The 144,179-nt window shown below is 33.4% G+C and overlaps 1 protein-coding gene across 3 annotated transcripts; it reads right to left on the minus strand.

The window, feature by feature from the left end:
• Positions 1–18,433: 18,433 nt before the first annotated feature.
• Positions 18,434–109,838, minus strand: Hgf (hepatocyte growth factor). Of its 3 annotated transcripts, none has more exons than XM_048786231.1 (19): positions 109,302–109,566; positions 102,404–102,569; positions 97,107–97,219; positions 95,307–95,421; positions 90,040–90,182; positions 83,602–83,722; positions 81,998–82,116; positions 65,479–65,653; positions 62,030–62,157; positions 54,319–54,421; positions 49,094–49,227; positions 44,347–44,385; positions 43,100–43,196; positions 40,440–40,514; positions 39,380–39,526; positions 38,932–39,038; positions 38,664–38,809; positions 35,740–35,934; positions 18,434–18,445 (listed from the first exon to the last, which is right to left on the minus strand). In XM_048786231.1, exons 1-18 carry the CDS (start codon positions 109,387–109,389, stop codon positions 35,758–35,760), a joined length of 2,193 nt encoding a protein of 730 aa, XP_048642188.1. In that variant the 5' UTR covers positions 109,390–109,566; the 3' UTR covers positions 18,434–18,445; positions 35,740–35,757. The 3 variants fall into 3 exon arrangements, with proteins under 3 accessions (XP_048642188.1, XP_015343900.1, XP_015343901.1); XM_015488414.2 differs by lacking the exon at positions 18,434–18,445 and adding an exon at positions 109,684–109,838 and having other exon boundaries at positions 32,182–35,934; positions 109,302–109,463; XM_015488415.2 differs by lacking the exon at positions 18,434–18,445 and having other exon boundaries at positions 32,182–35,934; positions 90,040–90,167; positions 109,302–109,567.
• Positions 109,839–144,179: the final 34,341 nt, after the last annotated feature.

The raw sequence follows: 144,179 nt of genomic DNA on the forward strand, positions 1-144,179 counted from the left end.
AAGCTGAATAAGCACTGGCAAAGATTTTCTCCCATTTTCTGGGCTCTCTGGGTTCTAGTTTCCTTTGCTATGCAGAAACTCTTGAATGTGATGTTTTTATTTCCTGAACTTTAGGAGTCTTATTGAGGAAGCCAATGCTTGTGCTTATATGTTAGTGTGATGACTGTTTTCCCTCTAGCAAGTAGCAGAACTTCTGGTCTAATTCTGAAGTCTTCAATCCACTTTGAGTTTACTTTCATGCAAGATGAGAGATGAAAATCTACTGTAATTCTTCTACATATGAATATCCAGTTTCCCCAGCACCATTTGTCAAAAAAAAAAAGCTGTCTTTTTTCCAATGTATATTTGTTGATGTTTGGTTGGTTTTTGTTTTATTTTAAAACTACTTATGTAACATATGTTTTTAGTACCTTTGTCAAGGGTCAGATGGCTATATCTGTATGGGATCATGTCTGTGTCTTCTATTTGTACTATCTATGTGTCTGTTTTTATGCCAATACCATGCTCTTTTTGTTACTATAGCTGTGTAGTATAATTTGAAGTCAAGTATTTTGATGCCTCCAGAATTGCTTTTTGGCTTAGAATTTATTTGGCTATTTGGGGTCTTCTAATTATTACAAATGTATTTTAGGGCACTTTTTTCTAGTTCTGTGAAGAATGTCATTAGCCTATTAACAGGGATTGCATTGGATCTGTCTGTAAATTAGTTTTGGTAATACAGCCATTTTAACAATTATATTCTGTTTGCCCATGAACAAGGGAGGACTTTTCATCTTCTAGTGACTTCTTCAATTTCTTTATTCAGTATGGTATAATTTTTATTGTAGAGGTCTTTCACCTCTACACTTTGCATAGATTTATTTCTAGATCCTTTTTGTAGCCTGTTGTGAATGGAATTTTTTAATTTCTTAGTGTATTCACTTTCCATGACATTTAATAACAGAATTGTCATTATCCTTAACTATAAAAAAGGTATCTTAGGATGAATTTTAATTATTCTAATCTGTTTAACTAAAATTTTTCAAAAGATATAATCTCTATTTATGTGGTTAATTCTTAAAGAATCTTTCTATCAAGTAGACAATATGATATTAAATCAATATAGAAGACTAAGAAAAAGTACAGACACTTTTTTATATTATTACTTAATATTTGAGTAGGACTTAGAAAAGTGGGTAGTAAAAAATGACCATTAGAGTATCCTAAACTGTCTATGTCTTAAAAAAGTGTCTGGCAGATGCTGAATGATTGAATCCTCTGATAACTACATTTCACTCAGTCACAGTGCCAAAAAGTAAAATTCATGTACTCTGTATATCACAAGTAGGGAAGAGCAAATCTTTATCATACTTTAAACTTTTAACTATTGGCTTTTCAGAGACAATTCAGATTTGATACAGGCATTAGACATTTGCAGTTAGATCTAGGTTTTTATTTAGAGAAGATTGTATCTTCTTAAAGTACTTTCGAAAAAATGTCAAGTATGAATTTTAAATAATAGGTATTATAACAGTGTTAAAAATAGGTAATTATAGCTCTGTATAACTAAGAATGTCTAAATTGAATAAAGTATGGTACCAGGCCATGATGAATTAATCAATGCTGGAAGAAAGATTTGACATTCTTATTTAAATCTACTGATTTAAATGTTGAAGAGCACATGTGGAATGCTGTCATTTTTATTAATCAGAACTGACACTGAGATGACTTTCAAGACACCAATCAGTCACCAAGACCATTCTCAACATAAACTTCACTACCCAAGTGCTCCAGGTATGAATGGCTATGCTTTGTTTTTACATCTTTATCCAATTCACCAGGATATTAAAAAGTGATTATAGAATAAATAGAAAAAAGATGTGAGGGAGTAGTCATTTGAAAATACTTAAGGTTGGAGTTACATTATGTAAAACTGAAACAGGAATGTACAGAATAAAGGATAGCTAGTAAGGATTAAAAATCAATGAAAATTTGTGCATAAAGAGAAAGAACAAGAAAATTAGAAACAATGTTGAAAGAATTGTCTTGATAAATTCTTCTCTGTTGGTTAAGTAGAAGTCTAGTTCAAGTGATTTCAGGGTATTATAAGAAAGCAGAAAATAAAAACTAGTTTGTGATACTTCCACATAAAATTTTGGTTAAAACCAAGGCTTTACATGTTAACTACCAAAGGCACCTTACTTGATTAAACCCCCTTATTACTGGTTAAAAGATGAAAAAAGCAGATCAATCCATTTAGTTGAATAAAACTTCCTCTGAAACTGTATTTTCTTACTTACAATTTTACAAAATCTCTATATTGTGATGAAGTAATCTTTTTATTCTTAATACCTGTGGAAAATATAATGATTCAAAGAATGGAGAAGGAATCTTAAGAAAGTTTAGTCCTTTTCTTTTTATTGGCACCATTTGAAAAGGAGAATTCCTTAAACAACTTCAGTTGTGGTGATAGTAAATCCTAAAGATTTTTGTTCGTGGAATGATTCTTGCTTTCTTTTTCTCACATAAATTTAATTCCCTTGCAGTCAACTTTCAGTTACTTCTACCCAATCCTATGAATCAGAAACACCCAACCCCCACACTGTTATCTGTTCTCATTAATTATTTTACTGAGAAAAATCACAAATATGAAATGTATGGAAATGCCAAGAAAAAATATTTTGAAATTTTTAAACTAATAGTATTACTTAAATTTGTGGATTATGTATTTTTATTCTATACAAACTAGGACTGCAAATAAAAAGCAATACAAAACACAAACTCTTCTTTAAATCTTATAGTAAGCCAAAGGAAAAGATTGGCAAAGAGATAGTATTAATCATGACATTAATGATTAAACTTAATAAATAAGAGACATTAAATTTACTCAAGAAAAATGTCACATTAAAATTAGTTATTTACATGCACAGTTCAGAATCTTCACATTTCAAATACTTAATACAGTGTAGCTTTAGTTCTAAAGTAAACTTTGAAGGTAATTAAAGATAAAATGTGTGTCCTCAAGCCAATGTTGAAAGAGTTATAAAATGCAACAGGAACTTGGAAGTCAAACTTGATGACTTCCTTTCTCTAAAGGGAATAAAAAATGATTCCTCAGTACTTAGATTCACAGAAGTGTATGTTCTAGTTTAAGGCAATTTAGGTTAAGTAAATATTTGATCTTATCATATGATTTGGTAAAAAATTTTAAATTAACTTCTATGTGAAGAAAAATAATTTTATTCAACTGGACAATCATGTTTCCTGCCTCACCAAACAAGAAAAGAAGGAAGAAATTTTGAAAATTTAATCAAACAATTTAAAAATAAAATACATTTTATTGTATGTCAGCCTAATATTTGTAGAAGGAAAAAATGTTATTAAAACTTCCAAATGAAAAGTATTTAAAAAATAAAATTAGAGTCAATTTGTGTGTGTAGTTCAACTAGGAAATTCAGGCAGTACACTAAGTGGAGCAAGGAGGGTTACTTTGAGGTGATAGTTCAAATTTGAGTAAACTTCTACCCCTTATAGTACAGAAAGATTCTTAGCTGACTTTCTCATTGCTTGTATTTATCTTTTCCCCTTCTTTCACTGATTTTTTTTCTTTTTCAGTCCCTTCTAAAAAAGAATGGTAACTCATATTGTGTTCCTCCAACAGGAGCCAAGAATCCCTAAGAATTTTATGGGGAACTCCCAGTTGCTGGAACATAAGTTAAAATCTAGTAAATGAACTTATCAATTGAAAAAAATATAACATTGATGTTTATAGTCTTAATAGCCTGTAGTACAACATTAGTGCCACTTCCTTGATCATGCTAATGGAATAGACTAGACATTATTTCAATAACCACCTTAGTTCTAGTGCCAAGAGAACTTAACTTAAAAGGGCCTCATATTTATAACAGATAAGTGTGCACAACAGTTACATTTGCACTTGATTGAAAGTTACATTGCATTGTATGTCATTCTTTTGAGAGAATTTTACTTTTAGATTTATATTTTATTAAAAAAAATCAAAACAGCTGCTTTTAGTTTAAATCGTTTATTCTTGCTAAAAACCATGGCAGTCCAGAGACATTTTTCTATCAAGGTTTATCTCCACTTGTTAAAGTTTAGATAAGAGACTGCCAGATTTTCTGCTTCAAAAGAGATAAGAACAAATGTAACCACAGACTGCTCATTTATCATTAACATGTACGATTTTACAGAACAAAGTAAAAATGCATCTATTTCTGCTTAGAAAGAGGACACATTTGAAATAGACAAAAGAGAAGACATCAGATATTTTATTTCAACAGGTAGTGATGCAGGTTTTCTAAAAAGAAGAGACTACTTCATAACTAATACACTAATGACACTTTAAAAGATAATGTTTATAAATCAATTTTGAACTTCATTAGATTCTGGTACATTAAGGGTTTTTGGAGAAGATTGAATATTTTTAATTGATCACGCATTGTTACTTTAATGCTTAGGATTGAAACTGTGATTTTTCTATTCAAGATTTGAAAACAATATTTTTGTAATTCTTTTAAAAAATGTTTTAACCCATGCATAAAAATTGTACATATTTATAAAGAACCTCATGATGATTCAACACATCTATACATGTAATGTCCAAATCAAGCTAAATCTATCTATTTATCTCCTCAAACACATATCATTTCTTTTTGGTGAAAACATTTATTCCATTTTCCAGCTTTATTAAAAATATATATATATAGTATGTTGGACATATCTAAACACCCTACTTTGCATTAGGACCCCAGAACTTCTTTCCTCTCTCCATCTATAGGTTAGCCTGTGACAATCAACCTTTCTCCATCCTCTTTTCACTCTACAGCAACTGGTACCCTCCATTCTGTTTATAAGACCACTGTTTTTAGGCTCAGCATATTAGTATAAAGTGGTACTTGTCCTCCTGTGCCTGGTTTATTACACCTAACCTAATGTCCTCCAGTTCTGCCCCTGTCACAGATGACAAGATTTTAATCTTTGTAATAAACACTTTTATCTGCTTATCAGATAATGGACACTTAGGTTTGTTTTCATTTCTTCTCTTGTGGATAGTGCTACAATGAATATGGCAGTGTGAATGTTATATGATTCAGTTGACATATTGATTTCATTTTCTTCAGCTGTGTCCCTCAGATACCAAATAGTGGTATGAATCATATTGTTAGCTCTATTTTTAATATGTCTTAAGAACTTCCATTCTGTTTCCCATAATGGCTGAACTGATTCACATTCCCACCAACAGTGTATAAATGTTGCCTTTTCTCTATGTTCTTACCAGTACTTGTTATAATCTGTCTCTCTGATAAGTAGTCATTCTAATTGGAATAAGGTGAGATCTCATTATAGTTGTGATTTGCAGTTACCTGATGATCAGGGATGCACATTTTTTCATATAACCTTTTGGCTATTTGTATGTTTTCCTTTGAGAAATGTCTATTTAGATCTATTGTCCTATTTATAATTGGATATTTGGGTTTTTTTTTTTGTTTGTTTGTTTGTTTGGTTTGTTTTGCTTTTCCTCTGTGGAATTGAGTGAGATATATGCAATATTCATCAGGAGTACAGCTTGTAGCCAGGTGTGGTAGCACATGCCTGTAATCCCAGCAACTCCAGAGGCTGAGGCAGGATGATCTCAAGTTCAAAGCCAGCCTCAGCAACCTAGCAAGGCCTGAAGCAACTTAGCAAGACCATGTCTCAAAAAAAAAAAAAATTAACATTGCTGGGAATGTGGGTCAGTGGTTAAGCAAGTGCCCCTGGGTTCCATCCCTGGTACCAAAATATATATATATATTTTTTTTTTTTGTAAGTATTTTCTCCTATTCTGAAGATTGACTTTCACTTTGATGACTGGTGTTTTGGGGTTTGTTATAATCCCATTTTTCTATTTTCTGTTCTTTTATCTGCCTTTGGGATCCTTATTTTTATTTGTTCTTATTAGTTAGACATGATAGTAAAATGTATTTTGACATATTATACATATATGGAGTATAACTTCCCATTCTTCTGATTGTATATGATGTGGAATTAAATTGGTTGTTTTCATATATGAATATAGGAAAGTAATATCTGATTCATTCTACTATCTTTCCTATTCCCATTCCCCACTTCCCTTTATTACCTTTTGTCTAATCCAAAGTACTTCTATTTCTTCCCTATACCTACCCCCCTTATTGTGAGTTAGCAACCACATATCAAAGAGAACATTTGACCTTTGGTTTTGGGGGCTTGTTTCACATAGCATGACATTCTCCAGTTCCATCCGTTTACTGGCAAATGCCATAATTTCATTCTTCTTTATGGATGAGTAATATTCCATTCTGTGTGTCTATATATATATAGACACACACAATGGAATATTATGTAAATATTATATATATATAATATTTTCTTTATGTATTAATCTGTTGAAGGCACCTAAGCTGTTTCCATAGTTTAGCTATTATGAATTAAGTTGCTATGAACATTGATGTGGCTGCATCACTATAATATGTTGATGTTGAGTCCCTTGGGTATAAACCGAGGAGTGGGATAACTGGGTCAAATGTTGGTTCCATTAAAAGTTTTCTGAGGAATATCCATACATATTTCCATAGTGGTTCCACTAATTTACAGTTTCACCAGCAAAGCCACATAAATACAGTTTTCTCAAATTAGACAAAGACACCAAAACCATATATTGGATAAAAGATAGCCTTTTCAATAAATGGTGCTGGAAAAACTGGAAATATTTGTATTGCAAAATGAGATTAAATCTCTGTCTCTCACTCTGCACAAAACTCAACTCAAAGTGGTTCAAGAACTTAGGCACTAGCACAGAGACCTTGCGCCGACTAGAAGAAAAAGTAGGCCCAAATCTACATCATGTTGTCTTAGGAATCGACTTTGTTAATAAGACTCCTAAAGTGAAAAAAGTAAAATCAAGAATCGACAAATGGGATGGAATCAAACTAAAAAGCTTCCACAGCAAAGGACATGAGAATGTGAAGAGAGAGCCTATAGAATGAGAGAAAATCTTTGTCACCTGCACCTTATATACAGCATTAATCTCTAGGACATATAAAGAACTCAAAAAAAATTAATAATACCACCAAAAAACCCCCCAATAAATGAGAAAAGGAACTGAATACATATTTCATAGAATAAGAAATCAGAATGGCTCCAAAATATATGAAAAGATGTTCAAAATCTCTAGCAATTAGAGAAATACAAATTTAACTGCACTGAGATTCCATTTCACTTCCAGTCAGAATAGCAATTATCAAGAATACAAGTAGCAATAAATGTTGATGAGGATTTTGGGCAAAAGCTACACTGATGCATTGCCTTTGAGATCTTATTTAAAAAATCCTTGCTTATGCCAATTCCCTGAAGCATTTTCCCTTTGTATTCTTCTAGTAATGTTCATAGTTTCAGATCTTTAATCTATTTTTAATTTGTTTTTGTAACTAGTGACAGATAGGGGTCTAGTTTCTTCTGCATGTGCATATCTAATTTTCTCAGCACCCTTTATTGAAAAAACTCTTCTTTCTGCAAAATGTTTTCATAATACCTCTGTCAAAAATTAGTTGGCTCCTTAGCCCATTTATTGTTTGTTTGGGGGCAGGAAATTTGGTGGAATGAGATGGATATCATTACCCTAGGCACATGGATTACTGCACATATGGTGTGACACTACATTATGTACAACCATAGAAATAAAAAGTTGTGTTGCAATTGTGTACAACAAATCTAAATGCATTCTGCTGTCATATACACCTAATTAAAATTAATTAATTAATTAATTTAAAAAATCAGTCAGATACAGATGTGTGGTTTACTTTTAGGCTGTCTATTCTGTTCCATTGGTCTATGCATCTGTTTTTATGCCTATATCGTGATGCTTTATTTAGTATAGTTTTGCAGTATATTTTGAAGTCAGGTAGTGTAATGCCTCCTGCTTTGTTATTTTTACTCAAGATGCCTTTGGCTATTGGAAGATTTTTGTGGTTCTATGCAAATTTGCTTAAGACTATTTTTTCTAGTTCTGCAAAGAATGTCATTTGTATTTTGATGGGGATTGCATTGAATTGGTACATCACTTTGGATTTTATGGACATTTTCACAGTATGGATTCTTCCAATACATGAGCACAGCAAATGTCTATACCCCAATATAGCATCCTTTTTTTATTTAGCCATTATTATTTTCATGCACTTACTGAAATATTGAGCAAAATAACTTTTGCAAAGTATTTTGTAGGTTATTTAGGTATGGCATGCGCAGTGGATTAAAAGACAAAAATCAACAAGAGTGAATTCCATGGTGGGGGGAATACAAAGATACTAGTAATTAAAATGCTGTATGATAGAGACTATGGGAGAAAAATGATGAAGTAACTTATGGACTAATAAGAGTCATCAAGAGAGAAATTAGAAGCTGGAACCTGAATAATCAGGATCATTCCAAATAGAAAATGATAATGGGAGAACACATTGTATATAAGGGGGCATAAGAAAATATCCTAATCACAAGAGGATATTAGTAAAAGGAGATAGTATGACTTGGTCACACATCATCAGTTGTTTGAATGGTCTGGTATGAAACACAGGAAATAGAGATTTGGGCCAGGTTCATAGAGGAAATTTACTTGAAGCATTCACAATATTGTATGGTATATTTATGTCATGGAAAATAGGTCAAAATGGCTAAAATACATATCTTTGGACAAGAAGAAAAAACAAAGCAAAGAAAAAGATTGGAGAGATGTATATTTACCAAATTGAGACTAAAAGTCTTGTATATTGTGCTAAAATATTTCTGGTTTTACCTTGGTCAGTGAGAGGCCACTAAAGACACTTGAGCTGGGAAATGGTGTTGTAAGTTGCATCATTTGAGATAACTAAAGTGATTCTGGATTGTACAAGAATATAAAAGAACTGAATTATATAAAGACCAAGGGTTGTTTAATTTGCTTCCTAATCACCCTTCTTCCATATTTTAATGAAAGCACGCTCTTTGCTTCCCTGTTCAGGGACCAAAGGGCATCATATCCTGGCTAGATTATTGCTATGATTTGGATGTGGTTTGTTCCCACAAAACTCATATTGAATTGGTGCTAACATAGCAATGTTGGGAGGTGTGGTCTTTGATAGGAATTAATGTGATTCTCAGGAGACTGGATTAGTTCTTGTGGCAATGGATTAGTTGTTTAAAGAGTTGGTTGTTATGAAATGTCTGGCCACCTTTATATCTTCGTCTCTTCAACATGTGCCCATTTGCTTTTCTGTTTTGACCACAATGTATGTTCATCCCTCTCCAGAAGCAAAACAGATACAGCTATACAATCTATATCTTTCAATCTCGATGTAAATCTCTTTTCTTTGTAAATTACCTAGTCTCACGTATTATTTTATAACAACAGAAAATGGACCAAGGCAGTTAATTATATGTGTTAATAGTAATATCATCTATTCCTATCTACAGGAAAATGACTAGAGTGGATATGTATAACTTACGGAGAAAATTAACATTTATCCCAATATTTTTTTTTCAGATACTGCTGCTAAAGAACCTTATTTTTACATAGAACTACTTGTAACTTTCAAGACAGTCTGGTAGGAATAACTGGCCTAAAAATTATAGATAAGAATTGAATAGAGGTAGAGAGATATTGATCTCTAATAGAATTTTATCTTCATATCCAATCTTCTCTAAGACCAGCTTCATCTCTTTTGCCATAAGAATAAAATCCAGCCAGCTCACTGGGAGTTAGGGACTATGTAGAGGAATATTAACTCATCCTAGGCACGTAGCAACTGATCTGCCATCCTACCTCAAATACTTACCTACCCCAGTCAAGATTATCCAAAATCAGCCCCCATCTGCAGAATTATTCACCTAAACATAGATTTACAAAGGTAAGTACATTTTTATAATGTTACATTCCATGAAGAATTTATGATATTTCTGATGCAGCATTATTATAATTGATATAATTAGACAACAAATTTCTCCCTTTTGAATAATTTAGCAGGAGTTGAGATTCTGACACACTAAATGAATTTTCCTATAGCCCGTTAAGAAGTTATTTCAATAGTCTAGGTAAGATGATATGGACATAGCCTGAAATACCATGCTAGGCACAAGACTTTACCATTAAAAATAAATTTGAAATTGGCACAGTGGCATATGCCCATAATCCCAGCTACTCCAGAGCCTGAGGCAGAAGGATCACAATTTCTAGATCAGCCTACCCAATTTAGTTAGACCCTGTCTCAAAATAAAGAATAAAAAGGGCTGAGGATGTACTTTAGTGGTAGAGTTTCTCTAGGTTTAATACCAGTATTGATTTTTTAAATTAGAAAACCTAAAACTATTTTTTAAAAATTCTACATGGATAATGCATATAATTTTTTATATAATTGGATGTACTTTGAGAATAAGGGAGCATAATTAAAAACGATGCTAAGATTTCAATCTGCAAAAGTTGGCTGGCAACTAAAATGCAGAATAAAGAAGCAGAACAAAGAACTTAGCATTTAATATTTCAAATGATTATAGAAAAGTCAAATAAAATGGAGTTTATAATGAAAACTTTGGGTTTGATAATGAGTATGGCATGGTTGAATTTTCCAAAGCAATTTCAGTGGAAACATAAGAGATATTGAAATCTAAAAGTATTAACAATAATTATTACATTCTAAAATTCTACTTAAAGGTACATATGTGCATATAATTTGAAATTCAGAATGCATATGCCTTTTCTCATTCCTGTGTTCAACATTTATCTTATTGCATGCATTTGCCTCATTTATTACTTTGAATGAGGATACAGTCTCTGATCATATTCCATTGAAGGGAATATAGTGTGAACATATACATGAAACACATCAAAAATTATGAAGGAAAACACTTAAGAAAAAATATAACACCACATTATCATAGAAAGAGAAAGATTCAGCTCTGCCTTTCACAAGGTATCCTAAGATATATATATTGGATATATATATATATATATATATATATATATATATATATATATATTGGATTTTGAAGCATTAATTTAAACTCTCCATTTGAATAAGCAAAATATATGACCATTTAGACAAAAGAAAAAAACTTGCTGGAATGAATGCATGGAGTTGCAAATTGTATAGAATGTGATCAAGGAAATCTCAACAGGTTGATGGAGCACAAAGTGTGCTGGGACAGTTGCCATCTTTGGAGCTGGGACAAGGTCAGGGGCCAGATCATGAAGAGCTTTGTGTTTTCCTCAGTTTGGGATCTGTCCTATTAAGAAGCCTAAGAGCAAAAGATACTTAAGGTCAGGGTAACACAGGATCAAATTTTTATTTAGAAAGATAACTCAGAGGATAGTTTGGACTGTGAAAAACAAAATAAGGATTGAGAAACTAGATGTCCAGATAACTTATTTTCCTAACATCAGTCATTCCCAGAAAAACAAGACTTTTTGCATATAGATGTATTACTTATACATGTCTTCAATTATTGCTTTACTATATATTGGATTGCTTTAAAACTCAAACTACTCATTCAGAACAAAGAGTCACAATCTTAGAATAAATAATTTTATTTTTATGGTTTATCCTCATGGGGCATTTAATATAATCTTCTGTATACTTACGCCAAAAGAATGACTTGAAAAACTGTGCCCTCTGTCATCAGTGGTAATGAAAAAGAGGGGACGGACTGAGAGACACTAAGAGATTCACCAATGCCTGATAACTGATTGGGCAGTGAAGTTAAAAATAGCTGACTTTATATTATGTGCTTTACATTATGTGCTTATCAGGTGCTGAACATTATTGTAAGCAATTTTTATGTGAGAATGGGGTGAATTCTTTCCATTTTATGGAATTATCCACATTTCATAGATGAGAAAGAGACATAGTCTGGTTTTTCATCCCAATACATTTATCTAGAACCTTAGCTGTATAGACTAAGGAAAGATTCAATATCCTTATAAATATAGAAACATTAATTGGATGCTGGGATTTTGATGGTGTTTTGTGATATTAAATCCAGAGTCAGATAAATAACCACATTCTCCTCTGCTAATCAAAACTAATTACTTTGTACCACTACCGCAAGAATTCCACTGTGGAATTATTCTTTAACATGGCAGAAAATTGAAGTTCTAGTAACAATTAAGAGCTGATTTCATATCCTTAAACAGAACTTTTGAAAAACTTGGGTTGGAATGTACTGTGTGGGAATTTCACCTTCTGCCCTTCTATCTGTATTTTTCAGTTATTGATAAGTACACATTGGGTGCCTACTCTGTGACAAGTACTAGGGTTACAGGATTGAAAAGCCAACTCTCCACCCTCATGGAGTTGATAGTCTAGTGGACAAAAGAGAAACAATTAGAAAATAAATTAGAAATTTAGAGTATTGGATGACTTGGAGTGTTTTAGTCAGCTCTTTTGCTGCTGTAACTAAAAGACCTGACAAGAACAATTTTATAGGAGGAAAAGTTTATTTGGAGGCTCACAGTTTCAGAGGCCTCAGTCCATAGAGAGTTGGCTTAATTCCTTGGGTCTTAGGGTGAGGAAGAACATCACAGCCAAAGAGTGTGGTGGAGAGCAACAGCTCACATGATGATTAGGAAGCAGAGAGAGAGAGAGAGAGAGAGAGAGAGAGAGATCTCCACTTGCTAGATATAAATACATATTTAAAGCCAAGCCCCCACTGCCCCACCTCCTTCAGTGACACCCTGCTGGCCTTCAGCTACCACTCAATTAATCCCCTGATAGAATTAACTAACTGATTGGGTTAAGGCTTTCATAACCCAATCATTTCTCCTCTGAACCTTCTTGAATTGTCTCATACATAAGTTTTTGTACATCTAAACCATAACATGGGGAAATAAATAAATCAGTGAAAAGTGATAGGGACAGTCTGAAGCTTTGGGGTATGGTTTGTGATGGGGTGTACAAGAGAAGGTCTCCTTTAGAGCTTTGCATTTTTGACAATGATCTGAATTAAATAAGTCATGAAATAGCTGGAGAAAAATATTATGCAGAGGGAATGGAGATAGAAAAGCCCCAAGGTGTGGATAAGCACGGGCAATGTGTGTTCAGAAGGGTGAAGTGGAGAAAGAGAGCTAAAAGACTTTGCCAGGATCCATAATGAGGAAGCAAAAGAGAAATAACTGGTCAATGGTGATTGCAGTTTGAGTCATAGTGACTTTATTTGCAGTTTATTGTATTTTTGTAATATCCTTGAGCTCTGATCAAGCAGATAAGCAGCTACATCCTCCTTAAGGAAAAGCTAGGATGGTTTTAACAGAATAATATATGGGATGAGAAAGTGTTTAAAACTGTTCTCCCCAACAGTTATTTTAATCATAGAGTAAATAGCTCATGCACACATCTGTAGTATTTCAAATCATTCTAAAAATAAAGCTCATATTATACTTATATACAAATCTATTTTTTACTGTTATGGAATATTTGAAAGCAGGAAGTTTATTTTTTAATTTAACTTTTTTATTTTTATTTTTTTATTGGTTGTTCAAAACATTACATAGCTCTTGACATATCATATTTCATACTTTAGATTCAAGTAGGTTATGAACTCCCATTTTTACCCCGTATACAGATTGCAGAATCACATCGGTTACACATCCACATTTTTACATAATGCCATATTAGTAACTGTTGTATTCTGCTACCTTTCCTATCCTCTACTATCCCCCCTCCCCTCCCCTCCCATCTTCTCTCTCTATCCCATCTGCTGTAATTTAATTCTCTCCCTTGTTTTTTTTTCCCCTTTCCCCTCACAACCTCTTATATGTAATTTTGTATAACAATGAGGGTCTCCTTCCATTTCCATGCAATTTCCCTTTTCTCTCCCTTTCCCTCCCACCTCATGTCTCTGTTCAATGTTAATCTATTCCTCCCGCTCTTCCTCCCTGCTCTGTTCTTAGTTGCTCTCATTATATCAAAGAAGACATTTGGCATTTGTTCTTTAGGGATTGGCTAGCTTCACTTAGCATAATCTGTAATTTAACCTAATTTTTAAAAAAATTTCTTAAAAGACAATGTTGCCCAGGCTGGCCTTGAATGCACAATCCTCCTTCTGCAACCTCCTGAGTAGCAGGAATTACAGGCATACCCCACCATACCCCTCTAAGACAGGAAGTTTAGATCCCATAATAATCAATTAATAATAATTTTTATCTTTGGTACAAATGATTAAATTCAGGGGCACTTAACCTGAGTCACATCCCTAGCCCTATTTTGTATTTTATTTAGAGACAGAGTCTCACTGAGTTGCTTAGTACCTCGCCATTGCTGAGGCTGGCTTTGAACTCAAGATCCTCCTGCTTGCTGAGCTGCTGGGATTACAGGTGTGTGCCACCACGCCACCACACCCAGCTTAATAATAATTTTGTTAGAGTTTTCTTACTTAAATGTAATCTTATTTCTAATGAAGTATTGAATTTCAGTTTATAGAAATCAATACCTAATTTGAAAAGAATTTCACAACAGTATAAATATGCATACAACCAGTACTGTTGCTCATAAGAGGCAAACAACTTCCAAATAGAGAATGTTATTCAAATGAGTTTCTTTTTTCTCCCACTAGAACGATTCTGTTCCTAAAATCATAAAACAGGGTGCTTATAAAAACTAGCCAAAAACAGTTCAAATGTCATCAAAAGCCAAAAAAGGGGGCGGGGGACTAAAATGACTTTCCAATGTTGGTTTTACCAGAAGTAGAATATAAATGGAAAAAGTGTAGAAGTCACTTAATAGTTTAATGGAAAAATAAAGGCTATGCATACAAATGTATTCAAGTACTATCACAATCATTTTCTCGCCTTTAGTGTTTTTGCTTTATCTTGTTTTGTTTGTGCTAGGGATAGAATAAAGGGCATCATGCATGGAGTGCTCAACTAATGATAGATCTTCCCAGCTCTATCACTTTGCTTTTTAACCTTTTGAAGCAAAACAACAACAACAACAACAACAACTTCTTTTTTAAAAAATCAAGTTATATCTAACTTATGTGATAGAGGAACAAAGTTCACACAACTTCAGACACATGGTAGGTGTTCAATAAATATTTTTACCACCAATGAGTTTTGTTCAGAGAGTTGTTATGAAGATACAAAATAATTTATACATTTAAAATTGCTAGTATAAATTTTGGCATATTATCAACACAATGTTTCGTTTCCTTTTACTTTTAACTGTAATAAGTGAGCGTTTGATGTTTTTAAAATGAGAAATGGCAAAAAAAGATACTCATTTTGAAGTGCATTAAGGAAATCTTGTGATTTAATACTGCCATTGATGAAAAAAGAGGAGATAATAAAATTATGTGATATCAATTTAGACAAAAAAATAGATAATAGTTTTCAAATGGAATGTTGACCTTGATGTATACAACGAACATAGAGAGCGACTTCAGATACAGGGGATGGAAATGATGTATATATGTAACCATGAAAGTTGTTCATGATTTACCATTGGGAGTGAAAAACAAACTGCAGAACAGTATCTGTAGGCTGATCACATTTTAGTGAAGAAAGCTTACGTTGTTAAATAAATACAGTACTAGTTAAATGATCTATGCCAAACATCTCTCTGATGATGTGTTGTTTTCAGTTTTACCTTAGATTGTTCTGTATATTTGGCATTTTCATAATTATAAGCATGCACTTCAGTTTTATTATATATACAGAATAGACTTTTCACACACACACACACACACACACACACACCTCACCAAGCTATTTATCTATTTTATACTAAGGCAATATACAAGAGATAGCATAAAAGAACAGCAGTAACTACTTTTACAAAGGACCCTTGCACACTAAAATGCAAAGAGGAAGTGGCAGCTTTGCCTTAATGAAGATGAAGCTGACATTGAGGAAGTCCAGGGAAGGGTCACCAAGGAGACGGGTCGAGCTATGCCTGCACTTTGCTCACCGACTACCAGCCGTCCTAGCTGCTGTGTAAGTACAGCAGGGGCAATCTGTGAGGCTTAAATTTGAGTAAACAAACATAAATCTCCCCGTTTGTTCCACACAGAATTAGAAGTGAAAAGGTTGGATCAAGGACGATGATGATAAATAACATCAAATTAAACTTAGCATATCACATCTAAAGCAACACGGGATATAATTTCAGACTCCAGCTAAAATTAAGAAAGTTTGTGTCATTTTGAAATGATAAAGGTATTATATTATGAAATGGATTAATATGGAGTCATAAAGAGTCTCATCCTGGGTTGCACAAAGTAATGCTGGGATAGCAGGATATTGCTATTAATGCCATTTTTCATGTACATGAGAGTTCAGATTTTTTTAAACACTTTATGTACATTTTTATATTTATGAGCATTATGTTTTCTGCTTAGATGAATCTCAAGACTGACAGGGAACATTTGGAAAAACACAAACTAAAATATCCTACTTATCCAATATATTATGTTTAATTATTTTTCTTCCCTCAATTACATCTTGTTTTTTTAAGAGCATCCATAGAACCCCTACCCCTAAATCCTACAGGCCTTATTTTATTTCTCTATTAAATGTGTGCATACATATATCAAAATGTGACAAAATTTAGTAAAAAGTATAGAGAATAATTTAAAATCACTCCTTTGCCTATAATCTTATGACTGTAGATGTTATCATTTGGTTTCATGCCATCAGTAGTTTTCTTGTTCACTTTTATTTCAACTTTCTTATAGTAGACAAAAACATTAGAATTCCAGTTGTACCTGGAAGTCAAAGCTAAAGAAAGTATCTTTTATGAAGACACTGTTCTTCATGAAGAAACCAAAACTCAATGAGCCAGAGAACAAGCCACTGATGATGCTTCAGTGACACTTAAATTCTCTTACTTTGTTAATGAAAAATTAAATTCATGAATCCTTCTTTTGAAGGCGTATTGGTTTTACATATAAAGAATTTCAGAAATCATCGTCTCTTTATTTTAATTCAATGATTCTTTTTTTTTTCTGGATCTGTTAATAAATAACAGGAGATTTCAGCTTCCTTAAAGCACCTCTTTTTGTTTCAATGAAGTAGATTTTGGGGACAAAATTGGGAAAATGCATTTTAAATTGTATGATTTAAACTTTGTTATAAAGAGTATATAAAATATGTCCAGGGAGTCTAAAGGCCCCTCAAATTTTAGAGAGTTACTCTTAGAAACTGTGCTATGCCCAAATATTTGTGGAAGATTATATTGACTCTCACTGATGCAGGCTTGGCCATGTCACTCTCAATAACGAGCTAGACAGGGAAGTGATGCTGATTGCCCCCAGGCAGCTGTTTTAGGTCCCCTCTGCAATGGAGACTTGTAGTGGTCCAACATGAGGCTTTTCCATCAAACTGAGTGAGCAGTTTCCTAACAAACTTCTCTGACCTACAAAGCTCTCTATACATAAGTAGCCCCTGTCCATTTCCAACCCAACCTCTGGATCTCTTCCACCACTCCCAAATTCATCCAGACACGCAGACCTGTTGCTTTCAAATTCTCCAAACATGTATCACTCAATCTCCTTTATCCTTACCCTCCTTCCCCAGGGAGAATGGCTTATTCCTCTTCCTGTTTTCTGTTTCTACTCAAATATGATCCTCATAAAGAAAAAGGAACTTCCCTAATCATAGATCTAATACCTCAGGCTCTTTCTCTGATTTATCTTCCTACTTTGGGGGGATCTAATTTGTAAAATAATTGTTTTCATTATTTTTAAAAATTTGTTTACATATCTTGCCTGAGTTATTCCCTGCTATATTCTTAATGCTTACGAACTTACCTGACACATAACATATGTTCAATAAGTACATGCAAGTTAAATTAATGAATATTATAACTTAGAACTGGGCTGAATTTCACATTTGTGAATAAATGGTTTCTTATTTTGCTGCAAGGAATTTCCATAAACATTAACAAGCAGAAAATGAACTAACTCCCTAAAATAAATACTTGAAACCAAGGAGGCAGAAAACTCAGAGTCAGCAACACCATTAGCATATGTGTCAAAATAAAGGTTTTAGCTAATGCATTCCAATGTTATAAAAGAATGAAAAATAAGTACAGGTCATAGTGTAGAAAGATATAAAATCTGTTGTAAAGAGAACAGATTGGATGTTTATCACTGAATACATATCACGATGTCTGCTCCTTTTTGTTATCTTGTTGGTAAAATGAAAATATAAAGATTAGTTTAAGGATTAAATTTGAAATCTGTATTCACTACTTTGGATAGCACTTATCACATGGAAACCACTCAATAAATATTGGCTATTTAATATTAACTAAATATGCTTTGAATTTTGGATATTTTGCATATCATTATTTGGAAACAACCTAATTATAAATATGTTCCAAATAGGAAGTCTATTGAACAACAAAAAAGTAGACATTACATTAGTTACACACTTCAAGAATTTGACAACCATAAACTAAACTCTTTCCTACTGAATATATGGATCCCATAAAAGAAATTCCTCTAGAACAATAGGTATGAGTAGTGATTTTTAAATATTGCCTCTTTAAATCACAGGTATATAAATATGTTTAATTTAATTTGAAGCAGTTGCTAGGAAATGCATAAAAAGTATCATTCCAACTTTCTTTCCTGTATAAACTCTAACTCTCATAATTATCCAATACATCATCAAATCACATGAGTGTTACTTGAAGTACTCAGGACCAGATGTTAAATATAGTTTTGTCTTCCTAATTTTAACAAAATATTGTTTAGTTTTTTTCTTGTTCTTTTTTGAAACACTGATTGATTGCACATTTTCTTCCCACAAAGTATACAAAGTTGGTTACAGAAAAGTACATACAATAAAAAATAGATTTGCATTAAAAAATGAAATTTCAGGACTACCATTAGATGAAAACAGTAGAAAAGGAAGACAGAGAAATTTAGGGATGTGAGGGTTTTTTGGCAAATATTCCCACACTCACTTTGGATCACTGGGAATATTTACTTGAGTGTTTTCCAGATACCTACTTGTCCCTTTATATAACTTGACCCTGTTATTTAAATAAAGTGCTATTGTCCTTAGGTGAGTTAAATAATTGTTTAATTCACTGCTGAAGTATTATAATAACACCACTCTTTTTACCTTCACCATCTATGCCTTGCTACAAAAGGAAGACTGTGTGCTAGGTTTTCTCCTCAAAAATACGAACAATTCTAAGTTGTTGAGAAGGAAAGAAAAGACAGTTTAAAGTTTTTCTGTGAGAAAGTAAATCTCTTTTATAACAAGAGTTTGCTGTGTTTCCCTAAAGTAGAGTCATTTGGGCACTTGGAGCCTGAATTGTGGTCAGTGGAGCATGAACAGAAGAGCCAGTCTTGGGCTCAGAGATGTGTGCACTTCCTGCCTTACTTCCTCTTCTGGCTGCCTGAGTCACAGACTTGAAGGCAGGAACTCTTGAAGACATTTTGGACATAAAATGGAGCTGAGTGTTGACAACAATGCAATCACAAAACAGACTCCAAGTCTCTGCTGACCCCTGAAGTTACCATGCCAACTCTGGAATCCTATCTCCAGACTGCTTTTATGTGAAAAAGAAATTATTGTTTTGAATTTTTACCAGTTGTAGCCCAACCTGATTCTAATTGATACATCCACATCCATGGTATTTTCTTTTATATTTATAAACAAAATAACATACAAATACATTGCAAACAACAACAAAAACTCACAAAGGTATCGATGGATTTCCTTAACATCTTGGAAGTGATGTTAGTATCTGGAGGGGAATTTAAAGTAAGTCAACTACTGCTAGAAACCTAAGATAAAACCAAGGGCAGTTATTTTTACAGGCATTTATATATACATTGTTTTAAACTCCATTTTATGGGAGGGAAGGCCAAGATATCAGAATCCATGGTCCAATGGTAAACACCTGTTTCCCTGCAGTTAGTGAGCGCACTGAGTTAGTTCTGATGTAGAAGCGGAGCTCCAAAGCCAAAGGACCAGCTGTGAGAGCAACATTTCCAGTTTTATATGCAACAGTTTTCAAGCACTAAGTAGACTAAGCCCAATAAACAACTACATAGCTGAAATCCTTTTGCCTGGGGGAAAATGGGTTCCTTAAGGATACCCATGTAAAAACAGATGAAAGAAATCTAGAGCAATGTTTTTCTCCCAGACAATGGGGGTGCTAAGAACTGAACAAGAAAGGCAGGACCCAGCCAGCCAGCTGGTCAGGATAAAGGTCAAGAAAATAGCTACATCTCAACTGAAAATGCAAGTTGGATTTAGCAACAAATGGAGGAGAGGGTAGGCGAAACTATTTCAATAAGACAGAACACCATGAAAGTTATTGAAGCAAAAAAAAAAAAGGGGGGGGGGAGAAAAAAAATCAAAATACAGCAATATTCTCTCAAGGAACTACCGAGACATCTCTTTGCCCCAAGCAGAACTGACAAGGAGAAAGAAGTGAGGTTGACCTCTAAGGTCACTCAGAAGTTTCATCTCGACCCTGGCAGATGGAGACTCATAGCATATAGAATGGGCTGTCTTTTTCAAATACGCCTTTTAAATGAATCCTGCTAATAGCAGAGACAAGGACAGATTAAGGGAGAATCAATTTGAATTTAAACTTTTAGGACACCGAGGCAGTGGAGATAAATAATGAGGGTTTCAAACAGAGTGAAGGAGGCACAAAGGAGGAAGAAGGCATAATTCAAAAGAATAATCAGAAGCACCAGGGGATCTGGGCCATGGAGGAGTGGGAGAAGAATAAGATAAGCCAGAGCTTTTAAGGATTCAGGGGTCCAGTTTTGGTGATTACTACTGCAATTGAAATAGAAAAGAGCACATATTAGAAACAACCCAGCATCAGGAGGGACACAAGTTGATCTGGGTTTGGGAGATATTATTTGAAGTACCTATTAGACGTAGAGGTGGAGAGATTATACAGGAGTTTGTCTTTCTGAGCACACCTCTTAAAAACATTTTGGACTCCAAATACACCGAACTCCAGGCATAACAGTATAAGAAGGGACCAAAACATTCAGCTAACTGAATGCAGGCCACTTTATTGTGATGTTAAAAAAAAAAAGATTTTTCCAGTTTGTCTTTATTGTCACAGAAAAGAACACACAAGTCAAGATAATGCAGCTGTACATTACTGATGACCAGCTGAAGTGATAAAACTTCCACTGTTCACTATACTTTATTTCTTGACAGAAAGAGACTGCCCCATTTCCAGAGGGATCATTAGACTAAGTAGAGCAATTTTCATGTTTGTAGACATGTGAACATCTTGAGAATACTCCTGATGTTCTTTGCTACCTGGAGACAGAGTTTGAAGATTTAAACTGAAGAATTAAGGTGGCCAAGGAATACATAAATCATGTTCATAACATTGGGAACTCAAAGTACTATTTAGGAAGCCTTAATCCTAACATATAACCATGTATTGGGGGAACTCCAAGCTAGAGTTTCAAACTCATCTATTCAGAACACATCTTCTCTGAGGTTACACGACCACACTGTACCCTGGCTGCATATGAGTAAGTGAAATAAATCTGCACACAAAGCCATTTTCTAAAGCTGTTTTGACAAACAAATTGCCTCTGCAGGTCAGGAGCTCTTGCAGATTCTGCATTGGTTGGCCCAGGCAGGGTTATTTTTCCCGGGAGCTATAAGGACAGCCCTGTACTCGTTACTCTATTTTATACTAATGCATGTTAGCTTGTGCTATTCATTGCTTATTCTTTGCTCTGCATTTCAACTCCATTTCTGCCAACAAATCATCTCTCCAGGTTCCCTCTATGAGGGCTCTTTCCCAGTCAGGAAGGAAATCAGATCACAAATGGAGTTAGGGAAGGAAGCCAAATGAAGATCTACCTTGGCTTGCTACTTGTGTAGGAGTTTGCTAGGACTGCACCTGGATTGGCTGTCTGTCCAGAACTGAGTCCAGATATTTTTAGGTTGGTTAGTCCATTTTGTGCTCCTATAATGGAATGCCTGAAACTGGGTGATTTATAACCAACAGGAATTTGTTGATTTATAATTCCAACGGTGTGGAAGTTTAAGATCGAGATACCACATCTGGTGAAGGCCTTTTTGTTGTGTCATAACATGGCAGAAAGTGAAAGAGGGAGAGAGAGAAGGAAATCACTCCATTAATCCATGAATCACAAAGGCAAAGCCCTTGTGACCTGATCATGTCTTAAAAGTCCCACTTCTTAACACAGTTGCATTAAGGATTAAGTTTCCAACACAAGAACTTTGGGGGATACATTCAAAATATATCAAACTGTAAGGTAAGGTAGATTGGATCTCTGCCTTTTCTCAGGCAGTATGACAAATTGTTTTAGTCATTATTTTCAAAATTTTTTTGAAGTACTGTAATTATTTCAATATTCTATTTAATATTTCAGTATTATATATTTTATTTATGTGATCTCTGTTTAAAAATAAGTGAATAAGAAAACCAAGGTTTTGAATTTAAAAAGTTATAGGTGATGTTTCCAAGAATGTCTCTAGCTGTGTGACCCTGGATGAGTCATTATAATTTTTGGATCTCTCTTTATTCTTTGTAAAACAAAGAGGTGATTTTTAACAACTATCAAAGTCTATGATTTCATGTAACAATTTGAAAAGTGACCCCAAATAATTGATTATAATTTCCTTTGAAGGTGTGTCTCTCTTGCAAAAAACACCCTTATTATATGAGATCCCCTCTGGGATCTTCAATAAAGGCAGGAAACATTACTGCTTTTCTTTGTTTCAGAATAAATTATGAGCTTTGTTATCCATTGGAGCCCCTAAGAATTTTGAGCATTACAAGTTTCTTCACAGTTCTTAGTATTTCTATCTCACAAGTTTTGTTGCTTTTCTTTGTCAAAAGCCATATGCCTCATCCCCCATCAAAGATAAAGGAAACTCCCCTGCTAAACTGGCCTTAACCTGCTTTTACCTCCAAAGGAAGGGAGCAGCTTGTGTTTCTATCCTTCATATTTGATGACCAGGAAGCCAGGCTCTTGCAACTGATGTATCACAGAGCTTTGAGCAAGGCCTGCTTGAAAAGCAGTATGACCTCTGAGTAGCTTCTTGCTCATATCCTGTCTAGATGATGGCAGCGTTTTCTTGTTTAAATGGGTTTTCCCAAATCTTCCTACTATTCTAGAAAAGAAACAAATCAAATTTTCAGAGGACAGGATAGAACAAAGGGGTCAAATAATTAAAATTGAAAATCCACCCCTAAATGTGCTCCTATTACCAGTTATTTGAACACTTCCTTTTCTTTCAAGTGGATATAGTCATAGAACCTGCCTGTGTGAGGTTGAAAGGATGATTAAAAGAGAAAAAACAGAACCTGGCAAATAGTAAATGCTGAATAAGTATTACATTATCAGATCATTTTCAAATATAATTAAAAACTTAAGACTACAACAAAATATTTGTCAGTCTCATACCAGGAAAAGAAAGTTTTATTTAATTTCATCTCTAAAATTGATTATGTTCTATCAGAGAAATTACCTTATTCCCTTGATAATAAATGCATAAATCTTCTGACTCTACTAAAGGAGTGAGAAGATTTAGGGAACTGTAAGAAAGGAGCAGTAAGATTTAAAAACTTAGAATCTGGAAAACTCTAAGAAAGGAGAAGATTAAAGAAAAGGAACTCTTAGCTAAATAACTGGTAACATGATGGAAATATTCATAAAATGAAAAAAGAGAATATTTGAATTTTCAGGATTTAAGATTATATTAATCTTCAAAGCTTAAGAGATAATGAGTCAAAAAACATGATAAAATGATGCTATGTGCTTCAGAAACTGTTTTCATTTTTCAGTTAACACTCTGATTCCTGTTTCATACCTTTCTTCTAGACTTGTCTGTATTTACCAAAAGGGTCAGAGTCAAGTTTTAATTCCTACTGTATTCCCAGTACCTAGCACTCTCATAGTAAGTGCTCAATAAATACATACGGATTTAAAGCAGAAATATATGAGAGAAGCTAGTAGAGTATTACCTCCCCAGTATTACCATCAAAGGAACTTGTGGATATTGAAGAGTTAACAGAAGGCAGGAATTATAATATAGTTGTATTTTAAAACTGAAAAAAAAATCCTGAAAGCATAGTTACTTATACACTCTATTTTTAAATGAGTGTAGACTGGGATCCTAATTAGAATAAGATATAATCCATGTTTGTATAAATATGTCTAAATAGACTCTACTGTCATGTACAACTAAAAAGAACAAATTAAAAATATTCATGTGTGATAGCATTCCTAACCAGTATTGAGAAATAAATATTTGCAAATGTAGCCATAGCCCTTTTCTCATGGAGCTTACAATTTTATTTAATTAGAAGAGATAATATTATATATAAATTATATATATAATTATACATGCACATACATATACATATATGTGCAGATGACAATTCAATGAACTGAGTAAGTATGCTGAAATAGAAGGGCATCATCTTTGGAATGTGTAACCGGGTCAGCAGGGTGGGATAGGGATAATTGGTATCTTTTAAACTGAAAGATGAACGAGGTATTAGTCAGGCAAAACCTGTAGGTGGGGGAATAATTCTAGGCAAAAAAAAAAAAAAATAGCAGATGTGAAGGTTTTAGGGAAAGAAATAACTTATCCTGTTCTCAGAAATGAAAGTTTCCAAAGAAGCTGGGACATAGTGGGCAAAAGGAAGCGGTGAACAGTCAGAGGCAATTCATATGGATGTTGGTCAATGGAAAAATACCGAAGGATTTTAAATGGGAAAATCACATAGAGTTACATTTTAAAAAAGCATAATCTAAAAAATGGATAAAAGATGGAGTATATGTAGAGAAACAAAATTTGAGATTATTGTAGTTAATGAGGGTGAATGAACATCATGGCTTGGGTGTAGGTGGAGCCTCTAGAGGGGGAGGCACATGATTCAAGATATATTCAGGAGGTACAATTGATGCCTTGGTGATGGTTTGGATGTTGAAAGGTAAACACAAATCAGTAGAAAGCAATTTTCTGAATTCTGGTTTGAGAAACCAGGGATGTTTTATTGTGAAGGTGAAGGCGGCAAGGAGTACTTGAGGTTGAGATTGGGGTATGGTAAGTTTAGAATCTGAGAGTACGTCCAGCATGGATGTCAAGTGGACAGTTAAACATTTACCTTTGTCTCTGCGAGGACTTCAATTCTTTCCTACTGAGATGCCTTGTTTCAGTTCAGCCAACTTCACCTCTAAGTGGCCATGGAAAGAGGATGTAGTCTTTCAAGTTAAGAAAGGTGGTACAATATCTTAGAAAGCAACTTTAATACAGAGAAAGCTTGGCTTTTACTATTATTGGTCAACGAGTACAAACCTTGTTATAAGATGAATAAGTACCGAAGAAAGCATGAAGACTGTAATTAATAACAATGTTTTGTAGACCTGAAATTTGTGTTGAGCAGAGGTCATGTGTTCTCACTGTGTTCCCATTTAAAAAAAAAATAGTAATGATGTGAGGCGATGGATATGTTAAATAGTAGGAATATGGTAATCATTTCACAATGTAAAATATAGCAAACATCATGTTTTATGCCCTAAATGTAGACAATTATCGTTATACAATTCTACCTCAAAAAAACTGGGAAAAGAAGGTATCACTGAGGAAGATAACAGGGACAGAAGGAGCAATGGAGCCGAAAGGGTAAAAATGGATCATTTGAACATGGAAGAACTTAGCTCATTCACTGTGCTTGTTAACTTTATTATGACTCATTTTGTTTATAGGTGGATTTAGGAAGTACAAATTATTGGGATTAAGAAGGGAAGTGGCTAATACAGGAGGATAGTGCTTTAGACCATTCATTAATTTTACTTCTAGGAATATGGACATGCCTCTAGAAAACTTTCCTCATTCATATCCCTTCCATTTTTTGAAAATTTTTCTTTCTTTTCCTCTACAGTTCTTACTTTTCTTTCTCCTAGTTCAGTACTTTCAAAGGTGGGCCTTTCAAAAGATAATGGAATATTGTGAAGACCATTATGTTAATAAGCTTTTTGTCGCATTGATCTCTATGAGAGATCAGTTTGTGTAAAGCTGACCAAACTCATTGAAGTAATACTTTCTACTTTAGGAAATGTCCATGGTTAGAGGGTCTATGAGTTTTTTTTTTTCATTTATGTATTTCACAGCCTTAAAAATTGAGAAGTACTACCGAGTACCTAAACTCTCTGAATGAAATGTCAATCTTATTTTCCTAAAGTCAAACACTCTCAACCAAAAGGACTTGAGCATTTGTTCTCAGAATGATTCTTTGGGCTACCAAAGAAAGATATATAATCATACTCTCTAACTTCCTCTTGTCCAGTCTTAGAGATCTGTAATCATTTATCATTTCATAAAGACAAATTTGTATTTTTTTAAATCACTCATTTTTCTCTTATAGGTTATAAATTCTTTATTTTGGAATAAATCATATATTCTAAACTATCACTGCATTTAGATTATGAATCATCTGAAAAGTCAGAGGTTAGAAAATGTTACCATATCTTTGTAAAACTTTAAGAATGCTTGGAGAAATTTATTTGGAAATCCTGCCATTTATTCACCTAATTTAATCGCTGCAGGTTACCTATGGTGATTTCTCTCAGTTAAGATGATTCATCAAATGAAAATCTTTTACTAATTAACATCGTTGATGTTGTGAAACTTTATAATGCAGAGCAGATGAAAACCTTGCATATAAGTAATGAGTAGACTATTGTTGATTCAGGAGTTTTTGAAATAATTGATGTGATCCTTTTTCCCCTCAATCCTATTACATCAACCCTTCATGGAAAAACCCAGATGAGAAAATGTTCACCAACATAATATAAACTGTATTAGTTTGACAAAGTAAACACCTTTATCCATTAGCAAGCTAAAATCTAATTTTCCATTTTTATTATTTAAAGCCACATTTACAAATGTAAATATGTAAACTTTCTAAAAGTAATAATTCTTCTCATGTTGGTGGGAATTCTTCCGAACAATGAACACAAACAGAAAGAACATAGGACAGCATCCCTGATGAACATAGATGCAAAAATCTTCAATAAAATAATAGTAAACCAAATCTAGCAGCACATTAAAAAGAGTATTCACCATAATCAAGAGGGATGAAAGACTAGTTTAACATACACAAATCATTAAATGTTAGACACCATGTCAAGAATGAAAAACTAAAATCATATGATCATTGTTAGAAGTAGAAAAAAATTAATAAACTTTTAACATCCCTTCATTATAAAAACTCTTAACAAATTAAATATAGAAAGCATGTACCTCAACATGATAGAAGCCATATATAACAAGCCACCTATGAGCATCAGACTGAATGGGAAAACACTGAAAGCTTTCTAACTACACCAAGACAAGGAAGCCTACATCACCACTTTGACTCAACATAGAGTTAAAAGTCATAGATAGAGGAGTCAGGCAGGAAAAGAAAGAAAGGACATCCAAATTTTAAAGGAGGAAGTCAAATTATCACTGTTTGAAGATGGTGTGATCTCATATATAAAATCAGAAAGACTTTAAAAGATTATTAGAACTGGAGCTTGGAATATAGCTTAGTTGGTAGGGTGCTTGTCTTTCGTGCACAAGGTCCTGGGTTCAATCCCCAGCACCACCAAAAAAAAAAAAAAAAAAAGATTATTAGATCTCAAAGGTATTTGCATTAGTAAAACCTTAGTCCTGTGTATTTTCCCTATTAACTTTTATATAGATGTAAAAGTGAGTTGATTTTATTAACTTCAGAAAACCCATTGTCATGCTTATTCATAAAACTATGGTGATACTTTGAAAATATTTTTTGTGGCCTCATTTTTTTTTATGACAGCAATAAAATGTTCCTCAGGAAAAAAAAGGAACTAATAAATTTAGTAAAATTTCAGGGTACAATATCAATATACAAAAATCAGTCATACAAACTATTTGAGAAAAGAAAATTCAAAAAGCAACACCATTTATATTAACTACAAATATAGAAAACACCCAGAAATAAATTTAGAAATATGGAAAAATTCCACAATGAAAATATTGATGAGAGAAATTGAAAGGAACACACACATACACACACAAATGGAAAGACATCATGTATTTAAATTAATGTTAAATTGTTAATTAATTGTAAATAAATGTTAAAGTGTCCTTACCACTCAAAGTGATCTATAGATCCCAAGCACTTCCTATCAAAATACCAATGTCATTCTTCACAAAACTAAAACAAATAATGTTAAAATTTATGTAGGAACCCCCCCCCACACACACACAACTTTAAATAGGCAAAACCCTCTTAAGCAAAAAGTACAAATCAGGAGGCATCACACTATCTGTCTTGAAGACATATCACAAAGCTATTGCAATTTAAACAGTATGATATTCACATAAAAAAGAAACAGATTTTTGGTATACAATAGAGATCCTAGAAGTAAACCCTCAAATCTAAGGCCAACTGATCTTCAACAAAGGGACTAAGAACGTGCACTGGTGAAAGAAAGATCTCTTCAATAAATGATGCCTGAAAAATTGGATATTCACATGCTAAAGAATAAAACTAGAACTATAGTTCTCTCATGTTACAAAAATAAACTCAAAGTGGATGTAAAACTTAAGCGTAAGACTAGAAACTATGAAATTGCTAGAAGAAAACTTAAAGGAAACACTTCAGGACATTGGAATGGGCATTTTTTTTTTATTTTGGCTTAGACCTAAATGCATAGTAAACAAGCAAATATAGAAAAATCGGATTGTAACAAACTGAAAAGCTGGTTCACAAAGAAAGCAAAAATTGAAGGGAAAAATAATTTACAGAATTGGACAAAATATGTACAAACTATATATCTGACAAAGGGTTAATACCTAAAATACGTAAGGAATTCAAACAACTCTATAGCTAAAAAAACAAATAACTCAATCTGAAAATGGGCAATAAAAGTAGACATTCCAGAGAAGACATGCAAATGGCCATCATATGTATTTGTGTGTGTGTGTATATGTATATAAACATATATATCTAAAGATCAGCATCACTAGTCATCAGGGAAATGTCAAAGTCTCAATGAGTATCATTTTATCCCAATCAGAATGGGTATTATCCCCAACCTCACAAAAATAACAAATGTTGCTGAGGATGTTATACGCAGGGAACCCTTATACACTGGTGATGGGAATGTGGAATTAGTTCAGTCATTATGGAAAACAGTATGGAAGTTTTTCAAATATTAAAAAAAAAAAGAACTATCATATGATTCAGCACTCTCACTACTGAGTACATATCCAAAGGAAATGATATCAGTTATGCCAAAGAGGTATCTGAACTCCCATTTTCATTGTAGCACTTTTCACAGTAACCAAGCAAAACGAAAACAGTGTAAGTCCATCAACTGATGAATGTATAAAGAAAATGTGGTAAATATACACCATAGAATACTATTTAATCAAAAAAAAAGAAAGGAAGGAAGGAAGAAAGAAAGAAAGAAATTATTTGAGACAACATGGAAGGCACTGGACATCACATCATTCTGTTAAGTGAAATTGTCCAGCCACAAAAAGACAAATGCCACATGATTTCATTTAAAAACATTGCCCTCGTAGACATTGAGAAAAGCATGGTGGTTAGCAGGGGGTAGAAGCTTAGATAGAGCGGGATGGAGAACAGTGGTCAGCAGGTACCAAACTGCAGTTAGATGGGAGTAAGAAGTCCTGGTGTGCTGCCTGCACAATAGGGAGACTACAAATAGCGAATATGTACTGTGTATTTCATAAAATTACAGTGTTTTGCCACGAAGAATGTTAAATGTTCAAGGAAGTAGATATGCTTACCCTTATTTTAACATTATAACATATTTGTGAATCAAAACATCATATGGTTTCCATACATGGATGAATTTTATTTATTAATTTAAAATATAGAAAAATAATCTTTTGCCATATATATCCTAATATAGGAGATAAATCATTGAGCCCCAGGTACTAATTCAAGTTAAAATAATGCAATTAATTATAATCCTCTAAAACTCTCAATCTTGAGAGTTGTACAATTTTTACTCAAAAATTTCTTTTAATATTAAGCCCTCCAAAATAATTATATAATATTAATTACAAAGTATAGTTGTTACCATTATACCATGAAATACTGTACAAAATAAAAGAATGTACAAATATTAATACCAAGACAATGCTGATATCTCCAAGAAGCACAAACGGAGTGGAATTCACTATACATTAAAAAGTAAAATAAGACAAAACAAACCCAAAGCAGTCACAGGCAGTCTAGTGTGACAAGTGTAAAGGAAGCCCAAGCAAGCACTGCAGAGGCTAATGAAGTGGCGACCTCTGTAGGGATAGAAGGGTGCAGCCTCAGAGGAAATGAAGGGACAGGTAAGGCTTCTAACATGTTGAGGCAATGCTCATGAATACTGGCATGAAGCTTAGATAGGAAGACACACTCAAAACAGTACAAACAAAGTGATGAGCATTGAGGAGTATTGCAGAGTGAAAGGTTCAAAGTTAGTCTGCGCTTAGACTATTTGTCAGATTCATAATTTATGTTGTCTAATTTTTAAAGCATAAACACACATATAGTCCAAAACTTCTTTTGAAATATAGAAAGTAAAAGTGTTTCTTTCTCTTGTCAGTATTTTCTGTCTTGTTAGATGTTCTTTAGGCAATAATATTCTTCATAATACCACAAACTCTGCTCCAATTACTACAATATTCCTTTTATCTTAAGTTAGCTTTAAGTCTCAGCTTTCATAAATAACACATGCAATTGAGACATTTATAAATGTAAAGGACAAAAGAAACTATAGGCAGTTTACAGGAAAACTTCTAATGTTTCTTATATATGACAGGCTTGTAACTTGGTAAAAGGGATGCAACAATGTCCTGAAGAATTGTGCCAATCAAGAATGGTTCCTACATAGGAGACTGATAAATAGCATGATAATACAACTCCTGGACTCAAACACAAAGGGAATGCAGACCAAGGAATGCACACCAAGGTGACTCAGGACAGTCACAAAGAGCGACTAATTAGAACATCATAATCTAAAACAATAAATAAATGAACTGTATTAGAAAACTAATAGCAATATTTTCCAAGTATTTTTAATCTGATCCCAGATATTTACAAAACTTGCTGTCACACTTCATTAAAAACCTGTCCAAATGTCATGTCTTAAAGAGGTTTTCCTGACTATTCTATTTTTTTTGAGTGGGTGGGAGTAACAGAGATTGAACTCAAGGGCACTTAACATTGACCCACACCCCTGACACCCTTTTTTCTATTTTCCTTAAAGAATCTTAGGGCCTCCTTAAGTTGCTGAGGCTGGCTTTGATCTTGGGATCCTCCTATCTCAGCCTCTTGAGGTGCTGGGATTACAGGTGTGCCACCATCACACCTGGCCTGACTATTCTACTTAAAAGAGCAGAATATGTGTTTAGAATGTGATGAAATTCTTCTATAAAAGAATAAAATACAAATTTAGCCAAATCAACAGATACATAGTTTAAATATTCTTACTGATATCACAAACAAGTAAGTATCTTCTGCTTTAGTTACAATCATTTATAAGGTCAGATATTTATTATGGGCTATAGAATTAGATACATTAATCATCACTTGAGATCAATATCTATGCCAGAATAATTAGTAGAGCTACCATTTTGGTGGAGAGAAAATATAATTTGGAATAATCAGTTATGGAGCTCTGGTTGGTTAGATCATTGATGATTAGTCAATCCAGTTTGTATTAAATGAATCTATTTGATTCATATTTATTCTAAATTTAATAAGCATTTTGAAAGATATCCTCAAATGATTAACTAAATAATTTTAAATCACTTTTTTAATATTGAGTTATATTGGGAATGAAATTAAGTAATCATTCATTATAATATTTTGTATATAGTACCAAAGCACCATTCTAGCAAATATAAAAAATAAAGAATTATATTTTACAATTGGAGAAACCAAAATGCCCCAAGACTGTTTACTGAAGACTATTGATATCACTATGGATAGAGTTGGAATAAAATAGATCTCTTGTCTTAGTTCTATAAACAAGTTATACATTTCTTCCAACAAAGTATATGTAACTATTGTCAAATAAATGTTATTGCTGTTTTCTGCATTAAAGTCTTAGGACAGACACAAATATATATATGCATATAATTATAAAAGAGAAGGGAAGCATTTTGATAAAATATTTTATTATTATTAAGAATAATAATATAATCATGGTTATAAAAATAACGACTTTATTAACTACAGAAACTTTATAATACAAGTCATAACCACAGTGTTCCCTTTTTTGGGTAAGCATCCAGCTATACCACTCAATAGGCAGCTTATCAGTTTCCTATTTACACACAAGACAATCATAATATCCACAGTATTCCATTTTCAGTTTCCTAAAGATAGAAACTTTCTGTGCAAATGGAAATGAACCTACTTAAAAGTTACAATGTCAAGAGTTACAGGGTCCAAAAAATTGTAACTTTTTTTTAATTAGTAAATTCTTGATTCTAAACTCAGTTGAATATTGAAGATAAATTTTTGGACTTAGTCATGAAAAGTATTTATTCAAAAATTATTTTACAAAGATAAATATGTCTGTTGATACAAATAAATTTTATTTTTCAAATTTGTTTTTCTATGAGACCCAATAATTAAATGCAGTCGTTTTTGAACCTTTGTAAATCAATCTGTTTTTTATTATGAGATCTTATTAAAACTCTTTACCTGATAATCTCTATGTTGCAAAAGCTAATATTTCTTCCTAAAGAAAAATATTTGGAAAGAAGAAAATGCCTGACAGCAATTTCCTACTTCTTGACAGTGTTCTTTTCAAGAGAATGCCGTGGCTATAACATTCACTTTGTACAGTACCATTGGTACCAACAAGATATATTCACAGGAATAAGTGAAATACAATTTTGCTATCACATGCCATTATTGTTGTTTTTCTTGCCTTCCAGTGTCTCACCATCCCCTTAGTTTGAGACACTAAGATGGCAAGCAAGAGCCTGTTAATACTACAGATTGACTCAATATAAACCATTTTACTGAGGACCTGCCTACAGCAAAGAGGTAAAAGTCATTATATATTTTACAATAAAATTAAACAAGTATACAAAAGGCTTATCATCCCTTCTGCACGGCAGAGGCATTATGACAAATATTTTAATTTTACATTTCTATTCCTGGTAGACATAAGAAAATGTCTACAAATATAACAGCATATAACCATTACTCAAACAGCCAAAACAAAAATAGCATTGAAAACTTTTAATTTAAAAGGCCCTTTTGTCCATGACACAAAATAAAATGGATTTCTGGATAAGCTGAAATTTATCATTCTCTTTTGTATTTATTCAGAGAAAAACACACAGTAAATAGTATCTTTCACCAGAGAATAATGACATGGTTATCCCCTGTTCTACCACCTAAAATAACATAGATCTTATTCACCTAATTTTCATTGTCAATGCCATCCATTTCCTTCTAGCCAAAGGAAACTTCCAAAGAGAAAATTGTTTTGTATACCATGTTTAATGACTCATTAATGTTATTTTAACCCTTTAATAAAGTGGAAAACACTGAGTACAAAGTCTCTAAAAATGTTAGCTGCATCTTGTATCTAGATAATTTCTACCTCTCTTTCCCTGGAAAATTATAGGAAAGACATTTAAAAAATAGTTTAAAATGTGAGTATTTTAAGTTATAGCAATTGTTTTAAAGTTTTACCAGTATGATTAATATTTGACAATAATTTAGCCAGTTCAGCAAGAAGAAACTATAATAAGTAACTTAATATTTTGACAGTATGCCTTGAAATTTCTATGTGTCTTTATTACAGTGGTATATTATATAATGGAAAAAAATACACTCAAGATAATGTGGACTGGTATCTAGTTGGATCTCTCTTTGCTTTTGCTGTTTCTTAATATCAGCACTTATTCTCTCTATATACCCTTAATATACATAGTTTTCCAATTTTTATAATCATTTTTTGATTTACTGCCCTTATTCTGTGGACTAAGCTCTCCAGTAAATTTAAAATCATTTTACTTCAGATTGAAGAATAAACTCGAAAACTTTTGGGGCATTGTTTCAATCCTTGGCATTAATAAAAATGATTTAACAGAACCAAATTAGAGAAATGGGAATACTGGATTCAAACATTCAAATAATTATTTTTATTATTCTTGTTTAAATAGAGGGAGACTTCGTAAAAATTCAGAGCCTATTCTATGACATTGTTATCCCATTTCTTGATAAATGCAAGATTGTTAGCTAGTCATGGAAATAGAATACTAAATATGATAATTTGGCTTTTATCATACAGAATACAAAATTTAAATGAGTATTTCCCATGGCATTAGGAAAAGGCCATGTTAAATGAAATAAGATAAATTAAATTTATATTAATCAGATAAATTATCTGATTCAGCAGATTCAACTCTAATTGTTAAATATTGTTGAATATAAAAGTTTAGAAAACTAGTTCCTTTCCTTTCTTTTTATATATTGTTTTCCCTTACCTGAATAAAGATTTAGTAGGCTAAAAAGTTACCAGGTTGAGAAAAGTATTTCTCTGCTTTCCTCAAATATGCACTTAATTGCATGATTTAATTAAGAGCTGTAAAGAAAACTTAGGAGACATATGGAAGTTTTTCTCTTAAATAATTTTTAAATATTTAAACAGAGTGAGTTAGAATCAGTTGGCAGTGGCAATTATTGGAATTAACCTATTTAAATACAATTTTAATGACCAAACCACTTTTAAATTTCTTCAATTAGATATGAACTTGAGAAACTAGGAAATGTTTTAGGAAAATAAGCCTGCAAATATCTTACATAAATAAGTGAACCAAAATTTGGAGCAAAGAAATATACAAATATACCTATTACTCTCTCTCCTTTAAGAGTTAGAAACTACATGAAATTACTAGGATAATAAATATACGTAAACATCTAGATTAAGAATTTTGTAACTCTGTGGGTCCTGATCTCACTTTAAATGCCTGTCAGTAGAGGTCATCTGTAGATTATGTACAGAGGATAGTCACTTCTATCTTGTACCTTGCCTTAAAATGTCTACTGATCTTTAGAAATGTTTGCAATATTAGAAATCATGGATACATACTTCCAAAATATTTAGGGATTATACTAGATACACCACTATTTAAACTGTAGTGCATAGCACATGTTTACTCCAACATGTGTAATGGTTATGTGTTTTTATAAAAGTATGTTTTATCCTACCAATATTGTAGGATACACAGTGAGGAGAAATGAATGAACTCTGATATATGGTATATGAAAGGTAATATAATTTTACATAAAGTTACAATTTAACAACACAAGGTATAAATTGTTAGGATGAGGTTAAGATAATTTTTAACTTATGGTTTATTTATCATTAAGAAACTAACCTTGGAAAGCAGCGTAGAGAGATTAATTGATCTTTCCTATTAAATCCTTTATCATCCAGCAATTAAACCTTTGCACTTGTAATCCATTCAAGTATCTTCAGGAGATATGTTACTGCACTTGCATGTACCTTAATTCACTTCAACATTTACAAAGTAACACTGACAAACAGAACAACAGAAAATACCCATATATATTAATGAGCATCTTAACAAACATGACACTCAAGTAGTTGTTTTAGGATTATTTTAGGGAACATTTTCATTCCACGTTCTCTGAAATCTTCTTGTAAAATCATCACATATTGATGGACGCTTCAGACACACTTCAGCTATGACTGTGTTACCTTATAGGTTAAAATTATTTTGTGTATCCACTTTGCATAATATGCTACGCGGACAAATATACCAGGACGATTTGGGATGGCACATCCACGGCCAGGAACAATGACACCAAGAACCATTCTCATCTTGTGTTGTTCACAAACAAGTGGGCCACCATAATCCCCCTAGAAAGAAGACATGTAACAACAACAAAGTATTATTTTAGAAATTAAATTAATATATATATATATATATATATATATATATATATATATATATATAATTCATTTATATAATCTTCTGCTCATTTGCAATTCTAGGCCACATACACACATAAAAGGAAATAACTGAAACTGGAATGGAATTACATAAAAATTGGTCTGTTATATAACTGATTGTCTTTCTGTTGAATTAAACATGTAAGACTGATTAAGTATAAAGTTCCAATTATTCTGTCATATGCTGTAATCACGTAAGCATAACTTGCTCAGGCTGGGTACAGTTCAGTGACAGAGAGCTTACTAGGCATGTGTGAAGTCCTGAGCACCATCCCCAGCACAGCAACACACACACACACACACACACACACACACATGAATGACTTGATTTATTTTTTTTTCTAAAATATTCATTCATTTCTTAAAGTTCTCTTTTCCTTTGTTGAATGCCGAAAAACCAAATTCCCATTTATTTAATAAGGTCAATTTTATATTTATTTTGATCTTCTGATAATTCAAATCTTGCAACATAGAAAATTTGGAAAATGTATAAAAATACTAGCACAAGTGAAACCTGTTGTAATCATGTGATTTTAATGCTCAAACTATATTGATATTTTTCTTACTTCTAACGTTTTCTCTCTTCTCTCAACTTGTCTCCAGACAATCATAACAAATTAAATAAAAAGCTCAAAGTTGATAAAATAATTATATTTATTTTTTGGAAGTTGCCTTTCTAGGCAAGTAGTATTCCTCCACTTGTATGGCAATACTAGTGCATCATCAGAGACAGATGAGAGATGAATATAGAAGGATAGATTGATATGGGTGTATGATATATTCATGTATAGGTATGTAATACACAGTCATATGTATATCTATGTTTATATAGCTACATATATTCTTACATATATACATTGCAACTGTGTTCCATCATTTTTCATTTACCATGCAGTCTCCCAAGAATGCATTGACTGAGCATCCTTATATAGAAAAAAGTGTTCAGTACTATCTTAATTTTAAATGTGATATGATGAGATAAAACTAAATCAATGCAAAATGTAACTGTGCAATGAGGGTTAAAAGAAGAGAGCCATCAGTATTCTGTGATGAAGAAAATTGGAGAAATAAAACATCAAATAGAAAAGAAAAGGCTTATTCTAATAGACTTTCTATAAGTTGTGTCTTTGAGGCATTAAAACTGATTTTTAAACAAATGCACCGATGAATCCTAATATGAACTCTTGAAAACAATTCACTTTGAAGACACTGTTGATGCGAGGCTATTGATAACACAAAATTTTAGAGATTCTTTGTTCAAAGTTCTTTTGGTGGTTAAATTACCTTGTTTTAAATTTCAATTATAAATATATTCATTTGTTCATATATATGCATATATACATACACCAACATTCTAGAGGATAAATTTGTTTTTAAGAAGTAACAAAAAACTAAAATCAAATCTTAGGGATAAAGATAAAAATAGCACATATGAAATAAGGGCTCAATATCAAAATAAGGAAATGAAGACTGTATAGATAACAAATTAGATTTAAGGCTACTTCTGAAGAGCAGATGTCAAGTCATTGTTGGAAATGGCAATAGGCTGTGATAAAATACATGCCTTTCTAGGTGTATCCAAAATTATACCTAGTTGAAAACTTTAGAGCTAATAGGACTATTAAAGCTTTTTAAAAAACAATATTTATTTTTCTCCTACTAGATGTTCCCTTTTACAATTTTTCCTTGTTATTGCAAAATACTCATTTGCTGGAAAGATACCAACTTTGAAATTGTTTATAAGCACATAGTCTGTTTCTACCCAATCACTTCAAAGCAGTTCTAAAAATCTCTTTAACTTAGTAAACATTTCTTCTTAGGAATAAAAATCTTAGAGGAAATCATAAAATACATGAATTTCAATACATGTTTATGTTCCATGCCAAAGTTATACATTTTTAAATATATCCACCTGCATTTCACTACCACTGAATTCATTCTGTGCTCTAGTACACAGAGTATTCCACAGTGCCACAGCTCTGAGGTTGAAGAACATGCCTCTCACATTCAAAATACATCTAAAATAACAGTTTAACAGCTTGTCTATGTAAAACTAGGATAGGAACCCTGCCAAGTTAAAAGAACAGTTGCCTAACAAATGAAAATGTCCAAGCTCTTAAACTCACAAACTTTGACCTTTAGGGTTTTTTTTTTTTTTAAAGAATTTGTTTACACACACACACACAAACCACACACACACACACACACACACACCACAGTCTACCCAAAAACATATTTAAAAGTTTAAACCAGGAGTGTATTTCTTAATATTAATGGGGTTCATTTAGGGAGAATTTGGGAGGACCAGCTAAATTGAGAAACATGACAAAAATGTAAGCCATCGTATCAAACAGATTTGGATACTTTTACTTTGCAGTTTTTCCTGAGACTTCTGGCTCTATTCATTTATTTTGAGAGGCAAATGTCATCAATTTGCTATGAATGAAGCATGGGTTGTCTTACTGTTTAATTAACAGAAATGTGTAAAAATAAGACATGGTTATCTTTTGCAGTTTCCTACTCCTGAAACAGGTTGGTATATAATTATTTTGCTTTGTGAAAAGTAAATCATCATAAAACCTGTGAGAAACTATGCTATCAATCATATATTCTCTACTAAAGAACTTCCATTTTACCTCACATGGTCCTGATCCAATCTTTTCAGCCCCAGCACATATTTCGGACTCATTCAGAGTTACCTTCCCTTGGTGATGCTGACTGCATTTCTCATTCCCCATAATATAGAGATGTGCTACCCGTAACAGACCATCAGAGTTGATCACTGGAATGGTGCAAAAATATACAGGTAATGAGCACAGGGTAAAGGAGAAAAGAAGAAGTAAATACAAAATTTTATATGTAAAATAAATATGATATTGCCTCATCTTTTAAAAAGTAGCTTACATCCAGTGTAGCCCCAGCCATAAACACTGCAAGTGGTCTTTTCAGGAATCGTGCATCCATAATTCGGTAAATCAATTGTACTAACGAAATCATCCAAGACAGCAGGCCTGAAGAAAGAAAATATAATGGTAAGTACTATCTTCCTGATTCAACACATTAGCATTTAAAATGTAGTGTTCATATGATGTAATATTTAGGCTGAGGCTTAGGGAATTAAATATTGTTTATTTAAAAACAGAAAAGAAGAATATCTATAAAGAAAAAATTTGTAGTAGATTCATGTTTGAAAATTCTGCCAGTAGTCACACATATACACACGTATCTACATATGGCATATGGGAAATAATAAATGTCTACTAAGAGAGAAAGTACAGCCACACAGCTGGAGGAAAATGTTTCAACAATTCTAGTCTCAGTTAAAAATACAGAATCTTCCAAAGGAACTAACCTAGCAAGCTTCAATAAAACCAGATCTGATCCTTCAGGTCCATATACTAGCTGGGAAACATTTAGAACCTGTTTCCGTTTCTCATCTCCTCTTCCATGGACATCATGAACTCCAAGCCAAGCTTCATAATCCTTCAAGTCTTTATTTCTAAATAAAAATATAAAATATAATTCATATAAAATATAATTCCAAATTGTGAAATATTATATATAATATATAAATCGTGTGTATGTGTACACGTGTGTGTTTGTGTATGTGTGTGTGTGTGTGTATGAAGCTTATAAGGACAGATAAACAACTTAAATTTAAAATGTGATTCATAGTATAATAAAAAACAATATTTATTATGGAAGATTCTGAATATTTAAAGCATGTGTAAGTAGAACTTAAATTGCTGAAATTCTAAAAGGTTTTTGAAAAAATATTTTATATACTTAATAGAGTAAGTCACTTTTCAAAAATTCTCAGATAAAGTTCTTTACATGAATTATAATTTTACTGAAAATATTTGCTTTATCTGAAGTGTGTATGCATTTGGTTTATTTATAAGGATTGAAGTTTCAAACAAACAAAATCAAATTGACCTTGATATGAATTGGGAAAAATTATAAATGCTATTTCCTTATCTTTTTTAAAATTCCTTACCTTTTCTTTAGGCTAATTTTCATTGAAATTATTCCCAGGGTGATTGTGAGTCTGGCTGTACATATGAGAGGAAGTGAGAACTTAGAAAGGTTGTTGATAATTCAGAAAAATAATTTCTATCTAGAAATTCCAACTATTCTTGGGAGGTTGGAATAGTACTGATTTACATAATTCAGGAAAATATTTTCCCAAGTGAGAATAACGTTAATCATGAAAAGATGTAAACTGAAAGTAGCATGGCATACAAAAATATCAGTGAAGTCAAAGTTTTTTACGCTGAATTAAAAAAGAATGACTATATGTTTACCCCATGTTGTAGCATCTCTGTGAAATAGACTCTAAACTTAAAAGCTAAGCAGAAATCATACATATTTTTAAATTCTCAGAACATATACTAAAGCAAAATAAACTTTACCTAGCAGGGAAACATTGCCGTGCAGTAAGAACCCAACTTTCCTTTATCAATGATCCTCCGCAGATATGTTTATTTCTGTGAGAAAGAGGAAAGAGAAACAAGTAATGTCTGTGCAGAAAGAATGCCTACCAGTTAATGTAAAACCTGTTGCTTTATTTGTTAAAAATAAATGCAAAAATATAGACATTAACCCAACTGAATTAAAATGAGTAGCAGTTCTTTTATCTAAAGGATGATATTTGGGGATTGCAGCATCAACAATTTTATTTTCATAATGTAATTACAATATCATTAAATCAATTTTATGGTTTAAAGAACCAACACATACATCTATGTGTATATATATCTATCCTTGTGAGAGAAATTATGTGCTGCATATAGAATGGTTATAATGAAAAAAATGTGGAGCTGCTTTAAATTCAGAATTTGATTATGAAAAATGCAAACTGGAGGTTTTCTTGAAACCCTGAAAAAGACATCCAGTGGTAGTAATATTTGTCATTTTTATACTATTTCATTCCCTACCATCATTTAGTTTTGATAGGTTAAAATATTGCAGGGTTTGAATAAATTGTTTACTAAAAGACCATCAATATAATATTTAATTTGTAAGAGGAAGTTAATTTTGCAAACCAAGTCCTCTAGGAAACTGCAAAATATTTGTAAAGAAAAAGCATGAGGATGTTTGTTTGCTGATATCCAAAATCTTTAAATCCATTTTTTTTTTTTGGCAGAAACATGGGAAAAGTACAACCTTTCACAATTCACATTTCGAAGGAGTACAGATGTTCAGTGCTTCAGAGGGTAATACTAAAAGATTCCCAGACTAAGACCACAGTAATTTATGGCCTTTACCACACAGGAGGATAAGAGTATATATTGAGTTTGAATTTCTATCTTCTCAGTATATATTTTAGAAGAATAACTTAACAGCTGTAGTTACTAAGAACTTGGACTTTAAGAGAAAGAAATTTTTAAAATTGATGTTACTCTGAATTAAAACAGTTCCACTTGCAGGCTCTAAGAGAAGTATACTAGAAGAGTATCCTTGTATACTCTCCAGTTGATAAAAATAATTCAGAAGTATGTATATTTTTCCTCCTGAGGTTATTAGTTAACAAAGAATCACTAATCTAATTAAGATATTTGGAATCTTAAAACATTTTTTGTGATACAGAAAATTAAATTTGCATTAAATGTTCTACAGAACATTTTTCTATAAAAAAAAAGAAAATTAAACACTTCAAAAATTTTGGTGCTTATAAAATCATCAGAATGCTCAATCACCTTTCTATTCTAGTTAGCTTCATAATTCTATTTCAGTACTGCGTGCCTAGGACAGCTACATCATAATTACTGCCATTAACATTAAGTCTGATGAGTTAGTCCTTGAGAGGATATACTGAAAAAAGGTCTTTAGGCCATCTCCCACAATGTTGTGTTGACCTAAAGTCAAAGGGTGTAATCCCCATGCTTGACAAGAATTGATTTTTTCATAGATGGACTTCAGTTTGAGGTAGTGTTTATTCTATATCCCTAGTAGTAGTAAGAGATATAGATATATAGTAGTAGTAAGAGATATAGGTTGTGTTTATTCTAAATCCCTAGTATAGTAAGAGATAGATAGATACTTGCTCTACTCTAGGAGGCTAGGGGTGAAGGCGAGTGTCCATGAAAGAGGAGATATTCAAGTTGGGATCTGAAGAATGAGAAGGAATTGTCAGAAGGAAAAAGGCCACAACATGCAGTAGGAACAAGTGCATGGAAGCTTGGAGGGAGAAACATGGCGGGTCTCAAGCTCCAAGGAAAAGTGTAGCTGGGATTCAGGTTCATTTTGGGTGAGTTGCATGATGAAGTTCTGATGGAGATAGATATCTTAGCATTCTAAGAAACACATAGACTAATGTATATAGGGCATAGAAAGTTATAAGATGAGATTTTAAGTTATTTCATGTTTTCAACATTTAATTCTTGTGGCATAATTCCTAAGCTTAATTTTCTATTATGATATAACTTGCAAAAGGATTCTATGTAGAACATGTCATTGGCTCTTAAGAGCACTGAGAACTGAGAATATTTAAAATTCTTAGCCACGCCAATTGTTAGAAAATCAAGACTATTCAACTATTTAAAAGAGTTTATCTTTCTCATAATAACATAATCTCAAATTCTAAAAATATCACTTTTCATTTCAATAACAAAATAAAAAATCAAAACAAATATTTCTGATGTTTATATGTAGACATATTAGGAAATAAAATTATAATACCCAAGAGTAGAAAATTAAAGAGATAGATAATTACTATGGTAATATTAAGGTATAAGAAGTTCTTGTGGTTGACTCTTATTAATCAAAACTAAAGTGTTACTTGGAATCAGGAATAATGGCTGCACATATGGAAATTCTGTGAACAAATTTATGAAGGCTATCTATGATTTTAAATAATTAAAATTAAAAACAAATAAATAAATAAAATGAAATAAAATTGCAAAATCCAGTGCTTATAGTTTGGTAAGAATATGATCAGACCCCTCATTGACCTCCCTGGCTGAGTGCCCTATGGAGGGTACAATCTTTATGACCACATGTGACCATACAGCTGGGAATCTGGCTTTGCAAATAGATTGAATATATATGATTTGTATCTATTAGTAATTACCTGTATTTCAAACTAACCATCCATCCTACATTTGTTCGTGTTGGAATCCCATTTACAACTCTCAATTGTTTTGTTTTGGCACAAGATATTACAGGATCTGAAAACAGGGCAAATATAACATTTTAAGATAATATTTTTCCAATAATCAATGCCTGTTAGTTTTCATAAGTGCAATAATACCTAGACAAATGTAACTACTGTAATTGTATCAAGACATTTTGGGAAAAGAGTATTATAAGACCAAAGTTCAGAATCAAGTCCCTAATATTTGCCATTCTCATCTTTTTTGTTGAGTGACTTAGAAAAACTAATGAACTCAAGGCAGACAGGACTGTCATTATAGTGACAGTGGCCCCAACACAAATGTATTCCCCATACCAACCTTAATATAAAATGAATAAAAAAAATGTTATTTGCAATGGTTATTTCTAAATAGCAATCAATAGCCTAATTGAAAACAAAACAAAACCATATTTGGTAATGAATTGGTACAGTAAGAATGTAGAGCTATTTTGAAACATGTTACCAACATTATATTTATTGAAATTATATCCAAATGGTATTCTTATATCCAAATCATTATGTACAAGTGACATAATTCAGAATTCTTTGGAGTAAACGTTTGCCTAACCCTCCTCTATGTTCCTTGTCTTATCCTTTGTACTCTGTCCATGGTCTAGAATAGATTTTCATTGGCTTCCTTTCCTGAAGCACAGAAGGGTGGTCTTTTAAAACAAAACACTTGAGTAACTTGTTTCAGTTCAAAAAATATCTAAAAATCTAAGGCAAGTAGCTTCCACAGATTCTTATTTTGAGGATAAACTGAACTTTTTAGATGGTGTCCCCTATTACCTGATAGACTCTAGGGCCTGCAAAATGAAGTCCCTGACTTCATTCTTTCTGAATTCAGCACCCTGACTTCATTTGGAAGGTGAGGTTTATAAAAGTGTTCCATTAGACACATTGTGCCCCAAATTGAAAGTAGATATAAGTCTTCTTTTCAAAGTCAAATGGAATATCTTGGAAACTTTCTGAGTTGAATTTCATATTTAGAATGCAGTTGCCTTTGACTATCTTCCACCCACATATAGGAAAATACATATTTAAAAATAAAACAAACAGATTGACTTATTTTTATGATGGAAGTTGTTATAGTAGTAAGATTTTTTTCTATAAAGGAAATAATGACATCATTTGTTTCACACAGAGACTCAGATATATAGTTTATATTTTGAAAGAATACTTACGGTCTAAATTGACTATTGTAGGTGTGGTATCCCCTTCACCTGTAGATATAAATATTTAGAAACATATATGATTCATACATATTTCTGTATGTAAAACCAAAGCTATATATTAAAATCAGTTTTGATGAACTGGGGAATTTATCAAAATCCTTGGCATTTTATTAAAAGATAAAATGTAACATTATTTTATTGAGCAATTTTGTATCACTTTTACTAGACAATTTTGTGTGCACGTGACTACTGACACTCACTAATATGAGAAAAGTCTTATTTTATGATTGCAGATACCATCAGGTGTGTAGTTGGATGACCTTTGGCAAACTGAATTATACTGCTAACTTCAAAGAGCTGCTGTCTCATTCTACTAAGATGCTCAATGTTGTACACAATGGACTTTCATTAATAGGATTACTTCTCTTTACTGTTCTTGAGCCTTTCAGATAGATAGGACATTTAGTTTTTACTGTAATTTTAAGCTATTTAATTTTTTTCCTCAAAAAGTTGAAGGTTGAGAATAATTAAAACTATACATGTTATCCATATTTCAGAAGTCTCTGCAAAAAAAAATTCTAGAAGAAATCAATGTCATTCTTAGAAAGAGGAGTAAAAACTGTTTTGTTGTTAGCATATTCCAAAGATTGTTTTTCCCAGATGTTATTTTTTAAAAAGTATGGAAAGAAAGAAAAATAATGGACACTATACATTATTAATTCTACCTAAATCTTCATAATTTTCTTCTTCATGATCTCTCCACTGGGTTTTAATTGCTGCAAAAGGAAAAGCTTAGAAGATGCTAGAATTTTGGAAACACTTGTGAATAATGAATGAAACACAAGACATTTCCTAAAGCTTAATGTCTAACTGTTCAGAATTGATGGCTCAGAGTTCAGTCAGGCACCCTCTACATCCAGCTGGTTCTTAATTCATGTAAATGCCCTGGACTCAAATAAACCTGCAACAAAACAATAATGGAGGAAGAGATGGAAATTGATTATTATGTATTAGGATGCTCACGGGAATTAATTCATGCTGAACAGTTTTTATTTATGTTCATTTTTTTCAAATCTAAGCATTTTAAATGAATAAAGGTAAAGGCAAACATAAATTTCTTTCCTTTCCTTTCCTTTTCCTTATCCTGGGGAAATGTTGTGGTAGAGTCAGCTGAGGTCAGGGTTTCAGGTCACAGTACAAAGTAGGATTGAGGCAGAGTATATTAGAGCATCAAGTATGTTGGCTTTTTCACTCAAGACAATTGGTTGAAATTTTTAAATAACTAGATATTTATTCGTTATAATAATGAAAAAGATTAAACTATTCATTCTATCCTTCACTGCCTATGAAGTCTTCTATTTTTAAGGATTGAGGCTATTATGTCAGAAATTGATCAGTTCATGATTGTATCTTCCTAAAATATTTAAAATTTTAAACTTTTGTAGATATTGCAAATTTGGTGTTTAACAATTAATAGTTCGATAATAATAATAATAACGAATAAAACTAATAATAATAAAATTATTAATAATCCAATATTTCTCACACTTTAGAATAAAAAGAAATGCCATTTAAAACCAGATTTCTGGAGATTCTGGGCTTCTGAGGTTTTAAGGAGCACCACAGGTTCTTCTGGCATACACATGGGACAAAACTTTGTGATGCTGATCTCCAGGCCTTCTTCATTTCACTTCCAAATATTATCCTCACTCCACCTTATTTACTTTCCCCCCTTGTCTCTACCACATTACTCATGCAAAAAAAAACACATGTGATATAAATCTTATTTTTATCAGTTCAACTAAAATTTGATTAAAAAACATATGTATGATAAGAGTTTTACCTATGGAAAAGCAGGTGTGTGTGTGTGTATGTGTGTGTGTGTGTATGAATCTTTATGCCTCAGAACTAAATTTACACACTTATGGAAAACATAAAGCTTTCTTTCAGTATATTTTCAAACTTTTAATTCTCATTCAAAACTTAATGAAGATTACATATTTCTCCAGCAGACAACGAAGTTCATTCTTATTTTATATATCAATATATATTTACTACGTGATTATATGGCTTTGCAATTGTTTATATGACTGTTTCTTCTCTATGCTATAAAGAATTTGAGATTAAGAAACTGTGTGTATATGTTTTTGTATGCATAACATATTTTATAGGGCTTTGTATACAATAGTAGTTCATTTTAAATTATGAACAAATGAACAAATAAAAACAGAAATTAAGTTTTTAAGTCCTTACTATGCAATAGATGTTATATGCAATAGCCCAATAAGATAGGTGCATTTATTGCACATTTTTACAAATACAGAATGAGTCATAAGTAGGCTAAGTAATTTGCCCAAGACTGGGACTCTTACTCAGGTAATCTGAATTGAAACTCATAACCACTACATTCTCTGCCACAAATGCTTAAGATTTTGCTAAGACATTCTAAAGTGTATGTGTGTGTGTGTGTGTGTGTGTAAACAAACATAAAGCATTTCTACATTTTATTTTTGCACATTTGATAAGCTTAAAAATATGTTAAACATTATTTTGTAATATTTTATAAGTATTTTTTAATAAAATGACTAAAAACCTTTACATGTTTTGTGAGAGAAATGTACAGTGTGAAAATGATTAATACAGTCTCTGAAGTTAAATAAATAATAAGAACTCAAATCTTCTAAAGATAAATTTCATTAGCCTTTCACCAGAGAGAAAAATGTAAATAAATCCTAGCTATAAATGTTACTTGAATCAATGACAGTGCAAAAATATTTATTGAAATTAATGTTCAGTACACTTTGAAATAAAAATGAGTTATCTGCAATAGCATTTAATCAAATACAACACCCTGAAGTCTTTCAACAGCACATTAGTGCCTTTTATTTTGAAAATGCTGTTTAAAAAGTTTTTTGAACCTTCAAAATTATTAGAATGCTGTTTCCCTTAGTTAAGTTTATAAACTAGTCCCAGGGCTCTGAGATCCTACCAGAGCCTTTTACACCTGACAATAGATATGTGCTGTGATTTTTATAATTAGAAATTCACTTAGGACAGCAATATAACCTGTTTTAGAAGGTGGATCATTTTTTTCATTCTTCCTCAATCACTCTATAGTCTGTGTGACTCCATTGTTCCTAGTCATGGAGACATCACAAAAGGTACAGTAAGGTAAAACTAGAATTTAGCTGAGCTGGGATGTTGCTCAGAAATAGAGTATTTGCCTATCATGCTGATAGGCATTGGATTTGATCCCTAGGACCCTAATAATAATAATAATATTAATAACAATAATAATCCTTTAATCATACAAAAATGTTTTTATATGGTATTCTCTGGAGAGGTAGACTTGTTTTTTCATTTGTTTTTCTGTTTTAGTGTTAGAACTTGGAAGACATCTTCCCCAGAAGAATATTTTGAATATCTATGCAAACCTTTCATATGGGAACAGAAGCAGAACATTAGGAAAACACTATAATTTGAAGGATTCTGGTTTTAGTTGATGAAATAAAATATAACAGGAAATACCATTTATTTGCAAATATATAAGGTGTTTCATTATTTATTATTATGAAGAATACATGTTAATAAATCGGTGTAGTTCAATGGGTAATTTTGCCTGCCCCCTGGAGGGGCGGGAACATTGGCAATGTCTAGAGATATTTTTATTGTTATGATGGGTAGTGGGGTAGGGGGAGGGGAGAATGTTGCTACTGGCATCCAATGGGCAAAAGCTAGGGCACTATTGAACTTCCTATAGTGCACAAAAGAGACTCCTAGGATAAAGAATTACCCTAACCCAGATGTTAGCAGTGCAAAAGTAGAAAATTCCTGGTTCACATCTCTATTATTACTTTTAATACAACCTTCCAAATTACTTCCATACAGGATTTTCAATATTCTCAAAGTAGCATAGTATTGAGAAAGTGTGACTACCCAAGCTTCCACTAATGTTAACAATCATTTTATTATTTGACAATCTGATAAGCAGAAATCATTTCCCATGCTCTTTAAATTTTGTTTTTCCCTTACTAGTTTTAACATCTTTTCATTTGTTCATTAACTATATTTATTCTTAAAGATTCATTTTCTGCATTATTTTCTCTCACATCTTTTTCTTGGTGTTATATAAGAGCTATATATGTGAAATATATGACTTCAAATTTTATATGAAGTAGATCAAACATGTATTAAATATTTTACATCTACCTTTTATTTCATGCACTAATACCCTTTTAACAAAACCATGTTGGACTAAGAGAAGTGGGTAGAAAGTTCTATACTTTTCAATTTTGGATTAAAAAACTGATTAAGAGATGGAAGTACTACCTCAGGTCTGCTCTTGGGACTTTTACTGGGCTAGGGATTTCCTGAGAGCTCTGCTATATTCAGAGACTAAACTGGTACTGTGGCATCTCTGACTGGATGGGTCTTTCCATACTGCCATGTTAGACTCATAACCATTTACTGCTTCTGGATTCCAAGTGGGGATTTTTCTCAAAAAAAGAAAAATTTTACATTTTAGCAAATTTCTTCTTGAATAGAAGAAGTGTGTGTGTGTGTGTGTGTGTGTGTGTGAGAGAGAGAGAGAGAGAGAGCATCTGTGTGGTGTGTGTGTCTATGTGTGCTTCTCTGTTGCTCTCTGATAAGCTCCCCTCTTGAGTCCTATATTATTTACATCTCTGATTGGGAAATTAGTGGGTGTGCAGTACGTTTAAAGTATTTCAATTGAGAAAAGAACAATAAATGTACTTACAACGGGAAATAGGGCAATAATCCCAAGGGATGAGAGGATTCCCCGTGTAACACCAGGGTCCATGGGCATCATCATCAGGATTCCGGCAATAATTCTTATTCAGCTTACTAGCATCTGGCTCCCAGAAGATGTGACTGGGTAAACAAAAAGCTGAACATCAGTACAGGCTTATTCCATCCAAAAGATACAAGATATATCATCCTAGTATATCACTGATTGTACATAAAATAAGCTTCTACTTGGTGTGAATTTTAGTTGTTTTGTTGGAGATTTACTTCATTGTTGTTCTTACAGTTAGTAAGCATACATTCTAACTTAAGAATGTGGTGAAGTGCTCCATTATTTGCCTGTATAAAATGATGAGGGGTTTTGTGATTTCACTTCTATCTAATAATCATAGTGTCAAAGTAACAAATACCTCCATGTATAGAAATAGAAAAATATCATCTAAAAGCAAACAGATCCAAAGATCAAAAGTATCAAATACCTAGGAAGTATAAGCTATTCTGAAAGTTTTTCATGTTTCAATTGTATATGAATTACCATTAGCAATATCACAACCCCAAAGAACAGGGAATTATAATAAAAATTAATAAAGTGCCAATGAAATGTTTGAATTATAAAATTTTACTGGCCATATGGTTATAAAATATGATTTTCTAACAGGCAATTAACATATGAACCTTTGAAATTAATATGTGAAAATTTATTACAAAAGAAAATAAAAAATTCTGTGTTATTTTCTAAGACCATGTCCATATATATTAGTATGTATTTACATTCACTTCAGTAACACTAATGAGGTCAAATCCTACCTGGCCATCTCTGACCAAGTCATGAAAATTATAACTGAATTTGTTTTGTGTTATTAATGACTACTATTCTTGAATATAATTAATGTGGGATTTGAAATTAAATTAGAAAGAGCTTTAATATGGAAACTTGGACTATTTTTCCAGAACCAGTTTCATTTTTTGGCCAATAGCTGTAGCAAATACATATAGGCTTTCCTGTGTGCCACATTATGCTATAAGTTATTTACAGATATAAACTTAGACCAATCTTGCAAAATGTGATTTAAGACTATATCTATTTCATTTGAGGAAATTGACAAGCAGAGAGGACAAGTAATTATTCTAAGGTCACATGGATAGTAAATAACAGAGCTAGGATTTAAACTTATGGCTCTTTCCAGAGTCAATGCTCAAAATCACCATGCTCTACCTACTCCTTGCATAATTTATTCTTAAAACAAAAATGGTACCATAAAGCTTGATCATTCATAAATTTCCTACAAACTGTTTTCAAATAACTTTTAACTACTTCAAATATTAAGCCTAAACTCAGTGATTTAATAGTTATTAACATTAAGGTCCCAAAATTAATATATCACATATTTCTAGCAGCATGCCATAAACATTTAACAAGTAGTCCCCTAAGATATGTGTATACTGGGAAGGGAGAGACCTTATTTATAGGCCTTGTTGATTTCTGTGGCATAAATACTTCCACCATGAAAAATTCAACCTTCCAATATAAAATCACTGAAGACAGTGTTGGGAAGAGCCAGAAACTATTATCTTTCAAAAGTTCATACAAAATCTGATGTGGTGTTACGTGCCTGAAATCCCAGCAGCTCAGGAGGTTGAGGCAGGAGGATCCCAAGTTCAGAGCCAGCTTTAGCAACCAAGTGAGGCCCTAAGGAACTTGGTGAGACCCTGTCTCAAAATAAAACCTAAAAAGGGCTGGAGATGTGACTAAGTAGTGGTTAAGCACCCCTGTGTTCAATCTCTGGTACAAAAAAAAAAAATCCATAAGAGTTAGATCTAATCTACCCACCACTGGCCATTACCATTACTAAAAATGCTTTAAAACTAAAATATATATCTATGAATAAATCTAACCAAGGAGGTAAAACATTTATAATGAAATTTATAGAGCAATGAAGAAAGATTATATGACAGGCAGAATGTATCTTGTTAAAATGGACATATTATCAAAAGCAGTCTAAAGATCCAATACAATCCCTATCAAAATACCAATAACATGCTTCACGGAATTAGAGAAAAAATATGAAAAATAAAAAGACCCAGAATAATCTTAGCAATTCTTAGTAAAAAGAGCAATGTTGGAGGCATCACAATACCTAATTTTAAATTATACTACAGAGCTATTGTAACAAAAACAGCTGGGTGCTGGCATAAAATCAGACACATAGAAAAACAGAATAGAATACAAGGTACAAGACAAATCCACACAGATGCAATCATTTGATCCTTACAAAAGTGCCAAAAACATACATTGGAGAAAAGATAGACTTTTAAACAAAGTGGATATCCATCTGTAAAAGAATGAAACTAGATTCCTATCTCTCACCCTGCATAAAAGTCAAATCAAAGTAGATCAAAGACGTCAGAATTAGATCAGAAGCTCTGCTACTGCTGAAGAAAACATAGGGTCAACACTCCAAACATATATGCACAGGCATTGACATCCTCAATAAGACTCCTAAAGCTCAGGAAATCAATCAAGTATAAACAAATGGGATAGCATCCAATTTAAAAGCTTCTATACAGCAAAGGAAGCAGACCAGAGTATGAAGTGAAATGTCATAGAATGGGAGAAACTCTTTGCTAGCTATTCTTTGGACAGAAGATTTATATCCAGAATACATAAAGAACTCAAAAGACATCACTAGGAAAAATAATAATAATACAATCAATAAATAGAAAGATGAACTAAACAGATATTGCTAAACAGAAGAACTACAAATGTCCAAAATGTTCAACATCTTTAACAATCAGGGAGTGCAAATCAAAACTACACTGACATTTCATCTCTCCTCAGTTAGAATGTCAATAATCAAGAATATAATAATAATAAATGTTGATGAGGATGCAGAGAGCTCTTTATACATTGTTGATGAGACTGCAAATTAGTATAATTACTATGGAAATGAATATGAAGATTTTTCAAAAAACTAGGAATGGAATGACCATATGACCCAGCTATACTATTGCTTAGTATTTATTCAAAAGCACTAAAGCAGGCATACTATAGTGATACATGTTTATAGCAGTACAATTCGCAATAGCCCAGGCATGAAACCAGTCTAGGTGTTCATCAACAGATGAATAGATAAAGAAAAATGTGTGTGTTTTTTCAATCATAAAGGACAATGTAGTTTTTTGCAGTCTTAAAGAATAAAATTATGCCATTTACTGAAAAATGAATGGAACTGGAGAACATCATGCTTAAGTGGTGGTAATAGGAAAAGAAATCAACCAAATTATGTTCTGCACATGTGCAAATGTATCAGAATAAATCCCATTTTTATGTATAATTATAATGAATCAATAAAATTAGTAGTGTCAAAATCAGCATTTAATTTAAATCATGTTAATTTTGCTTAAACATCTTTAATGAATTCTTTTAATGTTTAGGATAAAGATCAAACTTCTTAACTCATCTTACTCATGTTTCTTCATATGGTATTGCTGCTGGAAAATTCTTTCTCTGTGGACATTGACCAAATTACACTCTCAGCCTTACCAACATTATTTCCTGTTTTCAAATGCTTTCACCTTTGGGACTTTGCACAAACTATACTTGCTGTGTGATGAGTTCTTCCTATTGCATTTCCCTTGGCCAACTCTTACTCATGATGGATACTCCAGTTAATGTCTTTCTCTTCGGAAGGCTTCCTGACAGTTTTCAGTCTAGATCAGCATTTCCCCCAAATTCCCACAGCATAAAATGTGCTCATTCATATTTTTTTATAATATGGTACCAACAGTTCCTGTTTGCTTGCATCCTCTATTAGAGCACGAAATCTATGGGGACAGAACGCTGATAATCTTTAAAGTCCTAGAACTACAATGTCCAATATAGCAGCTATTAGTCACATATCACTGAGAAACTGATATATGCTATCTTAAATAGAGGGGTGCTATATGTGTAAGATATATATCAAATTTTGAACATATAGTATGAAAATGAATCTCAAGATCTCATTAATAATTTTCATGTAGGAAACATTGAAATGAACTTCATATAAAAATAAAATACATTAATATTAATTTTTGATGATTTTTGCTTCTTTAAAAGTGGCTATCAGGAAATTTACATGTTATTTATGTGACATATTTGTGAGTTGCATTATATTAATATTTGCAATGCTTTAGAACTGTCGATATTTATTTGTGAAGTAAATTAACTAAAATAATGTCACCCACTACTCGATACATTCTGGAAGAGAATAAAATTCTTTAAAATTAAAGTAAAACTGAATTAAAGGTTCTCTAATACTTTGAGTTCTTATTCACATTTAGAAAAATCTTCTGTATAGTAATATGGTAGCCAAATGACATAACAGCTCACATAAAGCAACAGTGTTCTGGGTACTTGATCAAATGCCCCTAACTTAATTTTTTTCTTTTTCTTCTATTCTAGTGCACATATTCTAGGATGTTTACTAAAAAAATGATTTAGGTTTCAACTATGTGTCAGATACTTCTTTTACAATTTAATAAACATTAGCACTATTTCTAGGCATGAGTGAATACTACCCTCTTTGTGAATAATGCCCACAAAAAGTATATGATTCTCTCAAATATATAGATCTTTAAAAATTACATACACATTTCTGTAACTATTGCAAACTTTCATATGTTAAAGCAAGAAATTTTGTTTCTATAAATTTTTAGTACTTAAGTAGTTATTTAAGGTAAATATGTATATGACAATGATCACATGATTTTTGAAAAACTGCTATTGATTTGCACTATTTGAAACACCAAATATGCCTACTAATTATACACTATCTTTTAAGCTGGTTTTTAAATGTGACCATATCCTCCTTGAAGTTTAGAATCAAATGTTTTATTCACTTTTTGTTGGTGTTCCCATAGTACCAATTATACGGCATAAAATATAGTGAATGCTGAATGAATATATCCAGGATTAAACTGCCTATTTAAAAGTTAGCTTCATGCAGAGACAATGTAATGAGTTGTACAGAAAAATCAATCTAATATTTTTATTAACTTACTGTGATAAAAGAATAAAAAGAAATAATACTGTGTATTTCTGAAAATATATTTATATAATGTGTGTGTGTGTNTATATATATAATTAAAAAATATATATATATATATATATATATATATATATATATATGCTGTTATCACTGAATGAAGTATACTGAAAGAAAGAAATTTACACACCGATGTAAGTCTTCCATGTTCTTCTCCCACATTGAACACGTGAGTCCAAATCTTGTTTTGGATAAATTGCCCATGTAGTTTTTTCCATTGCCACGATAACAATCTAGACATAAAACATACAAAATGAAAGTTATTGACTATTATGGAGAATAAAACAACAACATTTTACCACCACATAAAATCGTGAAAATCAAAATATTAAGACTATGCAACCTGAAGTCTGCACAAATTGAAGAGACTTAACTACCTTAGATTAAAATGTTTCTATTTTCAGCCCAGTTTCTACTTCCTTCAAATGAGTGCTTCTGTAATTTCAAATTTTCCAAATAATTATAAGCCAAAAAATAGATTAAGTGATCCTTTTAGAACACCAAATAAATTAGAATTTCTAGAATGACATATTTTTTCCCAGAATTTTCTTCTGAAAAAATTAGATTTCATAGAAAATTTGCAAGAATAATGTAGTGAGAATCTTACCAATCACTTCACTTATGTTTTGATTTTTGCTTTTCATGACATGACATTCTCAATCACCCAAGACACCTGTTCCATAAATGTTTTGCAATTTCAATCTTTCTGCTCGTTTTTATAAGAGTGAAAACAAGTTAATGATATTTGACAGGAAGATTACATAGGCGATGGTTGGTCCTTCTCAGAACATTACAGGCTGTGTGTGACACAGGATGCTGGTTTGGTCCATCACTGGATGCAATGCTCATTTTGATTATTTTGTTATAAAGGAAAATCTTTCTCTTCATATTAAAAACAACAAAAACTCTGTTGAGGCTTTTGCAACTGAATGACATCCTATTACCAAACAGATATTCACAAAAAGGCCGAGGCATATTTGAACATATATTTGTGAATCAGTTGCTACTTTGCTCTTTGTAAAAATGATTTTTTTTCTAATTCTATTTCTTTACATTTTTTAGATTGTCATTCTTTTGAAAATAAGATTCTCTCTTCCCCTTTCCTTTAGAGATTAGTAATATAACTTTAACTATTTTAATGGAAGTAGTAATATAAATGTGGACTTGTGGATTCTCTTTTTATTCAATGTTATAAATAATCCATTCCTGTTATCAATTTTTGATTCTTGAAATGTTCATTTAGCCAGTGGAAGCCACTGAACTTCTGTATCTCTTACCATGTCACAAGAGGTTTTATTTTTATTTTTTTTTTCATTGAGCAATTTGTATCCTATAAAACATTGATGGAAGTGTCCATATTCTTAACAACAACAACAAAAATCAAGTTCTTCTGAAAACGTTTTTCTATTTTTAAAAATAACACTATTCCATGTATTATTTTATTTCAATGTTAGGGTTAATTCTCTCTGATTCATCTTCATTTTCAAGGTATTCCTTATTATACTTACGTAATAGTTTGTTGAGAAAGCTAGAATAAATTAATTTAATTATCAGAAAAATTACTAGTATTACATTAAATGTATACTTCAGTTGAGGTAGGAATTATATATTTAAGATGTTGAACTTATATCACGAACAAGGTTTATTTTTCCACATGTTGAACCTTTTTTTTTATGTTGAACCTTTTAATGGCTTTTTTTCAGAAATGACTTCAAATTTTTATCACATATATTTTGTATATTTTTTTCTAAACTTATTATTAAATTTTCATTATTTTTGTTCCTAGCATAGTTTCTCCTTAAATCTGCAAGCTCATATATAAATGCTAGTGATATTTACATGTTAACTATATATCTTTTTACCTTAGTGAATTTTTTACTGTTTGAATTCCATTTACCAGTTATAGTAGTATAACATAATTCACAGAGATATTTTACTTTGTCCTTTCTAATCAATATGTTTCTTGTCTAATTGCTCAGAATAACATCTGCAATGCAGTGTTAAAGAGAGAAACAATGTCAAATTATATTTGCTATGTTAAATAGTAATAGATTTTAGAAATACTTCTTTTCTTTTTAATATTGGTAGGAAAGCTAATTTCTTATTAAGTGGTGACATTATGACTGATACATACATATATATATATATATATATATATATATATATATATATATATATATATATATGATATGGAAGTATATATGTGGTGTGTATATCTGTATATGTGTATAATAAAACATGAATATGTATTTTAAGGAAGTCTCTAGGTATAAATAAATACATTCATGGTTATACATATACGTTTGTACATACACACACATATACACACATATGTACATCTTATAAAACCCCAAAATTCTGACTTAATTGTGTACTTGTATGAGAAATAGGATAACTTTATCATTGGAATTTTAGAAAATATTGACATTTATGATATGATTGTTTTTCTTCATCTAGATGAATTAATCATTTCTAATATGGAACCACTTTTGTATTCTTGAATTCCATTCAATCATTATGTATTATTTTCCTAATTCCTTTACTGGACTACTCATTCAAATTTGACCTAAAATTTTTATATTAAAATCTGCAAATAAGATAGGTTTATAATTGTTTTTATTCCATGTTATCTTTATCATGTTTAGATATCAAAATTACACTGCACCATAAAAATAATTTGGAAGTTTTATTACATTTTGTATGATTTGGGGGCATGTATAGCATTGGGATTATCTGAGTATTTCTGGTCATGGTGTATTTCTGACACAATAGCTCTTTTTAAAATTTATTTTTTCTAAAGGTATGAATTTACTTATGCTTTTTTTCTGTACCAGGGTTAAATCATTTGATTTTTCCTAGAAAAGAACCCATTTTAAAAAAGATTTTGCATGAAGTAGTATAAAGTAGACTTTATGCTTTCGAATTTTCTTATTTGTTGTTATTTATCCTTAAATAATTATTATTTTATATAGTTTGGTTTTTCTCTCTCCCTTTCCCCTCTCCCCCCCACCCCTCTCTCTCTCTCTTTTGGTTCCAGGGATTGAATCCAAAGGCTGAGAGCTAAACTCCCAGCCCTATTTTATTTTATTTTGAGACAGGGTCTCACTGAATTGCTTTGGGCCTTGCTAAGTTGTTGAGACTGGCTTTGAACTCATAATACTCCTGCTCAGCCTACCAAACTGCTGGCATTACAGGCATGCAGCCTGACACATGGCTTTCTCTTTCTTGAGTCACTTAGCTATTGGTTGTCTATTTTGTTAATTATTTTAAAAAAAAATCATCCTTTTAAATTATTTATTTGTTTTATCCTTTGCCTTTTCTCACCTTTGTTAATGCCTTATTTTATGTTTTTCCTTGGATATACATGAAAGTAGGGTGTATTTTGACATATTATACATACATGGGGTGCAACCCATTACAATTTTGATCACGTTCTTGTGGTGGAACATGATGTGGAGTTACACTGGTTGTGTATTCTTATATGAGCATAGTAAAGTTATGTCTAATATTCATTCTACTGTTTTTCCTATTCCCATCCTCCCTCCCTTCCCTTAATTCCATTTGTCTAATCCAATGAACATCTATACTTTCCCTACCTACCTTCCCTTTTTATGGGTTAGCATCCACATATCAGAGAGAACATTCAACCTTTGTTTATTTGGGATTGGCTTATTTCATTTAGCATGATATTCTCCAGCTCCATCCACTTACCAGCAAATGCCATAATTTCATTCTTATTCATAGCTGAGTAATATTCTATTCTGTATATATACCATATTTTCTTTATCCGTTCATCTGTTGAAGGGCACCTAGTTTCGTTCCAAAGCTTGGCTATTGTGAATTGAGCTTCTATAAATATTGATGTGGCTGCATCATTATAGTATGCTGATTTTAAGTCCTTTGGATATAAACCAAGGAGTGGGATAACTGGGTCAAATGGTGGTTCCATTCTAAGTTTTCTATGGAATCTCCATATTGCTTTCCAGAGTGGTTCCACCAGCAATGTATGAGTGAACGTTTTCCCTCACATCCTCCCCAGCATTTATTGTTACTTGTATTCTTGATAATTACCATTCTGACTGCAGTGAGATGAAATCTGAGTGTAATTTTAATTTACATTTCTCGAATTGCTAGAGATCTTGAACATTTTTTCATGTATTTTTGACCATTTGTTTTTCTTTTTCTGTGCGATTCATGTTCAGTTCCTTTGCCCATTTATTGATTGGGTTGTTCGGTTTTTTGTTTTAAGATTTTTGAGTTCTTTGTATATCCTAGAGATTAATGCTCTGAGATACAGGTGGTAAAGATTTTCTCCCATTATGTAGACTCTCTGTTTATGTTCTTGATTGTTTCCTTTTCTGTGAAGAACTTTTTTTAGTTTGATGCCATCCCATTTATTGATTCTTGATTTTACTTCTTGTGATTTAGGATTCTTGTTGAGGAAGTCTGTTCCTGAGCCAATATGATAGAGAGTTTTTATTCTAGTACACACAGGGTCTCTTGTCTAAAGCCAAAGTCATTGATCCACTTTGAGTTGAGTTTTGTTTAGGGTTAGATATAGGATTTCAATTTCAATCTATTACATATGGATTTCCAGTTTTCCTAGCATTTCTTTTCTCCAATGTATGTTTTTGGTTCCTTTGTGTAGTATGAGATAACTATATTTATATGGGTTCTTCTCTTTGTCTTCTATTCTGTACCTTTGATCTGCATGTCTGCTTTAGTGCTAATACTATGCCATCTTTTTTTTCTAGTGTTTTGAGAATGAATGGATGATGAATTTTGTCAAATGCTTTTTCTGCATCTATTGAGTTAATCATGTGGTTCTTGTCTTTAAAGCTGTTGATTATTATGTTGACCCACCTTGTATCCCTGGAATGAACCCCACATTGATCATGGTGCACTATCTTTCAAATATGTTTTTGTATGTGATTTGCCAGGAGTTTATTAAGAATTTTTGCATCTATGTTCATGAGGCATCTTGGTTTTAATTTTTCTTTCATTGATGTTTCTTTGTCTGGTTTTTGGTATGAGGTTGATACTAGCTTCATAGAACAAGTTTGGAAGAGTTCCCTGATTTTCTATTTCATGGAATAATTTGAGGAGTTTTGGTGTAAGTTCTTCTTTGAAGGTCTGGTAGAACTTGGCTGAGACTCCATCTGGTCCTGAGCCTCTCTTTTTTTGGTAGGCTTTTGATGGTGTCTTCAATTTCATTGCTTGAAACTGTTCTGTTTAAATTTTATTTGTCTTCCTGGTTCAGGTTGGGTAGGTCAAATATCTCTAGAAATTTATTGATGTCATCATGATTCTCTATTTTGTTGGAGTATAGATTTTCAAAATAGTTTCTGATTATTATCTGTATTTCAGTAGTGTCTATGGTGATATTTCCTTTTCCATCGCTATTTCTTGTTTCTCTTAGTTTACTTTTGCCTCAGCTCTTTTAGTTAGAAATCCACTTAATTTCATTATTATATGATATTGATATAAATACTTAAAGCTATGATTTTTATTTTGAAATATTTTTGAGTTGTAGATAGACACAATGCCTTGATTTTATTTGTTTATTTTTATATGGTCCTGAGGTTAGAACCCAGTGCCTCACATGTGCTAGACAAACACTCTACCACTGAGCCACAAACCCAGGCCCTACAATTTTTCTTTTACTTATTTAAGTGTGTATTATATAATATAACATGTAACAAGTATAGTTTTAACAACATTTTAAAAATTCTACAATTTCAATTTTTTGTTTTCTTTTAATAGTTATCTAATATCCAATTGGAAAGGCAATTTGTATACATTCTAATCCAGATGTTGTAAAATTTGAAAATAGGTTTCCAACTCATTATACTCTATGTGAAATTTATATTTCCTGTTCCTCAGAGAGGTATAAGAGCAATATCATTTTATATATGTATATGCTGGATCAATTCCTGTATACAGAAAGAAGAAAATATATATGATGGATAGATGGATAATAATGCTAATGTTAGCTTGATAGTGTACCATACAATGGTATAACAGTCAGTTAAAATTTCACAGCTGAATGTCTAACAGTTTCCTAAGTCACAGGTGTGTATGTTCTCCACAGAGTATACCCTACAGAGTCTAACACATTTGTGTTGATCAGGTATACTGTTAAAAAAATGAATGAAAGGGAGAAAACAGAGAATAATAAGAAGACATTATAAGGAGAGTCAGATTCAATACCAGCTGTGCCTGTGTGAAATCTGGAAAAATTATTTCAATTTCATAAAACTAATTTTAATCTGTTATTGAATAGATTTACTAGATAAACAATAACATCTGCCTAACATCCAAAATTACTATATTCTATTACCTGATCCATTTGTAAGTGACATATATGTATATAAAAACATTTTAATACACACCAGAAGCTTATAAAAATATTCTAATTTTTTCAGTCACTCACAAATTATCGATAATTGCTCATGTGAAAGAGACAAGGAGGCTCAGCTGGTACCAAATGTTCTTTAATTACTGGTTTCCACATTATTTCCAAATGACCTTTAAAGTCTGCCAAAGAATAGTGAAATTGACTGAAAAGGGACTTATCCCCTCTTGTCTCTACAACTCTATTTTCAGAATTGGTCAAGAACAATGGTATTGGAGGATAAGTTAAAGGATAGAAGATATATGCATGAAATGGAGTATATGTTACGCTCAGGTTCTTTTAGGATGATTTAGGACCTGACCAAGACCATAAGCATCATTTTTAAATTTTGTGAAATAGAGTATGATCACTTAAAAATCGTGATTTTCAACTTATATACCAACAAATTTCAAATGTTCAGCATTAGTAATCATTAACAGATTATTTCTTTTTAAACCAATTTCAAAATGACTTTTCAATTGTTCCCTGAAACAGTTATCTTCAGAGCACCTATATTTTCAATTACAATGGTCATTTATCCCAAATCCCACTACTACACATCATCTCTACTGCTAACACTCAGGACCAAGTCACTTTCATCTATTGAAACACTTAATTCTTTTGTTCTCCTGTTTTAACCCGTGTCAAGGATTCTGGCTATTTTATAATAGACAGAGTGATCCAGATAAAACTTAAGTTGGATCACATGACCTTTCAGAGCACTCCAACACAGTCCCCTTCCTTTTGGAATAAAAATGCAAATCCTTCCAAGTTCTACAAGACCAATGGAATTTTAAAACAACAGCCTTTACAACTTCATCTCTCCCTGCTCTCTTTCTCATTCTGTGCCAGCCATAGTGATGTGCTTATTGTATTTCCTTTAACTTTTCAAGCACTCCCTCATCTCATGCCATTTGCAATTATGGTTTCCTTTCCTAGAATGGTCTGTACATATATTTACACATGACATATACTGCTTCCTCACTTCCTTCTGCCCTTCTTAAAGGTTATCTTAATACCTGACATCTTCCTGACCATTAAAATATAAAAATCACCTCCCTTTTCTAGCTCTAGGCTGAAGATCCTTCTATCACTTACCAGACACTTAGGAAAGCAGTACCACATCTTTTCTTTTGCGGGGCTGGGGGCGGGGGGGAGGCACATGTTTTCTGTCTGTTAGGAAGTAGTTCTTTGGGGTCAGATAATTTAGTTTATTCACTGCTACATCTCCAGGGTCTAGAATTGTGTCCAGCACTCACATAAATAAGCAAATATAGGGTAAGTCAATGAATATATAAAATAAATCCAACTTCAGACTTGGTGATCCTCTTGGCTAACCAGCAAGAACAGTGCAAAAAGAACAGGATCTTCTGCTATAAAATGTACTCTCCCTTAGGCATGTCCTCTGAATTTAATCATGCCCACACTGCAAATTGTCACTTATTACCTTGTCCACTTGACACGTCACATTTTGGAATTTGGGAGCAGTAGCCAACTCGGATGTTTGGATCAGTGGTAAAACACCAGGGTGACTCAGCCCCATCTGGATTTCGGCAATAATTTTCTCGTAGGTCCCTATTAAGAATAAGCATGGTAATATAAATTGTCTGAGTTCTTACATCAATAACCTTAATGCTGTTAAATTTCTAGAGGCCCAGAACGTATGCATATTTACAAATAGAATTCTAAGTTTATGGACTTGGGATAATCGTGGCATTTTGAATTCAGCATACACAACTGACAATGCCCGAATTACTGAAATAAGTGCTGTCAGATGTCAGTTGTTCTTTCCCCTACATGCCTGGAGTTCCACAAAAACATTACTGCTTCAAGAAAGAGAAGAGCAGCCCCTCTATATTCCTGTTACTGATCCTCAGGGTTTGTACTCTTTACTGGTACCATTTCAAAACACTGTTCTCTTGTTTATTACATTTCCATGGAGCATATGTAATATAGAAACAAAATGTATCTCTCTCTACTGAAGAAAAGTTATTAATAATTATTAACTACTCTTCTTTAAAATGGAAGAGCAAACTATAACATTTCACACACAAAAAATCTGATAGCTGTTTCCTTTAATTCTGTATTTCTTTGATGTTTTTAATTTGCTGAATAGATACAGTTTAATAACAAAATAGTTCTTTCTTGATTTAGAGATTACCAAAATATTTATAAACATTTTGAGAAAATTAATCTCTAGTTACAGTTCATAAAACTAACAATACAGCAAGTAATCAGTATAGTACATGTGCATCTTGTATCAGTATTTAGAGTTCCTTGTAAAAAAATTCATGCTAACATTCTCAATACTAAAAAGGATTTTAGTGGCTTTCTCTCTTAATATAAACTTCACATTAAATAAAATGTAGAATTTATTATTTGTTTTCCTGAAATATGCTATTTTTAAACAAGAATATATTTTCTTTTATCAATTCCTGGGAAATTATTTTAATTAAATCAATATTAAAACTATTAGTATTTGTATTTCATAGGTCCAATTCAAAGTACTACAGTTTAATTAATACCCAAATTGACCAACAGAAACTAAAAAGGTTCTAAGGAAGGAACTTCCATTTGCTAAGAAAATCAATAAATAATATTCTATCTTGTCAAAGTAGGTCTTGACAAAAACTATGTTGTTAAAGGGTTGAAGATAATGTTTGACAATAGTTAAAGCTATTATATAGGAAATGTTTACATGATAATCCATATTCAAATCTTTAGACTTTTTAAGAAACTATTAACTAAGATCAAGAAACCTTTTATTTTCTTCAAACCATTGTGTACTTATATTTTAAAAAATTATGTTCATATGAAATATACACATTAAATTTTACATAAAATTTGTTCTAATTTGCAATATTATATAAAGAATTTCTGAGCTAAATTATTTTATATTTTTAATTTAAGGCAAGATAATTAAGTTAATATTGACATAAAAATTCTTAGTTTGGGACCACTTATAGAATCTATATTTGGAAGTACTTTATTAGCCTAGATTAAAGAAAAATGAAAGTAAAGGTTTGTCCCAATATTTTCCCCAAGATTTTTTATTTCACTTGCAGAAAGAATTATTTACAATAAATAAAGTGAATTCAAATCTATGAGATTCATTACAGGCAGTATTATTTAGCTATGGTTATAAATGTAGTTATAGATCTTCAAAATTATCATTTGTATGGAATTTCAGTATTAGGACAGACAGTGTTTAATAGAAATGGAGACACCTGGTCAGCATTTCCCTTTATGCTAGGTCACAGATAGTAAAATTATTCTGAGCAAAATGTTGAGTTTCATTTTTACAGTAGAATAACACATCTCATACTTTGTTTTTTGATGTTTATGTTTAGTTTTTCTAGCCAAATACCTGAATTAATAAAAAATGATTTAAATTACAGTAAGACATAACAGTTATACTTTTTTGAGAATTAGTTTTTAATTGGGAAGTCTATGAATTCAGTTCCTAGAATCATTCTTTTTTCTTAAGACAAAATTCATTGGGTACTTGTACATACACAACTTCTTCTTTGGGTATTGCCAGTGATTAAATGTTAACTAGTGTGAATGGCTCCAACACTGCCGCCTTTTGTGCCTTTTAGCTAATCTTTTATCATTTCCTTTGCTTTCTTTACTTTGATAGTTATTTCTGAGTGGTAAAACACATGGGTCAGAAATAAAAGATGAATTGCTCTGAAGGAAATGAGAGAAATAAAATCATAATGACAACTATAAATTTTGTTATTATAAAATAATTCAAAAATTGCAGCACATGGATATTTACTATCTGAACAAATTGCTGAATAAGTTAACACACACACACACGCACACACACAAAAACACGTACACATACATAAATATTTTTCTCTCCAGTGGATGAACCATTAATTCTCAAAGTTCGTCATCCTGCAATGTTTGGCTATCTTATTAAAAGTCAATTACATAAAGTTAATATATGTTATTTATAGGTGCTATTTCAGCAAAGCCATCATGAGTGACATGTGTGTTAGAAATTCCAAAAGCAATCATTTTACATTCCTCATAACAAGGTGGACAATTTAAAAACAGATGGCATGTGGCTGTGTCTGTCCAGCAAAAACTGAGTGGTGAAACCAAATGCACCATAGAGAATGCACTTAACAACTATATAACTGATATCCTAGGCCAGTTTCTTTGCTTAATTCATCTTAACTCTTGTTTCACTTCACTTTTCACAAGTCCAGAAACAATTGATAACCTTCATTTAAGCTATTAAAAATACTTTTCACAGATCTTTATGCTATAAATTTTAACATTTGAAGTGCTGACCTAAATCAAGTATGCCTCTCTTGTAAGAGAAAAACATATGTAATGCCCATCCCTTAAGCTGATATAAAATTTAAGGGCTGAGGATGTGGCTCAAGCGGTAGCGCGCTCGTCTGGCATGCGTGCGGTCCGGGTGCGATCCTCAGCACCACATACAAACAAAGATGTTGTGTCTGCCGAAAACTAAAAAAAATAAATACCAAAATTCTCTCTCTCTCTTAAAAAAAAATTTAAGAAGGCACTAGTTTGAAACATGCATGGTTATCATTACCACTAATTGATTTATTAAATAGAACTTCAAGAGCAAAACTGTGATCTGGAAAAACCTGGAGATGTGTGCATAAACATAGTCCTTCAACATTCTGAATCAGTATTACCTAGTAGGCTTTTTTAAATGATCATGTGAGGTCAAGTTTCAGACTAAAGAGATTCAAAACTCTGAATAGCAGACTACTCTCCCACTTTACTACTGATTATACTTGGGCACAATATTGTTAGAGGATTGCTGACACAGATATTAGTAAAAAGTAATTATTCTGCCATATTTTCCCTCAGAGTCTGCTACAATTTATAACATTTGTCTAATTTACTTACTTGCACTTGAAATTTTCAGGAGTTATGTCATGCTGGTGAGGATATTGAGAATCCCAACGTTGACATGGAATTCCATTCCAAATGGTATTGATGGTTCCCCTATAACCTTCTCCTTGCCCTTGAATGCATTCAGTTGTTTCCATAGGGACATCAGTGTCATTCATAGTACTGTGAGCTATTGGTAGTAAGAAATATAAATTTATATAAAATATTTCAAGATGTCATCCACCTCTTAAAGTTCATTTGCATTTGCATTACTAGAATTTTTTGTTCACTTCTGTTTTTATGATAACTGGAATAGAAATTTGACTTAAACTTATTACTCTCTCTATTCCAATTTTCCTCTCATTGCAACACCCTTAATTAGTTTATTATTGAATAGTTCTTTAAAACATTTTATTTTAACATAACATTATAACTTATACATACTCAATACTGTGGTATTTATGAAGTGACTGTGTTATCCCTAAAATGCAGTTGCTTAAATATATACAAAGTCAGTAATGCAGTTAACCATGTGTTTTTTCTTATATTATGAATACCTTTGAAGTGAATATATAAAATTTTTCTCTTAAATCAACTTGTTGGTATTAAAAAACAAATCAGTAGTTCCTGGGAAGACCTATTTCCTGCTTTTTTCCCTAGTCTAATTGCAATGATTACCATTCTCCATGAAGATTATGTAACGCTCCTTAATTAAAAAAAAAAAATCAGAAAATAAAATTTTTGGTGCTGTTCTTGATTTATTTTTTTCTATTTTTTATTCATGCATTATAACTGCACATATGGTGGGATTCCTTTCATATTTATATATGCATTCTATATAACAATTTAATTTGAATACTATCATTTCCCAGTATATATCTCCTTTCCCTTCCCTCCTCCCTCTCTCTGACCCTTTCATTCACTCTAATGATCTCCCTTCAGTTTTCATGACAGCCTACCCACCTGCCACCGCCAAGTTTCTTTTCCTTTTTTTTCTCAAGTATCTATATGAGATAAAATATATAATCGTTGATTTTCTGAGTTTGGCTAAAAAGGTTAACATAATGTTCTCAAGTTCTATTCATTTTCCTGCAGATGATAGAAATAATTTCATTCTTCTTTATGGTGAATAAAACCCCATTGTGTATATATATAATATTTTCTTTATCCAGACATTTAATGACAGACACATAGGCTGGTTTATAGTCCAGCTATTGTAAATTATGCTGTGTCAAAATGGGTATGCATATACTGCTTCAGTATGCTGACTTTAATTCTTTAGGAATTAATACTGAGGCATGGTATAGCTAATAGCTCCATGCCTAGTCTTTTGAGGAAACTTATACTGATTTCTATAGTGATTGTACTAATTTATAATTCCACTGAGAGTAGAAAAATGTTCCTTTTTCTACACATCTGCTCCAGCATTATTATTGTTGGTATTCTTGATAGTTGCCATTTTAACTGGAGTGATATGAAATCTTCAAGCAGTTTTGATTTAAATTTCCCTAATTACTAACAGGGTTGAACAATTTTTCATGTATTTTTTGGTCATTTTTATTTCTTATATTTTTATTGTTATTGTTTTGGTGTTACATTTTAAAAGTTCTTTATATATTCTGGATATTAAACCTCTCTCAGGAGAGTAGCTAGCAAAGATTTTCTATCATTCTCTAGTTTCTCTGTTCACATTCTTAATTGTTTCCTTTGCTGTCCAGGAACTTTTTAATTTGGTGCCATCCCATTTATCAAGTCCTGACATTATTTCCTGATGTTTTAGTTATCCTGTTAAGAACGTTGTTGCCTTTATCTATATGCTGGAGTATTGACCCTATGTTTTCTTCAAGGAGCTGCATAGTTCCTGGCTTAATTCTTAGATCTTTGATCCATTTTGAGTTGACTTCTGTGTGAAGTGAGAGATAGGAATTAGCCTCATCCTTCTACATATACATAACCAGTTTTCCCAGGATACTTTGTTTACAAAGATTTTCTTTTCTCCAATGTCTGTTTTTGGAACCTTTGTCAAGGATCAGATGACTATGTGTGGGTTTGTCTTTGTGTTTTCTATTCTGCACCATTTGTCTATGTATCTGTTTCATGCCAGCATGATATTTTTGTACTACAGCTCTGTAGTATAATTTGAAGTCAGGTATTGTGATATCTCTAGCATTGCTTTTCTGGTTTATAATTACTTTGGTTATTTTGGGTTACTTATACTTTCAAATTAATTTTAAGACTTTTTTTCTAGTTCTGTGAAGACTTTCATTGGTATTTTGAAGAGTACTCCATTAAATCTATATATTGCACAAAATTAAATTGGTTTCTCTCTCTCTCTCTCTCTCTCTCTCTCTCTCTCTCGACTGGGAATTGAATCCACAGGCACTTTACCACTGAAACACATCCCTAGCCCTTTCACCCTTTTTAAATTTTTATTGTTATTAAGACAGGGTCTTGCTAAGTTGCTTAGGGCCTCACTAAGTTGCTGAGGCTGCCACCGATCTTGTAATCTTCTGGCCTCAGCCTCCAGAGTCACAGGGATTACGGCATGTGCCACCATGCCTGTCTGGATTCTTTCTTTCTGTGTTTCACATTCACTCAATGAAAATGTAACTCACACTATTCTAAAGCAACTAAAATACATCAATTTTCTCAAAGGGAATATGATTTCATAGAGCAAAGTCAATATAAACTTTCTAGCTACTTTATAATCTAAATGAACATAAAAGATGTTTCTAGATAGAATTCAAGTTTTTAATCCATCTAAAACAGTTTAAGATTTAAAATAAATTTCCTTCATTCATTCTATAGTAGAATGAGATGCACCTCCTTTACTAAGAAGAAACCAGAATTAGACATGCATTCAGAGATTAGAAATTTTTCCATATTTAACAGTACAAATTTATTTAAATGACACTTAAATTTCATTTAAATTTATTTCTGTCATACAAATAATTACTACATTATGTGGCTGAATCTTTAGTTAAGTTTCATGAACTATGCTTAAGAAAACTAAGTAAAACCTTAGTTTAAGATTATTCTATGAAATTTTGTGAGTAAAAAACATGGGAGAAGATTACATTAATAACCACCCAACCACTGTGTACATAATTTTCCACTAATTCCTTCTAAATGACTTTATTTCAACTCATTTTAAAATGTTTAATTTTTTTTACTTCAGAGGATAGAAATAAGGTTAAGAAACATTCTAAGTTAAAAATAAATTCAAGTAGAGATAAAAATATCCAGAAATTGAGCTATACAAGGCTAATTGACAGGTGATAATCTAGAAAATGGAAATATAATGGTATTGTAGTTATTGACTCAGGAAGACCAAATTGTCAGAGTAGGAAAGATTACTTGCATAGAAAAAGTTAGTACTAGTTAACCAGGTCATTCATGGGTTTAATTATCACCTCAAAGTCTTTGATAAAATACAAAATCAGATGGATTTCTTAGATCCTGAGGAATTGTATCACATCAAAATAAATGTTATTCAGTTATGATATTTCTGATGATTTGAGTGATTAATGATTTGAAGAGTCTGAATATATGGGGGAAGTTTTTGAATAGTGACAACTCTAAAATGGGTCAAGATTGCCAATATGTATTTCACCTCTAGTTATATAACTATGACAGAAAAGAAGAGAGAATAAAATTATTCACTGGATAGTAAAAGAAAAGTTTTGATTCCCCCTGATGCTTTAGTTCAAATATGGATTATTTCCTTTGAAATTCATGTTGAAATTTTTTATTTGTTCTAATTAGTTATACATGACAATAGAATGCAGTTTGATACATCCTACATAAATGGAGTATAACTTCTCATTCTTCTGGTTGTACATGATAGAGGATTATATCAGTTGTGAAATCATATATGCACATAGGGTAATAATGTCTTATTCATTCTATTATACTTCCTACCTTCATAACCCCTTTCCTCCCTTCACTCCCCTCTGTCTAATTGATTGCCATCATTCTGGTACTGGGGGGTAGGGGTTTAAGAAGTGATTAGTTCAGTAAGAGGAATCAATGCCTTTTTGGCAGGGGTGGGCTCATTCTCTTAAGAATGAGTGGTTTAAAAGTATGGCTTCCCTTATGCTTTGTCTCCTGTCCCTGTGCCCAGTTGCTTTTGAGCTCTCCTGTTGTGTTTTGCTGTAGTGTGAAGCTTTGCTAGATTCTGGCTCTCAATCTTGGACTTTCAGCCTCTAAAACCATGAGCCAAAATAAACCTCTTATTTTCCATAAACTTCCCAGACTATGATATTCTGTTATAACAACAGAAAAGAGACTAAGACACATACCTCTTGGGCACAAGTTCTTGACCAAAAAACTTATTACCTCTGTCAAGACTTAAAAGTCCTGACAAGGGAAGGAAGTTCATAGCTATGGACAGCTAATATTAAAGACTCCCATGAATCTTTTCACAGACTTCATTGCATGCCTCAAGCAACCCAATTCTCTTATTTCCATATTTAATTGTATATGGTATGTTTTGTGTATTCATTACTGAACCCTTTTCCTTAAGTATTAACCTAGTGTGTGTACCTAGAATCCACAGAACCAAACTCAGTGAGCCCAGATGTCAGTCAAGGCTGCCATTGGCTAGATATGGACACTCACACCTCTGAAAACCTAATTCAAGACCAAGCCTATCAGAAATTAACATACTTTGTTCCTTGGACCTTGATATGACTTTCTGGATAACAATCAAGACAATAAAACAAAAAAAGGAATAAAATATTCAGACATGATTGGAGATTTGGTCATTATGTGATGAATTTCTACACAGGGAAACATGTTTAGAGGGCTATTTCTTCTACTATGTGAAGGAGTGGGGGAAAGGAGCAAACAGTCTACCTACAGTGTTAATATCAGGTTAAATATCAAATATCATTTCTGGAATTTCTTATCTGACAAGAGTGACTAGAATTTCAAAGCGATTTTTTCATAGATAACTTTTTAAAGCAATATATAGAGCCTTAAGTTCAAAAACAAATTTAAATACACTTCATAAAAAGGGAGATTATTACAATAAATAAATTAGCATAATTCATTAGGAAATCAAGACCTGGCCTATGCAGTGAGTAACTTAAGCAACCACATGAGCAACAGAAAAATATGAAGAGGTCATAAAATTTAAAGACAAACAGAAGATACATATTTTCCTTATTATAAGGTTTTTCTTTTTTAACTTTAGAGGTGTCTGTGATAAGATAGATCTACACTGAAAAGTTCTATCTCAAAGAAAAGACCTCATTTGTTTAAAAAAATGAGAAATATTTTATGTCTAATATAGCCACTAAAATTTCAATGTCAAGTTCAGAGACCTGTGTTGTTGGTGTTAATTCTGTATCTCAACTGCAGAGGTTTTCAACCAAATTTAGAAATTTTCAATTTTATAAAGAGTAACTATAAAAAATCTTCATCACTTGAGACATTATGTTGACTTTTTTTCTAAGCTTTCATTAACATATTTTAAAGCCTTTAACATACTCACCACATATTCCCTAAAAAAGAACAGAGTATATAAACAAGGTTAAATACAAAGATGCATTTTCTATTCAGATGAAAGAATTCTAATCATTTGACATATTCTAATTTGGAAGTAGAAAATAATTTTTTTTGAATTTCCAAAATTACACAATACAAAGGATTACTGCATATGAATTGCAAGACAATATTATACCAAATAAAATAAATTTCCATTAACTCTCATCAAGATGTAAGAAAACTTCATCAAGATGTAATGAAGTCTAACAACAGTATTATTTTTCATCTTATTTTAAAAGTATTTAATACCTTTATATGCACATGTAATATATATGTATTATACACATACATGTATTATTATTATTTTTTATACTGGGGATTAAACCTAGGGGCCCCAAACCACTGAGCAACATGCCCAGCCCTTTTTTATTTTTATTTTTATTTTGAGATAGGGTCTCACTAAGTTGCTTAGGGCCTCACTAATTTGCTGAGGCGGGCTTTGAACTTGCTATTCTCAAGCCTCAGACTCCAAGCCTCTGGGATTACAGGTATGTGCCACCTAGCCCAGCTAACTTCTATTTTTTTTTCTTGTGTTTTAATTCATTGAAAATATTTTCTCATGATTTTGACCACAAACTTGTATTATTCAGTCAGTATTTATAAGAACAAAGTACCTGCTGGAATCAGTGTTTTCTGTATTCATCTCATTTGACATTTAGCTGTTAGAAACAACTTCATAAACAAAAATTCCATAAGTCTAGTGACAATGTGTAGGATAAATAATATAGGTGAATAAAGATATATTAGTATAATTACAAGTACAATATTAGTTTATATAATTTGCTAAATCTTTGATAAATAAAAGTTATGATGAGACTTCATGAAGCTATTTAATAAATACTATCTAATGAGGACCATGGTGAATGATTTCTCCATAGACCATTTAACCATGATACAAATGTTTGATCTTTGCTGCTCACATACTTACTATCCAAATAAAATGAATTATTCCTTAACTGCAGTAAAATAGATTCCGTCTACTATCCTACTGTATAAATATCAAAATGTGGTGCAAAAGCAAAACAAATATTTCAGGATAATTGATTTGGTGAGGGCTGTTAAATATTGGGAAAGGCATTCCTTTGCACTTAATCTTTTAACATGAGACATGAACAAGGGAGGGTTTTAAAGAGTCTCTAGTGGCCAAACTAAGTGTTAAAGAAGTATAGAAACTTCTCCAAACATCAGATGAAGTTAATCAAGTTGAGATGAAGCAACATGTTTTCAAATGCAGCATCCCCATATTCACAAATATTTTTCCAAGTATTTCTATCAAGTTCACACTGAAAATATCAGGAACTCTTCTGAGAGTTCCTCACAGATAAAATATTTTGCCAGGGGTGTCAGTGGTGGCCATGCTTTGGAAGTAGACATGAAGATATTTATATGATCCTCCATGGCCCATGAGTGAAGGAATGTTTTCCTTTGATGATTGACATGAAGTTTTCTGTCTGGAAATATTTTAAGGAAAACAACATTTGCTATTGAAATTTTTCACTGTCCTGTTAGTAAATGAACAAATATAATGGTTGCCTCTTGAAATATTTTGCTTTGCTGATATGAATGTTATATTATTTGATTACTATCATATTTGAAGGGATTTTTAAAGTTTGAATATGTATATAAAGTAGATAAAGAGCATTAACTATCATCTAATTCTTGGGACATGCGCTACCCTGCAGAGACAGAAATCAGTAGAAAGATCACAAACAATAAATCTAATCAGTTTTCTCTGTGAAGGACTGGCCAAGGCCTTGCAAAGAGGCCATGTGGCCCTGATGGCATCTGTGAATGGCAGCTTGAAAGAACAAGTGCACATGTATGTTACAAAGAGCCACACCCAGGGCTCTATAACTTTTATAAGGGATTTAAGTAAATCCTTACTCTTACAGTCCTTCCCCACATCCCAACCCTGATAAAAGAAAATTCAGATTTCCCAAATGGAGATAAGCTGCTGCTATTTTTTTTTTTTAATAGCTAAGAACAAGTTACTTCACAGTCCAGTGAACAAATACCTGACTATCTCTTATCTCTTGGAGGTGTTCAATCCAAGTCACTGCTTCTTACTCTCAGCTACTGAAAAGTACAGGATTTGCTTTGTGATAGTCCCTGGAGAGCAAGTAAAGGATATATAAGCCACTCTCCCATCAACAGTTCTTGTGCTCTTTGGGCCACAAAGGGCAGGATCAGGCTAAGAGTAAATTTAAAGAGCTTTTTTGTTTTAAAATTGACATGGGAAAGTAGTAAAGACCTCCAATATACAAACCTCAAATTGCTTGCACGTTTGCTTTCCATGTGAAGCCAGGATTCGTATCTGAAACTTTTCCCTGGACTGTGTCCAAGTCTTTTCTGCTACAAAATGCTCAGGAGACAGACTTTCATGAAAGGTCTTCAATTCTATAATCTTATTCCTTAGAAGATGACTTGGAAAAGACATCCAAGTAAAAGATTTTTCCCTTGAGAAAGGGTGTTGATAGTATTATTTCTTCCTGACTCAGAGGCTATATGATTTTCTACAAATCTCTATTCTGACCTTGGATTAATTAATAAAACTCAATGAAATAATCAGCTTTCTCTAAGAAGGAAAGTAGTTTGTTATAATTATTTAACTAATATACAGAAACACTGAATTTTGAAAGATAACAATATTCTCTTTAAATGAGGCTGAAATTCATTCTTACTAAGAGAAATTTTCTTATTTATTAACAATGGCAACAAACCTAGAGGAATGTGCTCATGCTGCCATGGCAAAGTACCACAGGCTTGGTAGTTCAGGTAACAGTTACCTATTTTCTCACATTTTTGGAGACGGGGAAGTCTAACACCAAGGTGCTAGACAACTGGATCCTCGTTTTCAGCTCTATTTCTGTCTTTCCTTGTCCTTACACGATGAGGAATCAGAGAAATATCTTTTCCTTCAGTTATAAGGCCATATAAATCCTACCAAGTTAGGGCCCATCCTTATAATTACATTTACATTAATTTCCTCTTAACATTCCAATATCAAAATATAATCACATTAGGACTAGGCTTCAATATTTCAACTTCAGAGGAATACAAATCAGCCAATGACTGATACAAATCAGCAATGCCTCCAATAGAAACCTTTGCTATAAAAGTTCTGCCTAGGACATACCTCTAAAATTGCTCTGGATACCTAAATGACTGGAACTTTAAAAAAAAAGAAAAAGAAAAGGAAAAGGAAGGAGAAGTAACAAAGAAGAAACAAAGAGAGGTAAAATAAGACTTGTCTTATTTTGGTGGTTAAAAATAAAAGTTCATCAAGACAACAAGTAGCAAATGAAATAACTAGCCAAGCAAAGCATAAAACCTAGGATGAGTTAAGGCAAGGGGAGAAAAGTTTGAAGCAAATCTTCCTTTCATTTTTCTGTAAGAAAATCAAGAATTTCAGAAGAAATACCATGAAATTTTTAAAAATGAAAAACTTTCTGGGAAAGTAGCATTCATTCATTCAATCAATATTATTGAACTCCCTTGATGCCTGAGGCAATGTGATACACACCAGAAGACCAAAAAAAAAAAAAATGGACACACTTGTTCTCTGTTGCAGCTTAAAATTTTTGGTGGTGGGATCTGTTAACCAAAAAAAAAAAAAAAAAAAAAAAGATAAAATAAAAATAAATTTAAAATCAACGCTCTGAGCAGTACATGGGAGAGGTTTATATTACATGAATATGAAATAATGGGATTGACCAAGTCAGGTAGTTGAATAAAAATTCCAATAACGAGGCTGGGATTACGTAGCTCAGTGATACAGTGCTTGCCTACTATGTGTGAGGCACTGGGTTCAATTCTTAGCACTGCATATAAATAAGTAAAAATAAAGGTCCATTGACAACTAAAACATAAAATCCAATAATGGAAGAAATGATAGGTAAGTTAAAATTTAAATAATGAGTAGCTGTCTAGTAGGTGAGGAAGGGAGAGAAAATTTTTCAAGGAAGAAGGGATAGCAAGGGTAAAGAAACTGTAATGAGATCATGAAAAATATAAGTTATTGGAAAAAAACCATTGTGGCTAGAAACAAAGCAAGAGATCACAGATAGAAAGGTGGTGGTACATGAGGCCATATGTAGATAAGAGATGTGGGAGAGCAGTCAAATTTTTGTCTTTTTCCTGGAATCAAAGGAAATCACTGAAGTGTCTTTCATAGTCATGTATGTTTGTGTGGTATGTGCTAAGGATGAGGAATACTAGCATCAGATTTTTAAAATATTACCCTCTTTGCAGTGTGAAGAAGGGATGGAAGGGGAAAACAGAATATATAGAAACAAGTCAACTCAGAAGACCTTTCAAATATTCACAATGAAAACTAATACTCTCTTGCATAAAGGAGACAGTGATGACCTGAAATAGCCATTTTTGCAGGGTACTTACATAGAAGAAGAAATTGGCAGCTCTTGGTGATGGATTGAATGTGAAAGAGCTACATCTAGGATTATTCTAGGCTTTTGGTTTTTAAACAAGATAAATGGTGGTACCAATCATGCCAAAGAGAGTTTAAACAGCAGAAAAGACCTACTTTAGGATTATTGAAGAAAATCAGAAAAGAAGGTAATGACAAAAGTTTCCAACCTGACAGTTTCTGGTAGGGGGAAGATGGGGAAGAATCAAAGCAGTCAACAGGTGTTTCCTGATTTGTGTGCTGTAAGGGGACCATAGCAGCATTACTAGGTCTCACTCCTAGCAAAAAGCTGTTCCTAGAGAGTTTAGGGACACTTGAGCTTCCCAAATCCTTTCAGGGGCCTAAGAGATCAAAACTATCTCTATAATAATGTTAAGAAGTCATTTGTCCTTTATACAGTAGAGTTTCCAGGTATCATGTGATTTGTGCTATCCCAAAAGACTGAAAGACTGAAGGCAAAAGCAAATGTAAGATACCCAGGAGTCTTCAATTAAGATGACAATAAGAGGGGCTGGGGATGTGGCTCAAGTGGTAACACGCTCCCCTGGCATGCGCAGGGCACTGGGTTCGGTCCTGGGCACCACATAAAAATAAAATAAAGATGCTGTGTCCACCCAAAACTGAAAAATAAATATAAAAAAATTATCTATCTCTCTCTCTCTCTAAAAAAAAGGATGACATTAAGAAATTTACAAAGATTCTGGATTTGCAAAAAACTTACAGTGTCACGGTTAATAAATTAATATTTTTTATGCTTCCATTTCAACTTCTAACATATTAACTATTGAGTCATATAACCAATTTGGGTTCCCAATAATATTGAACAGTATACAGGTAACTTCAATCCAAGAAGTGTCTGAAATGATTTTTTTTTTTTTAAATAAATGAAATTTTCTAAGAGACATCAATCACAAGGGAGCTTTTCAATTGCCAGCGACGCAACCTATTATAGTTCACTTCAGAAAAACGTAATTACTCTCCACAAATACTATTTCTCCCTTAAAAGTTGTGAACAAACAGCTATTTGGAATATGTACTAATTAAAGGGGAAAACCATAAGAAAATCAGTACTCCAAGAACCATGTAGGAGTTTAAATTTGTTGTGTTTGCAATATCTTAAAATTCCATTTTTCTCAGAACCCTGTTAAAAGTTTTATATAGCTGAAATATGTGTGGCCTGCTGAAATTTGGGTCAATATCCCCTTTTCAAGAATCTAGCAAGAAGGAAAACTAAGAAGCCTGTAGCAATGCACCTTGGGACACACATGCAGACAATGAGCAACATTCATCCTTCAGTGGTTGTAAGATAGCAATTTCAGGGGCTGGGGTTGTGGCTCAGCAGTAGAGCGCTTGCCTCACATGTGCGAGACCGTGGGTTGGATCCTCAGCACCATATTAAAAAAAATAAACAAGTGAAATAAAGGTGTTGTGTCCAACTACAACTAAAAAATAAATATTTTTAAAAAGATAGCAATTTCAGTGATTGTAAGAAGCTCAGAAGCAAAGTGATGGGAACAAATTTGTTGTTCAGTCTGAAGAAAAGCAATCAAGAGCAGTATTCAAACTTGGACTCTGAAAGGTATGATTATCTCAGTATCAAGAATGTGTCAGCTTTTCTTTACTAGTTCTTTTTAAAGTTCTGAAATTTCAATTTTCTCATAGCCCTTGATCCCTTTTGTACATTTCTATATCCCCAGGATCTAGAAAATTGTTTGATCTGTAATGACTGCTCAGCAAATACTGATTGAATGGGTGCTCTGCAGAAAGGGACAAACCACCCTCTCCATGTTCTTTATGTGCTTGCTGGGCTCTCCTGCACAAGGTTCTTGCTGTCACTGTTTACTTTTCACATTCTACAACTTCACAGAGAAAAGTGAAACCCACATGTTCTATGTACACAGATGCCAAGCACCCCATCTCAACATAAGCACAATTAAACATTATATTTCCCCTCAAAACAATGCCTCTAATATATTCATCTATCCAATAACTTGGAAAATATTTTAAACTTTTCTCCTTCCTTATTCATTTCCCTTTATATCCAATTTGCCATTATATCTTCTACATTCTACCTCTTTAGTACTGTTCATATCCTTCCTCATCTTGTTTTTCTCACTGCTGACTGCCTTAATTTGTACTCTATTTCTTACTGACCTTTATTTTGTGTATTTTATGTTGGAGAGTCTTTTATTCCTCACTTCATCTTAGTGCTCTGAAAGATTTTCATATATTGCAATTAAACTTTAGAATTTCCTGTGACCACACATTTCTAAGAGATAAATGCATGCCTTTGCATACATACACACACATAAACACACACACACCCCACACAAAAGCACATATGTGCATATTTGTAGATTCACTGGATAGAGTTATACAACTATTAGTGATTCATAATGACAAACAGCACGAATATATATTTAATGTATTTTCAAAGATATCTGTTTTAGTCCCTAATGTTTTTATAACCCAGGGCAATGTACTATAGTAGAATTTCAGAGGAATGAGAAATCTCGCTTTATCCAGCAAAGCAGGAAAGCGCAATATGGATGGGAAAACAGGTGTTGAACTTTCCGGACTTCTGAGGAACACGTGCATCTCATGCTGAGGACTTTGGGAAATAATTCATATGTAGATAAAAAAGCTACATCACAAGTCCACACCACAAACCCCTGGAAGAGTCTTTTTGTTCCCTGGGTTTCACATACATCAGTTTGAGGACCACAATTCTACACCATAAGTCAGATGTGTCCACTCCTCCTGTTTATTCTCTGTGTTTCTCATGACAACTGTTTGGCTACTCTTGGATCCTGCTCTATCTGCCTTGTCAGTTTAGATTTTCTAATCATCTTCCAGTTTCTGTTGTTACCCTACAACCTACCCACGTCAACCTAGTTGCCATATCTTAAATACCATGAGGCTATTCTACCTATTCTTTACTATTCACAACCATTTTGTAGAATCAAAATAAGAATTACTAACACTCAAAGGAAAGCACCCCTTTTGTAAATAAAATCACCTTATTTTTTAAAATAAATGATAACAAATTATGAATAAAAAGTTTTAAAGCCCCTCTTCAACTTTCAAGAGAATAAGTGAAACAATTAGCAACTCTATTATTTTCTTCAAACATATTGAAAACCCAGAATGAGTTTAGCTAGTCCAGACTAAATGATAATCTGAATGCTGTTTCAAGAATTTAATAATACTAAATAATCAGTTGCAATCAGATAACCAATTGTCTGTTACAATTGGCCCCCAAGATCCCCACCCACTGGCATGTGTGTTCTGTGTAATCACCTCCCCTTAAGTGTGGATGATATTTGTGAATACCATAAGATCAAATACAAGGAGACTCATCATTAGATTTCTTTACACCAACACAGGTGAATAAATTTTGCATGTATAATTATAGTTGCTATAAATTGATTTTTAAGTTAATCTAAAGGGATACTAAACTATGTGAGCCCAACCTAATCAGGTGAGCTTTGGGGGAAAAAAAAAGTTTATAGAGGTCAGAAGCCCAAGGCACTGGAGATAATATTCTTTTTGCCTTGAAGAAGTAAACTGACATATTGCAGAAAGGGTCATGTGTCAGGAAATGTTGGGAAGTGTCTAGGGAGTGCAGGCTTTGTGCATCCTTACATCCACAAGAGGCTGAATTGTGCCAATAATCAGTGAACTTGAAATGAGATGTTGAGTCTTAGATTGGCTCACAAGTCTGGTAAACACCTTGATTATGACCTTGCAAGACCTGAACAGAGAATCCACTTGAGTTGTCACTGAATGCCAGACCCACAAATGCAATATTATAATAAAACTAAGTTGTTTTAAGACTCTTAAGTTTTTGGTAATTTATCACTACATAAATCTAACATATGATTGAAACTACCACCATATTTCTCAGTTTTGCACTAGAGGATTTATTACATATGTAAGCCAAAAAATTTGAAAAACTATTCAAAAATGTTCTCTCTCATATTAAAAAAAAAAAACAGGAATGGAACCACCATATGACTCATTTATCCCACCCCTCAATATTCATCCAAAAGAACTAAAATCAGCATGCTATAATTATATAGCCACTACAATGTTTATAGTAGCACAATTCACAATAGCCAAATTATGGAATCAATTCAGAGGCCCATCAGTAGATGAGCAGATCAAGTAAATATAGCATGTACACGTACACACACACACACACACACACACACACACAAACAATGGAGTTTTACGCAGGCATAAAGAAGAATGAAATATTTGCATTTGCTGATAAATGGATGGATGAAAATGGAGAAAATCATACTAAGTAAAATAAGCCAAACTCAGAAAATCAAGTGTCAAATGTTTTCATGCTTTTGTGGAAGCCAGAGCACAATAGGGAAAGAGCAAAAAGGGAGGAAATTGAACATCCTAAAGTTAGAGGGAAGATCAGTGGAATAGAAGTGGGAGAACAAGAGGGAGGGAGGATGGATGGGAAAGGGAAAGAAACAATGGAACAAATTTAACAAAATCATGTTATACGTATATATAAATGTATCAAAGAGAATTTCACCTTTATGTATATGTAGAAATTATGAAGCAAAATAAATCAATAAAGGAGTGAAAGGAAGATCAGTAGAAGAAAGCAAATAATGGGAAGGAGGAGAAGCAGAAATGGGGAGAATGAGTATTATGATCAAATGTATAATTTAGCAAAATTAACCCCCAAATTATGTGTAATTATAATACTTTTAAAAAACTTATCTCTCAGAATTTCTAGAATGTCAAGTTTATTTTAATAATAGCCTTTTCCAATCTCTAAATGAGCAATCAAATAATTCTTAAACTAAAACTTGTCCTTCAATAAATACATCTTTAAACGTTTTCAAAGCTCAGAAGATTATTTTAATCTGAAAGACATAGGTTTGGCTCACAAATTCTAATATTATTTTATTAGAAGTAACATCCTAAAAGCACCACACTGTACTTAACACAGCCATCAGAATTATCGCATGTTACTTACATAACTCGCCAATTCCCCTTTAGACAGAAAAGAAACTTATTTAATATTTAGGAGTGTCACATTCATTTTATTTTTTTTATCTCCCAATTTCTTTTAAAAATATCTGAAATATTCATTGAGAACCAAAGAGAAGGGCAGTATGGACATCTTTGTGAGTATAATCATGCTATAGGATGAACATGCATGTGAACATGTGTGCTTATTCTTATCTTATTATATACAAGAGTTATAAGAGTATCAAACACACACACACAGAGAGAGAGAGAGAGAGAGAGAGAGAGAGAGAGAGAGAGAATGGAAACAGTTGGTTTATTGAACCTAACTGATTCAGCATGACAGAGAGATTAATATGATTAAACAAGTCAATGAGTGGAAGGAACCCGATCTATACAGAGCAACACTGTCACCAAGTCATCTTTTTTTTAAAAAAGGATAAAGCAGGTGATTCAGTTTCCCTGGAACATTTTGTTTCATTCTGAGAGGTTTTCAGATTCTGAAGCTATTTCACATATGCCATGCACATCGCCTTTCTGTGGTCTTTATGAGTTGCCCAAAACATTTTCATTTATTAGTAGTGCTAAAGAGAGAGAGAGATTCACCTTGACAGCACAATAGCGAGAATAATATTGAGTTAGGTTTCTTCAGAATACTAACCACATCAGGCTGCTACAGGGAAATATGCAAATATCTGTCCATGTTCTCATAATTGTGTTACTTCAGCTTCTGGTCCCTGACCTCGTGCTGCTGATATTTATCTCTCTATGATGCCTACATGCAAAGTTATCATGCCAACTTAAGCATTATCACATCTTAATACGTTTATACAGCTCTATTGATCTTAAAGCTTTTAGGTTCTAGTTGAAAAGATAAGAGTTCTATTCGTGAAAACAAACAAAAAATAACTCTATATCTAATTAGTCTCCAGTATAATTTCAAAGAGCAAAAACATGGGAGTTAGCCATGAAAGAGAGGACTACATATCTAAGGTTAAAGGGACACGAAGAGTAGGAAAACTAACTTTTGGGCATAAATTCAGGAGAGCTGGATAAATTTCTGCAGTTAAACTCAGCTTTCCTCATTGCCACCTTTGTCATTCACCAAAAGGATCACAGCCAGTGCACAACTAATGTTCCTGTCTCTGGGGAGAAAAGGGAGAGAAAGGATCCAGGATCCAGGACTAGAAGGTAAGAATCAAAGTTCCAATTTTTAGTATCCCAATGACTTTACAATGTTCTGCATATTCCCTGGTCGTTTTCTCTGCTATTTTTGTTGTTGTCGTTTTCTTGATAACATTAAAATGTTTACATTTTTACCATATGTATAAATACTTTTTAAATATATGTGTGCATTAATGTATGAACCTTTTCCAAAAATAACAACTCTTTGAAAATTCAAAAGATTGGGTAGGAGTATATAACACATTCTTAAAATATTAAAACCTGCACGCATTAAAGCATCAAGTCATATACTTGTTAACCTGTCTCACTAATAATCGCCTGCTTAGATCCAGTCTGTGAGAGGAAAAGGAAGCAATAAATTTGACCCTAACTTACCACACATTTTAATTGCACAGTACTCCCAAGGGGTGTCAGGGTCAAGAGTATAGCACCACGGCCTCGGCTTGCCATCAGGGTTGCGGCAATAATTATCATCAAAGCCCTTGTCGGGGTATCTGCAAACCACACCGAGAGAAGTGTCACGTAAATCTGCCTGGGAACACACCTAGCCTTCAGCTCACAAGATAACTTTCTACTTAGTTTGGATAATACTAGCTAGGGAAAGTGCCAGTTTCTCATCTTTTGCTTTATAGGGACTGCTGATCATTAACTATTGAATCTACCTGCATATTCCACTAAGAAGAGAGTATCATCCTCTGTGCTAATAAGTTAGATCCATTTGGTATACCTGTCCACCAATTCGGATTCCAAATTCCCTTTCTCATACAGCCCAATTAAGAAACAGACTGCAAAAAACATGACCGCATATAGAACGCTCATTAAGAAAACAGGTCCTCCTCTAGGGCTTAAAGTTCAATTGGAAGTTTGGTTTCAATTGCTCTGTTACTAATGATAGCTCAGTTTTAAAATGGAGCTGTTCTAGGTCATGCCCTCAACTCCACCAGGGCAAGAGACAAACTCCATCACACCACTTTCTCCACATCCCACCTCCCTTTAAATTAACAGAGTCCTGAATTGGTAACCTGATTTTAATTGCTACCACATCCCTTCTGCTCTCACTTAAAAGAAAAGACATGCATTTAAAAAAATAAATCAAGAGTTTTAATTTCATTTAAAAGAACAACAAGAGGCAAAAACTAACAACAATCACTACAAAAAAAAATAGAAGAAAAGAGTAAAAATACCTTGTAACAATTTCCAAAGGAAGGTAGGGATGGCTTTTTCTTTGCAATATTTATATATTTATTCTTTCTAGTAAAAATAAAGAATTTATTTTTCTTTTCTTTTTTTTCCACTTCATTTCATGTGAAATGAACTAGCAAAAGACATAATCTGTTGTTGTTTTCAACTATTTAAGTTCAAAACCTTCTCCTGGAAAAAGCTAGCCCTGTCCGCCATTTTTAAATACATCAGGATAAAACAGCTAATGCATTATTGGCACTAGTTTTCATTCACTTTTTAGAGACATCTCCTAAGTTCAGGTGTCACTCATATGACCCATGGAATGTGAATCTTTGAAGATGCAGCTCTGGAAGGAGATTTGCTTGCATTTAGGAGTAATTAGTCCTTTCATGGTTTGGGCCTATAAAAGTGGTAATCACTGAACTGACTCTGTTTTTTTTTTTTTTTTTTTTTGCTAAAGAAAGCTCTGTTATTGCTTCTACTTTGTACCTGACTATAGTCTTGGTCCAAAACCTTCCTGATTTTAGAGACTCAACTAGTCAGTCAAGACCAATAAAAAGTATACCTAATATTCTCATATACCTCATCATAAATCCTTTTTCCCCAAAAGACACCTCTCCCAAATATTCAGCTTCAACAACACTTTCAGAAAAAGGCCATATATTCAGGGGAGTTCTGAACTATGTTCAAGCCCCATCATTAAAACATCATACAAAGAGTTTTCATGGAAGCTTATAATGGAACAAATAACAGTTTATACAGAGATTCGTGGGAAGCAAGGTTCATTGGTATTTTACCTTTCGGGCAAGAATTTGTGTCGGTGTGGTGTCTGATGATCCCAGCGCTGACAAATCTTGCCTGATTCTGTATGATCCATGGGACCTCGATAGCTTTCCCCATTGCAGGTCATGCATTCAACTAATAAAATTAAAGTATGGCATGTTAATTGTTTCTGACAGCAAACTCAAGAACACCACTGTTTCATTTAAAGAACAGCAAATCAATTTCTCAGCAAACAAATTTTTAGACAACCCTACAAACCACCCTAATTTTAAATTGGGGACTAATGTCCATAAATAGTGGCATAAAATACATGCTATGGAACTCATTATATAGTTTAAGTATGTTAGTCTCATACAGATTCACCTGATGGCCAGGATGCTAACTGTAAAATTTTTCAGTAACTGTCCAACTGTATGTCAATACAAAGAGACCAAAAATATAAGATGGAAAATTGGAAATTTTTCTCTTTTTGGTCTAAAATGCAAGGATCTTGGTGTCTCTATTTTTAGCACAATAGTGTTCCTCTCTCAACTCACCCTCCAAATACACATATAGTAATTGCACCATTCAAAATGAGTACATGGTATTTTCTTATGGTTAATTCAATAATCAGGAACCAATGTATTTAAGGAACCAGTTGCAGACAGAAATTGGGTGCAATTCAAAGGACACAGATTAGAAAGAACAAAGAAAGAGAAAGAAAGAAAGAAGTCACAGATCTTTTCTGTTAGCGAACATCCATGTTGTGTTGGCTGGGCAAGCTCACATTCTTATCCAGCACAGGATAGAAAATGACCTGCTATTGAACTCCTTGTACCCACTCTTTTTAAAATGTATAAGCTGATCTAATTATGCAGGATCTTACTGATGATTTTGTGAGGTTAATTAATTGTTCTCTTCTGGCTGGTCTCTTAGGTCACAATGAAAACTCTGAATCACGTCAACTAGCTGAAAATGAGACTTCACAAACAGAAGGTTGATTTGTAGCAAGGCATGCATCCTGTAAAATAAATCATTGCTTGGCTCTCCTACGAATCCGGCAAATTTCCCCAGACACATCATTTGTATCTTGTGATTACTGATCATCTAACTTTAGCTGAAGTAGGGAAAGATATCAATGTTTAGTTTTATCCACTGGAATCTAGCCTAATGGATATTGGTAGTAATTTGGAATATAATATTAGAATCATCACTTTTGAACCTCTCATTTTTACAACATAGCAGGACATTAACTATTAACTTTCTGAAACACATGATCTATCTATTGACTTGATCCATCTACTTCTTTTCATGCAGGTTAATTCACAAACTAAGACAAGGGATCTATTCAGCTTCCCCTTATTTGATACTGTGATTCCCCAGAATACACTCAATAAGTAAATCAGAGGGGTTCAAGAACATATTGATAAGGATGCTCAGGTTAGCCAAAGTCAATTCCTCATTGAAATGCTCAGAATAGGTTATACATCATCACATTTCAGCTTTTCATTTGAATGGAGTGTAGATTTATTTGGTGCCCCTTTAAAAAAAAAGAATTCATGATTTGATATCTTCAATGAAAAGGATGCAGCATTTATCATTGTTGTTTGCTCCTTTGTACTGAATTTAAAAAGTAGGATAGCTATGGTCATTCATAAAAGTAAGCATCCAAATGTCTAATTTCTACTCTTCAATAATACTCAGGAATCAGAATATATTTATTATATTTCCTTCAGCAAATGCATTTTGTAATAGTATATATCCTTCTAATGAGAGACAATAGAGTTATTTTCTGGGAAACAATACTATGAACATTATTATAAAACACTCTTCTCAGAGTTGTTGAATTTTATTGGTCTTAGGAAACGATAGCTACACAAATTAAACAGATGATTCCATAAGATGACTATTTTCTAGAATGAGTGTGTTAGGTCAATTCTTCTCCAAACATTAATGTGCATAAAAATCTCCTTCAAATCTTGTTAAAAAGCAAACTCTAACTCAGTGATTCTGGATTGGGCATTAATAATAAGCTATCAGGGGATGCTATTGCTGCTGGTACTTGGACTCTCATTTTAAGTAGCAATTTTGTAGATACTGTGATCTCTTCTAAAGTTCTAAGTGTTTGGTGGCATTGGATTTTTAGGAGAGACTGAATTTTACTTGGATCTTGAAAGATAGATGAGGCTGGATAAGGAATAAAGGAAAAATTGCAATAAAATGGTATGAAAACATGAACTAGTATGTTCTGTTTGTAATAAAGTGAACAGAGAGTTATGGCTGTGGTTATTGGCCCAATGAGATAAAAAATAATAAATACAAGTTAGCAAAAATAATTAGATTTTGGAAGGCAATGAAAGTTGTAAGAGTAGCAATTAAATGTGTCCTATGATAGAACTGAGATGCTAAAATATGCATCATTTTGATTACTTATTATATACTGCTAACATGTAAGATATCCTTTGGTTGCTACAATGAAGAAAATACAACTCACACAAATTTTAAGAGACTTACCTAAAATAGAAAATGTCAACCCTGTGTCTGGAACACAGGTCTTCTGACCCACACAGTCTACAGTTCTTTCCATTGTCCCAATTTTCATTTTGTTCTATATACTTTTACACGTTTCTGAAAAAGTCTAACTGGCCATATTTTAAGATAAACTGATAATTTTAGGAAGTCAATATTCTTCCCTTATTCAAAATTATCTCCATTAGCTTCTGCCTTATTCTTTAGAAGAGTAGATTACCCTCCTGTTGAATTCTCACCTATTGGAGGATAGAGAAAAAAAGTCCATGGGAGAGCAAGTAGATTGGTCAACTTATACTAGGTAAGTAACCAGAAAGTTTGCCTTTTTTACTATTGAATTAAACTCTCAGGTTAATAAAAAAAAAAATTACCTCAAGAAGGCCAAAATTCTGAACTTAGTTTTCAACCTTTGCAAATTCTAAGAATCTTATAAGTTTTCACAGCTCACAATCAAAACAGTATAGGTGGAAACCAAGTCCACATACCCAAGCAAACAGGTGAAAGTATGAATTATGCAATGGTGCAAGGGGTTTGAGGATTGTCCTTGGACACTGTCACTGTCAGTTCATTATTTAATCATTCCAGAAAGTTCTTCCCTTTAAAAAATAAAGATAAAAGCAAAGTACTATCCTATGTCACATAAACTATTCTTCAGTTCAATAGTCTAAGAATTGTTCTGACCTAAATAATAGTAGAAAACTATAAAAACTACACATAAATTGTAATATAATCAGGATTAATTTAACATCTTTATCATCATACCAACCCAATAAAAAATTGTGTACTGTTTTTCTCAATCATAAAACCTCATGTGTTGTGAGTTTGTAGAGTAAAACAATTATTCAAAGTATCTGAATCTATTTTGAGTCACTGTTTATTTTATTCCAGTAAATGTACTCCCTCAGAAAAATCCATACATGCAATTTCTTCAGCAAAACTGAATGATTAAAATATGAATAGTTTCACAAATTCACACTTACAGAAAATTGTTTTATTTAAGTCTATTTCTTAAGGTTTTTTCCACATGGAATATGAAATTATACACATAAAGTTATGTTAGTGTTGTTTGGGATTTTAAGGTATTTTAAAAATAATGATTATGATTTATTTAAAAGATACTTAATTGAGTACATGACAATCACTAAATATGACATTTGTTCCAGTGACTGATGAGCATTTTAAATCCCAAGTACTAAAACAATAAATGGAATTTTATGTACCTCAACCTTCTATACTTTTCAATTATGCATTTATTGGTAGTATTTTCTTTACATAATTGTGTAATGTTTTCTTTTTCTTATGTTGGCATATAAAATTATATATGTATATATGTATATATTTTATCACTTATGATGTTTTAAAGCATATATACATTTTAGATGGACTAAAAGCAATTAATTAACATATGTTTTAGCTCAGTTATTGCTTTTGTGCTAAGAACATTTAACACTCAATCTCTGTTTTTCAAGAATATAACACATTATTATTAACCCTAGTAACCATGTTATACAATAGATCCTTTGAACTTACTCCTTCTTTCTGAGAGATGCTAAATGTGAAAAAAGAAGTTATTTTTGAGTGATTAATATACTTCAAAGTTTTAAATTGTACGAAAGTAATTTCAAACAAGATATCATATAATTATTTTATGAACCAAAATTCTGGCCAAATTTCAGACAATCACTCAATCAAGAGTTTAATATAAGTACAAAAAAAAAATCTAAATATACATACTCTTCTATATATTTTTAATAGTCCAAAAGTTTAACTACCATTTTTTTCCTCTGTAATTTTAAATATAGAAAATGAGGATTACTACCTAATTCATAACCTTTAGTACTTGCCAGTTAATAAGTTAATATCCATAGATAGAAATGGACCACCCATTATACTATTTAAGCATTTCAGATTGTGAGATTTCTCCATCATATATGTATTTAGTAGACGTTTACATCACATCTGCATTCTTTTTTCTATTTTTTTTAATCATTTTATAAATAGCTCTTTTTCTCTTGGTTTTGACAATGCTGCTTATTTTGAATCCTCTTCATTAAAATACTACTAACACATTGCTTAATTTAAGCTTGAATTTTATATCTGATTCAGTTCACATTCCCTGAAATATGTTTAGCCTACAGGGCAGGTGAATAGCCTTCATTTCCCCTGAAAGAAGGCTATTCCATTGTCAGACCTCTAATTGTTTCCAGAAAGAGCATATCTGCAACCGTTAGTGCGGGGGTGACTGAAAATGTCATGTACCTTTAATACAGAGGAGCAATGCCCTTTCTTGGAAGGTTGGATGACCTCAAATTATTAAAGGATATTACAGAATTACATTCTAATAAGGATAACTGAAAATAGGAGTTTAAAAATTACTTATTTTATAACACTTTTATTCTCCATCGCCTATTCATCAAGATCTATATCAGTGTATTCTGATAAAGGTTTTTCTTATCAACCAGGGGTTGAAAATCTCATTCCCACAGGACTAGGCAGGTAACATACATGCTAAACTGTATAAAATTTGATCAAATGACCTACCTTTGAAAACACTTTAACAGGTCAAAAAAAATTTAGATAAATAAACAAAACTCCTTGCCAATGATTTTTCAATCTCTGTGATAGTGGAGATTCCCCTAAAACAGGATTTTTTTTTCTTCCATGTGCAAATTTAAGACAAATATTAATTACAACTTATTCATACAAAACAGACTTGTTCATAATGTTATCACAGATAAGTTTATTATTTTTAAAAGAAAAGAAAACAATGAAGAAGTTATATAGAACAGAATATGACATGGAATAAAAAGTAAGAATTTACAAACAGATGAAACTGGCTCCACCACATGAAGTCAAGGATTATAAATTAACTAATAACAAAAAACACATTTGCCTTCTCTGTGACAATTAGCTAACAATGTCCTTTACTTGTTATTTGATATATATATATAAACCTAATATAAAAGGATACTCATGGAGGATATATTTTCAAAAAAATATTTGGTTAATAAACAGGTAAAATATCTTATTATAAAAATTGGTCAGTATTCCAGCAGTCCCTTCCCCTCCCCTAGGACTTCAAAATCCTAATGAACTTTTAAAATAATTTATCCATATCTCATTTGGATTTGGAGAATTATAGATTTTTGACAGAGTTGAAAAACCCAGCTATTCGGTAGCCAAATGACTAAGAAAACTGAAACCACATACAATGCTGAAATGGTTATTATTCCATCTTGTCAGTCCACTCAATTTTCCACTGAAATTGTAAAAATAGTACTCTTTATGCTGTGAGAATTTGGTTAAAAAAATATATAGACATGGGTTTAGGGTACCTGACTTCAAGAAAATTTGGGGCCCACTGCTTCCATCTCTTCAGATACTATTCTGAGTGGCACTCAGTCCCAGTCTGTGTCCAATTTGGTTCTAGTCACATTTTCATTAAATGAATGTACACAAGGGTTTCAAACTTCCATTCCACTGAGCCCCTGTTATATTCTCTTCTGGGTACACAGACCTTGGATATACCACATCAGAGCAGCTTTGACCAAATCTAGACAGAAGCACGTGCTGGATGAACAGACCTACCATTACTGCTAAAGAGCTAATTTCATTCAGCTCCTTTCAGGTGATCCATGAAAGCAGAGTTGGAGGTAGGTGAGCTTAAGACAGCAGGTAAGTAAGCCCACTTTTAACTTTTCCCCAAAGGGATATCTCAGGCTGACATTTAAATTCAAGTGGATAGCTTGCTCCATTATTGTGCAGTAATCTGGTAATCATCAGATTGTAAAACATTGTGTAAGAATGCTCAAATAATTATCTATGGTTGCATTTGAATGAACAAGATGTTTATTTGTAATTGATTTGCTCCTATTAAGCTTTAATGTGAGTTACAGTTCTACACAGGGGAATAGAGTCCCCACACGGCATTCAGGTTCATTTACCTTCTGAACACTGAGGAATGTCACAGACTTCGTAGCGTACCTCTGGATTGCTTGTGAAACACCATGGTCCCCCTTCTTCCCCTCGAGGATTTCGACAGTAGTTTTCCTGTAGGTCTTTACCCCGATAGCTCGAAGGCAAAAAGCTAGTTTTAAAATGATAATCATTACAGTATAAGAGCATGCAACTTTATGTTTGGCCTATTAATTTTATGAATTAATAGTAAGATTTTTCTGAAAGTAAAGAAACCCTTAAGTCTCTTATGTATACTTTCATATATCTTAAATTCTGTCATTTCCATATATTCATAAAATACTTGAATTTTATTAAAGTTTACCTTACCGAACTTCCATATTCAACATCAAGAATTATTAGTATCTGGATTTTCTAAACTGCAAATACTCAAGCATGTAATTGGTGTATCATAAAAATACAATTCCAAAGCTCCAATGGAAGACAGCAAGTGCTTGGGCAAGGCCACTAAAGAGAGAACTGGGAAATCACTGCAATCAACTTCGACATCTCACCATTACCCTGCTTATGCAAGGTCCTTAGCTGTCTGATCACTGCTTTTCTTTTGAGGACTAGCACCCCCTTCTATACAATTGAGAAACAGATTGATGAAATAATATGAACAAAGAATACAAAACTGAATCCAATCTGGGCTCTAATGTCAGCTCTTTCTCTTACTAACTGTGACACCCAGCAAGAAAGGCAACCTCTCCCAGCCTGTTAGTTTTACTATATACACACTGAGTACAAACATATCCTATAACTTTATGTGGTTGTTTTAAGATGTTCAAAGGATGATGGAGTAATTGATAGTTGAGAAATGCAGCCTATGATTAAGCACATTCAACCTTGTAGTCACTATGATGTCATAATAAAGAACACAATTGCTTATTCTCTTCAAAAAATTTTATAGTATTGATTATAACTGGGACTTGTTGTTCCCAGATATAACTTCTAATAGTAAGCCATTGGGTGCTGTAACTTCAGTACATTACCTTCACCTAAAATTTCTAGTGCCTTTGTGATAGTTTTGTTACCAGCATAAAGTATTCCAACACATCAGAACAGGCCAAAGCCTATATATTCTTTTTTGTATTACTCATGGAATTGGACTCAATGATGATACATTTGTCTGCTAGGCTGCACAGAAAAATCATTAATAAAGGAATATACATCTGTAGATTATACCAGTAAAAAGCTTTTTTTGAAAATCATCTCTCATTTTCACCTTTCTATTGTGTATTTGCTAAAAAAAAAAAAATATTTCTGCTTTGCTGATCTCAGAATCTCAGAATTCTACATGTACTTAAAGTCCAAGGATTTCAATCTCTCAATAAATATGATTCAAATGTGTTCCCTACTCAGTGAAAGTTCTAATTATGAAATGGATATGCTAATTACCTTTGGCTGGTTATTAGCCAATATATACATGCATCATCATGTTTCATCTCATAAACACACAGACATTATATGTCAATCAAAAAGAAAAAAAGCATTTTTTAATGTTATGACACAGAATGTATGCAGGCCTAGGTCAGGTACCAAGCGATGTTTTGCAATAAAATTCTTTTATTTAGACATGAATGTACATACACCAGAGTCAAGTCCTCTGAAAATATAAATTAGTGCTCAAAAAGAAATAGCCTATTCTAAGAGACTTATCATTGAGTCAACATTTTCAATGAACCAAATTAAATATTATAAACACTATGCAACTCCAAAGTGTCTTTAGATAGTTTATAGCCTTACTTCACTAACATTGTAAGTGTGCAAAAATAAAAATAAAACATTAGGTCATAATTAAAGCTCATCATAATTTCACAGTGGTTTCTAACAGTTATTAATTAAAAAAAACTTTTTTTATTGTCTTAGCTCCATCATTCCAGAATATTTTTTAGTCTATCTTTTCTTGTTTGTGACACCCTGAAATTATTTTCTTTCATTTTTTTGGCCTATCCTCAAATTGTCATAGAAAATTTATATAATACTCATTTTTTGACAATCAAAACTGACTTTTGCTTTCTTATATTCATGAAGTCAAACTTACTTATGAAAATTCTACCAAAACTCTATAATATATAAAAAGTAGAGTGGTAAGAATAAGTAGTTATATCACAAAACCATATTGTTGCCTCATATATTTCACCTGACTAGTGTATGACATGGTCCTTAAACAATTTATCTATTGTTTTAATTTCTTCATTTAAAGGATAAATGGGACGAGCAAAATTACTATATGTTGCATTTTTCTGTCCTTTTAAAATTAAGTTTAGTGGCTTTAGCACACATTCAATACACACGTATTCAATATCCACAGTCTTAAAGAGAATTTTTAAATCCATGCATGCACGCACACACACACACACACACACACAGAGAGAGAGAGAGAGAGAGAGAAATACATATACATCTTTCTAGTGGATTTGCAAAGCCAAAGAGAAGTTATTAAGTAGTGAATGTGTCAATCAATAATTTAATGGAGGAAAAAAAAAAGAAGAAAGGAAGAGAGATAGATAAAGTAGAAATTAAAACAAGATATGGTCAAAATTTGAATAAAGTTTTCCCAAAAGACTTCATAAAGTGAAAAGTTGGGCTTCTTGCCACAATTCTGAATCAATCCATATCAGATGCCTCTTTAGAACATTGAGGTTAAAAAACAGTGTGGGGCATCTCTTTTCTTCATTCTTTGGTATATTTGACCTTTTACCCAAACTGGTTTTCTTTTGTGTCCCAAGACGGTTAGCCTGACTTTCCTCAGCATCCCATAAATGGTCAAGGGATGAAGGCTGGCCCTGCCTTTTCACCTGTGAGTGTTCTTGTGACAAATATTTACAAAAGCCTATTTCACACAAGGTCTGTGCCGGTCTGTAGGCTCTGTAATAAGCTTTTCGTCACACACGTACTATTTTTAGTACTCTGTCCTTGCTGTTAGCAAGGCTTTAGGAGAGAAGAAATATTTGAAATTGGGTTATATCCAAATATATTTTGAAATATATACTAGGTCTTCTGGGTGCTAGCCTCCCTTTCTTTTCTTTAATATAAACTATGCTCAGAGGAAACTTTATCAATTCCATCATCTGCTTCCTTAATGAATGCTGGATGGTTAATGAAGGATATAGATGTAGATATCAGGTCACCTGATTTTCTGGTTAAGCTTCTATATACTAATTTCATCATCTATCATCATCTTTTCATTAAGCCACTTGTAAAATATTTCAATTTAGGGAGTCAACAGTAAATCACTCCTTCAGACACAAACATAGTTCTTTTTCTATTTCCCGTAAAATTGGTGTTTAGTTAACACTTAAAAGCATTAAGCTATCAAGCAGATATTCCATAAGCTGCTAATTGATTAAAATTAAATGTTGCTCCCATTGGATACAAAAATAATTTGATTAATAATACAATATCCCCTCAGCCATAAACTTCTATACCACAAGGAAATGTTCTTTGGTAAATAGCTGATTAGACTTGAAGCCAGTTCCCAGAGAGATACATTTCGCATTTACTCCTCTAGCAAAGAATCACAATCATAGAGAATTTGGATTGAAATAAGACCTCTGCTATGTCAGTTCAATGCACTCTCTTGGACTAAGGTAGGATTGATTTCAAATGCTATTTCTGTGTTTGTGAAACACTTTGATCTACCTATTTAAATAAAATGTCTTCTTCATTATGCAGATCCTTAAGAAAAAGTCAATTATACTGCTCATTTTGTAACATAAAGATAGTTTCCAAGATATTTCCATGTAACTGTTACAAACTAACTTGAAAAAATAGTTTTCTATTATTAAAATGGGGCTGGGGATATAGCTCAGTTGGTAAAATGCTTGCCTTGCCAGCCCAAGGCCCTGGGTTCAATCACCAGCACCAAAAAATAAAATAAAATAAAATTGTATTTGGATGTTCTATTATTAAAATACTGTCAACTGGTTCAGCTTGGACACTGAACTAGGTGGTGTAAACTAGGCAAGATCAGGGTTTTGTCCTATTGAGAAAGAACTCTTTCTTTATATGTGGGACAAATAACTAATCTCTGTTTACTAAAGCAAAATCAACCATATCATAAACGTATGCTAATAAAAAGCAGAATAAAATCAAAAGTGTATCCATCAAGGCCAAGTCATCATTAGTATTGCAACAATGTGTCACAGACTGTGTCCTACTGATAAGCCAAGTATTTTGTGCCCTAGAGTTGTTACAAGCACAGGTTACATAGTGATACTGATTGGGCTTATCACTATACTATTTACTATTTACAGAAATACACTAAGGTTCTTTATGCTACAGTGTCACCATGTATATTAAATAGAACTAAAACCCACTACAATGTTTGCATGACTGTGTGAGATACACCAGTAAACTGCTCAGCAAGGCACTTGCCACTGGAAACTGAATCATCCAATGTATTTACTAACCAGAGGAGAGTTGTTTCAAAACAACTTCATTTCCAGTTAAAATTATTTGTGAAATACATTTGTAAAACCATGTCTATATTTAGTTCTCTGGTAGGTATTAAATACATATATTTTTCCTCCACAATGATTAAATCTAATGAGCCTATGAATATTATGTTTACCAGTCTTTAAATAGTACTCATCAATTATAATAAACACAATTCTCTTCAGTGTAGACATTTAATTTCCAATTTTCTTTATCCTTTTTTAGACAATAGTGAAGGGAGTAATTCTGAGGTATGAGTTATTAGCTGTGCTTCTCAGCTTTGGTTGTGCTTTGGAATCATCTGGGGAGCTGCCAAAAACACACTGGTATCCCATTCCCCCAAGGGATTGATTTAACTGCTATGTTTCTCCACATGGTAAGATTCTTCAAGGGCTTGCAATAGGTGATTTTAATGTGCAAAGTTGGAATCCACCAACGTTAAAGTACCCTTAGCCTACATAAGGTCCGAGTCTGATACACTTTGATTTATCACTATCAACCCTTTAGCTACATAGTGTTTTCTCAAAGGCAAAAAGAGGAAAAATCTTTTTTCCTCATAACGTATATTTTCACTATTTGTTCACAAACATCAAGATTAATAAATTTAAGCATTAAAGTAAGAAAATGCAGGCCACATTTTAATATAACTTTGTTATTCTTTTGGTAAATATCAGTCATAAGCCTTGATTTCTTACAATTCAGCAATGTTGACCAAGTTTTCATAGAACTGTAAAATCATTCACATGGACTAATGTGAGATTGTTAATAGGCAAAAGACAGAGGCCACATCCTCTTTTCTTCATGCTGTTCTTACCTGTGTTCGTGGGGTATCATGGAATTCCAGGGCTGGCACTTGATGCCACTCTTGGTGATAGACACTGTTCCCTTGTAGCTGCCTCCTTTACCAATGATGCAGTTCCTAATGTAGTCTATTGAAGAAGCAAAAGAAAATGTTGTAAAAATGTGTCTTTTTTTAACCTTATTAATATTGTGTGGGTTTTTGTATGCTGTATTTATTAAAGAAAAAAAATAAAATTCCATTTAAATCTGTAAGAAATTAACTCTGTTCAACTATTTCAAATAACACAGACATGTTTTTCCTAAAGCTTCTACTATCTTCAAAATAACATATTTCAGAATAATCTAAAACAAACAGGAAGACTATTGAGAAGCTTTAATTTTGTGAGTATATTAAACATAGATAACCACAGAGATCAATCTTTATACTTAACACAGAATAATAGTCTATATTCTCAAGTAGCCAGGCCATTGTGGTTTGCTCATGTGCATAGTCTAAAGAAAATATTAAAAATAAAAATTGATTCTTAAACTTTGTTTTGAATTCAGAAGTTTAAGATAACAAAATTAATTTCTTTTTTTAACTAGGTAAAATTGTGTGATATATATATATATGATAATTATATTAGTTTGATTACTATTTTTCATATTTTCTCCAATATTTAAGCTGCTAAATTACAAGAAAGCTGAATTTTAAGAAGCTGCATATTTCTATCAAATAATAGTACTATAGCTGTTAACAAACTAAAAGAAAGAATGAATTAGAATGCTCTTAGGTTAGATTATGAGTTGTTTGTGGATTTGCAGAATTATTAGAATATGTAGAAAGATTACCTTATTTTCTACCATCAATTTCCTTTTAATTTTAGTTAAACATTAACCCATCAACACAAAAAATCTATATATAGTATCAAATAACCAAATTTAATAGGACACATCATGTTTTTTTGAAAACACTAATTTTAAAATAAAAGTTATTTTCATGTGTATAATCCATAATTATTGTTTTCTATGATGGGAGATTTGATTTGTAAATTGATATTTATTTAATATTTTATGATTTAATTTACATAATTCTGCTTTTGAACAATGTAAATATATTGTGAGTTCAATATCAGACCACCAGAAGAGAGAAATTAACAAATAATACAGTCTAAATCCCTTTTTAAAAATGTTTTAAACCTGGCTGAGATTGTGGCTCATTGGCAGAGCCCTTGCCTCGGAATTATGAGGCACTGGTTCAATCCTCAGCACCATATCTAAATAAATAAAATAAAGATATTGTATCCATCTACAACTTAAAAAAATAGAAAAATACTTTAAACCATTTTTTATTGGTACATATTAATTATACCCTCTTTAAAAATTTTTTTAAACTATATGATTAGGTATAGATCCAATTTATTTGTCCAGAATCTCCATATTTTATTTCTTATCAATTCACTATAATAGATTAGATATCCAAAGTTCTTAAAATTAAAAGTCTATAAGCTAAAAATTCAACACAATACAGGGTACTTAATCTAATAAGATAAGGAGATACTTTCTAAAATAGGAGAATAGGAAGAATACCAGTTCTAAAAGATGCCCCTTCAAAAACGCCAAAGAGGAAGGAGGACATCTAGTTTATAGAAAATTGGGGAAATATTCTAAAAATAGGGTACTCCTTTCATCAGGCTTAATGGATGAATTAACTGCAATAACATATTATCATATAATGGAAACATCAGTGGGGAAAAGCAGGGAGACAGGAAGTGACAGATGTGTTATTTCATATTTTATTTCATTATGAAATATTTAGGAAAATGTCAGTTACCTTTGTTTTCATAGAGGTCAAACTCATGGCCGAACTCTTTTTTTACTCCACTTGACATGCTATTGAAAGGCAACCAGAGGCATCGTTTCCTTGTTTTATCAAAAACAAAAGCCCTGAAAAAAAAATATCTGAATGAAAAGAAGGAATACTACTATTTATATAATTTTGAAAGAACAGCATATGGTTTACCAAGGAGGACAATATATAAAAACAGAGGCATTACTGTATACTCATAATAAAATCATAAGTAATTTCAAACTGACCATTTTGATGCCAGATGAGGAAAAAAAAATGTTTTGTAGGTATGGATTTTATATCAAATCAAATGCTATTTGCAATGTTCTCATGTTATTCCAAATTACTTGTAGAAAAATAAGAGCTTAAACCAGCAATGTCAATATGTAACACAACTACCTGGTTATCTGTGAAGACTTTTTATTAAATACCCACCAGGTTAGATTTTATTTGCAGTTACATACAAATTATTTGAGATATCGGAATGAGGTTCCAAAGTTTGTAATTGTACTAAATAGATTTTTAAATGTATTTCCTAAGGTGCATTAGACAAATGACCACTTCTGGAGATTCTCCTAGGAAAGAATGTTCTGAAATCAAATGTTTAAGATTTTTCACATATAATATCCCTTCTTGGTGAGTCATGATATACTAGAGATTATTGAAGGCTATAAAAATCTTGCTATGAGGATAATTTTGTTTGCTCAAATCACTATTTCCTAAATAAGTTTTCTTGCATAGGCATTTTAATAAAAAAAATGTAAGTGTTAGAGAATATGCTTTTGATGTATCATCTTAAGGAAAATTGCTAAAACGTGTCACTCCTACATAACCATAGCTAAGAATCATACTAGATTTTGCTGTTCTGGTTCATAAAATTTTTATCTAAAACAAAATGATAAATACCCCCAAAATTGCTAAAAAAAAAAAGTACTTTTTATTAGGAAAGTGGGTAAATGCTGGGATCCTAATTAGAATAAGTTATACTCTATGTATGTATAATAAGTCAAAATACACTCTACAGTAATGTATATTTAAAAGGAACCAAAAAGAAAAAGAAAGAAAGGAAGGAAGGAAGGAAGGAAGGAAGGAAGGAAGGAAGGAAGGGAGGAAGGAAGGAAGGAAGGAGGAATTAATGAATGAAAAGTATTGGTACAGAGTTCAGAGTTTTCAGTTGCTAATCTCATTAAACCTTTCTCTCATTCCGTTATAACAATATATTCTCTAAGAATAGCATTTTAAAACGTTGTTTTACACATCCATATGGAGTGTTTGAGACTGTCAATTACATGGTTGTATTTTCTTTCAAATATTATTTTAAGAGTTTTTAATCTGAGCTTTATTTAGATTACCATATTGTTTTAAAAAATGACTTTTTTCTATTTTCTAGTCGTTTTATGTCTGGAGGGCAACTTCATTACCAGGCAGTCATGGCTAGAAGAAAAAAGACTCCTGTTTTCTTAAGTCAGTTCATGAATTTGGAGAGCTATTTTCTGGAGAGCTTAGAACCAGGCATTCTGTCATCTTTCTACCTAGCAAAGAGGAACGCAGTTCCTATAACATCAACACTGTTGATTCCTGCTCAAGAGGTAATAGTGTTTGAGAATGTTCTATACCTCTGCCTCACTTTACACAACTTTCTTGATGTTTTCCAAGTAGTGTGGTTTTCATCACTTTTTAGTCCTATGACAACTCTGGAAACAGGATTTTTTTGATTCATTAAGAACCAATGGCACTGTCCAATCCCAGAGCTCTGAAGTAGCGCGTCTGCATTCTGAAAATAGGGTTCTTTACGACCGAAGTCTTTTTTTTTTTCTTTCTTTCTTTTTTCTTTTTTTAAATTCCTTTTTAAAATTTTTATTTTAAAGTCTGAAGGAGAAAAAAAGGTCGTCCCCCTTCAACCGTCGTCGTGGACTCTGTCGACTGGCCTCGCCCCTTCGTCGAGGTGACTAGGCGCTGTGGTCACTGTCTTGCACGTGCCGGACGCGCTCTCAGGAAAGCCAGGGCTCCCGAGGGCAGCTCCACACCATTTCATGTATTTTTAAACCCAACTCCTAGCACTGAAGATGTTATTAAAAAAAAAAATGATAAAAATTTTAAAAAAGAAAGAAAAAAAGAAAAAAGAAAAAAACCACAAAGATGAAAAATACCTAATCTCTAATGTGTAGCAGTTACATATTTACCAAATAATGGACTCAAAAGAAATAGATGTTTGAAGAGTGCTTTATATATTAAAAATTGCTTTATGTTTTAAAAATGATCAATGTTTTGATTGTTTTGCAAGGAAGAAAGACAATGGTATAATAACATACCCTCCAGTATGTTTTTAAAAAGTCTATGGACATTGTGCTCCCTGCCTGCTCGATCAGGAAACCTGTGCATTACATTTTTTTTTTAATTAGCTTTTTAATGGTTTTATCAAAACAAAAAAAACAAAATTAAAAAAATAGAAAAAAAAAAAGTCCTGCAAGATTGCAGATCAACAAAAGCTGGTTTTACAGAGGATCATGAACTATGCACAACCTAGGTTCAGAACTTCCCTCAAGCTTAGTAGTGCATCTAGCTGACGACCCCTCCTCAGAGTGAGCATCGCGTTGCCAGTACATGCATCCTACATATTTGATATGCATATCAAATATACGTGCGCGTGTGTGTGCGTGTGTGTGCGTGAGCACTCAGTCATACAGCTCCCGTGCTGCCATTTAGCCCTGAGTCGTAGAGAAAACTCCCAATGTTTTAAATTTGGGGAATGGAAGAAAGAATCTGTTTATTTGGGGGTTTTGTTGGGGATTTATTTTTCCTTTTTTTTTTTTTTTTGACCTTTTATTTTGAATTTAAGATGTCTGTAACTCTGAGATTAAAAAACAAGTTTGTGGCTCTTAATGTTTTTCCTCATAGAATGTGGTTGTTGAAGAACATGCACTGAAAGTTGCTTTCAACAGTACAATGCTTTGTTGAATCTTAATAAATGGCAATTTTTTTCTTGGCAAAAAAAAAAGAACCAATGGGCTGGGGTTGTGGCTCAGCAGTAGAGTGCTCGCCTAGCATGTGTGAGGCCCTAGGTTCAATCCTCAGCACCACATAAAAATAAATAAATAAATATATTGTGTCCAACTAAAGAATAAATTTTAAAAAGAACCAAATTTCAATATGTCCTTTCAATTCTAAATAACTGCTGTATTTAGTGACATGTGAAAATTTTACCATTAATGGGCAGAAGAACCTTGTCTGTACGTACGCAATATTACATGTGGTTTTCTGCATAGGTCAACATATATTTGAATATAAAATATAACTCAACAAGAATTTGATAAGAAAATCTCAAACTTTATATAAATGAGATATTAGAGTATTTATTAATAAGGCCAACGTGACATTTTCAAAGCAGCAAAATCATCTTAGCCTCTACTAAATAAAACAAAGTAAGAATGATGAATGTGAATATTCAGTGTTAGCGATACTTTTGTTACTTTTAGACCAAGGAGAATATGTTTTCAGATTTATAGTTAAAAATCAACCATGAAATACAGTTATCCTTTTCGAACCCTGAGGAAGAAAATACAATGCCAACCTATTCAATTGCCAAAAGAACATCTAGATAAATCTACAGAGCTGAGATGTTGACTGAAAGTAATTTTTCCTAATTTATTTCTAACAGTCTCAAGGCTTTATATAAAAGACGGGGAATGAAACAGAATTAAATAATTGTGTTAATTGTAGCAAAATAATCGTACAAGCAAAGTCAATTCTCACTCCCTTTGCCAGGAAATATTTCCCTGAAAGTAATAGCTTGGCTATAGAAAAAGAAAAGAGATAGTCCTTCTTATGTCTAAATCTGTTGAAGACATTCTTTGGCCATGTTTTGGTTTAGATATGAGGCCTTCCCCTGAAGATCATGTGTGAGACAATGCAAGAAGGGAGATTAATCCACTGATCTGGATTAACTGGGCTATAACTCTAGGCAAATAATGTATGGCTGGAAGAGATAGGTCATTTAGATTATGCCCTTGGGGTTTATATTTTGCCCCTGGTAAGCAGTGAGCTCCCTCCCCCATCCTCCCCCACTCTGTTTCCTTCCTTGTTGCCATGTCTTGAACTGCTTTCCTCCACCATGCTCTTCCCCCAATATGTTTTGCCTCACCTCGGGTCCAGAGTTATGGAGTTGGCCAACCATGGACTGATCAACTCTGAAACCATGAGCCAAAATAAACTTTCCCTCCTCTCTGTTGTTCTTGACACATTTTTTTGGTCACAGTATGGAAAAAGCTGATTGAAACAATGCCCTATGCCTGCAGGTCTATAATGTTCATTCCTCGAAGACTGACAAGATAAAAGTAGTACTTCTTGTCATGACATATTGCTAAACCCTGTGTTCACACATTCGGTGTCACTATTCAAATGTAATAAGCTAGGGTTAAAAATTTCAGAATTTTACACACAATCCTGTTTTTAAAAGGAGATAAAATTGGGAATGAAAGAAGAGAAATAAATGAAAAGAGAGAATTTTTACAAAGAAGAATAAGGAAATACACCTCCTCCTGGCAGTTTGGAAGACTATTGAGATGAAATCATCACCATTCTGGCCCCAAGCTATGTCTTATCCACTGGGATCACTGGCAAAACAGTAAGAATTCTTCCCTATGAGGTCACATGGAGACTGGTAAAAGATAAGAAACTGTCTAGTTCAGTCCCCTCCAGCCTCCTTGAAATGCTCAATCATTTTTCATGTGAGACTTCATCATCACTATCCCCTAACTTCTTTTAAACAGGCTCTGCTGCTGACACCAATCCCTCTAGTTTTTTATCTAACTCACTCAACACCTTTTATTTAAATCCCTGAAGACAACTGTATAAGTTGCAGTAAATTTTGGCTGTTGCCCAATTTTCTTCACTTCTTTTGCAAGGGAAAAGAAATGGTTTATTCTTAATAGAATATTTTTTAAATGTTGGAGAGATAAAAGTCAATTTAATTTGATTTTAGTTAGATTGTGCATAAGATGAGAAAACAAAAGAAAAAAAATCAAAAATCAAGGACACTGGATTTTAGAAGGTGGTTTTTGTACTCTTTCACTCAAGCCATACCTCCCTCAACTGAAAGATACATTTTCTATTATAATGAGGTAAATCTAGAATTCAATTTATTTTAATGGGCAAAGTACATATTTTGAATACAAAAAAAAGAGAGAGAGAAAAAAAAAAGTAAAACACAGTTACAATGTATATACATTTATGTGTACACAATATTTGGGGAAGTATCTTAAGAAGGAAATTCAAAAACTTACTTGCAAGTGAATGGAAGTCCTTTATTCCTAATACATCTATTGGCACATTGGTCTGGAGTATTCATTTTTTTGGTTTTAATCTTCAGTAATGGGTCTTCTTTGATTAGAGTTGTCTTAGCTGACTTTTTGAATTCATGGAGTGTATTTCTTCTTTTCTTCTGTCCCTCTATTAATTCAAAAAATAAAAAATAAATATAGGAGAAATCCTTGTAAGGCTTATATAGAAAAACAAGTGCTTAAAGATTACCTATAGCAATTTTATTCAGTAACATACTAGATCTCCAGGACTGGGGGGTGGAGTGAGTTAGGGAATAGTTAAGAGCAAGAGAAGACTACTTGTCATATGGAGTCACGGATCTACATTTCTTTCAAGTGAAGGATGCATTTCAAAATAAGAATACAGTTCATGCTAAAAATAAATAAATAAATAACCCTATGGAAACAGTTGTTAAGTAATTAGGATGCAGTTCACCCTAAAGAAGTTATATTCTCCCACCAGCATGCAAGCAAGCATCTGTGCAAAGACCATACCATGCCATGCTTCATAATTAAATTTTCCATTTTCTTTCTAAAATTGGTTCTTCTGTGAATTGAGTGTTAATCAGTAAGACAATTCAAAGTGAGAAACTTTTCACTAAAAAACACAGTGGACAAATTCTTCTGATCTGCTTTTGAAATTGTTTCATACTTTTCATATTTTAGCCCTCTCTTCTCATTTACAACATAAATGTTTTCTGTGCTTTAGGGCATTATCTCTTACTATCACTGAACTGTTTGTCTTGAGATCAAGCCAAATGCTGTAAATCAAATGTATGTAAAACTTCATCCTTTAATGTAGCAATATCATTTTTCTTCATGAAAATATAAAACCCTAAGATAACATGAACCCTCCTACTAAAAACCTGAAAAACAGAACCAAAACATCCTCTAGTCTTAATCTTATGGATAACTTAATAGTTCAAAAACGTATTGCTTTATTCTTGGTTTTCCCAAGTCTAATAATGATCATCATCTTTATAATATGGATCAAAATATTTTATAGATTACAGCTGTCATATAACAGGTATGAACATGATTGGGCCCCTTTGCCTGTCAATCTCTTGAACATCCTTATAACAAAGGCAGTAATGATGCCTTCATTTTCAAAGCAAAGAAACCAACAACCAGGGAAAAATTAATTGACGCACTTAGAAGATCTCAGATTGAAAAGCCAGCTGCCCGCCTTCAGAATTACAACTCTGAACTACTCGCCATGCCATCTTTATCTAAGAATTGTCAATAATGTCTGCGGAAATATGATTTGTAAACACTGAAGATTTGGTTCACAGCTATCAATTCAGAAGAAACTTGGATGGTAGAACAGGACATGTATTCCTGATCTTTATGTGGTACAAATGTGTCAAAAAAAAATGGTGAAATACTCTGTGTAGAAAATTTGGAAATCTGGCTAGCAGAGTGAGGTACCAAGAATGGCATCACATCCTGAGTTTGCCAGAAACAACTGGCTCTAGTTGGTTTACTAAACATGCAGATGCTATTTATTAAAGTCTCTCTTAACCTGAAGCCCACAATAAATAGAGAAAGCATAAAGTATTTTAAATTTCTGGTTCTCTGTAAAACTTTAAAACAATCTCCTAAACACTGATGTAATTCCTATAAGGATACTTTCATTTTTCTTTTTCTTCTTTTTATTTTTATTTTTTGCTTTTCTTTGCCCTTTAAGATAGAATGGCTATTGGGCTATGGTACAATAGATATAGGTTAAAAGATATTTTAACATAAAAATTCAATCAACCAAATGATCTATCAATGCTATTTAATGAAAATGGGGCCAAATGCCTTGTATAACATTGGCAGAGAGATGATAATTCTGGCCAAATGATTTAACTACCTGAACCATTAATGTACCAATTAATTTACAAAATGAAAAATATATTAATAGTGAATGAAAATGAATTATTTAAGCTATACTCATTAAATAAATATTTGGAAATAAATTTATAAATTTGATAAAACCATGTGCATATGCAAATTTTTAGTTTTGTTTTTGAAGTTGCATCTCCTAGCATCAAAAAAGGAAAAAAAATAAAGAAATTTTATCCTTTAATTTCTGACATCAGAGAATAAAAGGCTATTCTGTTAAACAAAGAAGACATAATTCTTTTTCAAAGTTTGGTTTCTGTCACAGACCATGTTAATCGGAGATAAGTTTTTCCATTTAGACTTTTCACTTCCTTTGATCTTACATCACTATTTCTTTGGTGATCTGAAATAGTTCATAGCATAATAATTTGATTTCCTTTGCAAGGCTGAATATTTCCCAGAAATAAATACTAGTTGGTTGATGGAGAAAAATCTACTAAAAACACTGTTCACCAAGATGGAAAATCGATATATATTTCTCAAATGAATTCCATTGACTAAAAATATAAAACTAATTTTTCCTGATGTATAATGTATTTATAATGTATTTATTAAACATGTCAAAGTGTAAGAGAAGAGCTTAAAAATACATTTAAAAAGTCTAAGACAAAATGAAATTCCTAATATAGTTTAGTAATTATCATTTAAAATAGAACTCCTGATCAAGGGTCTGGTTTGCTTTCTTAATACCATGCAATATGAACATAAGAAATGAGGACTATTTTGAAGAAAGGGGGTCACTGTGAATTTCTTGGTTTTATTTAATTCTACAGATCCTCAGCTTCCCTATTGAAAGGTCTTACTGCTGTATCACATAAAATACTCTATTCTTGCTTACTGGTCAGTTTTCCATGGCTAAAGATCAAAAAGTATTCTGAAAAACAAACCAATCTATAATTTTCATTTATTAGATCATAAATAGAAGTAAAAAGCTGATCTGGGGCTATAAAGCTCAGCAGGGACAGTCAGAACCAGATACCAAGCCTCCCTCCTCACTACTGACTCCTCCTGGCATATAAACTTTGCCTTATAAGTCATTTACTCTAGGTCAGTAACTAAGTACAAAAAATATAAAGTTCAAGCTAGTTGTATATCAGACAACCCACGTATCTATAAAATCAATCACTTATTCAATAAGAGAAAATTCAAAACATAAGTCATTGGAAAACAGCATCTGAAAATAAAATTTCTTTGCTGAAAATAGTTGCAACTTTGCCTTCCATATGTATTAACAACTGATGCTTGTTTTACCAAAAACAGTTAAAAGCCAAGCTTCATTTGGGAAGAAACTCAAAAATATCTTTGGATCAGATTTTTTCCTATTATTTTTGTGTGTGACTGTTAGTTGAAGTTTATAAACAAAATATTGAATTGAAATCAAAGGGTAAGAGATCACTGCAAATTTGTCATGCTTTCCTGTATTTTAAATCATAACTCTTTTTTTTAAAAACTTCTCCCAGTATGGGAAAATATTCTGTAAGCTATATTTCCTGAAGAACCTAAAGTCCCTATTTTAGATCTGAAATCATTAGGATGCTAGTGAAAACCTACAAACAGAAAGCGGGGTCAAAAGTATCAAGGTGCTTGAAGAAAGACACATTTCTCCCTCTGGTCCCAGGGTTTCACACTCATTTCTCTCAGTACCTCATATATTTTCCTCTATATGGACTAACCATTGACTTCAAAGGAAAATCGTGCAAGGAAAGGATTTGCAGGGTGTGAAGAGAAGAAGGAATTTGGCTCCACATATTCTGAGAAACCTACCTCCATGATTAGTGATTAACAGTTTGAAGTGGCAAGATGTTAAGATGAAAGTATAATGAGAATTAATGGAAAGAAAGGATTGTGGCTGGAGATGAGAATCACAAATAAAAGTTCCCATCTCCACTGTTAGAATCAGGGCTCAGAAGTCACGAATCAACAATCATCTCCCCTTCTTTAGAAAAGGTAACCAAATCACAAATAAGGATGACAAAAGGAGATTGGTCAGATTTAAACCAAATGTAGCTTTTTGAGAAGCAATATTATAATCTCTTCCATGGAGATTTATAAAATGAAGTGATCAATGGGGCTTGACACGCCTCCTTAATATTTCTCTCCATCTCCTTCCTTGTTCAGGGTTTCATTGATATAGAAACCCCATCCTAGTCTCTGATGTCACTGTCCACTTCTGCCTACAACTCTGTCCACATAGCAACTGAAGTAACCACACTGAAGTAGGACTTCAGTCAAGCATCTTGTCAATGCAAAACTTTCACCTGCTGCCCACAATATTCACTATAGAGACCACATGTTGTAGCCTGTAGGCTTTTCATTCTATCTCATCTCACTGTTCCAGTCACAGGCCAGACTCCCCCTCAGATTCCCAAATGCCTACTGTGACTTTCCATGTGAAGGTCTTTCTGGGGCAACGGTGATATTTTCTCACCTCTACACTTTTAGCCACTTTTGTCCTCCTAGCATAGGTACTCACCAGGGTACCACTCATTTTTCATACTTTTGGATACCATATACCTCCTAACCCTGCTTTGATTCACTAAGCTAGGAATGAACTCTCAATGATAGTATAATAGCATTTCTAAACAGAGGGTTTTTTTTTTTAACCTATCTTAGCCAAACGATATTTTAGAAGTACATTTCATTTGATTTTACTGCTTCTGGCTTCAATATAAGTAAAAGAAAAATAATTACACATTTCATTCACATAGACTTGGTGGAATCTGATCTCTGTCTCTTAACTAATGAAGATATTAAGACAATTAAGGTATTTAAACTTCAATTTTTCCATGTAAAATAAATCCAATAATGCCAATCTTATTAGAACTAAATAAAATATACTTTAGAACTTGTTCTATAACAGTTGCTTAAAAAATATAGGTCCCTTCCCCATTTGTTTATCTTTATGTTACCCAAAGACTCTTGGACATTAGGTACACATTTAATGCTTCTTTTGTTACAGAAGATTGGATGTTTGTTTCCAGTGTAAGTAGAAATGAAGAGAAGGTAATTCAATCTCCAATGACTCCAATAAGGATCACTTGGATCAACCATATTGAACCTAAGAAACTTTTCAAGAAAGCATCTCCATGATGCATTCTGTTCATCATTGTTGTGAACTTACAGTACCCACTTCTTTTCTAACAGTGTGCTAATTTGATATAATACATGAAAAAGTACAATGAAAACAAAAATAAGTAACAACAACTCTACATGTTCAATTTTAAAATACATTAAAAAAGAACAAGCTTTATACGCTGTAAGAAGACTACCCAGTTTTCATTGTGGAAGCCATTTTTTTTTTTAACTATCAAATTAAATTTGCCACCCAAAAATGGCGGGCCCTCTTTTGAGTATAATTTTAGCATTATCCACTTCAGGAATTATTCATAACATATATCTGTAATTCTCAACTGGCCTCTCCTTGCCTGCCAGCATACACTTGGGCTGCTTTCTCCCTATAGTCAGGAAACACAGTCATTTCAACATTAGCCAAAGTGAAATATAATTACAAATGTATATCTCCTGCCAAAACTTCGTAATGCATGCCAAAAACAAATAGACATTGTCTATGGTTAATCTACTGTTTGGGTTTTCCACACTGTGCTCTCCTTGCATTAACACAGATGATTTCAGGTAAATTTGATTCTACTTCAGCACAACAAATTATAATCTTTTAAAGGGAAAACCATCAAAAACACTAGCCATGATTTCAACTTTTGCTCAACATCCCCTAAACTAGTAATGACTTATATGAATGTATTTTAACATGACACATCTCAAGAATGATAAACTGCTTGATGTGCATGAATTTCTTTCTCACCTCCTCACAGATCTTACCTACATGACTATAAATTGACCTGCTCCAAACAGTTTCATTTTCCAAAAGGGCCACTTCCCCAAATAGAAGAAAGCCAGGTAGGCTAAATAATTTTTCTTATCACTTAGCAAATTCTTGAAGTTTTCAACCATTGTATTATCTCAGAAAGGAGATCAGAAGTCTGATAAATTCCATACTTTACTTATCTCAAGAGATTCAGCCAGTTCTGTTTTGCATTGTACAAAGCCATGTCTGCCATCTGGGCATGCGTTCCAGTCTTTTATTCCCCTGTGCCTACCCTGGACGTTCACTGCCTTCTACTGTTGGCACCCCAGTCACCACAATGATAATACACCAAATACAGATGTTTCCTCTTGTCCTGATAACAAGAGAAAACTTCCCACACCATAAAATGAGATCTCTAAACTTCCAGGCACTCTGAATGCCCAAGCAACTCCTGAGCAACCTGCAAATCCAAGGAAGAAAGTAGGAGCCTGAAAGGAGCAATACTGCATCTTTGATCTAAGTCACACACAGTTTTTGCCTCCCAGGCACTGCAGTTTCAGGGGGAAGGCATTCCATGCCCAGAAAGAATGAGAACTTAGAAGAGAGGCTTTCTCTTTCATTTTTATAACATGCATATAATCTGAGTTTAATTTGTCTGCTCTAAAGGAAAACCTGTATAACGTCATAATTTGGCTCTGCATCTTGACTAGATGATGTGGGGTAGTGAATTGTCTTGGAAAATTGTCCTCTGGAAAAAACTGAGTCTCTGTTGGACTGACCAGTCCTCTCCCCTCTTAGGACCAGACTCTTCAGCTTTTTTAATTTGTCCAAACCAACAAAGTTTCAGCCAGTCTTAGTACTTCGTTCTTATCCCATAATTCACAACTGTTAGGCTAAATGAGATGAAGCTGGGTTGGTGGGGGTAGGGGGAAGAAGGGGTGCTCTGGGGATGTTAATTGTCATTTTAAATGCTTTTCAAACAGAAAAAGAATGTCAAAAGAAAGCATAATGAGAGGTTTGGAAAACCCATACCACACACTGAGTTAAGCCAGGATGCTGGGAATAGAGAGAGTGTGTGTTAGAAGAAAAGGGGAAGGCTAGCAAGACAAGAGTTAAAATAATAATTATAATAAGAAAAAAAAAAAAACTAACCTGCATAGGGGATGGCGATGGGAAGCAGAAGGAGATGTAGGAGGACGTGCTGCAGCAGCAGGACTGGCAGAAGTTTGGTCACCCACATGGTGCTGCGGGACGCGCTGGTGGGTCCCACTGGAGGAGATGCCCCGGTGAAAGAATCCTGTTCGCAGTCAGTGCCTAAAAGAGCCAGTCGGCTCTGAGCTGCTTTTTATTGCGATGAGCTAAGTTTGTTGTGTGATTAACTGGAAAGATCTAGGTCTGAACTCCCTCTTACGGTAAGAAACTGTTTAACAACAGCCCTTTACTCTCTTCCAGCCCCTCCCTTCCTCACTCCCCCCACCACAACACCCAACAGATCCCACCCCCCACCACTCCCCCCGTTAAGAAAGAAACTTACAAAGAAAAGGTCACCTGGCCTGAGGCCAGCTCCAATTTGGAAGCTCAGGCTCCAGATCCTAGTGGCTCCTATCCGAGTAGGGAAGGGAGGAGCAAGACTCAACCCAATAGTTAAATCAAGGCACAGGCAGAGGACCAATTCGCTCAATTTAAACAGGAAAATACATGTGTTTACATATCTATTTGGGAAAAGAGGAAGGGGAAGCAGCATAAGAAGAAAGCAAAGAGCTGCTTTTCTGCCAAATGTGCCCCAGCTCCTAATCTGTCTAGTTTCACTGCTGGGGCAATCTAGGGATTCAAATCACAGACTGGTTCAAATCACACCGGTTCCCTGGGGTTTTAAAGACTGGGAGAGAGGTGGGAGGGAGGGGAAGGAGCAGAACCCTGGCACTTTCAGCCTAGGTAGAGAGGGGTTAGGTAAGAAAAGGGTGTGGTTTTGTGAGACAAAAATAAATAAAAAAAACAACTGAAGGTCTCAGATTGTCTAGTGTGAGAATCACCTTGTCTGATGGGCTCAGGGCAGGCAATCTTTTTCAGACATTGTGCCAAACTCCCAAATCACCACAAATATACCCAAAATAACTTGTCTGATTTACTTGTGATGGTTCCTATTAAAATGTCTAAGAGAGAGTCATTGTCAATTGCTTATCTCTGACAGGTAAATATTCCTTTGGCAATATGTCCTTGTATATATGTACATCCATATAACATATATATATATATATATATATATATATATATATATATATATATACACACACACACACACATCAATATGCATGCATTTTCTAAAAATAACTTTAACTGGAAATTTCTCAATCTATTTTAATTCCTGAATAATAAATGTATTTTATATTTCTTTTCTCTAGCTCTGTTCTGCACACACCCACCAGCTTCCTAAAGTTGAGGTACAAGCTTGCATGGGGGTGGAGGGGATTCATAAGTATCACATTTTGATGAGATCATTGTCTGGACTTCTCATTTTATTCAGAAGATTTTTTTTTCTTTACAATTTGAGGGGGGATGCTCTGATTACAGTAGGCAACAACTTCTTTATCTCTAATGGATTTTGAGGAGTCGTTGCCTCTGTGTATCTCCGAGATGGATACCCATAAGAACCAGCACCACTGTAAGACAGGAAGGGAAAGTGAAGAAAAATGTGGGAATGACTCCAGAGCCCAGCACAGCTGTACAGAAGTCATAGTTGGCAAAATCAATGTCAGTCACAGAATAGCCTTTTCTCCCCTCCACATGCAGCCTCCCCACCCCCACTTCCAGAGAAAGCAAAAGAGTAAGAAGCAGGAAGGAAGGAAAAGAGGGAAGAAGAAAGAGAGGAAAGAAAGAAATAGAGTAAAAAGCAAAGTAAAAATAAAGAATGAAAAAATGAAAGAAAGGGAAAGAAAAAGAAAAAGACCTGCCTGATACTTGCATACATTTCTGAGATGGGATATTTAGGGAAGGGAAGGAATAAGAGAATTCCTTTTGAGGAGTCCATTTTATACTACCTTTTCCTAGTGCTCACCTATTTCTTTTTCATTTTTGCCTTTATCCGAATACATGTATGTACCATTTTGTAAAAAAATGAACCCAACTACTATGTATGACTATAATACTCTAATAAAATGGTTTTTAAAAAGACTCTGTCAAATTGTTTCATGGTTGGATGTCTGCCAGGCTAACCACCTAGTCCTTGGGTAATGGTTCTTGTGACTCTACTGAAAAGAATTCAAACAAAACACAGAGTTGTAAGCAAAAGTTTAATAGAATGAGAAGTGAAGGTAACATACAGCATGGGGTATGCACAGACCACCTCCAAGAAAGGACGGTGTGCACACAGGGTTGGAGATTTTAAGGAACCTGAGTCCCTTGTTCTTGCTTCAATTTCTCTTTTCCCCTTAATGGGTTTATTACCCTTTGGATGGCCCTCAGCAAACTTGCCTTTTGAGGGTCTCAATATGCTGATCGTCGGGGTGATTGGGTAGTTGTGACATAGTTTTACCATAAGGGAAGTTTCCAGGTACTTGGTCACAAGAGAGGATGGGAACATTGTTCTGGAAACAGGTTGTGAGGGAGATCTTGACATACCAGACCCTACTTCTCTGATGCTTATGTGTTTCAGTTAGAGTCCCTGGGATTTAATTAATACTTTCTTCAAGGGGTTATAATTCTCCACATCTTGGGGAAGGTTGGGCATTCAGCTCTCATTCCCAAATGCTTTCCTGTTTAGATAATGATCCCTGCTGTTTCAGTTTTATGGCTCTTGGATTTTTCTTGATGCATGGGCTTAATATCTCCCTCTACCTAACTGTTCATGGCTAACTAATCTACTTAACATTTCCCTCTTGAGGACAAGAACCCCTAAACTCTTTAAGATTAATTGACTGTGACTAATTATGGCTGATTCCTGATGAAAGGTGCAGCATTTAGGGGAAGGAAACCCAAAGTCCTTGCTTTCTGCCAGGTGAGTGAGGATGGTCCAAGGGTCCATAGTAGAAGGAGGAGTCATCTATTGATCAGTGTGCTATATTCCTTATAGGAGCTGGGGAATAACAATTGTCAAGTAGTACTGGGGGACAACGGGCAAGGCAACATATGAAATACTAGCTAGGATGATTTAAAAACAAGTCATGAGAAGGTCCTTCCACCAATAAGAGATGCCAAACAAATTATTCCAATAGTCTAGAAAAGACAGGGTTGAGTCCTCCATCGGTGATAATTAAGTTTTACTCACCTGGACAATACCAGAAATATTGCCAGGATTGCCAGAAATGTATACACAACACGATAGCACGTTCCTCCTTGAGCTGCAGTTAAAACATCAAGAGTCATCTGATTTTGGAATACAGCCTATCTCATCTTTGTGATTTCTGAGTTTAATAATTCTATTCCTTGAGCTGTGTAATTGAGAGTCCTTGTGTGTACTTAGGATTCTACAGGCCAAATTACCTCTTTGACTCTTAATGAAAGAATAAATATAGAGGCCAGGTGATCATACCAATGGAAGGCTCGTCTTGTCCATTGGTGTTTTAAATTTGCAGTGTTAGCAGGATTGGTTAGAGAGGCTGCCCATTGCCCCTGCAGCTCCCAGAAGTATTTCATTTGTCTGTTCAAAAGTAGCTCCCTCAGTGAAGCATCAGCCACAGCCTGGAGTGGAAACATCCTCAATGTCATTGAGATATAATCCACCAAGTCCTGAATTTATAGCATCCATCTGTAGCCCAATATTCCTCTAGGATATATCTTTGTAGGGCTAGCCACTCTTGTCCTTACAAAGAGGAATCCCACCAGGACAGCCCTGAGGTGCTACAATGAGGCATTAATTCACAGATCTGGCAATTAGTCTAATTAACTTCTTGGGCATGGTGTTGGGCTCAACTTATAAAAGAGTTAGCACCTTTAGTTTAACTAAAGTTTGACAGGAGGAGGAAAAAGTTCAGACTATTCATGTTATAGTTCAATGATATGCAGTATAATACCTACTGTGAATCCTAATACATTCAAAATTCTAATAGGAGGCCACTGATGTTGAGGAAGAGGGTAAAAGGAAATTTGTGGATCCCAAGTAGAACTCATATATTTCGGTTAAGTTTTAGTAAAAAGGTGTCATAGATCTTTTATCAGGGTACAGGTTAGTTGGTGTGTGTGTGTGTGGGGGGGTCTCTAGGTACTTGTTGGGATCATCTTTTTTAGTCCACAGCTTGACTCAGTAATGATGGATCCATTTGGAGATTCCTGGAACCTTGATAGTTATTGGAGTAGATAATGCTACAGGGAAAGGCCCCCTCCAGATAGAGTTTAATTGGGGCTTGGATTGATGATCTTTGGAACACTTAATTAGAATCTGGATCCTAGGAGGGAATAAAGGTTGAGAAGCTGCAGTAGAGGAAAGAAGTTGTTCCCTAAATTCTTTTAGTGTCTGCTGAAATTGTCCTAACTCTGTCACAAATTTTATTGATTGAGTTTGTTCTTCTTCTATGGCAATGTCATTTATTATCCATGGTAGATGTCACTGGATGGGCTGATTACTTCAGTGACCCTCTCAGTTCTTTTTAGGAGAAAACTTCAACCCATCCAGTGAAGTTATCTATCATGACTAACACATACTTAAATCCCTGACAGGGAGGCATTTGGGAAGAATCTAATTGCCAATCTTCTCCTGGTAATGATTATTTCTTTGAGCTGGTGAGACTAAAGCTGGAGTTCTCATGCTTGTGATTATTGAGGGCACATATCTCACATGCCTGAATTACTTATTCTGTGGTCTTAGTCTCTGCTCACTAAATAATTATTTGCACAGAGTTATCATATTGGCTTTGCCAGAATTTCAGGAATCATGTAACTAACTCTCTAAGGACCTTCCACTGAATATGGGAAAGGTGTATACTTTACCTAGATATAGCCATCTTTCTGTGTCTTGAGTGTTGCTATAACTTATGGCCCATTCTTTTTCCTCTAATGTATAAATGGGAGTGTAAGATTCTATTGCTGAGGTGGGAATTAGTGCAGCTACTGTCTCTGTGTTGAAAGCAGCTGCTTTAGCTGCTTTATCAGCTAAGTTACTGCCTTGGGCAACCTCCCTATCTCCTTTCTGGGGTCCCTCACAATGAATGACAGCTACCTTTTTGGAAAAGTAGAAAACTTCTAATGATTCCAAAATCTGTAGTCCATATTTTATAATACTATTTTTACAATTTACAATATGCATGTAGAACTAAGAATGCATATTTGGAGTCAGTTATATTGTAGCATATTTATCTTTACTAAGAATTAGTGCTCATGTTAAAGATATTAACTCAGCCAATTGAGCCAAGGTTTCTGCTGGCAAAGATTTTGCCTCTATAAACTCTGTTAAGGATACTACAGAGTAACCTGCTTTGCAGATTCACTACTGAACAAGGGAACTTCCACCTATAAATTAGATGTCATCTGCTGTTATGGTTTAGACATTCAATGTCTCCCAAAAGCTCATGTGTGAGAAAATGCAAGAAAGTTCAAAGGTGAAATGATTGAGTATTGAGAGCCTTAAACTAATCAGGAAATTAATTTTCTGTTAGGGACTAACTGGGCAGAAGGTAGGTAGAGTGTGGCTGGAGGATGTAGGTTACTGTGGGTGTGCATTTGGGATCTGTGTTTTGTCTCCGGGGAGTAAGAGCTCTTTCTGCTTCCTGATTGTCATGTCCTTAGCTGCTTTCTTCTACCACACCCTCCCACAATGGTGTTCTACATCACATGGGGCCCAGAGCAATGAAGTTGGTGATCTATGAACTGAGAACTCTGAACCTGTGAACCCAAATAAACTTTTATTCCTCTAAAATTGTTCTTGTCAGGCCTTTTTGTCACAACAGTGAAACAACTAACACATCTGCATTGAGTTGGCAGTGTGGAGATTACTTTTTGAATTGATTCTACTTGCATAACAGAGATTTATAACATGCATCTGAAGATTTCTTAGGTGTAGGGAGAAGAGTAGATAAGTTAAAAACATTACATCTCTGTAAGGAGATTCCTGGATTTCCAAAAAGCAGTACTTGATATTTGAGCAATCAGCTATTGGTGAGCCAAAAAGCTCCTTCGATCTCCAGTAAAGAACTATTTGGTGATGGGTATAGATTGTGAAAAGGGCCCCCAAAGTTATTTTGAAGGTCTCTACCACTATGGTATTTGCTGCAATTGCCCATAAGCAACTTGGCCCCCCTGAGCAAGATGTTTTAGATTCTTTTTTAAATTTATTTTTTAAATTTTGTTCTTTTTAGGTATACATTTCAGTATATTTTGACATATTTATATAAAGATGGTGTATATCTTATTCTAAATAGGATCCCAGTCTTGTGGTTGTACATTATGTGGAGATTCATTGTGTACATGAGATTCATATATGTACATAGAAAAGCTGTGTCAGATTCATTCCACTGTCTTTCTTATCCCCATCCCCCCTTCCTTCTCTTCTTTTCCCTTTGTTAATCTACTGCAGTTCTATTCTTCCCTCTCCTCTTGTTGTATATTAACATCGCATATCAGAGAGAATATTTGACCTTCGGTTTTTTGGGACTGGCTTATTTCACATAGCATGATAGTCTCCAGATCCATCCATTTACTGGCAAATGCCATGATTCCATTCTTATTTATGGCTGAGAAATATTCCATTGTGTATATATACACCACATTTTCTTTACCCACTTATCTATTGAAGGGCACCTAGGTTGGTTCCATAGCTTATGGTGAATTGAACTGCTACAAATACTGTGTCACTGTACTATGCTGATTTTAAGTTCTTTGGATATAAATCAAGGAGTGAGATAACTAGGTCAAATGGTGGTTCCATTCCTAATTTTTTTTTTTTTTTTTTTAAAGAGAGAGTGAAAGAGGGAGAGAGAGAGACAGAGAATTTTAATATTTATTTTTTAGTTATTGGCGGACACAACATCTTTGTTTTGTATGTGGTGCTGAGGATCGAACCCGGGCCGCACGCATGCCAGGCAAGCGCGCTACCGCTTGAGCCACATCCCCAGCCCCATTCCTAATTTTTTAAGGTATCTCCATACTGCTTTCCAGAGCAGTTGCACCAATTTGCAGTCCCACCAGCAGTGTATGAGTGTACCCTTTTCCCCATATCCTCTCGAGCATTTATTATTACTTGAATTCTTGATAGTTGCCATGCTGACAAAAAGTGCCTGTTCAGTTGCTTTGTACATTTATTGATTGGGTTATTTGGTTATTCAGTGTTGAAGTTCTTTATGTATCCTGGAGATTAATGCTCTACCTGAGGTGCAGGTTGCAAAGATTTTCTCCCATTCTGTAGGCTGTCTCTTCACATTTTGATTGTTTCCTTTGCTGTCAAGAAGAATTTTAGTTTGATGCCCTCACATTTATTGTTTTATTGATTTTACTTCTGGAGTTTTAGGAGTCTTGTTGAGGAGTTCAGTTCCTAAGCTGACATGATGGAGTATTGGGTCTACGTTTTCTTCTAGTAGGTGCAGGGTTTCTGATCTAATGCTTAGGTTTTTGATCCACTTTCAGTAGAGTTTTGTGCAAGGTGAGAGATAGGGGTTAAATTTCATTCTCCTAACAGATATCCCACAGGCCTAGAAACCAGTCCTATCTTTTGAGTAAGAATGCCTAAGGCTGTTGCCTTTGTTTTAATTACAGAGTTGAAAAGGCTTGTCTGCCTTGGACAGTTCTAGAACAGGGGCAGACAAGACAGCCTTTTGAAGTATTTAAAGGCAGTTTCTGAGTTTCTGTTGCTATTATTTTGTTCATTGCTCCCCCTTTTAATGACTTGCAAAGGGGTTATACTATATCTCCATAACCTAAAATCCATATTCCATAATATTTAGTGAAGCCTAGAAAAGTGTACCATTTTCTTCAGAGTGTGGGGATAAGTAGCTGTTAAATAACCTGAATTCGTTCTGGAGAAAGAATCTTGGTCCCCTTAACAAAATAACTTCTAAATATGTTACTTCTCATTTGATTAACTGGGCCTTTTTTTGATACCCAGTGTCCTCAATCTACCAAAAATTTTAGCTTCTTGTGTGTGATTTTTTGCAGCCTCATGGATGAGGGAACAATATAGAAGATTATCTATATTTTGTAAAACTGTCCCACTAAATTAATGTCTCTTAAATTCTTAGCTAATGCTTTCCCAAATAGATAGGGGCTGTCCCTGAATCCCTGAGTCAGTAGTGTCCAAGTTATTTGTTGGGCTTCTCTGTCAGGTTCTATTCAATCAAATACAAACAGATATTGAGAGTCTGGATGTGTGGGGATGCAGAAAAGGTATCTTTTATATGTAATACTGAGAACTAACCTGTATCTGGAGGGATCCTACTTCAGCATATACAGAGGTTAGGCACTTTAGGGTGAATGGGAATGACTGCTTCATTAACCATTCTTAAGTCCTAAACCAGAAGATAGCCCCTTTTACTCTCTTTAACAGCTAGAATTGGGGTGTTACAAGGAGCGTTACATGCATTAGGAGTCCATGTTTTAAGAACTTAGTAATTTATGGCTGAATGCTGACAAAAGCCTCAGGTTTTAGAGGATACTATCTACTTTTAGGTAAATTGGTAGGATTTTTAATTTTAATCTTCACTGCTAAGGCTCTTGGTGCTCTCCCTGGGATCCCAGTGCCCCATACTTCAGGATTTACATTTAAATATACAGGCATTGTGGGAACACCATCTAGGGTTTATGCTAAAGCATGAAATTCCATAGGTGGTTCCTGAAGATTTTCAAAAACAATTTGGGCTGTCCTCTTTTATAATATATCTTATCCTAACAGAGAGGTTGGATAGTCAGGCATTACTAGGAAAGAATGAGTAAACAGGACGTCCTCTTGCCCCATATGCAAAATACCAGTTTGGTGAAGCATTGGGTTTGAGCCTTTACAGCAATTTCTGTTACCAAGCAAGAGCCAGTAATGAGAGCAAAGAGCACCTGTATCAAGTAGAAAATTTTATGTGCAATACTCAGCATTATCCTCAGTTCCGCCCTATGAATGGCAATATAATTGCCATAGGCCAATCCTCACTGTGCAGGTACCAGGATATCAGCAGAGTTGGTTGTCCAGAAGTCCCTTCATTCGGCAGGGCAATCAGGATTCCAGTGTCCCCTTTGTCCATCATGGACGTGACTTGGAAGGAATACCCTTGTTGGGGAAGTTATAACTCAGTGGCCAGGTTCTTGGCAAAAATGGCACACCCAGGCTGAAAGGTCTTTTGAGGCTATTGAAAAATGGATCGTCTTGCACTGGGATCAAGAAACCAGCTTCCCGTTTAACTGCCTTAGGATTTCTTCAGGATACTATTTCCTCCTGTTCCTGGTTATAAAATAGAGAGGTGGTGATATTTACAACTTTTCACTGGGAGTCCCAGGACCCAAGGCTAATGTCAACTGAATGATAAACTTATCTTTTTAAAATCAACTGTTGTTCTAGAGAGTCTGGATTTAGAGGAGTATATTTAATAAGTGTTGACTTAAGTCATTCCATAAATACAGCAGGACTTTATTTTCCTGCTCTATTGTTAGCAATTTTGCATAGTTTTAGCTAAATCTGCACTTCATTTAAGCAGACAAGGTAATGGTTCGACATTTTTCTGTCCTCCTCCTCATCATAATTTCATTTAGGGTCAGTGGTAGGAACTGCAATAATTCCTTCAAGATAACTCTGATCCACAATATGTAGCTGATCTCCAAATGTTTGGGCTACCTCTGTCACTGTCTTTGTAATGGTTAAAGTCTGCCCAAATATTACATTTGTATCCTACCAAGGTAAGTCAAAAACTTGAATTAAGTATTGAAAGTTCTCAATGTATTGGTCTGGGTCATCCACAAATTTGCTTAAATCTTTCTTAATCTGTTTTAGATTCTTAACTGAAAATGGGACGTGTACCCACGTAATGCCATATTCTCCAACTGCCTCTTGTAACAAAAGGGCATCATTTTTAATTAGCAGTTGGACCAGGGTATGCTTTGATAGACACTAAAGTAAGAAGGTCTGGGTATAGAGAAACTTTGAGCTTTTATCATTTTGATCCTCCTTAGATTTAGGAGAAGGGAGTCCTCTTCTAACTCTTTTAATTTTGGGGTGAGAGATTTTTTAAGGATTGGGTACTCTGGAAGGATTCCTTTCAACATTGAAGTCCTGGATGATCCGTAAGAAAAAAAACAGCTTACATAAACAAAAATTTTCCCTGGTTCCTGCAGAATGAATCTAACTGAAAAAGAGCATTATAGTTTAGAATGCCATTTTGTGGCCAAATTTCTCCATCTCTTAGTGTGTATTTAGGCCATGCAGTAAGTATTTCATAAGACATTCTACATTTTAGAAGCCTGCAGTTGAATTTGTCCCAGTTATTCAAAAGCATCTAATCGACATCCAATTTCCCATCTGTATAAAGAAAAATCTGTAGGAAGTGGGTATTCCCTGTCATTCCTGAGTCCTAAGTCTCCTTTCTTATGGAGCTGACTATCTGCATTTGGGGATAATGTGTGCCCTGTGTTGTCCCCAAGGCAGAATAGAGACTTTTTAAAGCATCCATTAAAAAAATCTAGAAATATAGCATACTAGACCTTTCCTGATCACTTCCCTCTGTTTCTCCTCCTTTCTCTGCAACATAGCATCTTGAACAGTTTAGGGACCATGGAAGGAATGTGGAGAGAGAGAGAGAGAGCAAAAACCTATCTATGCAATGGTAGGGAATGGCAGAGAAGCAAGGAAAGCGGCCTGGTGAACACCAGTGCCAAAGCTTAAATTGCATCTAAACCCAAAGAGATGGGGAGTACTTTTTTTATCTTAGATGTGAGTTCCCACCAATTTGGAGCCTTGAATGTAGTTCCACTATGAAGTTCTGCTGATCCTTAGAAAAGATGAAAGAGGTCTCTTTACAGGTGCTGTGTTCCAAACGTCCCATGTTCACTGGCCTTCTTTTTCTAGAAGGGAGTTGCCCTTGCTGAGAGCCTTTCAAAAGTTGCCAGTGGGCAAGCTTTGTCTCCACAAAACAGTGGGGTTGAAAGCCTCAACTCTTACCCTTAATGGCTGCATTGTCCAAGTTCCAATCAAGAGATCTTCAGATTTTTACTAGAGTGTGATCTAGCCCAAAAAGAACGAACAAAACAAAACAAAACCCTGTTAATTATCTCAAGATTTTTTTTTCTCCAGTCATCAAGAATCTGAGGTACAGAAAAGGGAGAATTCAGAACAAGCAAGTAGAAACAGGCAGAAACACCAAATATTATATGGCTGGGGGCCTGCTAGGCTGAACCAGGGTCATCACCATAGTCCTTGAGTAATGGTTCTTGTGACTCTACTGAAAAGAATTCAAGCAAAAGTTTGATAGAATGAGAAGTGAAGGTAACATACAGCATGGGGTATGCACAGACCACCTCCAAGAAAGGACGGTGTGCACACAGGGTTGGAGTTTTTCAGGAACCTGAGTCCCTTGTTCTTGCCTCAGTTTCCCTATTCCCCTTAATGGGTTTATTACCCTTTGGATGGCCCTCAGCAAACTTGCTTCATGAGGGTATCAATATGTTGATTGTTGGGGTGATTGGGTAGTTGTGACATAGTTTTATCATAAGGGAGGTTTCCAGGAACTTGGTTGCAAGAGAGGATGGTGACATTTTTCTGGAAACAGGTTGTGAGGGAGATCTTGAATACCAAACCCCACTTCTCTGATGCTTATGTGTTTCAGTTAGGATCCCCAGAATTTCAAGTAATACTTTCTTCAAGAGGTTATAATTCTCCACATCTTGGGGAAGGTTGGGCATTCACCTCTCATTCCCAAATGCTTTCCTGTTTAGATAATGTTCCTTGCTGTTTCAGTTTTATGGCTCTTGGATTTTTCTTAATGCTTAGGCTTAATATCTGTCCTATACTGTCTTTTCCCTCTACTCACCTGTTCATGTCTAATTAGCCTACCTTAAAATCATAGCTTTAATCATCATGTGATCTAAAATAAGATAGACCGGAGTGAGATGGTATCTTAGGGTGGTTTTGATTTGCATTTCTCTGACAGCTAGAGATGTTGAGCATTTTTTCATGTACTTGTTGATTGACTGTATGTCCTCCTCTGAGAAGTGTCTGTTCAGGTCCTTGGCCCATTTGTTGATTGGGTTGTTTGTTCTCTTATTGTCTAATTTTTTGAGTTCTTTGTATACTCTGGATATTAGGGCTCTATCTGAAGTGTGAGGAGTAAAGATTTGTTCCCAGGGTGTAGGCTCCCTATTTACCTCCCTTATTGTTTCTTTTGCTGAGAAAAAACTTTTTAGTTTGAGTAAGTCCCATTTGTTGATTCTAGTTATTAACTTTTGTGCTATGGNGAGAAGATGGGAGGGGAGGGGAGGGGAGGGGGGATAGTAGAGGATAGGAAAGGCAGCAGAACACAACAGACACTAGTATGGCAATATGTAAATCAATGGATGTGTAACTGATGTAATTCTGCAATCTGTATATGGGGTAAAAATGGGAGCTCATAACCCACTTGAATCAAAGTGTGAAATATGATATATCAAGAACTATGTAATGTTTTGAACAGCCAACAATAAAAAATTAAAAAAAATTAAAATAAAATAAAATAAGATAGACCAATAAAATTGCACATTATATGATTATTTAAAATTATCTCACATTAAATAATTCAAAAAACCAAAAGAAAACTTAAAATTCATTTGCCAGCCTCTTTCCAATATTCTAATTGTCCACTTCCCTTTCTTTTTACTCTGTTACATATTAAAGAAAATCTCAATTGCAGTGTATTATTGACTATGACCCTGAATTATACCACAGCATCTCTTGTGCACTGTTAGGTATTAAAAGAGCTTCTTAAAAAGCTAGATTTTTCTGTACATAAAATCTTTTTGATAAAGAATGAAGGAAAACAGATTTTCTGTTTACTTTTTTTGCCTGAGAGAAAAGTAGTTAGAGTTGAAAGCATAGTAGCAATTATTATTATAAGTTTAGGGCAAAATGAATCTGGGTAGAGGACACAGAAAAACATAAAAGAATATTGTATCAATTTATGTATTCATTCACATATTTTCAAAGTTTTAATGACATTAAACATAGTAAACACAAATTAAACCTATTTCAAATTACATGCTCACATTTCTTTTTGACAGAATATATTTGGCTTCTCTTCAGTTAAATCAGCGCTAGTATGTACCGAGCTTTTAAACTAAGTACTCTCAGAATTGTCTTTAATTTTTATAATAAACTTAAGAAAGAGTTACTATAATTCTCATTTTATAGTTAGGAAACTTAAGTAAATTATTTTATTTCTTAAAAAAATTGCCTAATATCCCAAAAGATAAATATTCAGATGTGACTTTCAAATAGATTGGTCGTACCCCATAGGATGGGATAAATTTCTTTAAGTCCCAGGAAGAGAAAGACTAATGTGTTTAAGATTCTAAATGCCACAATTAGTCTAAGATTGAACATATAAGATACTCAATAATATTTTTTTCAAAATAAAAATGATATGTTGGCATGTTCTTGTAACTCCATGCTTAGGAGGTTGAGGCAGGAAGATTGTGAATTTAAGGCCAGGCTGGGAAAGGTAGCATGACCTCATCAGAAAAAAAAAAAAAACACAAATAAACCAATATATAAATAATTTCAAATCTTGCAAAACTATAATGGAATATATAAGAACAAAAATAAAATAAATTACTTATTATGATCTTTCTTAGGCTACTATTTTACTGTTGATAACACATTCTCTTTGCTCTTTCTAAATTATAACAATGACATCTTCATCCCCTTATAATTATACTCCTTAGCTGTTAAAATCTTTATATAAATCTCTGAAGTACATGTCTGCAAAGTTTTTGACAAAATGGAAAATTTGTAAAGAGAATATTTAAGATGCCACAATTTGTGTTACTCCTTACACACAAGATAGACTCTCTTTGCCATATACTATCATTTGAAAATTGTCCTTAGATCTAGATTTGTCATATTTTTAAAGACTGTAGTTGGTTAAATACACACACACACACACACACACACAATCTTCAAAAGTCTATTTTTTTTTCTCATCCACAGTGATTTTTTTTAAGAGGTACACTACAAAAAAACCTGATCTAATGCTGTGGTCTGCAGACCACTGATAAGTTCTGTGCTCTTGTACTAATCATTTAATTTCTTAAGTGCCTGGCACATGCCAGGTTCTATTCTGTTTGCTGTTACTTCTCCCTGAGATTCGGTTGAATTGTGTCTGCTTTCAAATCCCATGTGAATCATTATCAGGTAAAGATAATTTGTCTCATACTTCAGTTTGCCTACCACCCAAATGAGACACTGTGATCCCGGTAGTATACTGAACACTTCCTAAGTATTATTTCTCTTATGCATCCCTTTTCCCATGGGGGAATTAAAAAATAAAAAAGATTGTATGCATATCTAAAAGGCATAAATTATTATTGTCATTGACTTATAGATAAAGAATTAGAGATTTAGTTATGGCAATGAATTTCATTTAGGTTAAACTGTTAATAAACTGATTCTAAGCAACCAGACCATTGCTCCCACCTTTACAATTTGATTATTCTACTTATCTGAATTCTTATGTGATTACCCTACATCTATATACTTTTTACTTTCTACATCAAAAAAAGAACATCAGTGTAATCTTTGGTGTTGCTTAGTTTTCCCAGGTAACCCTAGATTCTCATTATTTCCCCGTTTGATTTTGCCCTCTAAGTTGTCTTTTTACTTCTGTCTCCCCACTAAATAATTTATGTCAACTACACTTAATGTGGAAAATAATTGCAAAATTCATTACAATTTGGAATCAGGAAGAAAATATTTTTAAACCAGTGAAACAGGAGCAATGCATAATAAATACAAAAAGTCATGATGACATATTTATTTTCAAAATTATTGAAGAGTGAATGCCACTCTCTATGGTATCCACAAGCCATTTGTGGCTATGTAAATTCAAAGTTAGATAACTAAAATTAAGTAAAACTAAACTTTCTCTATTGTGTCAGTGGTCACATGTGTTGTTGGTAGCTCTTCACAATGGACAATGTTAGGTATATAATCACCATAGAAAGTTCTATTAGAGGATGCAAATCTACTCTAAGATGATGGGTTTCATTGTCATATAAATGTGAATATGGACCCAACCAAAGAGGCAAAGCAGGACTATGACAATTAATGATATAAAAAGATACAGATACTAAAAGTTATTTGTATGTTGGTATCATTTTAATTTGAAACCTTCTTTTTATGCAGAATATTAAGGACAACTTTGTGTCTTACTGATCATGTGATAACAATGACAGAAGACAGCTCATTTTTTGGAGGGTATGTTGAGTTCACAATTCAGGTCCAAGCAAAATGACAAAGGGAAAATGGTCATGAGAAAACAGTTTTTGTTTTTTTGTTTTTTGTTTTTTTGCCTTTAAATAGTTTTTCTTTTTGAAGAGAACACTTATTTACTATGTGGAATGTGATGTGATCTCTTCTGTCAAATCTCTGAGTATGTGGCAAGTCTTTGTCTTTTACCTAGAAAACATGTCCTAACTGAAAGCAAGTAGAAAGACTTTAGGACACATTACAGACAAGGCAAAGTTGTTTTTCTAATTAATTCATTATTGATTAACCACTGAAAGGACCCTTAGTGGTTACTTCATCAAATCATAGGCAAGGCCACTCACCCATGACTTTTGCCACACTCCCAGGAAATCTGTTGCAGAACTTGTGGTGAGACCACAAGGCAACATCCAGGAACATGACAGTAAGAGTTAAAGTATATCATCACAGAGTTGGAATTGGCATGTACATAAAAATAGCAGGATTATTATTTTTTCTCTAGAAGTATGCCAGATTTACTTAGGCAGAAATAGCTTTTTCACTAGTGTCTATAAAACAATACCATAGTATATACTAGAAGAAATTCTTCTCACACTAAAAGGACCATCATGACTGGAGCTGAGCTTTGCCTTTGGGAATTAAAAGAAGATAGGCGTTGAGATCACCAGGAAATCTGAGCTGAAACTAAACTCTGATGCTGCATTTTCAGTTTTATTTTCTGAGCCCAGAGGGAACACTCTTTGAATCCAGGGGGCCTAGTCAGCTGACACTCATCACCTTGTGCTTAGAGGACAGCTTTTATGTGTTTCCAGGTGTTGGCTGCTTTGTTAAATCTGGGGTGCCCTGCGCTTATAAAGCTTGAGCACTCCACACCTGGCATGTGGGACACCAGCACATTCGTGAAATGCATGAACTTGGGGAATCTACTCCTTTTCTCTGAGTTTAGACTCCAATGATGATAAAATCATTAGTGTAAGAAAACTGAAATCTTCACAATGAGGTACTTACCGAAGCAACTGTTGAATCCATTCATTTCGGATCTTAAAAGCCACATAATAAAATAGAAGTTTCCTTTTTACTATATGTACATGTTGCATATTTATTGTGGTCTTGGGGATATCTGAGGGCAACTCCATTTACCAGATGGCACTCAGCTCCAGGAATTACATTTCAAACTAGGGAGAAAAAAGGCTTTGCCTGGTAGAGCACTGCTGAGGGTGGGGGCAGGGGTTGTTTTTTTTTTTTTTTTGTAACTCAGGTCATCCAGTGTATTGGCTCTGATCATGAGTTACTTAGAAACCTATTTAACTAATACTAAGTGGTCCCATATAACACATTAATCCTGATAAATTTTCAAATGACCTTATTTGTATCCAGTTTATGATTAATAAAGCAGTACTGTTGAGGTATTTTAAGAAGATTATACTTAGGCTCATTATCTATGAGCCTAGGAATCCTCTTTCTATGTAGCAGGTCCTAGGCAGACTTCTTACCTCTCAAGTTTAGGGGTGTTTGTACTCACTGGACTCCCAGGGACCTCATAGTAGAACCAAAGAACTACCAAATGCCTTGCTTTCCTCTAGCCATGGAGTCGTGTATGTGAAGAGGAAAATTCTCTTTCTTTTTTTTTGTTGGCGCTGGGGATTGAACCCAGGGCCTTGTGCATGCGAGGCAAGCTCTCTACTAAAAGGAAATCAAGGAACTGGGAGATGGGCAAGTGAGAAAGGAAAGATAAAGACCAGGCAGAAATACAAACAAGAGTTTATCTGTCATCGCTGACAAATAAAGGCATGTATCTCCATAGACAGAGAGAGGCAAAACAGGCTTGGGGTTTAGGACTTTTATAGGATAGGCTCAGGGATTAGAGCTGGGCAGGTCCAAATACAGGTGGTTAAGAGTGGGGTTGGTATGAAGGAGTGGTGATATGACCTTGGGCGGGAAAGAATGAGGTAATGAAGAGTTGGGTTGGTATGAGGGAGTGGTAAGCCTTTCTCAGAAATGTCCTTGGGTGGGAAAGTGAAATTTTTCGTAAAATGGGGGCTGTCACTTAAGATGGCCGTCCAGATGCTAAGCAAGGACCTTACAACTACCAACTGAGATGTATCTCCAATCCTGAAGAGAAAAATTCTGATTCCTGAAACTGCCCACAGTCTTTGATTACTTAATTTTGCTATACTCATATGGTTTTACAATTCATAATGATGTTAGCGGAAATGCAACAAATTACAGAAAATGCCAAGTATAAAGGATAAATGAAGTATGTTGCTCAATGCTTTAATCTAATCCAGAAAGAAGGGAGAATAATAACTCTAGAATGAACCAAATGTTCTCAAGCTGCAACTCTAAAACTGAATTATGCCTCGTATATTGAATAGGTGATGACACTAAGCAGAACACCCACTATGGAGAACAACAGATTATAGTTTCTTTTTTACAAAAATTTTTGGGGGCATGCAATTCAGTGATAGAGTGCCTGCCAGACATGTGATCCCCAGCACCACAAAAACAATAAACTAAAATAATTTTTCTTTTAAAAAAGCTTTTTTATGCTTTGCCTGGATTTAAAAAAATGTTTTATAGTATGCTAAATCTCTTTTGCATGTTTGATTAATTATTTTGTTATTTTTTTATATAACTAAGAGTGGTTACAGTCTTCTCTTTTAAGAGTAAAGTAAGTAAAATATCTTTTTCAACTATCTCTGTCAAGCTCCCAAACCATTTATTTATCCTAGCATTTCTTACATTTAAAGATGTGCTAATATTTTTTCCATGGGTCCTTCCTTCCCCAACTTTCTTCTTGGAGACATCTTAACTCTTCAAATTACTGTTATATTTTACAATAAAGCATTTTTCTAAGTGTTACTTACTAGAATAAAACTTTGTATTTTGCTTAAGTTTTAATTCAGAATACCTATATAATATGTAGATTTAATACCTGATTATTATTTATTTTTTTCCTAATGTACAAAATAAGACAGTGAAAAGTCAAAACCAGCTTGTTCAAGTCTTAATTATACCTCTTAGTACTTGGGAAAGCCTGTACAAATGTAGTCACTGTATTCATCTGAAAAATGATTATGATAAGGATTGTGACATTGTACTTATTATACAATCTTTAATTATAGTAATGATTGGAGAAATAGGCATATAAAATACAAGGGGCATATGGAGAAATGATGCAATTTTAGTTATTCTTCTTCATAAAGAAGCACTGAAGATATTCTTTTGGTCATTTGACATCTCAAACAGAAAACACAAATTAAAATGTGGAGTGAAGACATGATCTGGGCATAGTCAGTTTAGGAAACCACTTAGTGTTTAACAGTTATTTAATCCAAACTTTCTCTCTATATCTTATAGTGAACTTTAAGTGAAACCAAATATGAATTTCACTTTTCTACATGTATCTGTGTATTAACTAATGCAGAGAAGCAGAAAAAGCCACAGAAGAATCTCATTTTACAAAATATTGCTAGTGAAAAAATTGTGCATGACTAGAATAATTAAAAAATATAAAACTTGAGAGCATGTTCAACTTTGCATTGGCATCTTTCCTGAATAAATGTAATCAATGGTCTTGAAGTTACTTAAGAAAAATATAGCATTCAAAACCTAATAGCATTTATTCTGTTCCATTCAATAAGCAAAAAAAATAGAATAGATACCAATGTCATTTGTCAAAAACATTCCTACTGACTCAATTTATCAATGTTAAAAATTATAACTCTATTTTTCTATCAAGTCAGCCACTCATTGCAGTCAAGTCTATAGAGAATAGGTTCTGAATAGATATTGGTAACCTAGTAAGTTGGAGTATATATTTGGCATAACTTAATAACTACCAATAGCTATTTAGATGCAGAGTAGATTTTCTTCATTTTCACCTAATATGTTAAAAACATTTGATATTTGTCTTCAAACAATATTATTCACCATTTAGTTTTAGTCACACAGATACATATATAGTTGCATATGTATATACATGCATACAAATGCACACACTTACCTATGTAAAACCTATTCATCAAAACCACCATAAACTACTTGAAGGAAAGCCAGCTTAACATATAGAAGTCTTGGGCTGGGAATGTGGCTCAAGCGGTAGCGTGCTCGCCTAGCATGCGTGCGGCCCGGGTTCGATCCTCAGCACCACATACAAACAAAGATGTTGTGTCCGCTGAAAACTAAACACTAAATATTAAAAAATTATCTCTCTCTCTCTCTTAAAAAAAAAAACATATAGAAGTCTTCTAGCTCTTTAAGTAATCCAAGACCTGTCAATTTATAAAAGAAGAAATTGAAACTGAGCAGGGTTCTGCTTTTCCAAAACTCTTGGGGAATCCTCATTCTCTGATACACAGATCTTTACTTATTGATTTAAGACAAACCCAAGATCCATATCCACTGATGCTATATTGAGATTGAGTTTGTCTCTGATAAATACCATTGTAAACACTGTATGACTTATAATAGCAAAATGTATGAGTCATTAACATACATTAAAGTTAGAATTCATTTTTCTAATTTTAACATTTAATAATATATTTATAAGCATATACTTTTAAATTCCAATTGAAATCTTTGATTTTTTTTTTCTTGTACTGGGATTGAACCCAGGAGTATTTAATCCCTGAACTACACTTCAAGGCTCTTTTATTTTTTATTTTGAGACAAGGCCTCATTAAGTAGCTAGGGTTTCAATAAGTTGCTGAGGCTAGTCTTGAACTTGCAAACTTCCTGCCTCAGCCTCCTGAGTTGCTGGGATTACAAGTGTTGCACCACCACTCCTGGATGTATCTTTTGATGTGAATTTTTTATATATATCAAAAGCCATAGCCAAAACATACAGGTTTGTGTATAGGTGATATCTATTTTCATAAACCTAAATATACTTTCCCTGTAACTTCATTGTTTTTATATCTTTTTATTCCTTCAGTGACTAAAAATATTTATGGAGCACTCAGATAAGTACTCCAGATACCACAGTCATTTTATATGCTGTGGGAGGTAGACAATGGATCCAAAAACTATATATTCCCTAATTTCTGGAATTAGTGATTATGATACTATATATATATATATATATATATATATATATATATATATATATGATTTGGATATATGTTTTGTATGGAATATCATCCTGATGTATTAGTATGTATTAATCAGTTTTCTAATCCTATAACAAAAACACCTCAGATGATTAAATTAGAAAAATAAAATGTTTATTTTCACTAATAGTTTTGGAGGTTCCAGTTCATAAATGGGTTTGGCCCCATTTCTTTGGGCCTGTGGTAAGGTAGCACATCATTGTGGGAGCAAGTGGCAGAACAAAAAGCTAACCTCACAGCCAGGAAGCTAAAGAGAGTGAAGAAGCATTCAGGGACTCACAATCCCCTTCAAGGGCACACCCCCAATGACCAAAAGAATTTCCACTAGGCCCCACCTCTTGAAGATTCCACCATCTATCCATCATGCCACTCTGGGCACCATGCCTTTAACCCATGGGTCATTGGGGGAACATTCACAATCCATACCAAAGCTTCTTGGTTACCCAGGTAGGCCCATCCCATGAGTCCTCCAAATCAGAGAAATCTGTAGTTACTAAAGAAGCCTTAGAGGAATACAAAATTGCTAGTTTTGAAGATGGAGGAAGGAGGGCACAAGCTAAGAAACATGGGCTTTTGGATGCTGAAAAGGGAAGGAAACATTCTCCTTTAGAGCATCAGAAATGAATACTGCCATTTTGATTTTATCCCAGTTAGACCAATGTCAGATTTCAGACCTATAACAAAGATAATACAGTTATGTTGCGTTAAGTCACCAAGTTTATGGTAATTTGTTATAACATCAATGAAAGCCTGATACATATTTTGTAAACTCTTTACACACAGGAATTAAGTCATGTATTTCATGGTATCTTTCCAAATTATGCATTTATATCCTTCACACTTAGTATTAAAGGAGGTCATGACTGAATGATTGATACCTAAGAAAGCTTTTTTGTTTTTGTTTTTGTTTTTAAAGAAACTTTGTGCTGATTGTGTTATGTTGATGACTTTAAACTCATAGTAGTTTCTGCTTTGCCCTGTGCAATGGTGTGTTTGTTAACTGCTCTCCTAGAGAAACATTTTGAAATGTGCTGTTTATTCAAGTAATCAGGAGAAAGCTCAAAAATTACAATTGACATTGCAGGAAGATTAGCAAACAATAGTGCTATTTTGAAAGACAGAGATCTGTATCTTTGAAAAGGGAAGTTGCAAAACTAACTTTTCCTTTATCTATTCATATTCCTTAGAAAGGAGGATCTTAAAACTAGTATTATCCTTGCTGGAGATGCTTTTATATGCTTGGCACTGCTCCAGTCCAAGCTGATCTGATACCCTAAGGCTTCCCAGAGCCTCCTCTGGGATGTAGATCCAAAGTTCCTGTGCAAAATGTAACTGAAAAATTGATGTAGCAGAGAGGGAAAAGGTAAATAATTTATTTTAAAGGAGCAGAAAAATGGACAAAGTCTGTCAAACACAAATGGGTCTTGCTAAAAATCCTTGCCACATCCTCTAGACCTGTGGGTGTAAAGTGGGTAATTGAAAGTATTTTTATTCTCCTCTGTACCTTATTGGCCCATTTACTATGGCTTGGATGACTGTTGTATTTACACATCTTATTGCAAACATAAATCATAGTTAGAACCTACTCCAATTTTTGCACCTGCCAGGAAATGACATTAATAATCATTGAGTACCCAATGTACTAATAGATATGAGGTCATTCAAAGAAATAGGAGACATATTCCCTATTGAAAGAAGGAATTATCTTCTACTATAAGCCCAATAACTGGAGTAGAACCACTAGAGATTACATTATCACATATAAATACATGTTAAATTTTAAATATATATTTAAAGTTTAAAGTATTTTTATGTTTAATTTTGTGATTAAAAAACTGTTGAGTAAGTAGAGCTCAGTTTATTTCTTTTCTTTTCTTTCTCAATTACCCTGCTATTTATGTATTACCATGTCTAGTCACTATACCATTTTTTTTTCTTTCTCCTCCTCCTCCTTCTCTTCCCACCCTTTCTCCTCCTCCTTCTCCCTCTTCTTCTTTTTCAGTTGTGAGGATTGAATACAGGGACACTCTATCATTGACCTATATCCTCAGCCTTTTTTGTTTCTTTTTAAAATTTTGAGACAAGGTTTTACTAGGTTGCTCATGCTGGTCTCAAACTTGTAATCCTCCTGCCTCAGCCTCCTGGAAGGCTTAGATTACAAGCACATGCCAACACACTCAGAAATACTGTTTTTATTAATTTAAGAAATGTGCAAGGGAATTCCTTAGGTGAGCTCCCATATTGATTTTCTGCAAACAATTTAATAAATTAGCTCTAGACCAAAAATAATGAGATATTTATTGAAATTACTATTCAAGAACATTTTATATCTTGCACTTTTAAAGTGTTTTAAATTTTTTTTCATGACAAACAAATGAATAGGTGCTATTTTTATCTCCATTTAACAGACAAGGTGCTAAGCTTAAGTACAAACAGACAGTATAAGACTGGAACCCAAGCCTTCTGCTTCTGAAGTCTCTGGTATTAATCTTTAGAAGAAAGGGAATAAACATTTGCATAACAATGTAGGAATGGAAGATTAAAGTTTTCTTCTAATTTGAATTGGAGTAACTGTGGAAAATGGGTCAGAATCCCTCCATTAATAATGAAATGGATTTTTCTCTATCTGGTAGGTGGCAGCCAGATAGTCAATTGGTAGATATGTCAACTGTCTCAATCTCTACTCAAGCCTATTCTATCCCCAAATACTTGTAGACTTCTTTCCATTTTTTTTTCTGAATCCTATCAGTAGCTAAAAATTTCTTAGATATTAAAATAAATCATTGATTCTAGAATCCTAGTTTACCCATTGCTGTGAACATGTTGCTGCTAGCAACATGTTCACCCTATAGTCTTTCACTTTATCTATTTTTCAAAGACAGGAATTCTACCATCACTTTAAGCAGTTCTTTCTGTTGTTGAACAGTCATACATTAGAAAATTTTTCTTCATTTTGATCTGCAGTCCATTTCCCTATAACTCTAATGCTTTTGGTTGTGATTCTGCTTCCCAGAGCCAAAAAAATAAAAAAATAAAAATAAACCTACTACCTTCTAGATGCATCATGATGTGTACTGCTTCATATGATGCACCCCACTCCAGTCCATTCAACTAAAGTTTCTCAACTTTTGCTAAGGTTCAAATGCCCTCTTAAACCACCACATCCAGAGGATAGCAGCATACCATAAACATGAGCCAATTCACCAAGAATGAAACTCTGACTATATTTGTGAACTGAAAAATGAAGAGATGTCAAAGAGATTCTATGCTTATCATGCAGAACCTGCCATCTATTGACAGGTTATTAAATATCCAGGACTGGGAAAGAACTTTATATAACACCATATCATTTAATCCTATAACAAGCCCCTGAGGTGGGTATTGTGGAGAGCAAAGCATACTATTTCTATCCAGATGCAAATTTTCTTTCTCCACATTCTGTTCACTGTGGTCTCTCAGTGCCCACTCAGTATCACTTCTTCAGGCAGTCCCATGAATTTTTTTTTACATACTTTGTGGTTATTTAAGAGCAATAAAATATAAAATGTACATAAATATATTTTATAGCAGTATTAAAATGATGTAGTAAAACCATTCCCACATAATAAATCCTCATAAATGCAATAATTTTAAAGTGTTGTTTTCCCATGTAATCTTTTCTTTAACTCATGCTTATAAGGTGATGTCAACTCATATATTTACATATAATTTTATTATTTAATATTAACAGATAAACATTTAGTGATAGAACTTTTAGCTGTTTTTCCAAACTTAAATCTATAATAATTTAGAAAAAAATATCATTAAGAGCAAGTTGTTTGAAACATAAAAGACACAAAGTTGTTAGGAAAATAAAGACAACTACATAAAAGCACCCACAAATCACAAAGGAAAAGCTTTGAAGCATTTACCTAAATTTAAAACCAGAGATCCATGTTTTTCAACTGGAATAAAATTTAATTATAATACCATTAAGGTCAAGAATAACTGTCCAATAATGTGTTTTAAATTAGCAAAATTACACCTTACACTCTTTTCATATCTACTCCAGGAACTCTGATCTTTACAGTTCACAAAAATATAAATAGACTTGTCAGCCCTTACTAAATTTATTAAGATTTGGCAAAATGCCTGTGCAAAAATTTTATACATATATATAAATATATATAAAATATTGAATATATATTGTAATATATAAATTATTTATATATATAAATTATATATATATAAAGATTTACTGTAGTTTTTTAACTCGTAATTTATTTTTGAGTAAGAATAAAAGTCTAAACAATATATATTTTAGAAATATATATATTAGAAGGAAGTTTAAAATGAGTAAGAAAAATAACCTCTTGAAGTCAACTAGCAGAGCAAGCCAGTTTATAGTCACCAGTGAAATAGTAAGTTTCTTTATTATCTATCTGTTATACACGTAATCATTCCCTTCTTTAAAAAGCAAAGTTCTAAAATGGATTTGCTGCAACATGAGTTCTATTCATTGGGGCAGACAAAATCAAAACCTCAGTGGGATAAATCTCTGCCATTAAAATGATGCAGAAAGATAAAAGGCATATTATAAGAGAATACTGCCACCTACACAGATGCCTTAAGTTTGTTTTCACCTGCACCTTGAATGTACATAGTACTTAGGAAATCCTCCTTGTTTTAACTTGATTAAGCTAACTTTAGATATAAAATATTGGACCAATGCTACTTCAAAAAAAATAACAAAATGATAGTTAAAAATTCTTTCATAATATTTATAGAGATAAATTATCTTAAATTACCATTCTTAAATTTCCAAATTTTGTGTAAAGTGATTTGCATTTTGTTTACCCATAGGAAATTAAAAAATATTGATGAAAAAAAAAATATATATATACACACATACATGTACTTTCACATATTTGAGATAAGTGCAAAGCAATTACACATAAAAATTGAGAAACATTCTTTAAATAATTGACAATTTAGTGTTTTTAGTCTTAAGGGTTTACCTCCCCTTTGTTTGCTTTTATTTACAGAGATTTTTGTCAGGGTAATATTTTTCAAAGACAAATTCCTTAAAACTTAATGATACACTATATTTAAGGATGAAAAAAATATTATTTTTCAATAAAACACAAATTACTCCAAAGTTTTATTAATATGGTTCATTAGCTATGTTTATGATTATCCTGATCTTCTGTGTTTAAAAATGTCTGTAGCATCTAGCCCTGAAAATAGAGGATATGAATTTTCTAGATGTGTATATTGTTTAAATAGACTGTTGCTAGTGACAGAAGTGAAAATTACTTCTGAAAACAACAGTGACCCTTTATAAATTCCTAATTTTATTATAATTCTTGCAACCAAAATAAAAAGAAGGCATTTTGCCTTCCAACAAATGGATCATAATATTCTTGATACAAGTCAAAATGCAAAGTAATTTAGACTAAGCTATTAAATACATAATTACACATTGCTCTACTAAATTCAAATTGAAGTGGTAATAATTAAAATGTAATTTTTTTCCTGCCAAGAGAAATGTTTTCATTCTTGCTAATCTTTTCTAGGGGTTAAACAACTATTAATGTTACCTTAATTTCTAAACAGTGCCAGTGAATTCAGAGAAAAATTAATATACATAGTGGTCCAAATATTGTGCTCTAAGATAGGAAAGAATAAGCCTACTTACTTGTTCATATGTAGTTCATATTATGATACTTTTTCCATAATTTTTTAATTTTTTAATTTCCATTCTGTATTTATTATGCTACATAAATATGCATTTGAAACCCTCACAATGGAAACATTTCAAGGATAGGACCAAAACCAAGAAAGCTTTACTGTAGTTTTTTAACTTGTAATTTATTTTTGAATAAGAATAAAAGACTAAAAACAGATTTAATAAGTTATCATCTAAGTAGAACCCACATATTTTTATTTTGTCTGAACTTAATCAATAAATGGTATTTTTAAATTCTACACCACTAATGTTCAACATGGTTCAGTTGATTCCCATAATATTATACCATCATATTTTCACCATGTGCTTTTATTTTTAGTATTCTTTGAATCAGTTTCATTCCATTCACCCTATCTTGGATCATTCTCTAGAAATTAGTCTTTTATTTTATTCTTATGCCTAAACACATTTCCTCAGAAGACTGTTTCATTGTCAAGGCATAGCTTCTGAATGACTAGTCACATATTTCATTAAATTGTGAATAATCCTTTTAATTAGAGGTCCATATGTATTTCAGCTGTGTTATATACATTCATTCCTCCTTCCTTTTCCTTTTTTTCTTCAAGAATCGAATGAGTGCATATCATAGTATAAGGCTCTGAAGATACACTGGTGAACAGACGGAAAAAGGCCCCTTGTTACCTGAAAATGCTATTTTAGTGTGATGAGACAACAAAGAAGTAAATAAATAATAACTAAGATTATTTCAGATAATAATAAGTGCTATAACACATATAAAATAGTTATATATCAGAGCAGTAGAGTCCAACACATTACATGCTAATGTGCTAACACTGATAGGATGGAAAATTTAGATTGAACTAGGGAAGATTAAGAGAGAAAGGTAACAGAAAGTTATAACCAGAATGTCAGAAAGAAGTGATTTTGGAAAATCTGAAATCAGGAATTCCAGGCAAAGGGACCAGCAAGTACATCTGAAAAGCTATACTTCCAGAATGAGCCTGTTACCTGACCTGCCCTCTCAATTATCTTCAGTCTCTTCTGATCATTTCAATAAATAGTTGATGTTCATACTGAGTCAGTTCAACAGGTACTAATTTCCTTTTAACTTGCTAACCTTTTCAACTTTGTAACATTTTTGGTGACATTATCATAATTTCAAATAAGCCGGTGCAGAATCTTGAATTAACTAAGATGCACATCATTCTTGTGTGTGCCGCTCGCGTGCACACACACACACACACACACATACACACAAACACAATTAGTGAATATTCTTTTGAAATGCTATCCTATCTCATTCTTTTTAGTTTTCTATATATATCAACCTATGCCAATTACAAGATTTCCTTAAAAGTATGCCATCTGAAAAAACACAAGCAATTCTCCTGAAAACATACTTCTAGAGGAAATAATATGGGTTTTGGAACAGGCAAACAGGTTTAAAATCGGCCTCACCTCTTATTTACTAAGGCCTTGGGAATGTGGCAAGTTATTTCAATCACAGTTTCTTTGACTTGTAAGAAGGGAATCCATAATATAAAAATGATGTACTTGTTTCATAAGACTTTGGGAAAATAAGGAAGATATCATACAAAAATAATCTAACGTTAAGTATTTAATGACTGTAATAACTCCCCTGTCCCTTTTGATTAGAGAACTAAAGGACTTAATACAAAGAAAGGCACTTTACAGATGATATAAAATATTTTTCCAGCATTTTTTTTCTATTTTTCTTCTCCTTATGTTCTTAATATCACCAACTAATTCAAATCCTCATCTCTTCCTGGTTGAATTTCTCTATGATTCTTGAAGGAAGCCATATGCTGGTCTGATTTTGTGTTCTCAAAATTTGCACATCAAAACTGTAACCCCAAATCAATTCTATGAGGAGGAAATGCTTTGCGAAGTTGATTAAATCATGAGGGTGACACCTGCATGAGTAGGTAGTGCCCTATAAAATAGACCCCAGAGAGATTCCTCTCCCTTTCACCCGTGGACACATAGCAGGAAGACATCCTCCCTCTGTGAACCACGCAGCTAGCTGGCTTCAATGGACACCAAAGGCCCAATTTTGCTCTTGGAGTTGCCAGTGTCCTGAGCTGTGAGAACTAAATTTCTGTTGTTTGTAAGCCACTCTATTTAAGGTGTTTTTACGATAGCAGTACAAATGGACAAAGATCCTAAATGTAGACTTCAGAGTCCTCTGGCCTTTAGTTCTCTCACATTAAGCACAATGGAACTAAAAACTCAGAAATGGAGCCTGGAGCTTTTGCCTAGGATAAGTTTAAAAAGACAAATCTGTCATTGAGAACACTGTTTTGAGTGTTCAAATCTTTATTCTTACCCTAACATAAATAATTCCTTGGGAATGGATGCCTAAATCCAATGTTAGATAGAAGGAGTATTGCAGTCACCCTATATTGGATGGAGAACCCCCTCCTGGAAACTGAGATCTCCTGGAAGTGAAAGCCAGGTCTCATTCAACTCAGTGTCTAGCACAGTCCCTGGAACATGGTAGGTGCTTAATGAATGCCTGTGCTCATTTCCACCTGTTACTGATATAGTCTTGAGTAAATTCCCAAATTAAAGAGGACTATCACTGGATTTGAAACCATTAAAACCTCATTACATTGCCCACGATAGAGTTTCTAGGAGCTCGCAAGTCCACACAGAGTAATCTGTGACCCTTGGCATCGTGTTGCTTCAAGGACTGGCTACTCTGAAAGAACTGCCATGGCTGAGCCAATTGGGAGAAGAATCCTCAGTCCTGTAAACCCCACACCACCCATGATTGTGAACCTGGCAGCTTCTCTTGCAGACTTTGCCAACTGAGTGCCCAAAATATCATAGAGGTCAGAGTTCTCAGAGACCAAGAGATGATCTTTTTTTGAAGTTATTATTCCCTGCACTGGAAACTCCATCAAAGAGGGGATTTTGATGTGGTTGCTTTATTTGCTTTGGGGCATTTTCTCATTTTTGTTTTGTTTTGTCTTGTTGTTTTTGCTTTTTGTGTTGTTTTGTTTTTAACTAAGTTCAAGGCCAAAGAAGTGTATCACCCATAAAGTAACCCCAGGACTTCATGCCAGAGGAATTTCTGACAAAATGAATGGTTTCAAATGCAGCAGCTTGCTGACAAAGTTCCCAGCTTGCAATCTCCCTGGAATCCACAGTCATGGATTAAACCTTTACATAAAAAGCTTCTTATTCTGATGCCTCTGTCTTCTCTATTGTCTACTCCAACCCTAAGAACCCTCTAGGCAGGGTAAGCTAATTTGGACAATTGGATGTGGGGTCACACTTAAAAAACTATTCTGTTTTATTCTTTCCAAATACATACTTAAAGAATATAAGGAGAAAGTAGCAAAGTCTTTCTGAAAACTCAAATTCAAAACACAGCGGAAGGAACACAGGAAGTTTTACTGAGTAATTGAAGTGATTACATGCACAGCGCTTTCCCATAATCAGTGATTTTCAAAGGAGGGTAAAGGGTGATTGACAGTGTTGGCCACCCTTGAAACTACCTCCTGATTGGAGGGAATAATTACAAGCAGGGAGAAAGAGACCCAGTGCTCTACATCCCTTTTGTTTTCAGATTTAATCTGGGAGAAGAAAGATCATAGTAGAAAATAAAGTTTGGAAGGCTTGGAAATCTCCTTGGGGAGTGAGAGGACAGCAGTCCTTGCTGAACTGACCACCCCAGGTTTTCCTGTTTTTTCTATTATTAATTTACTGAGCACCTTGTTTTTGCTCCAGATCATGGGAAGAATCAAAGGATGTGATGTTATGAAAACCCAATTATGTGAACCATAAATCTATACACAGATATAAGCTGTATTTAGTAATACTGTGGATACTAACTTTTCCAGAAAAGTAATTAAGGCAAAATGTCAAGCTATGACTTCAGATCTAGCTTGTTGTCTGTTGACTGAAATGCACATCTATTTCCACATATATATGAGATGGAACACCGCTGAGGTCAGATGATTTTGAGAACACCAAACTCCAGGAAATCACTGGAAAGCTGCTGGCCTGGGAGAAAATGTCCATGCATCTCTGTCAGTTGTTGGTGCTATGACCCTTCAGAAGAAGAAGCTGGGCTATTTTCTCATTGTCCTTGAGATGCTTACTCTTTTATCCTCTGTCTTGTTCATTTACTGTAGTGCTCCTACCTCTTGATATTTTTCTCTATTTTCCCCAAAACTAAACAAAACAAAAAAAGACCCCAAACCTGCCAACTTTCCCCAAGATTTCCAGATTCACATATTTTTTTAAATCTCCCCCAGCTGCCTGTAACAACTATCGAAAATTACTATTTAAGTTGCATAATATTTTGTTATCACTAGCTCCATGTGTGAATTTCTTGTATGTCCCAAGAAGCTCATTAGGTAAGTATGGATGTTTTTTGGAGTGCTGATTATAAGAACCCAGCCTCTGGAATCAGCTTCAGGAGACTTGAATTCTGACTCTTCTGCTTAATTGCCGTGATTTGTAAGGAAGGTACTTACCATCTCTACCCTTTATTTTCTTCATCCAATAAAGTGGCAGTACTATTAGTTGGGATGCTACTATAACAATAATAATATAATTATATATGGTTATTAAAGTATTGAATAAAATAGCAAATGCTCAGTGTTTAGCACAGAGCCCTGCTCAGTATTGAATGCTCAGTAAATCTCAGCTACTATTACTACACCAGTGTTAAAACTATGTTCTCAGGAAAGTCTTACAAAATGGAATTCTGGTGAATAAAAATTAGAATAGGTCTGTGTTCCACATTCTTTCCCAATAAGAAAAATAGAAACTTTTCAGAATGTCACCCATTCACAAAAATGCATTGCCAAAGCCAAATGTGAGGGAAGGAGAAAATTTTGAATGGAACTGGCTAAGCAGAAAGTATATTAGACTAAACAACAAGCTGGGTGATGCAGGCAAATAAGGCATTAAGATGAAAGCATTGGCTTTGGAATTCCTGGTCACCCATGGTCAAGTTGGATGAGCAGAAAGTGATGCAGCCCAGCTGCCTCTCACCCTCTCTTCCATGTTGCAAGCATTTTTTTTTTTTTCTGATAGGCTTCATATCAACAGCATTTAGTCTGACCTTTATGGACAGTAGTGGGCTACATAAGTTAATTACAGGTGGCAGAATTTAATTGGTCTAGAAACAAGTGCAGAATTTCAATGTTTTTATAGACACAGATGCCCATTTACTCTCAGTGTAGGGACTGTCCCTTAGCTATGCTGTGTGCATTATTATGGTAACAAAGTGATGAACTGTGACACACTCAGCAAAATTTTTGGTTGCTACCAAACAAAAAATATCATATCATTTACAAAATGAAGGAATTTCACAGAGAGTATGTACCATGAAGCACCTTAATACGATTCCCCCTTTTGATTATATTAAAGCTTTTTAATATTGATTATATTAATATCATATCACACTTATTGTGATCATATTAAGTTTTTTTAATCTTGAACATTTTTCTGATTCAGTTGACTTCATAATGTAAAAAATTATTGGCCATTGGCCTGACACCATCTTATGTGTAAAAATTGCTACTTTAAAAATAATTGTTTTATCTTACATGTGATATATAAGAGCAAAAATACAGAATCCCACTTAAAAAATAATAAGTTATGTAAACTGTATATATAGCTGAAGACTTAGTGATCAAAAGGAAGCACATTTTCCTGGGTTCAGTATATACTGGATATTATTGGGTATACAACAGAGAACTCGAAGAGAGAAAATTGTTCTCCAGTTATTCTTAGTATTTTTAGAAGCCAAAGAATTGTAGGATAGGATTAACATCATAAATTTGTTGAACTCCTTCTATGGCCCGGAACAGTTATAATCCTCTGGTATGTTAAAAATACACATATTGGCCAACAGCTAATGAGCTGCTTTTTGTGCTAGAAATTATTCAAAGAACTTCACACATTTAACAATTCAAATAATACAATTAATTGTATATTATATCCCATGATACATATGAGTAAAATAAGGCACAGCTATTCTAAACTCACACAGCTATTAAGTGGCTATAATCCTAGATAATCTATATCAGCAGCCCCATTTTTTACCACAAAAAGAGAAATAGAACAGTACATTTATTTTTGTTAAGGTCTTGGCTGTTTGCTTACAAAAAAAGAAAATTGCTTTCTTCTGAAACAATTCCTGTTTATGTTTAAAAGAAAAAATTTAATCATTACTGATAAAGCTGATTTTTCTCCGGCTCTTAAATCACTCTTGCATTAGTAGTATATCAGGAAGTCTTGAACTCAACACTTGGCCTTTATATGTGGTCTATTAAAAATTATTTTTTTAACTCAATACTCTAGGGAAGAAAATTTTGAAAAAAGATTCTTCAAATTTTTTCTCAATTTTTTTCACTACACCAGATGATTTCCCAGACAAATGTTTTTTTGTCCACTGAACCAATTGAAAACTGCAGCATGAAAAGGTTAAGAAACATGCCATGTTCTATTTCATTGGACCTAGAAAAGGTTTAAAAGTCAGGTCTCTTTATTCCTACCCCCAAATTTTACCTACTACCTTTGCTCATTAAATAGTACCATTTGTTTTGTTTTGTTTTTAAATCACAATATAACTTCTGGGTTTTGGCAGTAGTGGGTAACATTTGTGTTCTGTCCCATCCAGTCTCCATCGCCCCCTCCCCCCTCCATGTGATTTCACTTTCAGGTCCAAGATCTGTGAATCTTCTCCTGAGGGTGAGTTGGAGGGTCTGGGAAATTTTGTCCCTCTGAGAATACCCTGAGGCACTATAACAAGACTGCTTCTCCCTTTTCTGGGGAAACAGCCTTGAGGTACAACTGAACATTTGGCATTCCCCTTGCAGAATCTGTTGAGGCTCTAGCTCTGCAGGCAATTCCTGGAATAGAGACTTTGTTTTCCTCATTCTCCTTCCCTACCTCCTCACCACTGTCCCCTGCTGTGCTTCTCTAAGAAATCACTGTTACCTGAATCTTTGTCACAAGGTCTGGTTCTGTGGGAGTTAATCTAAGACAGATGGCATTTATTATTATAAATATTGTTGTTATTATTGTTATAATTATCAAAACTTCGATTCCTCTACAATCCTATTGGCTACTGCAATAATACTGTCCTCATGTATCACATTCCTGCCTTCTCTAGAGACCTGCATTTGGGTTGGCAATTGTTGAGCTCCATCCACATGGACATTTTGAAAGACCCTCCAATGTCCAAAAGAGAAAGCATTATCTTTTCCATATACATTCAGTGCCTTTCTGTATCTCTGTTATTACAAATTGTTTACAAAACATTAGTCATTATAACTTTTTCCTACTTTCTACCTCTTATATTAAATCAGTCACCAATACTTGTTTATAGATTTTGTTTTGCAAATTATTACTACTTTTTTTCATTACTATAGTACTATACTAGTTGACATTTTTGTTACCTATTTCTTATGCTACTCTAATAATGCTTTATATTTCTTCATAGTCTCCATTATCTATGATCAATTTTATCCTATTTCAGGGTGATTTTGAAACATGGCCATGATATTTCATTACCTGAGGAACTCTTAGGGTCTAAGGCACAAGCCTCTTACCAATCCAGCTCTAATCAAAACTTCCAGTCTCATCTCATGTCAAATTCCTCCACTCAAGACAATGTTAGGACTCTTCAAGACTGCACATTACACCTTACAGCAAAGAGTTCCTGGGTGGTCCCTGCTTCTGGAGTATACTTCTCCCAGTTCATCTGCTTCCTACACACTCTTATAATAAATCAACCCCACGAAATTATCTTCTCTTTCTTCCTCAAAGTAGTTCTTCCCTTCTCTCTGGAAACTAGGACTTGTGCAATAGACAGTCACTTGATTTATCTAGTGTGCTTTGTCTGTCTGGGCTGTTAGCTCCTTGAGGGTAAGGGCTTTATTAATCAGCCATGTATTTTCAGTTTGAAGCACATACTAGATAAACAAAATTTGGAAAAAAATGCTAAATATTTTCTGAATAAAAAGGTGTATATTTTTAAAATTTTCTACTAATTCTGAGGACCAGGTTTACAGAATTCTGCTAACTTACTTTGCTGAATTTAGAAGATTCCATGCCAATTTCAGGAGCTTCTTGACAATTTCCCTAATATGGTTCACCCATAGTCTGTTGGCACTTGATATTCTAAGATTTCATTGTCTACAAGCAGACAATTATATCTATTTCCCAGATAATGTGTTGAAAAAAACAACAAAAAGAAGACAAAACTCTAGGGCGCCACTCCTACCCTCACAACTACAACCACAAGCACAACAACAACAAAACAAAAACAAAACACCTCAAGGGACTAATAAGCTCTTATAAATGCAGGTGTTACTTTTGGGCACCAAGGAGTAAGAGCAAGAGAAGAAACAACCTTTGACAGTATGTTTATTGCAAGACAATTTCTTGGAGAACAGATTGTCAACTCTATTTAAATAAACCTATTCTTTCATTTTCTGTAAAGCTCTAAGTCAGTGAAAAAAACTTATCTAACTTAAAATGTTAATGTAGATACCATATAGTAGCCTTGCAAAGGACAAAAGGGAAATCTTCAGTGGAAAATAATTACAACAAATTTGTTTCATTCACTGTTTCCTCATAGGTGACCAACAGGTTACTCTAGACTTGGCAGTTTGTAGATTTATTGTAAGCAATTTTTACCTTCTAAAATAATATTCTTTCATTTAAAAATAGATTAAACATTGTAGATTCTGTGTTTTTAAATGCAGTTATGTCTGATAGAACATTATTTTCTTAAAAATATTCTTTGGTTTCATATAAAGTAGAGATAGATGTATAAATTGCTTTCTCTAATGTGTGTATATATTATTATTATTATTAATATCATTAAT

The sequence above is a fragment of the Marmota marmota genome, unplaced genomic scaffold, assembly GCF_001458135.2.
Source record: "Marmota marmota marmota unplaced genomic scaffold, marMar, whole genome shotgun sequence".
Lineage (NCBI taxonomy): Eukaryota > Metazoa > Chordata > Mammalia > Rodentia > Sciuridae > Marmota > Marmota marmota.

Excerpts from the sequence above, each read along its gene's own strand:
- Hgf (XM_048786231.1), bottom strand. The coding sequence starts at position 109,389 with ATGTGGGTGACCAAACTTCTGCCAGTCCTGCTGCTGCAGCACGTCCTC. Across the intron at positions 102,570-109,301 it reads CATCGCCATCCCCTATGCAG|AGGGACAGAAGAAAAGAAGA; the intron begins GTTAGTTTTTTT and ends TTGAATTAATAG. Across the intron at positions 90,183-95,306 it reads ATGATACCCCACGAACACAG|CTTTTTGCCTTCGAGCTATC; the intron begins GTAAGAACAGCA and ends TTTTAAAACTAG.